Genomic DNA, 144,179 nt, shown 5'->3' on the forward strand with positions numbered 1-144,179 from the left:
CTTTACAGATATAGTGAAGCGAAAAGAAAAGGAAGGAACAACAAATAAATATATTGTTAAAGTTAAATAATACAAAAACAATCACACATTAAAAGCCAGTGAGTGTTTTGAAGGTGGTGAGGTCAGTGCAGTCTCTGGTGGGTTGTGGGAGTGAGTTCCAGAGGGAGGGGGCAGCGACGGAGAAGGCTCTGTCCCCCCAGGTCCGGTGATTGGCGCGGGTGGGGATGGATAGGAGGTTGGCTTCTGATGAGCGGAGGCAACGGGAAAGGGCGTGGTGGTGCAGCAGGTCTGTGAGGTAGGTAGGGGGGGGCCTGATTGTAATAGTATAATAGTATGTCAAAACTAGTCACAGTAGTATGTTGAAAGAAATTAATAGTAAAGTATGTCTGAATATTTGGAAAAACCTAATTTATCAATGTTAAAATATGACGTATTGTATGTCGAAAATTATATTATTGTATAGTGTGTCAAGATATTGTGAATAAAGTAATAGTATAGTATGATGGAAAATGTGTTATTGTATAGTATGTCGGAAAAGTCAAGCTGCTTTATTTGGGGGTGGACCTTACCTCCTATAGGGGGGTCCGGGGGCATGCACCGTCGGGAAGAGTTTTTTTTTTTAAATGTTGAAGTGAAATGCATCAATCTGGTGCACTTTGAGCACTACATGAATTGATGGATACAGCTCTCAACACTCATATGAAAGGGAGCTGTATACTTTTCAATAATCCAAACATCTTTAGAATATGATCACAACCAATAACAAATCACTTCAACTTGTTTATTCTTATGTTTCCTAGATAGCATTCTTTCTTTTTATTTATGCATATTTTACTAATTACTCCCCTTTTAAACTGTTTTTTTTTTTTTACTGTCCTATAGTTTTTCAATAAAATGGCGGTCTTGACTTGAAGATGAAGTCCATTTGCCTATCCTTCTGGACAAAAATCTCTTACTTTTTTGTAAAAGTCCTCCTTATCTTCTTGTAGTTTCAAAAGTCTATCATAAATCTAATCGATAGATTTATGATTAGAAAATTATGAAGTAAGGTAGACATGTGGATATTATCCGGCTGAACAAAACGTGCATTTCTCTAACAGGTACGTTTCCCACAGATCTTATTTGGAGCTATTTTCTAAAATCCTATGGAGAAATCTCATTGCTTTTTTGTCGAGGGAAACGACATTGACTTAGACAGTGAGAGGGAGGGGCATGATCGGGTTTTGTCCCACATGGCCCAAAACGTCTCAATAGGCAGAATTAGGCACACACTGGAGACACTAATTAGAAGAACACAGACTAAAACAGCAATATACAGACGAATCAGATGATTAAACATGATCTTAAAATATATTTTATATATTTTTGTTTTTGTAATCATTATTTGTAATACTTTCTGCTGACACTAGGTGGGGGTCCCCTAATGACCAGTCACCACTGGAGTTGTAGTAAGTAGATAGAGTTCGCTATGATTGAGGTTTCGTTTATGCATAGGGTAGATTCTTTTAATTACATTTCCTTTTTTGTTTTGTGTATCTTTTACATTTTGGATTTGCTTGGCGAGCTATTTATTAGAACATACCCCGCGGGCGACTCATGACTAAGTGCCCGCGGGCACCGTGTTGGCTACCCCTGTACTATATACCATGTCATTTTCTTTTACATTTTCAACATACTATATTGTTTTTTTTCAGAATTTCGAAAAACTATGTGTAGTTTTATTTTTATATGTTCGCAATACTAGGTCGTTTTTTTCTCATTCCCATATTTCTAAATACAGTATTTTGCTATTTTTTACATACTTTTGTATGCCATTTCTTTGCAGATTTTCATGCACCATGCTGTCTTTTCTTTTTGTACAAAATTCGACATACCATACAATGTATGTATGTGTCAATGTATGTTGACATTTTTAGAAAAAACCAACATAGTATGTTGATATTTTGAGAGGGGAAAAAATGAGTATAGTATGTCAAGATTTTTGATAGAAAACGACATGGTATATAGTATGTTGAAAATAGTAGAACAATTACATAGTATAATATTTCAAAATCCTGAGAAAAAACACATACTAAAATAAAAGTCATAGTATGTCATAAAAAGGTAATATTAAAGTAGGTCAATAAAGTGAAAGAAATGATAAAAAAGCCATGCAAATTAAAGCAGATGGCAGACCCTTGTTAGCTGTTTCCAGACCTCATGCTACGCTAAGTGGCTGCAGCTCCACATTTAACAGACCGGAGGGCAGTTTATTTGCTTCAACTATAAAATAACTTCAAGGAAACTGATTTTTTTCAGTGGTTTTATTATTAATGAACTGGTTTCTTCTGTAAAAGGACAGAGGAGGTGGGGGGGGGGGGGGCTGTTTCCACTGTCGTCAGTCTAAATTATTCCACCAGTTACCGTCTTCAGTCCAGCTCCGAGTGAAAACAGTCTGTATTTACACTTAAAAATCCAGAAACGTCTTCATGTCTAAAAGATGAGGTGGGTAAAAATGATAGTGTTAATTTGGTGTCAGGAGGTGGGAATGTTACAAGTTGCTTGGGGATATTTTTTTTTGGGGTGGGGGGGGTTTCTGCTTCCTCTCCTGAATCCAGCGGTGAGGGAGGGCTTCAGTTTGCAGAGGGGTGGAAGGACAGCTGCTGGGAGGGGTGAGCCTGCACCTGGACAGCTGGAGACAACAGAACATTTATAGATCCATTCTTTTGTTGGTTTTTAATCATCTTCCAAAACATGACAACATTTTCTATTTGCATTACACTTATCTGTTCAAATAAAAAACAATTAATAGTGTAAAACAAACTATAAGTGTTACATAATAATTAATTAAATCATAATGTATATAAATAAAGATTTTAAAAAGATGTTAAAGATGTTAAAGTAGTAAAGTATTTAAAAAGTCATTTAATTTATTTAAAAAAGTCAGAAATATCACCGTGAAATATGTTAAAAATGTCATACAAACTAATCATATTCTACGTATTAAATATGTCATATAAATGTCAATAAAGTAAGAAAAATGAAGGTATAGAAATAAATGAATAAGAAAATACGCACAATTTCCCCCCAACATATCATCATAATCACCAGGCGTTGCAGAACATTTCAGAACAAAAGCACAAACTGCTCTGGTTCAGGTGGGGACTTTTTACCTTGGGGGTGTCCGATGTAGAAGTGCTGTGGGGCCCCCTGCTGGGGGCCGTGCTGGGGGTTGGAGCCCCCGCCCTGCTGAGGGGAGACGTAGTGCAGCATGACGGGCGGCAGGCCGTGACCAGCAGAGTGGTGGGGGCCCGCCATGCCTCCTGCTACATGAGCCTGGGGGGACAAAAAGGACGCCATGTGAGGAACTGAGATTAAAGGTTAACGTCAGGGAAGAAGTATTGAGACTGTTTACTGCAGTAAAAATACTACTACCATACTGTAAGATACTACACTACAAGTTCAAAACCTTACTGAAGATTTTTTTTATTGTACAGTAAAATATAGTACTGTGTGAGTACTTAAAGTAATAATAATAAGATACTTTTTTTTTATGTATCTTTGGAATAATTCTCCTGTTCATTTCATTATCAATATTTTTACTTAATTTCCCCCTTCATTCATTTATTTGTATCAATACTGATAAAGGAAGGGGATGTAAAACTGTGAGAACATCTAAAGCAGTCAGATTCAAGTAGTGGAGTACAAAAAGTTTTAAATGTAGTGAACTAAAAAGGTATAAAGAGAGAGTTGTGACCCTCACACAGACTCGAGTCCCTCCCTCTCACTGACCTGTGTGAGCTGGCTGATGGAGGGGAAGCCGTGGGGCAGAGCTTGGTGGGTGGGCAGGCTGTAGCCTTGCATGGCGTAGGAGGCCTGGGGGGAGCTGTGGCCCGGCTGCATGTTAGGAGGGGTGGGGGCCGACAGGCCTCCAGTGTGGAACATGTTCTGAGGCTGAGGGCCAGCCTGACTCGACTGAGGGGAAACACAGTTTAAGAAACTATTTAAAAAGCAAGAGTAATCAAACCAGGAGGAGACGATTGCTCATAAGGGCATCACACAAAAAGACATGTTTATGCTGCACTTTTGAAGAATAATCTCCCATTATTTCCCTATTTTGCAAGTTATCCAAATCCTATGGAAGCCCATTTCAGCCATTAAAAGACAAAAAAATTAAACTACAGCTTTATTTATTTGTTCCCTTATTTTAATATTTTAAATTCCAAGTCATTATTTTAGTAATGCATTATTTGAAATACTAAATACAAATAATGCCTGTAAATAATGTATATATATTTCCTTATTTAATTATAAATTGTTATAATAGAATTTATATTTTATTTACACGTCTTTTTTCCATAGAATTCTCAGACACATGTGCATCTTGCAGCTCAAACGCCAAAAAAGCATTGTGACGAAATAAATTAGTTTCAAAAAGTGCAAAACAGTATTGTTCTTTGTTTTATGATTGTAAAATGTTGCCTGAAAAGTTTAATTAAAATGTCCTCGTCCTGCTGTTGGTCCCTATGAATGTGGGTGCAGCGTTACCTGATTGTGTCCTGGACTGGGGGCTGAGTGCTGGGGCGGGGGCTGGTTCCCAGTGGGGGTGCTGGAGGGCTGAGGGTGATGCATGGCGCCCGAGTGGTGAGAGAACGACTGAGCTGAGAGACAAAAACAACAACATTAGAGGAATTTACTTTGGTCCTTGAAAAGTACAACACTCCTTCAGAAGCAGCTACTGATCCCTGATCTGCTGAGCCTCTCATGACAGACACTACATCTCAAACATCATTCTAGTGTTTGTATAATTAATAAAGTATAATTCTGCTTACCATACATGGCCTGCTGTTGCCCCTGCAGGCTCTCAGCCTGGCCGGGGTACTGGCCCCCAGGAGGCCCCATCTGCTGAGGGGGGGCCCCTGATGTCAGCATCCTCGCTCCCCCCGGCAGCATTGAGTAAACTGGCTGGTAAGGACAAAAAACACAGAAGAAAAATTAAAACATGTAAATAAAGTTTTTTAAAACAAGGGACTCAAAATGCTCTTTAAAAAGTAGCTATGAGCCATAAAGATGTTGATACACTAGTTAGATGTTTTTCATAATCCAATTTTTCTTTTTAATCAAACTTTATTTATAAAAAGGCACCTTTCATACACAAAGGTAACTCAAAGTGCTTCACCAACCAAACACATAGACAATTTACAAATACAAACAATACTAGCACCCCCTTCCCAGGTAACACATAGCTTTGTGATGAACAAATATGACTTAATACCATATATTTAAAAATAAATAACAATAAAATAAATCATAATAAAATACAATTCAGTTAAAAGCAATATTAAAAAGGAGGGTTTTGAGTTTGCTTTAAAAAGTACGAACGCTCTCTGCCGTCTCCTGTTTTCACTTTATGATTAAAAGGCTGATTATTGAGCGCACCTGTCCGTGGAAATGGGGGGGCAGGGTCTGGATCATCTGACCGTACTGCAGGTAGGACTGGGGGTACGGTGAGGCCACCAGTGGGGGTCCTGCTGCTGAGGCTGCAGCGGAGATCATGGGGGAGGTGGAGGAGGGATGGTGCTCCGGACGCTGGCCCACCACCGGGCCTGAGAACAGAACAACACACGCTCAGCGCTTCAGCTCGTAGCTACGAGTCACAGTACTGTCAACAATATATTATAAATAAGTTCTTCCTATTATTAGACTTGATCTTACTTCCTTTGAGGACGTTTCTTATATAAACCACTTTTCTTCTTCTCATTCCAACACCACTTTTAAGATTGTTCTATTAAATAGCTATTAGGCTGTAAACAAACTACACATGGTTTCACTTCACCACCGCTAAGGCTAATTGCAGTGAGGCCTTAAGGAGGCTTCACTTCGACACTTGTTAACAACCGCCAATTTTAAAGACACATAAAAGCTTCAAAATTCCCCAATCGGCTAATTACTGACATTAATGATGTCGTAGAACAAAATGGTAAAATCTCTTAAGCTTAGGTTAACCACAGTCTATTTCAGACCTCTCACCCAACATACAAACTGCAAAGGCTCAGTAAAGCCTTAAATATAAATATACAAGGTGGCAGACTTAACTGAACAATAACTGAATGAGTTTGTTTCACTCTTAGACCAGCAGGGGAACCAAATCTATGCAGACTGCTGCACTAAGTACATTAATTAACTGTCTCGTCGATGTTTGTCTAAATCAGGGGTCGGCAACCTTTTTGATTTGAAGTGCCATTTTTTTTTTTTTTTTTTTTAAATATCAGCGTGCCAACGATCGAGAATTATCAACAGGGGGGGGTTGAGGAGCTTGACGCTCGTCAACTCAGCAGGAGGGCGGGGAGCCTCGCTGCCGGGAAGCAGTGAGTGGACCTGTCAGCGCAACTTACAGGATGCCGAATTTAACAAATACATTTAAATAATTGGTTTAAACGGCATAATAATAAGGACGATCGTCCGTTCTGTGATTCTCCAGAACACACATGTTATGATATTAGGGTCATGCAGAGTGAGATGAGATCGCTGTCCCTTTAAGAGAGAGAGAGGGGTGTGGCTTGTGCATGTGTTGATGGTAGAGCGAGAGTGAGCCAGCATGTGTTGAAGTGAAACGAGGCAGCAGAAAAACTGAGGTCTGTGATGTATTTTGTGAAACAGAAGAACAGCTAAATAAATGCAACGGCCTCCCAAGAAGAGCTCGCCTCTCTCCAGTCATTAAGCTAAAGTGGGTTATTGAACCTGAAGCTTGTTGCTTCTGCCCTGGGAGACGAAGAGAGTCACCCCCCTGTTTCCTCGACTACGGTCTGGGAGCCGACAGGAAAGTGCAACACACAGATGGCCAGTCCGCCCCTTTGTAGCATGTTATTTCAATGAGAGATGAGCAGATCGCCACTGGTTTTTCAACTAAAGACACAGCCACGCAAAAACTGCGGCATTTGCACAGCTCCTTATGGGTACTGCAGTTAGTGAAGTGCTTTCCTCTCTGGTGAAACGATCAGCACCACGGAGGAAAGCGGCAGAAAGTCGCCTGGAGATAAAGAGAGCGGGGCTGCGCTGCGTGCATCGCTTCCTTCTGCAGGTAACGGGGAGACGCGCTCTGGCGGCGGTCTCGTTCAGGATCCCAAAATACAATTTAAATATTTTGCACACTTATTCCTAGTGTGCCACTGGTCACGGTGCCGCGTGCTAGCATTGGCACGCGGCACCGTGACCAGTGGCAGGGGTTGCCGACCCCTGGTCTAAATTAATATGATACTATTAACAATCTATTATTCCTATCAGCTGTCAATCACTGTTATGATTCACATATTCAGTGTTATTATTAAATAAACTATATTTTTTGGAGGAGTTAATGATGAATGTTCCTCAAGATGCTTGCTCACCCTCCTTCAAATTTGAAAGACAAGTAATTACTATCATAAATCAAAAGAATCAAAGGAACAGTTCAGCGCCCCACGACTTCATTGCAAACAGTTACAACCTGGACTTTACATCAGAAAGAACAAACATTAAAGAAGTGACTAACTGCATCAGTTAGGGTTAAAAAACGTGTATTCAGCTAAAACATAAACATCGCTGCAGCTATTATCCAGTGGAATGCCCTTACCTACTGGCCTAGTTAAATCAAAGTGGTTACTTTTTGTTGGCGGGGCAGTGTAGTTTTACACACCGTCTTATTTGACTTTCTCAGGACTTAAAACTGTTTTTTGGGGGCAGACCCCCACAAAGAAGAAACATTTTATACACACGTAAGATCATCATCTTAACAGTTTATTATTCTCATCGACTCATCCGTGAGCAGAGCATCAAGTTGGCATGCCTAAAACAGCAGAATGTGGCGATTACCATCTTGTTCAGCAAAACGCCTCACAAACTGATTAAGATCTAAAGTTATGGTGCGTTTTGATTCAATGCTGAGTACAGCCAAACTTGACAGGCTCTTCTCTGTCATTGTAGACCGCCAACAGTGGCGGCTCCAGAGTATTTGTGTTGGGTAATCTATGGTAGGGCTAACCCATACAGTGGTGGGGCTCAAGTCAGTATTTGCAATGTAATTACATACACGCTCCCCTTGACAGTGAAACGCCACGCGTGAGGTTTAGATTATTTCCCTGTCTCAATCCAAATTGAACTGTATGAAGTAAAAAGGCACATTTGTCTTGTAATAAAAAGGGCGATCTGGAGCCAATCCTGCAACTTCCCCAGAGGTGAAATATTTGACATGCTGAAAACCCAACCCCTGCAGGGGGTCTGGGGGGGATTCTCCCCCAGGAGATTTTTTTAACATAAAATACACATTCTGGTACTCTCTTGAGAAGAAAAATAAATAAATCTATTACTACACGACATATTTAAAAAAATGAATGCCATTTTAGTTTTGTTCTGAAAGCTGAACCTGCTGCTCCTCACAGAGAGAAGAGGAGAGGCTGTGAATTACTTTACATTGTGGATAAGGGTGGATTGCCCCCATTGTTCTGTGTGTCAAAATGAAAGACAGCCCCCACACCTATCAATCATCAAACCGTGGGGTCTTATTTCATTATGTGATGATTTCTATCAACACGTAATGTTGTATCGATGTATGTAGTGGCTATTTGTCAACAACAACAAAGTTTCAAAAGGCCACTGAGGCACCAGGCACAGTGGACCTTACGCAGATCAGGAGCCGGTAATTAATCCATTTTCCAGACAAGGCATCGACGTTTTTGTTGTATTTATTAGTTTCACCTTGCGGGAACAATACAGCAAAAGGTGTTTAAATGTTTGCTGAACTCAGCCCTGACACTGGTAAAAAACCATAGACCTTCCCGGTGCCCACTGACTGCTGCTGTGCTCTGATTGCCTTAAATAAACCCAGCTGTGTGCCCAAATTGACCCATCACCTTCAAAATAAAAGCATTTTAGCTAGAACACAACTTAACTTAAATAATATGGCTGTAAATCAATTAATTCTACAAAACAAAGAACAACAAATAAATACATTAAATAAATGTGAAAAATACTGAATAGCTTCCACAATGTATATAGAGATACCACAGCAAAAGTATTCTCCGTCGGGACTTTCTGCAACAACACCATGCCGTTATCGTGATTCTGATTGGCCAGAAGACATTATCTAAGATGTTCTATTGAGAAGACGATCACTACGTGACAAAAGTTTTCAAAACCGTTTCTAGTCTTCGGTATTTCCAGGCAAGTGGCTACTGAAATCAATCTTACTAACTGCTGTCTGTGCAATTTACTCCGCGCGAGTTGGCGGACTTTATTTTGCTTACTTTGACATCATTTTTCATGGTGGGGCTAAGGTATTTCTTGGTATGGCTATAGCCTACCCCAGCCATACCCTGGCGCTGCCACTGACCGCAACCACTGACCGCAAATACCTCATTCCTTCCGTCTACTTGGATCCGAAATGCTTCTCGTTTTGCGCTGTCCCCACGTTCAAATGAAATCGCCGCCAATCATATTTCCACGCTCGCGCCAGGGCCGGGGGAGGGGTTACAAGGCTCGCATCTTGTGCTGCATTCACTTGCACTCGGACATTAGAGATTTTCTTTCATAAATGTCCGATGAGCCACGACTTTTCTTTCAAAACAAAGCTGCCAACTGGGATGGCAACTAGGGTCGTGCCACCCCGTAGAACCGCCACTGCATGTCAGCATAATTTTACTCATTGGTCAGCATTTTGTACACTATGTATACAATCATTAGTAATACAATGGATTAATATGTGTGCAGTTTTTACCTTTGGCTCTGGGGTATTTGCCCTGGTTGATGGTGTACTGATACATCTGAGGAGCCTGAGGAGGAGAGGAGGACACATTTGAAATCACATCAGTTAAAAGTATCCTCTGAAATGAATCACTGCTGCAACCTGACTAATGAGAAATCACAAGGCTCAGGGAGTACTTAGTTCTGATGGGTCTGTTATTTGTGTATAACAGACCGCTGCTAAGGATGCTTTGATCACACAATCATATCAATCCACAGAAAGAAGTACGGTCAAATTAACAATGTCAGTTGTGGCAAAAAAAACTTTTGTATTTGTTACACCATCAGAAAACAACATGGAATACTTTTGAAATATTCATTTTTATGAATCTAGAGATCACACACATTTGGATTAATATTGGTTAAGCTGTACCTAGAAAAGAAAGAAAAAGAAAACAAGAGAAGTAAAAAGGTTTAAAGACAGAACTGGACCTCAGATACATCAGCAGAACAAGGCAGACAGGAAGTAAACATCAAAGGGAACACGCTATGTGCTCTGGCAGTGTTTACAGACTGGTTAATGGAAAATGAAATGTTGGACAGTTGCCGGGCAGAATGTAAGGGAAGAGCTCAGACAGTTACACAGCATGAGTGCTGGGAGACGATGACATTGTTCAAAGTTTAATAAAGTAGAAATTGCTAAACTTGCTAAATCACAGAGCTACGCAGTACATTCTGACAGACCATTTCTCTTAGCGAAAGGAATACAATCTACAATCTTCATTAAATCCTTTTTAAATCAATATGTTGTATCCATGTAATAAGTGGGATTACCTGCACTATTACAAAATTAACACTGATATTTTTTATATGACACTAAAGGAGGGTTCTGACCTGGATCTGGTGTCCTTGGATGTGCAGGGGGGACATGTAGGACAGGTAGTGTCCCGGGGGGTTGTTGTAGATGGCGCCTCCCCCTGGCTGTCCTTGGGGGGCCAGAATCAGAGAGGGGCTAGGAGGGGTTGGCCGAGGAGGGGTGGGGGTCGGTGCAGGCTTCTGTCACAACACCAAGAAAGAAATATTGTTAGAAAAATATTAAACATTTGATTAAAATCTAAATGTGAGTGGTTCTGTGTGTGTTACAAACTAACCTGGACTATATTCACTTTTATGGGTTGAAATTCTTTTGCATTTGGATTCAATGTTGAGATTTTCATTTGCCTGCAAAAAGGAAACAGGTCATTACAAATATATGGAAAAAATACAGAACGTATAAAATATGATTCAGGAAGTCCAGCTTTATATCTTCATGTATGAACGTCTGTCAGAAGCAAAAACGCTGTGCAGATTTTTATAATACTTATGCTGCATTCACATGACATGGTTCTGCGCTGGCATTTCGTTCTATGGAGATAGCCTAGCCAGGGGTAACCAACCTTTTTTATGGGATTAGTTTTGTATCATAAAGATAAAACAATACTTTCTCAGAATAAAGCAAAACTATGAGTTTAAAAGAAGAAAAAAACTGAGTCAAGCAAAATGAAATAAATTTCAAAAATAAAACTATAAGTTGCAAACAAATCATTTGTGTAATCATGTAAACTATAAGTCTTTTTTCTTTGTTTTAACAGCCCAGTAATCCAGCGATTGTACAGTGCAGGCAGCTGCGGTGCGGTAGCTGAGCATGGATAGAGCACCTGCAGAAGAACCAGCATTTCAATTATTATAATACTACAAGTGAAAATATATGTAAGCAGAGACGTGCACACATAGACTCTAGGTAGTGCTTGAGCACCTGCCCGTTTTGCCCTCTGGACAGCAATGTGCCCTTTTGAAAGTTCGTTTTTTACAGTTTTTGTTTTTGTTTTTTTTACAGTGTACTGTATGTGGCTCATGGTAACATCGATCAATTCTGGATTAAAAGCTTCTAATATATACAACAATGCCCCAAATGCGCGTTGTAATTTTGTCAGACATCCCCACATGTGCCTCGCGGCACTCCCGTACGTGCCCTGGCTGCAGCCCCTCCCTTCCCTGCTCTCAACGTGAACGTGCAGCGCGCAGAGCTGACAGTCAGTCACTCAGTCAGACAGGCCACGGCGGGTGAGTGGTGCAGCAGCACGATTAAAAGTGCCCTAGTGACAACCAAGTAAGTAACCACCAGGTAACAAATACAACGAGTGTATTGTTGAATCCCCTAAATCAGATGCCAAACTAAACTATACAGGCTTCGTACGGTCATTGAAATCTGGAAAAGTCATGGAAATTCAAAATGAAAATTCCAGGCCCTGGAAAAATTATGGAAAACAATATTTTTCCCAAAGTTTTTGGAAAAGTCATGGAAATGTAACTAAAGTTGCGTCAAATATAATTTACATTTTATCTAATCGCTGAAATAATCTGCGGTCGCGAGCTGTTATGTGCCATGACGCGCATGGTGTTATTTTTTAATATATGAAGCGCGAGCTGTGTGCTTGAGTCTTCTTGCCTGTCGGGCCGGCTGAGCTCTGCTGCTCCGGGATGAGGGGGGACTTCTTGGAGGAATTAGATAATCTCCTCTCACACATCCCTGAAACTGGCCCTCCCGCTGTACTTCAACCTCCAAACAGGGAAGATAGACGAACTAACATCTCTGTTAACCGCCTTTGCTTTCTCACTGTCTCCGTCCCCACCAACTCATAAAGCTGGCAATGTCCTTGATCTCATATTCTCAAGGAACTGCACTACTTCTAACCTCTCTGTAAACCCGCTCCACACATCCGATCACTTCTTCATTTCATTCTCTCTACCCTTTTCCAAACATAACGAACTAATCTCTTCGCATCCTGCACCTGTCCGCCGCAACCTTTGTTCCCTCTACCCCTCTACCTCATCGGTGCTCTCAGCCCTCCCTTCCTCTGACTCGTTCCAACTCCTGCCTCCAAACTCTGCTGCAGAAACTCTCCTCTCTACTCTCTCATCCTCTCTGGACTCTCTCTGTCCTCTCACATCTCGGCAGGCTCGTTAGTCCCCTCCTGCTCCCTGGCTAAATGACGCACTGCGTGCTAATAGAACCGTCCTTAGGGCAGCAGAGCGGAAACAGTGGAAATCCAAACACCATGACGACCTCCTAACCTATCAGGCTCTCCTCTCCTCTTTCTCTGCTTCGATCTCTCAGGCAAAAAGCACTTTCTTTCAAGATAAGATCCAATCTTCCTATTCCAATCCTAAAAAACTATTTTCCATCTTCTCCACCCTCTTGGACCCTCCCAAAGCCCCTTCCCCCTCCTCACTTCTGTCAAGCGACTTTGTTAACCATTTTGAAAAAAAGGTTGATGATATTCACCCAATTCATTCTGTCCTTTCCCCGCTCAGAGACCCAGGTCGTCGCACGCATCTCTGCTTGTCTAACGAACATCTCTCAGTGGATGTCCGCTCATCACCTCAAGCTCAACCTTGACAAGACTGAACTGCTTTTCCTTCCGGGAAAAGATTGTCCCACTCTTGACCTGACAATCAACATCGGCACCTCTGTAGTTTCCCCGACCCAGACTGCAAGGAATCTGGGTGTGACCCTAGATAACAACCTGTCCTGCAAACATCGCTGCAGATACACGCTTTACAACATCAGGAGGATACGTCCCCAGCTGACCCAGAAAGCGACGCAGGTCCTGGTCCAGGCTCTCGTCATCTCACGCCGAGACTACTGCAACTCCCTCCTGGCTGGTCTACCTGCATGTGCCATCCGACCTCTGCAGCTCATCCAGAATGCAGCGGCTCGTCTGGTCTTCAACCTTCCAAAATTCTCCCACACCACTCAGCTCCTCCGCTCCCTCCACTGGCTTCCAGTAACTGCTAGAATCCACTTCAAGACAATGGTACTTGCATACCATGCTGCGAATGGATCTGGCCCTTCCTACATCCAGGACATGGTTAAACCGTACACCCCAGCACGTGCACTCCGCTCTGCATCAGCCAAACGACTCGCTGCACCCTCGCTGCGAAGGGGACCCAAGTTCCCATCAGCAAAAACACGTGGGTTTGCTATCCTGGCTCCAAAATGGTGGAATGAGCTCCCCATTGACATCAGGACAGCAGATAGCTTACACACCTTCCGGCGCAGACTGAAAACTCATCTCTTTCGACTCCACTTCGAGCGATAGAACTATTAACAAAGCACTTATATACTAATAAAGGGCTGGCTTATCTAAAGCCAGTTGAGTAGCACTTTAAATGTTTTTGCTCTACGAAACCTGATGTACTTATATGATTCTGTTTTCTTCAAGTTTGTATTTTGTTGGTCGAACGCACTTATTGTAAGTCGCTTTAGATAAAAGCGTCAGCTAAATGCAATGTAATGAGGGTCAGCTACATTATCTACGGTGTGTTCGTTAACTCTGCGGAGTCACTGTGGCACAGACTGAGCCGCTGGTGAACAGCTGTTAGAACAGGCCGTTCAGGTGTTCAGAGCAGAGCGGCAGAGCTGATGTGAACTGAAAAGTTTTTCTGTTGCAATATCATTGTCACTATCTGCTAACGTTAGCTTTAGCCTTTGTTTTCTAATAGTTTTTTCATAGGCTATAAACAGAGGTGGTATAAGTATAGAGATTGTACTAGAGTAAAAGTAGAAGTACTCAGATCTTGTACTTTAGTAGAAGTACTCAGATCTTGTACTTGAGTAAAAGTAGAAGTACCAGAGTGTAGGAATACTCTGTTATAGTAAAAGTCCTGCATTCAAAATGTTCCTCAAGTGAAAGTAGAAAAGTATTATAAAAATACTAAGAGGCATGAAAATACATTTTCAAAATGCTCAACAGTGCTGCCAAAATTATAAACTGACTGCTACACAATTAAAATAAATGCTTTTATATATTTCTATTAGATGTAACTCTTTGGCGTTTGTGTTATTATTCCCTGCTGCTTTAGTTGTTCTGACTGCTAAAATCCTCTGTTATTCCTAATTTTAAAGCCGATATTCCGTGGGGTCGGGGGGCTCGGATCCTTGTCACCTTTTTCATACCTGATGAGTTTGCATCCCTGACTACAGTTGCTTTAGCGTGTAGAAGCTAGTAAGCCAACTATCTGATTTGTTTTAGATATACGCATCTGCATATGGTTATAAAACCGAAAAGAAACTAACAAAATCCGCCATTATCCAGCAAATTTTTGCACAGAATTTCGGCGCGACCGCCACTACGACTCAGAAGGTGCCCTTTTTTTTTCTCTTGAGCACCTGCCCCTATAAATGTCTGTGCACGCCACTGTATGTAAGTATTGAGCATTTGTGCTGTTCTATACGGTCTGTTTGCTTATTGTGTAAAGTGAGAAGTAAAGCTGTGCTATGAAAGTTAGCTTGTGCTACCTTTAGATCTATAACAATGCAAGCCAAGTAGCCTAACAGTTAGCTACATAGCTAGCAGTGAGTGAGCGTTCAGACACCGGCGCACACACTCAAACGGACTCGTGTGCCTGACTCTACCAACATGCTTTCATGATTCTGTTTAGATATGCAAGTATAAGCCATGATAGCTAATTTTATTAACACGCTCATTTGATTTGGAAATCAATGGAGGCTGAGTTAACTTTGTAGGAAAACCTACCGTCCATGAGCTGTGTTTTATTTGTTAACTTCATATTTTTCATTTCCTAATTTTTTTAATTTTCCTCTCATATTAACAGTGTGGATCATTGAGACAGCGTGGTGTCCATAGGTCTTATCCCGTTTTCCCACTTCCTCTGAGGGGACAGCACAGAGGGGGGGGGGGGGGGGGGGGGCATGGAGAGAGACCTGCACCATCTTCATCCACGCTGGGCATGTAATTTCATTTGACCAAATGTCTTTACATATACATTTAATTATTATCCACCTTTTTGTTGCATGTCCTTTTATTTAAAACATTCTTTGGGACTTCATCTTCTGGTTCAAATTTCAATAAATGTAATTTGTATAATCACTCTTTTGTCTTTATTCTCCATGAACATGTTAGAGATTCCATTCAAATCTGTTGATTATTCAGGCTAGGAATAGTATGTTGAGTTTTTAATGCTAAATGTATATCATTTTCTCTTCACTTTCTTCTTACACATAACATTTCAGCATAAAGCATTCCCACTAGCAATTTCTTCAGGAATTGCATTCTCTAGTTTATTCTACGGACGAAAAGTTTATTATTATTATTCTGCCGACTTATTTTGGCCCTCTTCTCCTCCCGCATTGAACATCACAGAAACTCCGTTCAAATATCAAAACGTTCAGCTCGGTCGGGAATCGATGGCTATTACTTTTCTCATTCATAACTTTCATAATTCCAGCGATACATCTCATAATACATCACATTTTTAACCATTGAAGTCAATGGAGAAATTCTTGAACTTCAACAAATCTTCATGCGACTTCAACCGCTAACTGTTCATTCATACTTTCACTCAGAAACCTCATTCTAACTTTAAAATGTTAAATATCTTTCTGACATTATTCGTGTAACACAACTTTTAAATCTGATTCTTACTTTTAGAGATATTAAACATTGTTCAGACCTTGTTTTAGAGGTTTTCTTCAGATTTTAACATTAACTAGAGTGCGTGATGTCACAGCTAGAGGGTAGAACATCTTGAAATGTACCTTCATATATTTTTTTTAAACTGCCATAATTCCCAAACCCTACATTGCTGAGACATAATTTTTCATGACAAACGTAGGAAAACATCTCGTAGCTTGAAAAATGACAAATAATGAAGCAAAAAATAATTAAACAAAATGCCTCTTGAGGGCATGAAGTGACAAAAACGTTCAACATTCCTCCATTAAAGCCCATTGCAATTTCAGGCAGATATTTCCTCACGGCAGCAGCCGCACACCTTTAGTTAAACTGCCAAAAAGGCCACATTATTAACCCGAAACTACACAAAAATTACACTTCAGATACTCAACTTCCTTGACATGCTTCACGTTTTGAAATTTCACAGATATTTGTTACGGTTCTTCCACAAAACGTTCACATGTAAGAGGTGTATCTCTCATTCAGAACAATGGACACCTGTGAACTCTACACACCTCGTTAGCTCAAATATGTGACCTGCTCCATCGAAATCAGTCGCATTGACCCGAAGACACATTTTGAGTTGTATACACGGTTGGAAAGAGGATATTCCTAGCTTTCTAATGATATCAGGATTGTTTTTGTACTCCAAATATTAAGCGAAATATGTCACATTATATAATGACTGTCACAGAGTCCTCATTTTGAGAAAAGGCCTTTAAAGTTTCCTCTTCTCTGGAATCCATCGATCTGATTGATTATTAGTGGAGCAAATGATCAAAATACTACGGAGGGAAGATATTTTCGTTTGGAGGGGAAGCTCGCGAGTGTGTGTGTATACGTGTGTGCGCGTGTGTGTTTGTGTATTTTTGCGTTTGTGTGTATTGTGTTTGTTTCCCGGGGAAAACCCTCACGAGAAACACCGGCTGTTGTTGTGCCTGCTGTGACGTTAAGTTACTCCGTTCTCCGCTTGTAATTATGCCGTTACAAGCTTCAAAGTTATATTTATCATCTGAATTTGCCGAAACAAGTTTAATATTCTGAAAGCCAAGACTTGGTTTAATTTAAATCAGATGAAAACAAACTGTAACGGATCCTGCCGTGTTATCTATGATTACTTGACTCTTACGTTCATAATGTCAGCCGGAGGGAGGGGGGCGGCGCTGCTGGAAGAGCAGAGTGCGAGTGAGAGATGCCTGTCTTCGTCCCTTCACAAGCTTCAAAAATGTACTTATCGTGTGATTTTGGAAATAAAAGTTTCATATTCTGAAAGCCAAGACTTGGTTTGTTTAAAATCAAACAAAACACCCGAACCCTGAAAAAATAGTTTTTTACGTAAATCCACGTTTATTCTGAAATGAGCCGTTGCGACTTCCGACTGATTTCGATAGAGCGGGTCACATATAAACACCTGTGTAATGGAACAAGATGATCTCATCGGTCCAACTGGCATGCTCAGAGCAGCAGACTTCAGATAGCAGTGTGCGTTACAGTCCAGCCGTGAAGACATCTACGGGACAGTTTTGAGATTTCTTCAAACGCCGTTGCCATGGCAACACTATGCTCGCCATGAAACACGGCTCTCTCATGACTTCAGTGAAACTGCTCCAAACACCCCAAAATTAAGCTCCGTGTTTTGTTATGAAGCCAGCATTCGGGAAGCCGCGCTCTGATGGTGTGGATATGGAGGAGACTTTTTGCCGCCGTAGTTTGCCTTTACTCGCTCAGAAAGTAGATCCACACTTTGGATTTCCTGCCCGACCAAATTAAGTTAATGACCAGGCTCCGCTCTGAATGAAGTCTGAGGGTTTCCGGCTGGCGCGTCATAGTACATGTAGCGCACGGATGGAGCTTTTTTTCTTAATATAATTGTTTTCAACTAATCGACTAATGAAAAATTGCTCGATTAAGAATGTATTAGTCCACTAGTGATTATTCGACTATGTTTAGTGCAGGGGTGACCAATAGGATGATTGCAATCGACTGGTAGTTCGCAATGCAGTGTGGGTAGATCGTGGCAAATTCAAATCTCTCCAACCATATTGTCTGGTAGTTTTTTTGTTAAGCACAATTTAAAGTCTTTTCAAATGTAGTCAGCACCACCCCCTCTCATCGATGCCACAAGGGCACAATGAGGCACCTTCAGCGCATACAGTGCCTTCAGAGCGCACAGGGACAATGCTTCTGAGCCTTTTGGAAAGGAAAAATAATATTTCTAATTCAGGTGCCGTACTCATGCCGCCTTTTGGCGTGCTCAAATCCAGAGACGGAACAGACATCTCCTCAAAGACAAATGGAGCATTATTTAACACCAGGAAATTACTGTTATATCGATTCAATAATTAAAGTTTCCAACCATATTTTATGAATATTAACTCTTTGTCGTCTCTCGTACACGTTCACATTGTTTAACACAACAGCGATTGCACTAAAAAAAGTTGGAAAGCGGACCCGATGCGCCCTGGTGACCGAACATTAACTTACTTTGGTGCTGTGCCGATTCTGGCTGGAGAGAGTAAATTGCGAGCGGTTATATATCTTTGAAAAAGTGTGGGCATCCCTGGTTAAGTGCCTTATGATAATTTTTTTATGGCCATTTTTGGGGGGAAATTGTGAAACGGGAATAAATAACTACCTTTCTGTCCCACAATATCTTTATATACCTGACAACCTGAACCTAATGTCCACTCTCTTTTATCATGTATGGTGTTAGTAGCTGCTGCAGTGACTCACGTAGCAGCCTCTGGCCGCTCTCCGCTCTCTGAACAGCTCTCCTCGCTGCCGGGGGCCGGCTGGCTGGTCCCAGGCTGCGGCCCCTCCGGCCCTGAGGCCTGGGGGCCAGCAGGAGCCTCAGGGGTCTGCTGCAGGTCCTGGGCAGAGGAGGGAACAGGTTTGGGCGGGGAGGAGTCGTGCTGAGCAGGATCTGCAGAGGCTGGGCTCGCTGTTGGGGAGGAGGTGGGCTGCAGCTGAGACACACAGGAAGGAACACTTCACAAACTGACCACTCACACAGCCTGAATGTACCTATGCTCTGTGGAATCATTTAAATGCACACAATGTTACCTCATTTGTACATCACTTCTGACAAAAATAATAAATGGAAATAAAAAGCATCACATTGTTCTCACCCGGAACTCTTTGCCGAACTTGCGCAGCTCCTCCAGCTGGTTCCTTTGCTGCACAGAGGGAGCTGCAAAGAGGGGATGGGGTTAGAAAGCACTGATCACCACATACTAAACACTGGAGACAGTGTATATATTATTATATTATTATTCCCTGAAAGCCGGTAGAAGACGCTGCATGTGTACGGTAGGGCTGTACCTGAATATCCGAATATTTGTTCGTTGGATAACTATTCGGGTTTCAATTTCATTATTCGGATATTCGTTTTGTTTTTTTCCCAAATTGAATTTATTGAAATCTCCAATATCAGGCTTGTGCCTCTTTGGAGGGGGTAATAACACTTACAAACGTTATTGTTTACTTTCTCCGTCTTTATATGTAGATATTACTTTTCTCCGTTAATCTCCGTCACGTTGTTTCCAAAGCAACAACAACTTCCTGTCAACAGCGCTACCTCTCCTTCAAAATAAAAGCATGTCTATAAATACACTGAACAAAAATATAATATTTCTATTTTTGGTCAGTGTAGGAAGCCAAGCCAAATTACACTTAAGACGTATACAACTGCAACGAAAGTAACACACACACAATGCGATATCCTTTTCAATTTCAAAGAAAACAAATTGGGTTACATTAACAAATAACTATAAAACAACAATACTGTAGAATAACAAAATGAATGCCGTGAATACACCGAAATACACGTGTTGAAGCGGTTCGCTGCTGATTACTACGCCCCGGTTTCTCGTGCGCACCAGAAAGTTACCGGTTTGCTAAGTAGGAAGCAGCCTTCGCTGTGTTTACCTTCATTAGAACAGCTAAAGAGCAACTGCAGGCTGCTTTGTTTCTCTCACACACACACACACACACACACACACACACACACACACACACACACACACACACACACACACACACACACACACACACACACACACACACACACACACACACACACAAACACACACACACACACACACACACACACACACACACACACACACACACACACACACACACACACACACACACACACACACACACACACACACACACACACACACACACACACACACACACACACACACACACACACACACAACTCGTTTTATGAAGGAGATGTCCGGTCACCAGGGTGCATGTGTGTGTTTGTGCTCTGCTCAGCTCCCCTCTGTGTGTGTTTGTTCTGTGTGTGTCCGACAAATTACCATGAACAGTAATTTACACACATCTGGCCAACTCCATAGGTATATATGTGTGTGTGTTCCCAAATGAAATATATGTGTTTAATCTTAATCTCGATGTAGTGCTCAGTGCTGTCGGAGTGCAGTGGAACACTGCGGTCAACTCAGACGTCTCTCGCGTTTGCTTGGTCAAATCAGCAGTTTTCATTTTTGAGTGCACGATTAATCGCGCCTTTACGGTAACCGCCGAGAAGCGGCACTGACGCTAGTACAAGAGTAAAATAATGCATGTGTTTGTGCTATAAAAATATGTTTTACCATAAGTTCTTAATAAAACTGACACTGTTGGACTCAGTACTAGTTTGACTGCTACCAACAATAAAATGAAGTACTTTAATGTGTACTTTTTCAGTTATTCTCTGTCAAACTCCCCTCCTGAGAACAAATTCAAGCCACTTCTGCTATATTTGATGAGGGATAAAATGATTTTAGCCATAAGTTCTTAATAAAATTGGTACTGTTGGACTCAGTACTTGTAAAGGCCCTGACACACCAAGCTGACACCAAAGAACACGTCCCGACGGACCCGACTTGTGTCGCCTCACTTCTTGGCCAAAAAGTTGCACTGGAACACACCGCAAAGACTTCAGCCGACGGCCAAGTGAGTCGCAATAACTCTCCTTACCAGCAGGCGGCGGTAGTGTGTATTCGTCATTCAAAAGAGGCAACCGGAAGACAGACTGCATGATATAGAGTGGCCAAGTCCCCTCCCCTTCCGGGGGAGCTCCATGGGACCTTATTTCGAAAAAATGATGTATTGAAGTCAATGGAGAGAGAAAGATTATCTTTCGATCCCGTTTGAATTGTGCCACGAATTACACATTATATGATGTTTGTCAATTTAAAAGATAATTTTGCAAGTGTCGTAAAACTGTGAAGTAACGCATTTGTTTGTGTGAAACGCTCAATGAACTATCTCTGGTCTCGCACAACAGCACACGTCACTACTGTCTTGTCAACAAAACGATTGACTACCCTCACTATCACCACAATGAAACACGTCCTGAAAAATGTCATGCAAAGCTGCCTGCCTGCCTTTGATTCTCTCTGAACTGCCTGGTCTTTTTAATGTTTAATGTCAACCATTTGTGCAGATAGCATGAAGTAGAAAAGATCGGCGATTGCCGATTCTAGCGTTAGCATTTCTCCCCCGGGCTTAAATTGTGTATTATAGAATGATCACACCGGTGACAGTACTCTTCAAAGGGTTCACGAAATATGACTACTACTCTTACCGTTTAACATGTTGGGTTACTTAATGTTACTTCATATTAAGGCTAATAAAAATGACACGGCTGTAATGCTAACTAACGTGCTAGGTACTAGCTAGGTAGCTAACTTGATCCAGCCACTCCTGGTCCTTTCATCAGACGGGAAGCGAAAGAACGAGCAAGACCCAATGCTGGTATGATAACAACCTGGTACTAAGCACACATGCATCTTGTTAAAGTTATCTTATCCAGCACCATTTATATGGCGCTGATCTTAGCTATCTCTTAGTGGAGGTAAACAATTGTGACATCACTTACGCGATTCTGGGATTTGTAGTCTTTCTAGTTGCGTATTTTTCATGGTCTTATATTTCAACAGTTTTACGACAAACTGTGACTTTTTTGACATGGAAATTATTTTTTAAGATTGACAAACATCATATGTGTAATTCATGGCACAATTCAAACAGGATCGAAAGATGAGTTTTTTCTCTCCATTGACTTCAATACATATTTTTCCGAAATAAGGTCCCATGGACAGGAAGTAGATGGGCGTGACTTCGCCACTCTATATACAAACAACAAATAGCTACATGCTACAGCTCGAGCCAAGTAGCACAGGGATGAACTATGCCAATATTTTAACAGTATCGGTGCAGTGCCTTTTCAGTGGGGCAAGATATAGCAAATATGTGTGCCTATCCTGCTATTTGTGTTTATTCTTTTAATCACACAGCGTTAAAAATAATCTTCAGAAACACTTTTTATATTCCATGGAATGCTCTTAACATCCCGATAGCAATGAATACATTAAATGCTTTGACAATAAATACATACAAAAATGTCATCTGTGGAAGCCGTGCGCTGTAAAAAGCACGACCAATTTCAAATTCTAGCGCACTCGAGCTGGTTTCTCCATTCTTACCTACCCTACCTTTAAGTACTGTACTGCTCCACTCCCATTCAGGCAAATAGGGTTTCGCTAAGCTGAACAGCCAATCAGAGTGATTTATTTTGCCAGCAGCGGAAGGTGTCGGCTTGGTGAGTAGGACGACAGGACGCTCATCGACGGCCAGACATCTATCGACGGCCGAAATCGGCTTGGTGTGTCAAGGCCTTTAGACTACTACCACAAATACAATGAAGCACTTTTACTGTGTACTTTTTGAGTAATAGCCTACTCTGTCAAACTCTCCTCCTGAGTACAATCATTCATGTATTCTGTTATATTTGTTGAGGGATAAAATGATTTTTTGCAATAAGTTCTACATGTGATTGATACTGTTGGACTCAGTACTACTCTACCACAAGTACAATCAAGTACTTTTACTGTGTACTTTTTGAGTAATACTCGGTCAAACTCCTGTCCTGAGTACAATAATTCATAGTTCAGAGAGTAAAATACATGAATTATTGTACTCAGGACCGGAGTTTGGCCAAGTATTAATCAAAAAGTACACAGTAAAAGTACTTGATTGTACTTGTAGTAGTCCAAGTAGTACTGAGTCCAACAATATCAATTTCACTAAAAACTTATGGCAATAAATCCTTTTATCCCTCATCAAATATAGCAGAATACATGCATTATTGTAGTCAGGAGGGGAGTTTGACCGAGTATTACTCAAAAAGTACACAGTAAAAGTACTAGGGATGGGAATTTGAAAGAAAATGTATACTGGAATATTCGACCCCCCAAAAAACGGTTAACCGGTTAACCGAAATGTACATATCCTATAAATACATGTACAAATAAGTATAGAAACCAAGTCGAATTTGTCAAATGTATTGAACTGGTGATCACAGTTTGACATCTATAGGCTTTCATGTGCGAAGGCGATTCACAATCAGGCCAGCTGTAGAGAAGACCCTCTCAGCTGGAACGGAGGTTGCGGGTATAGCAAGGTATAGCATGTATATAAGTTTAATTTGGCATAGTTTGACCTCGACACCACACTCACTAACCTGGTCGAAATATTTCCACACATTACTCCTTTTTGACGCCATGTCTGTTGTGTAGGATTCTTCTTAGAGTGTAAATAATTACCTGACTATGACTGGTAAAATATGTTGAATACCGGCAAAACTAAATCTCTCCTGTCAAAATGTTTATGTACTTTGCCGCCACACACGGTTGCCAAGCAGCGCTTATTGTTGTTTAGGCTGGCCACTCATGTGTCGCGAGTGTTGACAGGGTGCGGGGGAGCACGCTCATGAACTGTTAGCGCCGGAACCTCGCAACGGCTGCGGAGCGCATTTGCGCCGCATTTCGGCATAAGATGAGGTTTGAGTCTGCGTGATCTGCGTGTAGGGAGGGGCAGCAGCCATATCATTGGCTAGAACTAGCTAGATCTGATGGATTTGGACATAAACGCAGGTGAAGTATAACCGGACGCGCGAGAGAGAGATCAGCACCTGCAGCTCTGCCCGCTGTGAGGGACAAAACACACCTTTAGACGTCACCTAACACATTTAGCTATGGCACTGTCGTAATACATTGGATTATTCAATTTGATAATATGTAATCAACTTAGGCATCCCTCCCAAAAAAAAAAAAAAAAAAAATTAATAACTCATATTCGAATATCTGAATAATTATTCGAATATTCGATTAATCGTTCCCATCCCTAAAAAGTACCTCATTTTATTTTTGGTAGCAAGTCAAGTCTAGGACTGAGTACAACAGTGTCAGTTTTATTAAGAACTTATGGTACAAATTATTTGTATCGCAAATAAAGCAAAAAAAACATGCATTATTTTACTCTTGTACCAGCGTCAGTGCCGCTTCTCAGCGATTACCGTAAAGGCGCGATTAATCACGCACTCAAAAATGAAGAGCTGCTGATTTGACCAAGCAAACGCGAGAGACGGCTGAGTTGACCGCAGTACCGGAATGGAATGGCCAGTGTTACACACACACGCCGGACATCTCCTTCATAAAACTAATAATAAGGCGTAATAATCGGGCCGTTCGATGTGTGTGTGTGTGGTTAAAACGAAGCAGCCTGCAGTTGCTCTTTAGCTGTTCTAATGAAGGTAAACACAGTGAAGGCACAGCTCCACTTCCTACTTGGCGAACCGGTAACTTTCTCGTGCTCACAAGAACGTATCTCTTGCGCACGAGAAAGTATATCGTGATTAGCAAAACCGTGTCACTTGGCCCAGGTGGTTTCCACAGAACGGACAAAACATGTTTAACGACCATAAACACACTTGTACCGTCCATAGGTACCGGCGGTCAATCCGCCAAAACAAACTTAAGTTTGTGTCAATCACTTGCACATCACTTCTGGTATGATGGACATTCCCTCTCCGGTTTGATTCTCTAGTTTGTTAAAGTGTTTCGGCAAATGTTAAAGTGTTTAGAGACTTGTACATTTGTCTCAGTTCTTGTAAAAGTGTTTCGCTAATGTAATTTTGTTTTTATAAAATGTAATTTTGGTTTTATAAAATGTAAATTAGTTTTGTAAAATGTATATTTGTCTCAAGCTTTGTTAAAGTGTTTCACACTTTGTAATTCTCGTTTGCACTTCTCAGCCACCATACTTTACAGTGACTATGCCTGCGTCAATTGTACAAAGGAAACCTCTCAAGTTTATAGTTCAATGTAGCCAAATTTGACTTTTCTAACTTAAAAATGACAGCTACTTTGACCTAAATGCTTCAATATATCTCAAATCTAACAGTAGGAAAACAAATTATTATAAATATTGTGCAGAGATAGCTTTTTCTAAACAACATGTATTAACAGGGAAATATGTGGAAATAAGATTACAGAGGGCTAAACCTCGCTCCCAGCCTAACCAAACACAGGGGGATTTTAAAGATTGACATAATCACAACATAAACCCAGTGTTTTGTAATGTCAAGTGTAAATGTGTTTTACCTTTGGTGCTCTTCCCTTCAGCCAGACTTTCAGATCTCTCTTTAGCTGCTGTGTTCAGGATCTCATTCACTGTGGAGGACAGAGAGAAACCTGATCACCGAGAGAACACTGTATTTAATGCATTTAGTGTTGTGGTTGATCAAGTTTGGACTTCACATTTACTACATTCTTCAAATAGTAATTTTAACTCCACTTTTTTATGCTCATGCACATTAACACAAAAATCTTATAATCCAACTCTTCCTCATTAGATACAAATATAAAAAGACAAACTTTGCACACGTAATGTATAATGTATCATTATCCTATGTTTATATTTGGGTTGGAGCAGTTTTGCATTATATTATTTTACTATAATATATCAAACTTGTATATTGTGTTTCCTAGAGGTGCAGGTGCTCTTTAGATATGTCTTTGTAGTGTTCATATGTATATACACTATTAACTGTTTTAATCCTGTGCAATGCCTGAAAAGTTACACATGACAATTTTTTTAAATTTATGATAAAAAAAAGACCATTGATCTATCTATGTATGCAAAATGCACTTTTTTTAAAGGAGACGTATTCTGCTCATTTTCAGGTTCATATTTGTATTTAGTGTCTCCACTAGGACATGTCTCCATGCTCTAATGTTCAAAAAGCTCTTCATTTTTCTCATACTGCCTGTGCTGCAGTATGCCTGTGTTTCACCCTCTGTCTGAAACCAGAGCCCAGTCTGATCTGATTGGTTAGTAATAATAATAATAATAATAATAATACGCAAACAAAAACCTATATAAACACATGACAGGAAAGGGGAAACCCCAACAAATATAATGTAGCGTCTTCTGCCCAATGTATTAAATAACTTAATAAAAGTCTCACCATCGACAGTGAACAGTGGGGTCGGGCCGGAGGCTTTGGCGCCGGTTGTTGCCATGGTGACAGCGGAGGTGGAGTTGGAGTCCAAGAAAACAGGGCCGCCCATTGGGAGATCGAGGGGCGTGGCTCGAGAGACTGCACGGAAGATTCACAAATCAGCAGTGTGCTTTGTGTCTGTGCCTGTGTGCATGTATTTTTTGTGCGTGTGTGTTGTATGTACCTGCAGCTGAGGACTGGGAGTTGGGGTTGCGCAGGGTCCTGCTCTGGAGTCTCTGGGATTTAGGGGAAGTTCTGGAAGTAACTGAGACACAGAGAGGAAAACAGCATGAGAAAACAGACAGACACTCACACATAAACCCCATAAACCACACACACACACACACACACACACACACACACACACACACACACACACACACACACACACACACACACACACACACACACACACACACACACACACACACACACACACACACACACACACACACACACACACACACACACACACACACACACACACACACACACACACACACACACACACACACACACACACACACACACACACACACACACACACACACACACATCTCCCTGGTTTCCTCCACATAATAATCCACAGACCTTATTTCAGGCATAAAACCAAAAACCCTTTGACTTCCAGGCTAGAGAACAGGAAGTGCTAAAATGCTGATTTATTTAAGGGTTTAAGGACTCATTCCTGCACCACTCTATAAAGGAACTTTAATGGATCAAATGTGCTTCCTTATCAAGGTTCAAGGTCAAGGTTCTTTATTTTGTCATACGAACATAGCTAGTGTAGTTATGTAGCTAAGGCATGATGCGTTTTCTCAAAACTGGTATCTTTAAACCTCCATACCTCCGTTGACAGAAGAGCGTGCGTTGTCACCGAGGGCCTGTGGGTGAGAGAGGGAGTTCGGGAGGACGTGATTGGTGCAGGGAGGGCTGCCGGCCGCGGGTGGGCTGCCCTGTGATTGGTGGGGAGAGTAGGAATTTCTGACGGACAGCGGGCTGCTGCGGTCAGACGGGGGTTTGGGGGAGGAGGCGCCGGCCGGGGGGTGTCTGGAGGAGGAAGGGGGGGCGGTGCGCCCAGAGGCCCCGGACCGGCCCATTCCGATCTCTCGAGCCCGCTGAGGGAGGGGAATGTATTTACCTTCCCTGGGAAACAAGGCGGAGGGGAGAAGTGGTCAGATGAATTCTGGGAAGTTTTCTATCAGACATTTCTGTGGAGCAGAAAGTAAACGTTTAATTATTCTGTAACTCATTCTCTTGAATTCATTTTTGATTATCATAATTTTTGTTTTAGTCGCAATAAGACAACCCTAAAAATGTATATTCTCATCTTATCATGGTATATTTTTGTGTTTTGACATTCGATTAAACTCGAGTCTCATGAATTTACAACTTAAACCGAGCTTCTTGCATAATATTTACCGTACTTTTTGGACTATAAAGCGCACCTGCATATAAGCCGCAGCAGCTAAATTGTCCGTCTGTCTTGCTCTCGTTCTGTCTCTCGATTCCACTTTTACTTTGGCGCGCTACCTGTCTCACTCTTTTCCAGCATCCAGCTTTTCCTGCTGGAGCCCGCTGCTTAAAGGTGGCGGGTGCAGACCGGTCATAGAGCCCATAGTGTTAAAGGTGGTTAATTTTACCTGTAAAATCCATAGATTTAGGAGGTTCCCTAGTGGCCGTTAGCTGTACCAAAAAAATGGGGAAAAAAGTCGCGGCTTATAGTCCGAAAAGTACGGTAGTTTATATTACAGGTTTTTTTTTTTATTCTACGCTAAAGTGATAATGACTCACTGCAAATAAACAGAACAAAATCAATTCCCCATCCAAGTCCAAGTCTATTCTAAGTGTGAAAAACTTTTTTTAAACACATTTGTGTTAGCCCTTAAAATCTGATAAAAAGCACAATTTACTTATTTTTCCGACGTTTTATAACTCTGTGCTCTTCTGGCTATTTTTAAGATATGGACCACACAAGTCAACTATTACATCAAATGTATAAATTCAAAACTTATAAATCACGGTGACCGAAACAAATATGGAGAAGAGGTCGAGACAATACAATTTCAAAACTAGCTCCATCCCTCTTTTCATCTAAAGCAAATTCATGTTATGATGCTTCAATTGTAATATTGTATGACGAATCTGTCCTTCAATAATAACATATTAAAGATAATAAATAAACCAGTGTTACCTGCCGGTGGGGATGAAGCCGGGGCTCGCCCTCTCCTCCCTCTCCCTCACCACCGAGCTGTATTTGTCCTCCTCGCTGCGGCCCTCGTCGTTCTCCAGAGAAACGCGCCGGCGGTACTGCAGGCTGCCCTCGATCTCATTGGCCAGCCGAGCGGCTCGCGCTTCCCTCTGACGGAATCCCTCAGAGGTGCCCTTCTCCAAAGGCATGCTGGGAAATAAAACAGATTTTCAGTTAAAAACTATTACTATTACTTTTATGAACAGGTTTAGACTGAAGGACAAGGTCGTTTGACATGCCATCAGGAGATTCATTCAATTAGAATTACAGTTAAAATGACTCCTAACCTGTTTTGCTACAATTTGCCTTGGACTTTGATAAACTACGATAGACCACTTTCAATCATTTCTGAGATTTTATAGACCAAACGATTAATTGACTCATTAAAAATGGTCACATTAACCAACATTTAAAAATATTGTTAGTTGCAGCCAGTGTTGGGGAAGTTACTTTTAAAAAGTAGTGTTTGCTCGTTACTCCTTTAAAAAAGTAATCCCTTACTTTACTTAGTTACCCTCCAAGGAAAGTAACTTTTTACGTTACTCGTTACTTTTACGTTACTTTTATGTTGCTCGACTTTGGGCAGAACCCCATCTCTGTTCCTAAATGTGTAGGCTTACATAAAGTTCTACATATATGGAGGACATAACAGATATTTCTTTTGTGCTCTTTATTATAAAAAATGCCACAGAGCACTTAACAAAAAATTGGGCTATAGGCGTCAACACTAAACAATAATATCAAAACAATATCAATATAAAATCATAATCATTAAACAGGCTAGCCCCAAAATAGGTGCAAAGCTAGTGCAAATCATATCAATAGGCTCCTTAGGAACAACATGATAACCTCAAAATGGCTCATGTGTCTCAAAATAAAACATGCCTCATGTAAATCCAACAGAAAAAGAATAACTTCAAAATGTCTTGATATCGATGGCTTGTGTAAATAAAATAAAATGGCATAATACAGCTTGGAAGCAAAGACATTTTAGCCAAAATAAAATCAAGAACAACTTAAAGCAGGACTGGCCTCAGAATTAAAAGGCTATGTTCACTGAATATGCTGGCCCTTCTTCACAGTATGATGGCAGATAAAAAAGAGGATATTAGGCATAGGCTTGAGCTATGTCTACAGCATGGGTGGCAGGCAACCTATTCCACATCAGTACAAAATGTGCGATTATACCTCATCAGGAGCAGTCTTTCAAAAGGTTTATCTGAGAGTCTGTTTCTTCTGGGGGAAAGCACAATACCTCCCAGGCTGAACAGCCTCTCCACCGGTGCACTGGATGGTGTGGCAGTGTTGTATTTCATGGACACAGCTTTCACTCGGGGGAAACGGTTGGGCTGCTTTGGGCTTGGACTCGAAATATCTTCATTTCTCCGGGGATCTTGAGCTACTAGCTTCATGCTAGCATGTTTTCCTCTGAAATGCTTGATGAGGTTGGCAGTTGAATTAACGGCAGTGGACAAAAGTTTCTGGCCAGGGCACAACGTACACCTTACACTCACATTTTCCCCCTTATTTTCAATAAGTTCGAAGTAATGGGAATACCTCCATCCCTCGAATGTTAGCGTTGGCTGCGCCTGCTTCTCGCTTGCCGTTGCCATCACTGCTCTTCAGTCTTCATTCCACCACCAGCACGTCACGTAGCACGTACAGTGTGGAATGAGAGCTTGTGCCTAATGCGTAAGCACGCAGCTGAGTAGGCAGTGTCACTGTCACTCGTAAAAGTAACGTTGCGGCGATTGAAGAAGAAACTACTTTACGTTACCAAATTTTTCGTAGTAACGTGTTTTACGTTTACCCGAAAAAAGTAGTTACGTTACTGTAACGCGTCAGGGTTTGCTTATAGTCCGCTGAATAGTCACTTTGCCTGGAGGAGTAAAACTGACTCACGTATACATGGAGAGGCTGGAGTCGTAGGTGGACTTGACGCCGTACGTCTCCTCGTTAAACTTGAACATCTCGTTGGCGTCCCAGCCGTTAGACTGAGGAAGAAAAACACATGAAAGTGAGACATTGGAAGCAGTTCCATTGATGCGACCATATCTCTACTGGACACAATGGAGGCTAGTTCAACACATATGTCACGCATTTTTCTGTTATCAGCCGGCCAAACATTCAAAGACTGAAAAAAGGCCGCTGCTTGCCATATCACATTTACACTCAACTTGGCGACCTTCTCTTTATGTTGGTCCTTAATTTCTAAACTAGCGGCACGTTGAGTGACTTATTTAAACAAATATTACGTATTCAAATAAATTATAATGTAATTAATTCCTAAGCATGCTGATCAGAGTAATCTCAGTGATTTTGTATAAATAAAGAGATATATAGATACATTGTTTCAGATAGGTAATAAAGTGATGCATCTCTAGCAGCCACTTAAATGTGTATTACACTTCCTTTCATTTGAGTATGTTAGTGATTGAGATCTCACCGCGTCTGCTTCCAGCTCAAAGTTTTCTCCGTTTCCGTTTCCATCCCACCTCTGCAGGACCTTCTCCCGGTGGTCCCCGTTCACCCGGGTTGCGCTGATAGACGTGTCAGTGAACGTGTCTAGACACACAAATGAGTCAACAATTACAACTCTCATAGACACTGTTATGCTGCCACCTCGAATGAACCTCACAAAAATATTTGTATAGCTTTAGACCACTTAGTTTGTCTTCACCACAATTTGGTTTACGTAACCTGATTTATTCTCAAAGTTTACAGCCATGCGGATGTTTTGAGTTAAGAGTATTATGGAGCAACCTGGATCTGAACTATAAATGTTGTTTTTTTTAACATGTTTGTTATTTTTTTTACTTTAAGTTGTTTTCACCTCTGTAAGAGAGATGCCACATCAGTTGTGATTAGATGTAGAGTAACCAGACAAACTGGTTATAACATAAAAAATGTGACATCTTTAAAGAATTTAAAGGCTTACATAAACGTTTAAATGTTAACCTACAAGAAGAAAAGTTTTACAGTATTACACACCACAAATTCCTCTTTTTTACCTCTGACAGCAAAGTTTAGGTCGACATCGCGGCAGGTCATGGTCACCAGGTCGGCGGGGCTAAAGATCATGGTGTCTGTGATATCTTCGATCTTGGGTTGAGAGGACTGGCTTCCTCCTCCTTCCTCGCCTCCTCCTCCTCCATCACCATCTCCATTGCTCTGTTTATGGACAGCATCCACAGCCAGTTCACACTGAAGATGGACAGAAGAGTACACACTGATAAATCACGTAACTTGGATACAGAGAAAGTGAGGTGTTAGGAGGCTTCTTCTTTCTTTTTTTTACCTGTGAGCTTAAAGTCTTAAAGACTCCCTCGTAGGCTGCGCCGTTTTTCACTCTCACATCACAGGTGGAGCCCTGAAAACCAGACCTGTTAGTGCCTTTGTATGTGGTGCTTTTAATAAAAAAGTGTTCCGATTACAACTTCAGACAGACAAAACAGCTTACCACCACTGCTGTGAGGAAATGGAGCATTCTGGCATTGTTGTAGACGCCATCAAATACCTGCAGATATACAGCTGACATGAGTGTGTTGGTTAAACTGCCTCAACAGAAATCTGAGGCATTAATAGGTATGTTTATAGGCACAATACTAACTTTTATAAATATATTCATGCCAATATTTGCACTATAGTATATTATTTTTTCTAATGTCTCTCTCAACAAAAAGAAAATGTTTCATACATTTTTGTGTAGAGAAAAAACAAACAAAATGTTACCAATTGACGGGAAATATATTTAAAGTCTTTGTTAGTGATGAATTAAGTTATTTTAAATACCTTCTTGAAAATGTGAAACTATTTAATATGTTGCCAGGTTTTATTATCCCTCCCTGGCCATATTACATGTATTTTTTTACTTTATTTTATCCATTATCATTTGTATGATTCTTCTGTTATTTGTATTTCATTTTATTGTTGATTTATTCAATTTCTTCAACATTTATTTTAAGACTCTGGTAAAAAATACTTTTAAAATTCCCATAAAAGTAGGGAACATGCACCTCGGGCCCCCTAGTTTTGGGCTGGGCCATGAATGCTAGCTCCGCCCCTGGTTCTAACAAGTACATTTTCTGAATAGAAACGCTTGGCTGTCACTACTTACTAAACTGCTTACAGGAGGTGACTGTGATGGAGGTTTCATTGTGTTCCTGGTCCTGCAGAATGGAACAAAATAAAAACAAACATCAGCTAGCAGCTCAAATCTGCTCCTTCAGTGAGAACAATAACACAAGCCTCTAACAGGCAACACAGCAACATTTCTAGCTAGCAGGCGAGCAATTTAAACAATGACATGGCATAATTAGGTACAAATTAAATCGGCTAATATAATCTAAACTGTTTGTCTTAAAGGAAACATAGTTAAATATGATGGTTGTTGTTGTATAAAATAGCAAAATTCGGCTAGCTAAGTCAGCTAATGGAGCTAGCTTGGCGTAGACGTCGAATGTTAACAACAGAGACACAAACGAACCGCTAGAAACGACGTCGGCATCACATTAGAAACTGACAGCTGAGCAATTCTTTAGTATTTAAATTATACTTTTTAGTCATGTGCATCCCTGATAATCCAGTCTCGTCGTTTCAGCAAAAAGTCACACGGTTAGTTTGACAGGCCAAACACGATACACCGCTGGAAAACAACAAAACACGGCAGCGGGTGCATTAGGTTTGTCCGGACCCGGTGACTGCTGTCCATGTGATGAGGGTCGAATCAAGCTCCCGGGCAGGTTCCAGGAAATAGTCAAATCAACACAGGTAGTTTGATTCAATAAAAACACTCCATTGTGTTTAAAAGTGACCGTTTTTCAACCATGAAAGAACTCCCGGAGTCAATTTCACCATCTATGAATGTACGCCCAAGAACCGGGCTCAGCCGAGGTGCTGTAACGAACGCACCAATCGTAAACCCCACCTACTAGTTTAATCCAAAACCTGATTGGACAAAACCTTCGGTCAATACTTTCTGACCTTTTTTAATTATTGGTTGGTTTTCATGTCAATCATTTTTCACGACAGGCCGTAATGATTGAGGTCATGTAAGGAAACTGATGCTGCAGGATGTTTTTAATTGGTTTCAGTAAAGAAAAGTTAAATGAACACATATTTTTAATATAATAGGGATTAAAGTAAGTTGTATCCCCATAATAAGTAATACAATAATAGTACAAGAATATTTTCCAAATGAATAGTCCAAAGGAAACATTTAAGAAAATAACCATATCTATAATATACAAAAAAGCGTTTTTAGTACATCATATTTAACCATATATAACATCTTAATAAACTGACATTATTGACCTTGGAAACAGGTCACGTTCCTGTTCCCTTGAAACAAGAAATTGTGTGCGCTATGCTGTTATATAAAATGTGTCATTTCAATTGATGAAGACTGTATAAATTGGTTGAAAGCCTTTTTTTTGTTTGTCACCGTTTGTAATATTTAATACACTATTGGAGGCACTTTATGTTGATTTCCAACACAATGCAGCAGGAACCATATTTTTTTAATACTGCAGGATAAAGAAATTCATTAAAAACATAATTGCTGCATAACACTGCTTGTGCGTATGAAGAATAATATATGACATAAAATCCACATATCCCTATACAGCTTATATGTGTTCCAGTAACCTGATGCCTTTTATACAGTAACAAAAACATAAAATACTCACTTGGGGGTCCAGGGACAAAATCCTGCATCTTGGATCCAGTTTACACAAACTCAGAAAAACGTATAACACTGATATCCACCTAATATCAATTTATTCTGGGGCCAAAACTATTTGAAATGAAACACATTTAGTCCAAAATTACAAAGTTTGCATCTCCTTTTAAACATGTAGAGAAAGAAAAATGGCGGATAAATAACTATTTAAGTTTCAAATGTCTGTCGGTATATTTTATAACTCCATTGTCATAAAAACCCTTAACAAAATCCTTTTTTTAAATAAATTAGTTCTATTTGATTTATTCAACTGAAAAGCTTTAAAACGGGTGTTTTTTCCACATTTGTCATACTAGTATAAAGTTATGACGCCTTAATGGGGCGCTGAGAAAATGCAGATACATGTAAATAAGCAAACTATGATGGTGTTAGAGGTTAAATAGATTTGTAGTTTTTGTGGTTATACAAATGTTATAATATTTGTGCGGTTAGTTATTTGAGGTGCAAGCCTCCTTTGTTGTGCCGCAGTCGGAAGAGCCAACAAATATGCACTGAAGCAGAACATTCTGTCAGATCAAAATATGTTGTGCATTTTGGAAATTAAATATTTATTTTTCTACAAATGTTGACTTTTGGACTTTAAAACGCTTTGGGGTTATTGGAGAGGTCTGAAACTATTATTTGCAGCAACCACTGTAATTTAACTAATAGCATAATACTAATAATAAAAGTGTAGCTCGTCTTTGTCTGAGTTTTTACAGTTTACTAAAACTAAAAATGATAATAAATGATTGTAATGAATGTAAATGATTTACTAGAAATAGCATTTAAAAAGGTGACAGGAAGAAAAGAAAGACCACACCAACTTCTATGTTTCACTATATTTATATTATATCATTAAATTCAATGTAGTACCTGAAACTAACCACACAGGGAGGACAGACGACGCTGCCCGCCCTCAACACACGGTCCCAGCAAAGAGAGAAAAGAGACAGAGAAAGGCACAAAGAGTTTTGAAACTGAGAAAAGGACACTAAACATGATGATTAAGGTGGGGAAGGGGAGGGCACGGGGGGAGGGGGAAAGGTGCATAGACAAATACATGAGCAAAAAAAAAAAGACCGGTAGAAATGACTGGGTGCTTTATGTGGTGGATAAAGAAACGGGCAAAGCTCTAAACTGAACGATGAAGACAGAGCGACACGAACGCAGGCCGATGACGACAGACACAGAAAGGCACAAGTAGAAAAAGTAGGTATTCTCATTGAAATGTTTCTTCTAATTGTATTTTTTTTTCTTTACCCTTGATGAATAGAGAATGAGGTTGAGGAGGAGAGGACAGCATGAAAAGAGAGTAGCCTTGAGAATGAGGAATTCATAGCAAATCTTATATATACTTTTTTCCTTCTTTTTATCCCAAAAATAAAAAAAAGGCACAAACACAGTTTCAATTACAAGATGGAGTCGGAACAAGTGTTACACGGAGTAAGCATACAAAATAAAAATAAAAAGGTGTCTTAAAAACAAATACAATTAATACTATTATTCGGACCGTTATTATTATTATTATCATCATTATTATTATTTCCATCAATAATTATTGTTATTGGTATTATCAATAGTTTCTCTTTTGCGTCAGAGAGAAAAGCGAGAGAGAGAAAGAGAGAGAGAGACATTAACTGAGCAGCTGAGTGTGACTGAGGTAAAGGTTTCCTGCCTGCTCCCGTTTATGTGCCACTTAGACCCAAAACATTACATTACTCTGCTGTGTAACGCCAAACTCCATTGAAAAAATTTCCATTTCAGGACGCCTTGTGTGAGGTCGCGTATCAGGGCCACCGCTAAAATAATGAATACAGTGCAGGGCGAGGGGCGTAATATTCAGAGGAAAAAAACAACTGGGAAATATTCAATAAAATATCAATACAAATTAAAGTGGTTAAACTACAATACGTGAATATTCTTTGTAATACATTTGCGAGAAAAAAAATATTTTGGGGAGATTAAAATGGTACATTGTCTTTTCTCAGGAACAAATTTGTTTTGTTTTCTCTCATAAATTGACAACATTTATCTCTGGTAATATCAAAGTTATTTCTCTCGTACATTATGGAATTTAATCTATGAGTTTTTTCTCTGAATATTGAACCCCTCTCCCCATTTTTTTATTTATGGTACAATGGCCCTAATAAGCCACCATACAGATATGTTGTTTGATGAACTTCTATATTTATATATTTTTTTTCTACTCATTCTTTTTTTTCACTAATATAGACAAAAATGGGCAAAATGGATGCTACCAACAATTCCCCCTGGTTTTGATAAGTGACTAGCTTGTTTTTATTATACAATTGTTAAAGTGTGTAGTCTATAAACTACTAGTCATATACTAACTTATTCTCTTTTTTTATTGAACAAATATATGTAATTAAATGTACCATAATGAAAAAATAAAACAAGCAAGCTGTCAAATGTTAGCTTGAACCAAGGAAATGTTCTTTGCTTGATATATGGAAACATATTGAAACCACCATTAGTGTTATTATTAATATTACAATACATTCAATTATATATTATATTATTTATTACATTGGTTTGGTCTTGTAGCTATTCGAATCAGCCATGAGCGTACCAAGTGTTCATGCTAATATATTTCTTTCAAAGTTAAAGGTGGGGTAGGTAATTTTGGAGAAACCGGCTCAAGTGCGCTAGAATTTGAAAATACACAACCGGAGAAAATCTGCCACTTCCTCACAGAGCCCCTCCTCCAACACACACGAACGCGCACATGACCAATGAGGGCACGAGATAAGTTTGTGCACAGAATGAAGGCTGACAGGCAGGTAGGCCATCCAGTCATTTTAGCCGGGCCGGCTGAGATGATTGGTCGTGCTTTTTACAGCGCCACGGCTTCCACTGATGATATTTGTTATGGATTTTTTGTCAAAGCACTTCAGATATTCATTGCCATCAGGATGTTAAGAGCATTCCATGGAATATAACAAAAAGTGTATCTCGAGCCGGTTTCTCAAACTTACCTACCCCACCTTTAACTTCTTTATTTTTCCAATTTTACAGAATACAATTGTGATAACCATTTTTTAAATTAGTCCAGTATTCAGCACTTCAGTATTTGGGCTGCAGAGATTAATGCATTATTTGTTAACTATTCAAAATATTTCCATAATCGATTAATCGGTCTGAATAATTGTTTGCAATAAAAAAACTTTTAAATTCTCTGATTCCAGTTTTGTAAATAGAAATATATTCTAGTTTCTCTATGAAAGTAAATTGAACATTTTTGAGTTGTGGACAAAACGAGACATTTGATCGACATTTTCCTGACAGTCGAAACAATTGATTAAACATTATAATCTACAGTTTAATCCACAATGAAAATAATTTAGTTTTGAAAAAGTTGGCTCAGATTGTTCTGACGACATTATGGAAAGTATCCTACGGAGGAAAGTGTCTTTCTTTACCTTTACAGTCATCACGTTATTGTGTCCTGTGACTCGTAGAAATACAGTGTAATCCTAAGAAATACTTAGCTAGATGCAACATGAGATTTCAGAAAGTGACTCCTCCTTGAGTGAGACAAGACACAACAGAGTGCATCAAGGGGGAAATGTAAAGAAAGACATATTACATATCTACAGACTGCTTCTATATTGTTGTCGGATGTTTACAATAACAACCTGAGCCAGTGTCAACTCAAACTTTAAGCGGTAGACATTGAGGGTGCAGAATCGCCTGATAGGATAATGCAGTCGGCTGCGACTAACACTAATCATCTTTGTCGATAAAGTTGACGATTAGGTGAAAATAGTGAAAGATGATAAATGTCTTGTTTTGTCCACAACTCGAGGATATTCAGTTACAGTCTTTATTGGAGCAAAGAAACAGAAAGGTATTTAAATTTAGGAAGATGGAATCATAACATTTGGACTTTTTTCTCCTTCTCAAACTGACAAATCGATTATCACAACAGTTGACGATTCATTTAATATTTGACAACTGATAGATTAACCCTTGCAGCTCCACCCAAAACGCTCAAAAGTCAACTGATGTCATGACTGTTGCAAAAACATGTGACCACAGAGTCCGGGTTGAAAAATACCAAAGACGCAACATTCAGAAGCTTTAGATCTGTATAATCTTTAAAAGGAGCCTGCTGTGTACCAGCAAGTAGAGTTTTGGGTCTACCTGTCACAGTGCAGATGTGTGTGAGTGTGTGTTTGGCCTCTGGTTTGACTTGGCAGGACCGACGTGAGGTATCAGGTCTGCTGGCTCCACAGCGAGAGAGCCCGCTGCGATTCGTTCCAGCAAAAATCAAAGCTTATTAGACTACAAAAAAATAAAAACAAGTGTACCGCGAGTTAGTGTCGTAAAGCTGCTTCCGCCTGTCTCTCCCGTCTGCTTTGTCTCCTCTCTCTCTCGTTTAGTGTTAGTACTTTTACCTCCTTCTCCTTCTCCTCCGTTTCGCCTCCAACCTTGCTAACAAAATAAAAATACTGGTTATGAATGGCTATGATTTACGCCGCCTCATCCAATCTCACGCTCGCTCACACACAAACACAAACGCACATACACACTCCTCCTCCTCCCGCTCTTGCTCTTCCCTTCATCAGAAGAAGGAGTACTGGTTGTCGACGGCTCGGGGCGCCCTCGCTCCGTCGCGCTCCTCCCCCTCCACGGCTTCCAGCTGGCGGAGAGGAGTGTCCCGCTCCTCCCAGTCCTCCACTCCTCCCCCACTTCCGCCGCCACTTCCTCCTGCTGTCGTCGCCACGGCCGGCGCCCCCCCTCCTCCTCCTCCTCCTCCTGTTGCTGCATTTCCTGCCGCCGCCATTGGCTCCGCCTCGTCAGCTCTCTCCTGAGGGGGAGTCGGGGGTGGCGGGCGGCCTGGGGGCAGAGGAGGAGGCAGCGGGGGGCTACGGGGTCTGCTGGTCAAGTCTGCATGGAGAGGAATTAGACGAGAGAAAAAGAAAGAAAAAAACAAAGAGGGGTGAAATGAGAGAAAAGTGTAAATAAAGGAGGAGACAGGAGGCAGGAGGAAGAGGAGGAAATAAGGCCAAAAGTGACAGGAAGTGACAGCGTAGTCGGAGGAGAGGAGGGCGGGAGAGAAGAGAGAAAGTGACAGTGAGTGAATGTTAGGTGGAGAGGTCTGCGGTCATGGAGTCATGGAGCCAGTCAATTTCAAGGAGCACACACACACTCACAATCACACACACGGTTTATTAAGTGGTGGGCAATGTACGTTAGCCCCGAGAGAAAACTAAAACATCTTCCGATGCGTTTTTTAAGTCCGATCGAAATGATTAAATAAGTTAGTTGTATGTCTGTGAAGCATGATCCTTTAGCTGTGAAAAACAATAACACTTGGAGCTGAATATTTCTTCTCAGAGTCTCTTGTTGTTGTAATGCTCATCGAGGCCAGAGGAGGCCTACCTGCACCTACCTCATGTTCAAAGTATTATATTAAAAGCTATCATGTTTTTTCCACGTACGTATTATTTTTTTCATGTGCCTTAAACAAATGGAACATGTCCATCTCATGTTTGATATCATGGTTGTCATACTAGACTTACAAGCATTATAACAAACACTTGGTTATTGTCATATTCAATTTATCTGCTGATTATTTGATCGACTCATTGTTCGATAAATAAATATATAGTGAATAATATTCGTAATAATAATAATAATTTGCGATTAAATTACCTGTAAACTACAAAACTAAATTAACTACATTTAGCAAGGGGTTGCTGTAGTGTGTGTGAACAAGAGTCTAAAATACACTACAAAGTGACGTTTTACAGAATACTTGTAGACCAGGCAAAACATATTTTATCTTCCAGTCTCCGTCAAAAGTGTAAATCTGAATGCGAGTCGCCAGATTCAGATTTATTTGTGTTGAAATCAAAGGTTACAAACCTGTTGTGAGAGAAATAGGTCCGTTCTAACCACGCACATCAAATATGTCCCCACTCACTCCCAAACACCCCCCACTCTCGCACTCTCTAAGTTTCTCTCAGCTGAGTCTGGACTCACTTACACACAGTCAGAGATGGGGGTTGATGGAGAGTCAGGATGGCGCGTGGTGATGACATCACAGACTGTAGGCCGACTGCCTGCCCTGTCGCGGCCTGCAAAGGGACGAGCCAATGGATACACACAACATCAGAGAGGTGAGGCAACACATGGGCAGAGGGAGACGCTGCAGGGGAATAATCCTGCATTCTACGTGCACCGCCTTTATTGCACTCTTTGTTCTTTTAGCTTTTTACCTGCAATGAAGGATGAAAAAATAATATAATAATATATAATGTAATCCAGTTTCAATGTTGAAAGAAAATCATAGAAATGTAAGTATGAGTAGTGACATCACTATGTAACACTTGCGCTTCTATTGGCTCGCGCTCCAACACATTGTAAGTGTTAGGTTAAGGGGCGGGATCTCTTTAAGCAGTCGACCAATCACAACCGAGCCGGCCAGCTAACCAACCAGAGCAGACTGGGCTCTGGTTTCAGACAGAGGGTGAAAAGAGGTGCTGCAGCACAGGACGTACAGTATGAGAAATCTATTAAAGCATGGAGACATGTAGCAGGAGAGACACTAAATACTGATATGACCGTGAAAGAGAATCAGACACTAATGGTGCAGCTTCTGTCCCCGTCAGGTACTCTGGTTAAACAAATATTTTGAAGAGGGAACACAACTCAGTTTGTACACTGGTTTAGACCGGAGTAAAGCCCGACTTGACTACGCACACAACATATCAGAATTTAAAATGACTAGAAATATAGTTTAATGAGTTCAATTATTATTTCAGCTATATTTGTTCCATAAGCTTGTTTTTCTATAATCCTGTGTGCGAGCTCCCGGAGTTCACTTCCTTGTTTGTGTTTATTATTCTTGTAGAACACGTTTTATTCCATGAAACGATAAATAAGAGGCAGGGTCGGGGGGACGGTACCTGGCTGGCGAACAGCGGTGGCCCCTACGAAGCTGATGAGTGTGACGTCCGAGGCTCCGCCGGACTCCAGGGGGATGGGGTGCACACGGAAGTGCTCCAACATGTCGAAGATGGACTGGAACCAGAGGTGCTGCACACGGCACTGACCGTCCTCGTTCAGGGACAGACGCAGGTGCTGCAGAGGGGACAGCAAGTCAAACTCAAGGTTTACCAATACATTTTTGTTGACTATATTAAATTGGAAGAAATTAAATTGTGCAGATCATTCTGCCAACAGCTTCTGCAAAGTGAATTTCTGTTGCTTTTTTACATTACTGTAAATTGAATATGGTAGTGTTGGTCAAACAAAACAAGATTTCTTAAGACAGGGTCTGAACAAATTGGTGGACATTTTCAATTTTCTTTACATTTATTAATTAATATATTTAAACTTGATTTCATATTTGAGAACTATTTGCAATGATAGAAAAGACAAAAGAAAAACAAAGAGATATATTGATAGAGAAGACGCAGTAGCATCAGAGATTTAAATGTAGTAACATGATTCATTTTGTATGAATAATAGTCTTATTATGAAGTCAGTGCTCAAAACGAAACTCACCTTGGCCTTGCCCTGGAAGTTAAAGGTGAGGACGTACTCTCCGCGCCGCGTCTCGCTCTGCCGCACCAGGAACACACCGTGGCTCGCCGGTCCTCCCGCCAACACCAGCTGAGCCGCTTTGAGGCGGGACAGCGTGCCGTGGAACCACTGACACTCGCTGAGCGGGTGCTCCACCGCCTCCGCAGCGATCACATCCGAGAACAGGAAGGAGCCTGCAGGGTGGTGCATGTTGGGTATTCAAGTTTAAAAGATGGTCAAGTGGTGTTTGAAACAGATCAGACTAAACTGAACCATAACCAGGGCTGGGCAATAGGGAGATCATCAGAACCCGACATATTGTTACCTTGATATGTCGGGTCGACAGTGACATCAGAAGGAAAATACACTTATATCGAAATATACAACATCTAAGACGATATCTGGTCTCACATCACTATATCAATATAATACCGATATGTTTCCAAGCACACACCCTAACTAATATTCTAATTCTTTATTTGAAAGCTAACCTATTAGCATGTAGCATGATTACTGATCATGTCGTCTTGAACCTGACCATTTCCACACCTCTGGTTCAATATCTGCAATTATCACTCGTCTTAGGACCGTATTCACCTGTGGCGTCTGGCGTCTCAGCGAAGGGTGTGCCCAGGCTGTTCCCGCTAAGAATCCGGCTGTCTGGTTCGTCGAGAGGTGCTCGGGGGGGCAGCTCCGGGGGGAGAGGGTCCATCAGAGGTGAGGAGCCTCCTATTCCTCCATAACAAACTGAGGACACAAACAAGCAGCAGAGAGTATAAGCACACACGTAAAGATGTAGAGGGATAGATAGATTCATCGAGGAACCATAAAATAAGTATTATACTACTTCGCCTGAAGTCTAGCAAAACCAACAGGAGCAAATACACATTATATAACTCATATATCATTCAAAATATAATAATTTTATACTTTGTGCATTGTCTTTCATTTAAAAAGGACTATCATTTTCCTTGCAAAACTGCCGGCAATATATATATAAATATATTTTAAATATATTTTAAATATATTGTCTTTGCAGCCAGTGGAGAATCCTGGAGTCCATGCTTCCAGCCAATAAATAATGTAATACGTCAAAACCAAGAGTTATTGCTTTTGAACCTAGTATTTATAAGATTAGACCGGGGGTGCCCAACCAGTCCATCGCGAGATGTGTCTATCCATCCATCTTCTCCCGCTTATCCGTGGTCGGGTCGCGGGGGTAGCAGTTCCAGCAGAGAGCCCCAAACTTTCTTTTCCCTGGCGACATCAACCAGCTCTGACTGGGCGATCCCAAGGGGCTCCCAGGCCAGCGAAGAGATATAATCCCTCCACCTGGTCCTAGGTCTACCCCTTGGTCTCTTCCCAGCTGGACGTGCCTGGAACACCTCCCTAGGGAGGCGCCCAGGTGGCATCCTAACTAGGTGCCCGAACCACCTCAACTGGCTCCTTTCGACGCGAAGGAGGAGCGGCTCAACTCCGAGTCCCTCCCTGATGACCGAACTTCTCACCTTATCTCTAAGGGAGACGCCAGCCACCCGGCGGAGAAAACCCATCTCGACCGCTTGTATCCGCGATCTCGTTCTTTCGGTCATGACCCATCCTTCATGACCATAGGTGAGGGAACGAAAATTAATCTGAACCAACTAACTTGTTGCTTACTTTGGCGTAGTGTTGCACGGTGTACCGATACTTGAAAGGTACCGCGATACCCTGCCGTTAAAAACGGTACGATTCCTCCGTTTCATTAGTATCGGTACTTTAAGAATGACGGGGAAAAGTACTCCGTGTGTGTGTTCAGCGCTCTGCTTCCACTCCCTGCACTGCAGCCCCGCTCCTCTCAAGCACGTTCTAAGTCCCTCCCCTCTCTCGTGCACGCGGCCACGCGCTAGCTGCCAGAGCATGTGAGAAAACGAGAAGCATGGCTGCAAGTGGGAGTGCAACTGCCGCTGCGCCTCGGCTTGTTGACAAAAAAGACGCCAGAAGTCTGTGAACGGGCCGTTCAGGTGTTCAGAGCAGAGCCCCCTGTCGGAGCAGCAGAGCGTGATGTGCACTAAAAAGTGTTTCTGTCGCAATATTATCGTTGAGCAAACTTAACTAGCAAACTAGCATCACTATCTGCTAACGTTAGCTTTAGCCTTCGTTTTCTATTAGTTTTTTTCATAGGCTATAAACGGAGGTGGTATAAGTATATATCTTGTACTTGAGTAAAAGTAGAAGTACCCAGGTCTTGTACTTGAGTTAAAGTAGAAGTACCAGAATGTAGGAACAATCCTGCAATCAAAATGTTCCTCAAATAAAAGTACAAAATTATTATCATCAACATATAGTTAAAGTAGCGACAGTAAAAGTAGAAGTGCTCAGGTCTTGTACTAGAAGCACCAGAGTGTAGGAATACTCTGTTACAGTAAAAGTACTGCATTCAAAATGTTCCTCAAGTAAAAGTATTAAAGTAGCGACAGTAAAAGTAGTCATTGTGCAGATTGGTCCATTTCAGAATAATATATATGATGTGTTTTATAATGATTGATCATGAAAGTGTTCTCAAAGCTGGTGAAGGTGCAGCTAGTCTGAAGTACTTTGTAGACTGCAGGGCAGCTTGTGGATTTACTCCAGGTGGAACTAAAGTCTGATTTAACACTTGGTTATATTTCACATCATTCCTCCACATCTGTGAAGTAACTAAAGGTATTAAATATATGTAGTGGAGGAAAAGTACACCATGTACCTCTGAACCGTAGTGGACTAGAAGTACAAAGTAGCAAAAGAAACATTGAAATACTTAAATAAAGTACAAGTATCTCAAAATTGTACCCAAGTAGTACTTGAGTTTATGAACTTAGTTACTTTACACCACGGGCTATACAGATAGAAAGACTAAGCCTTGCACAGAGGCATGAAAATACATTTTCAAAATGCTCAACAGTGCTGCCAAAATTATAAACTCACTGCTACACAATTAAAATAAATGCTTTTATATATATTTATATTAGATGTGACTCTTTGGCGTTTCTGTTCTTAGTAACACTGCTGCTTTAGTTGTTCTGACTGCTAAAATCATCTGTTATTCCTAACTTTAAAGCCGATATTCCGTGTTTCCCTTTTTTTAAGAAAAGTATCGAAAAAGAATCGGAATCGCAATTCTTGACTTGGTATCGGTATCGAAACCAAAATGTTGGTATCGTGACAACACTACTTTGGCGCATTAACAGCTAATTATATATATATATATATGCAGGGGTTTTTCTAGCAAAATATAGTATGAGGGAAATACTGTGGTGCTGATCTTGTATATAAGATATAGCAATTCTGGCGAGAACATGACGCCCATATACAAGATGGCGCCGCAGACGTAAACAGCAACGCAGCGTCGGAGCTCTGTGAAAACAAAGCTGTCTCTGCCGCCTGATGGCAGATTTTCCAGGTAAACAATTCATTTTGGTAAGAGGGCGCAGCGTCCCTGTTATCCAGTGGAGACAGAACCCTGAATATGCATCTACAAACTAATAATATGAATACAAAAAGTTTAGAATGTATTGGCAGAAAATACACCCAAGAATGATCAATAAGTAACACATAAGCTAGAGCTCCAAAATCAACTCCTGGGTGAAATATCATCATTGTGATTTAAAAAGTGAGAGCAGCGCATGATCTTGCAAAGTTATTGGCCAAGCCTATCTGTGTATACTGAGCGCATCCTCTGAGACGATGCTACACACACACACACACACACACACACACACACACACACACACACACACACACACACACACACACACACACACACACACACACACACACACACACACACACACACACACACCCACACACACACACACACACACACCCACACACACACACACACACACACACACACACACACACACACACACACACACACACACACACACACACACACACACACACACACACACACACACACACACACACACACACACACCCCCCTTTAGACGTACCTTGTGAGAGACGGTCGGCAATATCAGGCATCCCACTGATGTCCAGCGGCCCAACACTCACACCTTCGGCATCCTCCTGTTCACTGTGGGAGGCAGACAGTTCAATCGTGTTGTCCGTACCTTACTTTGAAGTGACCTTGTTCTTTCATAATGTCCTTACCTGAGACAGATGCCGTTCCTGATGTCACTGAGCCAGGCTCTCATCTGCACAGCGTCGCGAGTCTCAATCACGTACTGCGCCGTGCCCTCCAGCTGAGAGGTGCAACATGAAGAGATGTATTCATATGTGGGCCAGCATCACTTACAAGGTGAATATTACAAAACTGTTGATTAGTATACCGTACAGTGTGCAGCTATTGTTCATATGACAATAAAGCCTCTGAATTGAATCCTGAGAAGATATCTTTTTGACTTCAGCTCCTTACCAATATTTACTCTTTTCTCAGTGGTGTATTTGTTTAATTGTGCTTTACACAGCAAACCTTTCAGACATTCAGGAACATATAATAATATCAGCAAAGAATAGTAAAGAAAAACTGCTTGCAAAAACCACAAACAAATTACAATACAAAGCATTTCCAAGCACAAAGTGAAGCTGGATAAAGACGGAGGTCACCTGCAGCAGGAAGGTGTTCTCCTTGTCGGGGACCTCCAGCGCCGTGGTGCTCCTCACATCCACCATGGAGCAGCAGGGGACGGTCAGCCGGGGCTTCGTCGACTGGGGGGACAAACCAGCAACATTGAAGTCAATACATTTGAGTTGAGTACAAAAGTGTAACAGATATTATCTTTGTGACGAGTGGAGACTCCTGAGGTCACTGCTCCCGGGCAAGAGATAATCAACCCTGCCTACACTTGTTGTTTTTGAACTTAGATTAGACAAACTTTAAAAGTGTTCTTTGATGGATTACCTTTGGATAGAGCCAGGCTTGTTTCTTCCTGTCTGTATGCTAAGCTACGCTAACCGGCTGCTGAGGAATCAATCTGCACATCTAACTCGGATGGAGGATTACCAACGTTTTCCCTACCCCATTTTAAAGAACTTGTAAACTAGTGTAGAACAATTAATTGAATTATTTATTTTTCTCTGGCTTGCAATATGGACTCGTGCAATAAATCACATGCAAGAGTATATAACATGCGAGAGTATACAGTGCCGTGCAAAAGTATTCATCCCCCTTACCATTTTTCCTATTTTCTTGCATTAAAACCAAAATTATAATATTTTTGGGGGGATTTTATGGCAAGACCCCCACACAAAGAAAGAGCATGTTTTAAAACATTAAAAAAAATGAAAAACTGAAAAGTGGCGTGTGCATATGTATTCACCCCCGTTGCTATTTAGCCCAACATTATTTAAATAGGTGTCACCTGTGTGCAATCAAGTGCCTCCTTATCTCTGTATATACATACACCTGTTGTAGAAGGCCTCCGTCTTCCATACCACAGCAAGTGGCATTTCTAAGCAGGAAAACTGCACCATGAAGACTAAGGAGCTCTCCAAACAGGTCAGGGACAACGTTGTGGAAAAGTATGAGACAGAGTTGAGTTATAAAAAAAATCTCACAAATGTTGAACATCCCACGAAGCACCATTAAATCCATTATTTTAAAATGGAAAAAATATGCCACGACAAAAAACCTGCCAAGAGAGGGCCGCCCACCAAAACCCTCACACCGTGCAAGGAGAGCATTGATCAGAGAATAAGAAAACACGTTTGGAGTTCTCCAAAAGGCATGAGCAAGATTCCCCAAACAGGTGGAAGAAGGTCCTGTGGTCGGATGAGACTACAATTTAACTTTTTGGCCATCAAGGTAAACGCTATGTAAACCCAACACCTCTGATCCCCCTCAGAACACCATCCCACAGGGAAGCAAGGTGGTGGCAGCATCATGTTGTGGGGATGCTTTTCATCGGCGGGGACTGGGAAGCTGGTCAAAGTAGGAGTGGTTTAAGGGGAAACATTTCAACGTTTTGGAGTGGCCTAGTCAAAGCCCAGACCTTAATACAATCGAAAATCTGTGGTATGACCTAAATATGGCTGTCCACGAGCGGAACCCATCTAACCCAAAGGAGCTGGAGCAGTTCTGTCCAGAAGAATGGAAACAAATCCCAGTGGAAAGACGTGCCAAGCTTATAGACACATGCCCCAAGAGACTTGCAGCTGTTATCGCTGCAAAAGGTGGCTCTACAAAGTATTGACTTTGGGGGGGGGTAATTGTTATGAACCCTCATGTTTTTTCATTATTATTTCTTGTTTGTTTCACAATAACAAATATTTGTTGCATCTTCAAAGTTGTCGACATCAAATAATACAAATTCTCGAAAAATCTAATTAAATTGCCAAGGGGGGTGAATACTTTTGCAAGGCATTATATATATATATATATATATATATATATGAAGGATTTCGCTATATATATATATATATAGCGAATATATATATAGCGAATATATATATAGCGAAATCCTTTGCTCCTCCTATTGTCTGTGACTATTTAATATATTGTTTGTGTATATAGCATTTACACATTTTTAGTATGTATATGTAGATGTTCACAATGCTTCTATATTTATAGGTAAGCAGGTAGGGTACTAGGGTAATTAATCCCCGCGGGACATGTCACTGTTACAGCAGAAACCAAATAAAAATAAAAATAAAAAAGTAACCTAAACAATATAAAACACTAATGATCAATAACTCAAATATAAAAGGAGATCATTTTTACTCTAAATACAAACCTAAACAACTGCTCTTGCACCTGTGCTGCAGCGATACTTCAGTTTGCTTGGCAGGAATCAATAAAGTTGATCTGACCGTGTAATGCTAAAAGTATTTCAATGAAACATGTTTCAATTTCCCACACTTACTTTAGGTGGAATGAAGAATTCCAGGTAGTACTCCTCTCCTCGCTCCCCCCCTTCCCGGTCCCTCTCTTTGAGGACCAGACGACACTTATGCCAGCGTCCTCCTCTCCAGGGGACGTTCCCCCCGCTGGCCAGCGGCTGCACCCCCCCCTGAGCGGCAGCGGAGGATCCCGAGGCAGCGTTGTTGTTGTCCGTACCGTGGTGCAGCAGCCCGAACGAGAAGCCGGAGAAGCCGTGGCTTCCGCTTAGCTCGTCATTGGATGAACTGACACTCACCCCACCCTCCCGCACCAGCCGGCCCACCTTCCTGGGGGGTCCCATGCCGGCTGCGGCGGCGCTGCTGGGTGGCAGCGTAGAGGAGCCGGAGTGAGGGCCGGCGTTGGTCGGAGTGAGGAGAGGGGGAGGGGATCGTGACAGTCTGAGCTTCTCAAGACGATGGCTCCACTTTTCCTTCTCGCATCCCTCGCCGTTGCTCCGCCGCCGATCCCTCGCCGCCTCAGAGAGAGACAGAGAGGTGGCGCTACTTGAAGATGAGGGCGGCAGCGAGGAGGAGGAGGAGTGGGGAAGGGAGAGGGGCATGGAGAGGGAAACGGGCATGGAGGAGGTGGGTGTAGGAGGCTGTGTACCAGAGTTCCTCTTTGAGCTTGACACCAGCGTGGCGTCCTGCACGCCCATGGTGTAGCTGTAGCTGGAGGGCAGCTGGCTCTGGGCGGAGTCGCTGGAGGAGCTTCGCCAGTGCAGGATGCCCCGCACGCTCCCCCGCACACTACGCCCCACACTCCGCAGAGAAAAGCGCTTCTTCAGTTTGTTTTTGGAGTTGGGCGTACTGCTACCGGGCGAGGGAGAGGACGAGGAAGGTGAAATAGTGTAGGAGGGGTCTGCACCATCCACCTCCGCCAACTCTGCCTCCTGCTCCTCTGGCTCCACGTCTTCCCCCACAGATGCCACCCCTAACCAGCTGTCCTCCTCTTCCTCCACTGGAGCTTCCCCGTTCCCTGGAGCCATCATGGCGCCCCGCTCCTCACGCCTCCCGTTGTTGCCTCCCACTGAGGAGCAGCATGACGATGATGAGGATGGAGGCAGGACTTGGGTGTGGGCGTAGGAATCTTGGAACCTGTCACCACCGCGGTTCTCTAACACCAGTCGTGCCGGTGCTGGCTTGGATAAAGCCCGCATTGTGTTGGTGGGGGGGCACGGGAGGACAGCGGCCCCAGTCGCCGACAGAGGGGAGACTGCTTCCTCTTCCAGGGAAGTAGCGTCTGACTGGGGAGCCCAGCTCGCCATGTCGTCCCCCCCAGAAGCACAGCTCGGCGGGAGCGCCCCCTCCAGCTCACTCTGGAAGTGACGGACGAAGCGGTCGGTAAAGCGCCGGCAGAAGGCGGACGCCGAGTCCGGAGAGTAGTGGGGGTTCTCCAGGAGGAAAGCCCGAAAGTGCCGTGCAAAGTCACCGGCTGCAACGCGGGCGTGGAGCTCACAGAATTCGGTCCAACTCAGGCAGGGAGAGGGGGAGGGGGTGGGGGTGTCTGACAGGGAGGATGGGTGAGCTTGTGGTGGAGGGCTCACCAGAGGGGGGAGAGGGGGCGGCCGGGGGGACATAGGCAGCATGGAGGGAGATGGAGGGGATGGAGACGGGGAGGGGGAAGGAGGTAGAGGAGAGGAGTTTGCCGCCCGCGGGCTGGGCGGGGTTAGAAGAGAGCCGTTCATCCTGATGGTCAATCAAATCACTTCAAACATACGACAGAAAGCTGAAGTGATTGCACAGCTGGGGTCACTGACTGGGGGCAAACACGGCACATTGGTCTAATCATTTACAAATGAGTGTGAACTTAAGTGTCGTGCTCAGGAGCCCCATCTAAAATGAAGACTTGAAATGCACCGGACCCACGCAAGATGGGGTTAAAAGAGGTCAAATATCTTCAAGGCAAAGCTTTCTGCTACATTATTTTTATAATTGTAATACTTTCAGCAAGAAAATATCAGATCCAGACAGCCAGTAGCAGGATGGGAAGCGACGGATGGGTTAGTTAGACCTGCCCTTTCTTCACTATCTGTCGCACATCCAGAGAAGCGTGGCCACATCCTGTAAAAACACAGAAACAAACTGTGAGGTCAGTTTCATAATACTACGAAAGCTGGTAATTAACAGGTGAAGAATATTACATCAGAGGTTGCAGCAGAATTAAGGTCGAGAAATTAAGAGAGCTATCACCACAACAATAACAGAATGAAGGCTATTAGTCTATCCGGACCAAAGGACATAATCTGTTTAAACCTGGATTTGAAAAAATAATCTGCAGAGCTTTCCACATTTGCCGTGAGAATTACCTGCAAAGGAGGGGAGCCCAAAAACGTTGAATTAAACCAGGTAACATTTAAATAACCAGCGTACAGGATGTGATTAGAGTTACCTTGTTAGTCAGATGGAGGATTTAGAAATCCACTCGGATTTGTGTTGGGAGTTCTTTAATCTTGAATTTACATTACTTACTCAAACTACATTTATCTGACAGCTTTAAATTCTCCTCAGATCAAGGTTTTCGTAAACACAATCAAAGTCGATTATTATAATGTAAATATTCATTAATTTTTTTATGTATACTATAAACATGATTTCAAAAACGAGAAAATGTTCTGCTTTTTCCACCTCATAATGTTAATATGTTAGTAATACAAGTAAATGGAGGTTTGGTCAAAGCACACATGGTTAATATGTCGATTTGGGTTTTGGGTCAATGGGACGCCATTTCTTATTATTTCCAGTATTATTACAAAGCAAACGACTGATTGATAATACGCAGATAAACCATAATACACATCATCTTCAGTATGTATTTGAAAACGCGCTATACCTTTACCAACTTCAACAGTTAAACCTTGCTTTTACATTATTGCAAGAGTAAAAAATATATAATGATATCGAGTATATTAGTAAAGTAGTCATATCTGGGACATGTTTATACATTAAATGCTTTAACAACATGTTCTTGATTATAGCCTATACTTTAACTGCAGTAACATTTTCAGGGCAGGACTTTTTACTGTAACATAGTATTTTTACAGGATTACATTTGTGCATTTACTATATTAACTGAACACATCCTCCACCACTGTCAAACATATAAATGATTGATAATTATTAATGAATGTCTTCAAATATCACATTCGCAATTGTTAGCTAGCTAACATGAACTAGCAATGTGAGTGTTGCTCATTCAGCTTTCTTTAAAGACGTGTAACGTTCGCTAGCTAACAATAGCTAACCAACGTCAGCTAACTAACGGACCTGCTGATAATTAGCATCTTTATTTAATAATAATTGGTATGATATGTCTTATTTTGTATAATATGTCGCCACATAATGAATCATCCCAACAACAAGCAGCTATCACGAAAGAGTATTTGCGAGCTAAGCTAACCATTAGCCTGTTAGCTTAGCTATTAATAAACCAGCTAGCTTAGCTATCAATATTGCTTCAGCACAATGTTGTGTGTGTTTGCTCACCTGTACATCAGAGTCCAGTGTTTTCATCCGTGTCTGTGTGGTGGCACACATTTCATCCATCTTTTACTCACATAACGAAATAATAATAATTCTTCGTTAAAGGTTGTTGTTGTTGTTGCTAAATATGAATATTGCTATGCCTTGCCTGGACCCGTTCTTCTCGCACACTGCCCCTGACTCTCGCGATGGTTCGGTAGTACGTTAGGTCGGTGTTCGGTCGTTGACAGCTGCAGTTTTAAAAAAGTATTTAAAAAAACACATGTGAAGGTAAACGGGAAAATGAGCCCCGTGGGAGAACAGCGACGTAGACTGACACCTTCCTCCCGGATTTCCACCCCTATCTTAGTAAACAAACAAACAAGCAAACAAACTGTAGTGGACAAATATCCTTCAGCCTATTTTAGAAAAAGTACAAACTCAGCTTTATTTATATATTTATTTATATAGAATATGTAATACAAAAATGCAGCCAAAATGTGCTTGGAGAAGAAAAAAAACATAAGCTCTTATGTTATTAATTATATAATTAATAAAACAAGCACCAGTTGTAAAAATAATAATGAAAAAAAGTGATTTAGTTTTAAAAACAAAGGGTACGACACTACTCCTATTATAAATACTTTAAAAGTCATATGTGTCTAAATAGGTAAAACTAGTATACTACAAAACAATAATATTGTACTATACCACACAAAATATGCTGTTAAAGTATGTAAAATATTCAATAAAATGTAGTTCAATTATAACAATGTAGTAGTGCATTCTCACAATATTATAGCCCAAATGATATCATTAGAATATTACTATTAGATATTTAGTAATTGTATAAGAGTCGGGGTACTGGTTTAACCTGCACCAGCTTGGAGAAAAGTAAAAATAAAGAGATTAAAATATATACATGTTAACAACATAAAGATGAATAAATAAAAACAATACACAGGGGGAAAAAATATGTAAGAGAATAAACTAATATTTTGTAATTTGTAAATAAATATATAATATCTATTCATTATTGTAGCTATTTATGTATATATTTCCATATATTATTTACTTATTTATTCTTTATTTATTTTGTTTTACATTTCAATATTTTCTGTTTGTATTTCAACACTTCCTATTTATTTATTTATTTATGTTGTTTTGTTTCTGTTTATTTCAACATTTTGTACTAACTTACTAGCATGTTTTCTTTCATTTATGTTCACATGTTAACATTTTAATTTACCTTTTAATTTTGTATGTACTTCTGTTTTTATTTCCAATTACATATGACTCGATATTGCTGTTTCCGATACATATATACAATCATTGACTGTACATATAATGTACAATTAAACAGAAATTACCATGGCCTTTAAAATAATAATAAATACATATTTTGAGTATTTTACTGTTAATAGTTATTTTGATGTTCATTACATTTTATTGGTTTATTCTGTATATATAAAATAGAGAACATCTTAAACTCAGAAGTGTTCAAGAAAATAATGAGGAAGCAGGTTATGTGGAAAAAGATGGTGTTGCATAACAGAAATGACCCTTGTTGAGGATTTGAGATTTCCTTTGAAGTGAACGGAACATGTGCAGAGACCGTTATGTTGTCTCATGTTCTCTTCCTCCAGCCGTTACTGGAGCTCAGACAGCAGTCATTGTCAGCTTTACACGTTGATTTGGAGCATCCACCGGCGGCGGACAGGCGGAGAGCCCCTCTGCAGATCAGAGTGAACCAGTAGAGCTGCAGGGGCCACAGCAGGGCGGCCCCCAGGTTGCACTGCCACGGGGCCACCAGGGGCACCACGTACACGGGGATGGACGCATACCTGAGACACAAAGAGTGAATCATGCTCATTACTATTCAGTGGTAAAAACATGACCCACGGTGGCAGTTAAGCTTCACAAGGGGTCATGGGGCCCCGAGGGAAGTTTTTTGAAAGGAAGTCTGTTTTCACATTCATGGAATTTGCATTGATTCAAACTCAATGATTCAAATGCTTAGTTTTTGGCTAAAAAACATCTTCCTTCCAACAGTGGAACATACAACACTGAAGACGTAAAAACTAAATAAAACAGTGCAATAAATCAGTGCAAGATACATTATTGTGCAACTAAAATGGTGTATATTGGTGCACATAAACACGATAAGAGAAATTAAAAGAAAATGGAAAAATAACAGCAAGTAGAAAATTAAAAAACATAAAAATATAAATTATAAAACTAAAAGAAGCATTAATGTACCAACAAAAAATGTGAGGAAACTATGGCAAAAATATTAGATAGGATTGTAAAACACTGATTTAGCTAAAAAAAACAACCACCCGCAAACTGCCACTGGATGGCGCTGTGTCTTTAAACAGTTTGTCTCCTGACAGGAAGTTAGCAAAGAAGTATTTGTTTTTATAAGGAAAGCATATTTATGGACATCTTTCCATGTAACTAGATTGAAAACTAATAATGTTCTAAAAACACCCTCAACACATAGGTGATTTGTCTTTCTATACTAAAGGTAATTAAGTGTAAATTAAGCTAAAATAATATTTTAAATCATCCCCTACATCCCCTGCTACAAAAAATAAAATGTATCAATTTTTGTTATATTATATATAAATGTTTTTCCCGTTATTAAATAGGAGAAAATACAGGGGTTTTTTTAGTATTAAAAACATATTAAAGCAATCTGTTGAATTGCCATTAAGTGATTGATGCTAAAATAAAATAAAATTAGAACACAACTTTCACTGCAAAGAACATACATCCAGTGTGATCAATTATATATTTAATTAAAACATTATATCTGTATGATTTTTCACAATTTCTGAAAAATACAGAAAATATATTTAATGTATATGGCCTTTTAAAAAAAAAAATGTTATTATATAATTTGTAATTCTATGCTTAATATATTTAATATATATGTGCTCTTTTATATATATTTCTTATTCTATACAATATATTTTGTTAAAATAATTTAAAAATACATTTTTTTTACAGAATATAAATTAAACAAAGAACATGGCACATGGTTTCCCTCAAAACGCAGTTCTTTTTTTATAATTTGAAAATGTAGGCTATTTTGCAAATAATAACCAATAATAAAAAGTAACTCAAGCTGAAGTTAAATAAATTAAGTGTAGTGAAATAAAACAATAGTTACCTCTGAAATGTATTACAGTAGTGAACAATGAAGTACTAGAAGTAATGAGTTACTTTACCTGCTATAGGCGTAGTACAGGTAAGGGAAGAGTAGGACCCGGCAGCAGAAGAAGGCGAGCAGCATCAGGACTCCGTTCACTTTGTGCAGCACAGTGTGCTGCTGCTGGTACTGACCACAGGGGAGGAAGTACGGAGGCTCAGACAGGACAATATTGCAAAAGTATTTTTTAAGGTCTTGATTTTCTAATATTAAATGTGATATATAATAAGCCAATGTATCTTGAAATCATTCATGTATTACCAAGTAATCTTGACATTTAAAACATATAATTATATTTTAACAGATATATATCTTTATTTATGTATAGGGTTGGTATACCTGGATGAGTACTTTCCCAAGACAGACGAATGGGGTGCTGAGCTCAGCCAGAAACAAAACACCCTGGAAGAAATCTCCTTTCCCCTGACGCCACATCTGACCCACACACACACACACACACACACACACACACACACACACACACACACACACACACACACACACACACACACACACACACACACACACACACACACACACACACACACACACACACACACACACACACACACACACACACACACACACACACACACACACACACTTTGAGTGATATTACTCTACTAAGTCTGTATTATGTTCTTATGTTTGTGTAAGTCTTTAACCTCTTTTCCTGTACACTGTTTTCTTGGTTTTGTTCTCCTTTTTTGCTTTTCTTTATGTTATATCTCTCACAGGCTCCGCCCTCTACTGGACTCTATAGAGTTGCGAAGTCCCTCCCCTTCCGGTGGACCATGGGACCTTATTTCGGAAAAATTATGTATTGAAGTCAATGGGGACAGAAAGATTATCTTTCGATCTCGTTTGAATTGTGCCACGAATTACACATATGATGTTTGTCAATTTAAAAGATAATTTTGCAAGTCAAACAAAAATAATGTGTCGTAAAACTGTGAAGTAACACATTTGTTTGTGTGAAACACTCAATGAACTACATCTCTGGTCTCGCAGAACAACACACGTCACACACGTCACCAAGATGGCCGTCACTACTTTTTGGTAACCTGATTTTGAAGAGCAGAAACTCTCTGAGTCAGATCGTAAAGTGGTCCAGCAGACTGATTGGTGAGCCACAGCTAAACCTGGAGACCCTGTACCTCAGGCAGTTACAGCGGTTATCCAGCTCCATATTAGACGATGACTCCCACGCTCTGCACTCAGAATTCAAGCTTCTTCCTTCGGGCCGGAGGTTACTTGTCCCAAGGAGTAGAACGAAGCGGTATAAAAACAGTTTTATCCCAGCAGCTATTGCACACATAATAGGAGCGTCACACAGATGCCTATTTTTATTTATTTATTTAATTTTGAATTGTGAATTTTGAATGTCCATGTTTGTACTAGTGTTTTCCTTCTTAAAATGTTTTTTAAATATTTTTGAGATTTGGTTGAGCAGGGTATACTTATACTTTTACTAGTCCTTTATTAGAGATGTGTCTGTTGTTTGTGTTTGTTTTTAGTGTCAGGATGGAACCCTTGTATTTTTCTCTGCAAACAGAATCTACCTACGGGTACAAATAAATAACCTGAACCTGAACCTGAACTACTGTCTTGTCAACAAAACGATTGACTACCCTCACTATCACCACAATGAAACAAGTCCAGAAGAATGTCATGCAAAGCTGCCTGCCTGCCTTCCGTTGATTCTCTCTGAACTTCCTGGTCTTTTTAATGTTTAATGTCAACCATTTGTGCAGATAGCATGAAGCGAAAGAACGAGCAAGACCCATTGCTGGCATGATAACAACCTGGTACTAAGCACACAGGCATCTTGTTAAAGTTATCTTATCTTAGCTATCTCTTAGTGGAGGAAAACAATTGTGACATCACGTACGCGACTCTGGGATTTGTAGTCTTTCTAGTTGTATATTTGTCATAGTCTTATATTTCAACAGTTTTACGACAAACTGTGACTTTTTTGACATGGAAATCATTTTTTAAGATTGACAAACATTATGTGTAATTCATGGCACAATTCAAACGGGATCGAAAGATACGTTTTCTCTCTCCATTGACTTCAATACACTATTTTTACGAAATAAGGTCCCATGGACCGGAAGTGGATGGGAGTGACTTCACCACTCTATAGGTGTGGCGGAGGACCCGGACCTCGAGGTGGTGGAGATGGAGGAGCACGATGACGGAGTGCCCTTCGCGTTCGCCATGCCAGCGGACCGGGCGGCCCCGTTCGTCGGGGAGAGGGACGACACCTCGTTGTCCGATGCTTCCGGCGGCCTCCAGGACGATCCGCAGCACAGGTCTGCGCGGCAGGACTTCCCGGCGGTGATGACTATGGCGGCGGAGCGCGTAGTAGGCTTACCGCTCCCCCCACCGCTGCCACCGAGGCCGGTGGTGTGCCCCCCCCAGGATGAGAGCCTGGCGGCCCATCTGCTTCTGCAGGCAGCCGGGTGGGCAGAGGGGAGAAAGCCTCTGCTCCCCCTGCCGCGTGACCGTGAAATCCTGGAATATCTGGATAAGATGTTCAGGCTCTGAGCGCAGATGGCAGCAGTGGCCAGTAATCTCGGCATGTAGGGGGTCTCGCTGATCACCCCTCAGCAGGACATCCCCGCCTCCGGACGGCAGCGATTACTTGGACCGCTGCGTGGGCCAGATGAATAATCTGGCCTACGGTATGGCTACCGCAGCCGGATGTGTGATGTCCCTGGCCACCGTGGCGTCGCGTCACATGTGGCTAGGTTTGCCCGCACTGTCAAAATAGGACCGGGATGATCTCACCGCTGCGTCTCATTCTCCCCCTCCTGGGGAGAGTGAGGCCAGAACACCTGTCAGTCATTCTAGTAGCGCCGGATCGCGTCGGGGCGCCGTGGTACTCAGAGATGACACAGATGAAGGTGGGCCAGCCCTGGGCGATTCTCCAGTTCTGGAGGGCGATGTCTCAAGAGGCAGGTGCAATCAGGGAGTTACCCACTCCAGGCTTGGCTCCTGAGAGGGACAGGCTGAGACAGGGGGGAGAGTTATTCAGTCTATCCAGGCAGCTAGAGCGGGATCCACCACAGCCTGTTACAGGCCGAAGTGGCTGGGCTTCCAGCGATGGTGTGAGGAGCGGAGAATAGAGCCCCTATCTTGTGAGTTGGGCTCTATTTTATCCTACTTACAGTTACTGGTGGACAGAGGGCTGGCTCATTCCACAGTGAAGGTGTATGCAGCAGCCATCTCGTCCTGCCATGAGGGATTAGGTGGCAGGTCAGCCTTTAGTCAACCACTGATGGAGCGGTTTTTACAGGGGGTCAGGAGGCTGCGCCCAGTAGTGCACGCCTCCGCCCCACAGTGGGACCTGCCGCTGGTGCTCGAGGCTTTGGTCACAGAACCATTTGAGCCTCTGGAGCTCTCCTCCCTGAAAGCACTGTCGTGGAAGACAGCTAGTGGGGTGCTAGTGGAGCACGCTCAGGTACTGCGGACCGCATAAAGCTTAGCAGACTCTTCACGCTAACGAAGGATCACTTCTAGGCAGGGTTACTTTGTAAATGTAATCAGTTACTGATTACTGAATACATGCTCTGAAAGTACTGAAACGAATTCAGATTACTTTTAGAATACTTTTGGAACACTTTCTTTTTCCATAACAGATGAGTATGTTTTGGTGAACAGGAGACACTTGTTTTACTGTTTTAATGGCTTATCAAGAACTCAAACACAACATCTTGGTGTCATTCTGGACAGCTCCCTCTCATCTGCACCACACATAAAAAACATCACCCGGACTGCATTCTTTGTACTGTCTTAAAACCTTTCCTTGGAATATGTTATGAATTGTAAGGTGTGCTTTGAAAGGCGCCCCTAAATAGAATGAATTATATTATTATTTATTTGAAACGATGTAATAACTTTTAAAACTTTTTCCAGTCACTTGCCCCATGCCTTCAGCAGCAGCAGGCCATTCACTTTGATTTGATCCCGTTATAAATGTCATCATTTCGACAATAAAGAAATGCTACATAAACGTTATCTTGCACATTTTATCTAACCATCTCCGTTTCTAACTTTCAATATATTTTAAAAGAGATCTATCTCTCTCATCTGCGTGCGGGGGCGGGGCCTCACAGACACGCTGCAACTCTCTCTTGCTCACAGACATGCTGCAATGCACACAGTTCTGCCGGTAATGAATATTACATTTTGTGAGGAAACTTTTCCACCAATAATTCCGATAAGTATTCCAAAATGTATTCACTTCAGGTTTACGAAAGTAACTGTAATCAGATTACTCGTTTTTCAAATGTAACGCCAGCTGAATACAGTTAGCCTACTTGATTTTTGTATTCTGATTACGTAACGCCGTTACATGTATTCTGTTACAACCAACCCTGCTTCTAGGCTGCTGTCCGCAGCTCCTGCCTCTCTGTTGGACTCTGTCGCAGCAGGGCTACTGCTGTGGTGCAGAGCGCACAAAGCAGACTCTTCACAACGAAGGATCACTTCTTCTTCAAGGCAGGGAAGGTTTCGCAGTACGCAGTCTACTGTCCCGCAGCTGCTGCCTCTGTGGTAAAGTAACGTGTTATAGCAGAAAGTTTAATACAGCGTATTTCTGTTATATTCATTTTAATTATGTCACCTGATATATAGGATGTGTGTTAAACTTGAATATTCCTAAAATGATGTCCCATTGTAAGTAGCGCAAATGGTCTTTTCTTCCACTTTGGTGTTATAATTAAAAGATGTTTTTGTGGCTATTTGTGAGTAGGTAAGGTACAGTGCAGCCTGTGATTTCTGCCTTGAGTAAAATGATTACCCGTTGATAAGTATTTTTCCGAAAGTCATTTTGGGCTTTCAAGGGCGGAACTCAGTAGGTTATCTGTAACGGCCCGTCTACACTACAGCGTCGACAGCGTCGAAAGCTCCAATCTGCTCCAATCTGCCCATTCACTTTCAATGGGGTGACGTCACGTAGCCGCGCTTTTTCGCCGAACTGAATTGTGGGTAGCAGAGCGAGGCGTCTCAGGCGACAGAAGTTGAACAATGTTCAACTTCTGTCGCCTGAGATGCCGGAGTAGCCAGCACCAGCCAATCAAATCCCGTTTCCCAAAATCTGACAGCTGAAGCCGTAGCCAACCAAACCGCGTCTAAGCTGGGAGAGATATCCCGCCGTTCATTTCTATATTTCAAAAAAAGTTGGAGGAGAAACTAACTATCGCCGTAGCAAATCACCCGGTTTTGTATGACCAGACCCTCTTCACCTACCGGATACAAACCGGAGGAACCAGGCATGGAGGGAGGTGGCAGAGACAGTGGGGGAAACTGGTAGGTTTTCGCCTGTTTGGGGAGTTTATATATATATATTGCTCGCATAAAATCCCCGGGGGTTTTTGCTTTGTATGTCGGGGGCGGGAGATTCATGTGATTGGTTGTTGGTCGTGTTGCTTGAATAAAATCCCCAAGCTCCAGACACGCCCAGCTCCAAGCTATTGTTTGGAGCTGTAGTGTGGACGCTCCGTAAGAGTTTTTTGTATGATCTGGAAACTTAAATTAATAAAAGGAGGAAATATTATGTCAATTATTGGACCTTCTCAATATAAACTATACTTTGATTGCAGTTTCCAGATGTTAGAAGAGGCCATGAGATGATGTGTGTTATTAAGTCACACAGTTAGAGAGACAATGGTCCTTCTGAGTTATCAATAGATGTATTCATTCTAAGTGGGCTGACTTCGGGGTGGAAGGAAGTTCAGAGAAGGCCTTAGGATATAAGAACAGTTAACCTTTATTAGTTGACTAATCCTATGGATGTCATGAGACGAGGACGTTTAAACATACAAGTGTAGCTTTCAGAGAGAAAAACATGTGACATTTGTGTGATAGGCTGCATGATAAGATGTGTGTGCGTGTGTGTGTGTGTGTGTGTGTGTGTGTGTGTGTGTGTGTGTGTGTGTGTGTGTGTGATCCCAGCTATACATTGGTCATCTGTTAATCACATCTCCTTGTAAGAAAATGGGGCGGAGTCAACAACTGCTGACTCATTGCCTCGGGTCCCGCCCAGAAGTGAAACTGGCCAATGGAGAACTACCAGCTCACGGTCTAGGGCTTGCCCAGAAGTGAAATCACCAATAACAAATAGCTAGGGAGGAGCAGCCACCACAACTCCTCCCACATAATTTGTATTTAAGCTGTTCCAATGTTCATACTCGGCGCTGTCTTCTGACTGACTGTCGTGGTACGTATATCACACGGTAGTAGAATTCAGCCCGGAGTACTCTGTATTTTTTACTATTGCAGAGTGCTCTGTATTGTGTATTGTTGCTTTTACCATTAAAACAGATTATTGTTTAACCTTTATCCTGGTGCTTTGAGTTCCTTCTTTTATAATTTGACCAGCTCATCAGTCATCAAGGGACACGCGGAGCAGAGGTGAACCTTCCACCACAGCCACTACAGTACTGCACCTTACGTTGTAAAAAAAAAAATGGGTGGGGGGCGAACGCAGTAACCACTCCGTCAACGCCACAGTCACCCCAGTCGTGCGGGCCGGATGAGAATGTCTGGCGGGCCGGATGTGGCCCGCGGGCCGCCAGTTGGTGGTTACTGCTTTAGACGCACTGAACATCTGTTTGTGTGCTTTGGGGGCGGTGGCCGGCAAAGCTCTGTCTAAGAAGCGCCTGGCAGGATGGCTCTGCGAGTGCATTGCACATATCTACGGACAGGCGGGGAGAGCCTTCCCCACGGCGTGAGTGTGGAGGACATATACACAGCGCCGTCTTGGTCAACGCCAGGCCCCTTCATAAACTTTTATCTCTTGGACATGTCTGGCTCCTTTTCATCGTCTGTGCTTGCTGGGGCAACACAGGACTGGTGAGGAGGGAGGGGGTCAGTGGGCATCTGACCCCCTCCCCGGATGTAATGCGCTTACGTTTTTTCCCGGGGGACGTGGCGCACACTGGGCCCATACGGGGCTGGAGGACTGTTTCCCCCTGCTTTAGGGCAGGAGGGGAGAGCCCTCCACACTATAGTCCATACGCACTCCTCACGCGTGTCTGATGCCCCTTTCACAACAGCGCCTTTTCAGCTCCGGCTCGGAGCTAGAGCCTGAAAAGCGCCGGGTTTTCCAGTTCACACCGGAGCTGCCCCGGCTCTTAGCTCCGGAATCCGCTTCATTTCCAGCTCCAAAAAATTGTCGGTCCAGAGGCAAGAGCTTTGGAGCTAAGAGGTGACGTCGCTTACGTCTCTCTTACGTCGAGGCGCGCAGGAAACTAAACCCACCTCCCATGGGTCGACTGTCATGCCTGCCTACAAGCAGTAGTGCCTATAAACACACTTTATAAAGTCAGGCAACACTAACCAGGCTTCGTGTGATTCTGTTTATTTGTGCCTTACTTTGACCATCCGTTCGCTGTTATCGATCATTGTGGAGAGAGGCAGACGTGTTGTTTTGTATTATTGCAGCTATCGGATGCAAGTAGTCAGTTTAGCTTCGGTTGCTATGCTAACATCACCCGTTTTATACCAGAGAAACTTTCATAACAGCGTTGTGATACCAAACAGTGTCAATTCAGACTGACACACATTCACTTAGGCTAAGGGAACTGGGGATATGCATCAGCTGCTTGTGTGAGTCGGACAGTGAATACCTCAGCACTGTTTTCCGAGCACACTTTTCGCGAGGTAAGCGCGTCAGAGTGTGCTCTGTCAGCCGCTGCCCAGACTTCTCCACGGTTACAACCGAGGTAGAGGAGAATGAGGTGCAGCGGCTGCTAACCAGAAAGCCGGTCAGGGGCAGTGGAGTGGAACGATGTTATTGGACGACAGCGCGTGTATAGATCGGAGCCTGTGAGAGATATAACGAGGGGTTACATATGGTAACCCTTGTATATAAGCACAGACGGAGCCCTCTGCTCGGGGCCCTGTCGGTCCTATGCTGCTCGATAAAGAGAGGTGTACGATGACAGTCAGGAGGCGAAGCCTCCTTTTATTCGATGGGATGCGCGCGCGCATTCAGGTAGGCCCACCCCGGGGCCGGCTACGTCTATAGAAGTCTCAGTGGATGAATGCTTGCATGATATGATCAAGGGGTAGTACCCATAGAGTCCAGTAGAGGGCTACACCTGTGCTTATATAACAAGGGTTACCATACGTAACCCCTCATTACTATTTAGCCATGATGAATCCAATTTGTTGTGCTATCCACAAATATAAAATACATATTTAAGAAAATTGCTATAGTGTTTTCTGATGGAGCTACAGGAAATAAACGTGTTTTTTGGACATAGCAGACGTTATTGAATGAACTGGACTTTGGGACTGTTATACAGAATAACAGAACATACAATGTCCAAATTAACCAATCAGCATCAAGTGTTCAACCTGGCCGTGCAATAATAACAAATAATAGTAACCTGTGAAGCGGGGAAGCAGCAGGTGACCATGAAGATGTGATGCAGCACCATCAACTTCTCTCTGCGCAGGTACCCCCCCACAGACGCCCACCGAATCCCCTTCTCCCCCTCCTCCTCCTCGTGACCTTTGACCTGCAGCCTGTGACGGTAGCACAGGAACATGGCGTAGATGTCGTAGACAAAGTACGGCGTAGCAAACAGGATGTAGTTGTCCGTCAGCCAATGGCTGAGAAGCAAACAGGAAATGATGAGGAAAGGTCAGAAACAGAAGGTAGATTATCAATCAACATTTGATGCACTTTGATTGTAGGAATATTCCCCTTTACTATGATCTTCTGCGGATATAAATTCATATTGTTTGATTTACAACTTTTGGGGGGGGGGGGGGGGTTAAGCACAGTTAGTATATGTTTATAAAACGGACAAGTCAAATCAAGCAAGCTGATGTTTCTTAGCCGTGATATAATGAGCGTATATCCAGGGAATAGTTGTTGTTACTTTTCACAAATCAGTATCCCTCCGCGTCTGAGAACCGTTACAACTGTTACATTACGTCCGTCACGAAACTAACTAACTAACTAACTAACTAACTAACAAAGCTTAAAATGGAAACATTTAAGGTTAATTCGACCTCCGGGGATGGCCTTACTATGGAGGAGTGGATTGAGAAGTGCTTATCTCCAGAAAAAAAAAGCACCTAAACGACGACTTTCGCTATCTGTTATTGTTGTTGCATAGCAACCACCTCGCAAGGCAACGGAGGGACGATTTTATTTTATTCCCGGGCTGATTTTTAGTCCCAGTCCGCCACTGAACGTAGCTATTATGTAAGGTAGTTGTAAATCAAACAAGTGCAGTACATGCTATGTTATAAAGCCATGGAGGGCGGGAGTTTATAAACCAAAGAGTAACCGCCCTTACGGGACGCTGTAATAAGTAAAGCGAACGCACCCGCAAGGACACCTGGCCTCCTATTGGTTGAGGGATTTTGACAGGATTGTTGCACAAAAGTTTCGAGCGCGCACAGAATAAATCTGAGAGCAGAACAAATCTGTAAGCAGCAATATATCTGAGTGCAAGCGTACAGTTTGAGCAGAAGCAGAGCAAATCTAAGTGCAAGCAGGCACTATTTGAGTGCGAGGACAGGGTCTGAAGGAAAGAAATCAATAAAGTATGCTCTCAAATTTAAATACCACGCTCTTGAATAAAGATAGGGAATAACCTCCATAATTTCCTTGTTTAGCGATACACAGCGAAACACAGCCAAACTCATCCTGAGCACACACAAAGTCACAGCCGAAGTAAAAACAATAAGTGTGGCTTGATATTGAGTAAGAAAAAGGTTGATAAACGCTGTGAGAATCAGTCTGCAGAGAATTTCGCCGTGATCCCAACTGTCTGTTATCAGCCTGCAGCCAGGGAGGAGAAATCAGCAGAGCTGCCTGCACTGAGTGTGTGAGGAAGTCCGTGGATTGGTCAATTTGGACCAATCAGCGGGGGCTTAACGTAACGGCTCCGCGGACGTAACGTAACGGCTCCACGGATTGGTCCATTTTGTTCCGGGTACGGATGACATGATGCGTACCAGTGGCGGTTCTAGACCAATTTGACTGGGGGGGCCACTGGGGGGGCAGTTATTTTCTGAGGGGGGCACAATAAATGCAGGACGAAAAAGAGAACTAGACAGTAGGAAGTAATTGAGCATAAGAAAACAATGCAATACAGTTATTGGTATTTGTTTCAGTACACTTATTTATTTCAGATAGATGTTATAGTTATTACTGTTAGCTTCAGCTTAAGTTATAGTGCAATGTTTGCACTAACACCATATTTAGATAAAAAATAAAGGCAATGAACAGTTACATCTCTACTTTACATAAGGGTGTCTGCACAATCTCACATTACAGCAACAAAATCTTGCGGTTTTTGGCAAACCGAGTACCAGAAAATATACATTTAAAATATATATACATTGTTAGGGGGGCCACAGGGGGGTCAGAGGTCAGTGTTAGGGGGCACTGGCCCCCCCTAGAACTGCCCCTGATGCGTACCCGGAAGAATCAAATGGACAATGACGTATCTCCAACGAGGCGTTTTGGGGAGGTATTTTCTGTGTTATAGTTTTACTCGCGACATGGTGTACTTTGAGGGTTTTGACTGCACACCGTTTACATGCATACAAATCTTCATAACACACAAGGGGACGGGTAATAACCGGAAAAGCACGACATGGGACCTTTAAACAATATTTAGCTTCCATAGAATGTGTTTGTTTTCAAATGAACACATTAACCCTCTTGTATCACTCTGGACATCTTTGTTGTAAATGTAAATTTGAATGATATCGGTGGGTTAACTGAAGGTTTACTTTTTTACTTTGTTTAATTATTGTGCTCATTCTCAGGTTCATGTTTGTATTTAGTCCACAGAAAAAATCCACAGTTTTAAAAATGTCTGATCGGATTGGCAACAACTTCAGAATTTGTATTGACCGCCATTCAAATGACAGCTTTGTTTTCCCCCAAAAGTGGGCGGAGCCGTACTTTTTGCCCGGAAGTGACGCATGTGTTACTCTCATCTATAGGTTCATATCAGTATGTAGTGTCTCTCCTGTGACATGTCTCCATGCTCTAATGTTCAAAAAGCTCTTTATTGTTCTCATACTGCCTGGTCTGCAGCACCTCTTTTCACCCTCTGTCTGAAACCAGAGCCCAGTCTGCTCTGATTGGTTAGCTGGCCGGCTCTATTGTGATTGGTCAACTGCTTAGAGATGTCCCGCCCCTTAGCCTATCATATGTGTTTGAGCGCTAGCCAATAGAAGCGCAAGTGTTACATGGTGATGTCATTATGTAAACAAAGGAGTCCAATGAAGGCGTTTCAGGAAGGGGGGGGGAGTGTGGGACAGAAACTTCCATGGGGTTTTAGCCTCTGCAGACCATTTACATGCACACAAACCTATATCACACACTACAGGAGAGGGAAACCCTAAAAAGCATATCGGGCCCTTTGAAAACAAGATAACTAACAAATAGCTGCAGGTCAGTTTCTTTGAAGGAAATGTTCTCGAAGATAAAAGTGTAAACAAAGCCGAGAGCATTGTTTGTTAAGGTTGTGTTTGTATGTCACAATGTTATTTGTTCTCTGTGCGTCTGCGCTGTGATTTGTTAACCAAATGTTCACTTTGACAGAGAAATGAAGGAGCAGCAGAGGAAACCTCGGATGAACTCTCCGTCCTCACAGCGTTTCCCATCATGCTCAGCGTGCAGGATTACTGAGCTCTGACAGCTTCTTACTGACTGAAATAGCTCACGTTGTTAATTAGATTACACACACACTGAGGTTTGGTTTGTACACACCAGTAGTGTGAAATGTGTTTATTTTAATACTGGCAACCATGTTCCTATTTTTACATTACCGACAATTGCTAATATAATGCTGGCAATATTCAATTTAATTTCTGATGTTCATCAATCCTCAAAACCCCTTGTGTTATCTTGAAAATTATCCAATGTTATATATCAAGTTGAAAGAGTTAATTAATTAGTTAGTTAGTTAGATAAATGTGTCATTTAAATAAAGTTAATAATGCATTTAATATGTGTTTATGGCCATCGTAAATTAAATATTTAAAAATGTATAGAGCATTGGGAGGGGGGTAATTCCTGGATAAGAAATCATCGGAATAAACAAAGTTTAAAGATAGGATTTTACAAATCAAAATCAAAACAATAATATAAAAATTCTCAGATTCTTTTCGATTAAACTCACACATTTATGAATGGAAAACTTGGTTAATAAAAAAAGTGATATTTTTTATAAAGGAACCGCATATATGTTTCTCATTAATTAATGGCATTAGATCCCCTTTTAACATGTGTAATCGATGTCAGCCAGGAGCTCTAATATATAGACTTTTAACCCAGTTTAAGACACATTTTTACAATACTATACTATTTACTCTTTAGATCTTGGTGGCTTTTTACTCTATATTTTTAACAATATGAAGGATTTTAATCATCAAAGACACAAGTTGAGCTAACTTAGTTAGTGTTAGCAGAACAGAGAGAAACTCTGATCTGTAAACTATATCCGCTGTTTTTAACTCTTTAAATGAGAGGGGAGGGGAGACCCGGTAAAAAGGTCCGTAACCATGAACAGTGAAGGAATCCTTGTCCTTAACAATGATGGTGAATCATGTCCCACAAGATGGAGTCCGTACCTGTCCTCCATGACGTCCCTGCAGGAGGAGGTGATGATAAATCCAGCTGCTGAAGCCATGATGGCCTGGATCGACGACACCAGACTGAAAACACGGAAAAGTTATATATTATATTTTCTCCATGACAAGAAAATAAATAATTCGCATTGAAATATATAAAAACATTTTTAAAGGGGTCCTATTCTGCTTTTTGGGGGGGTTTCCCTCTCCTGGAGTGTTAGGTTTGTGTGCATGTAAATGGTCTACAAAGGCTAAAATCCCTGTGTTCCCTCCAGAGGAAGTTTCTCCAATACTGCCTGAAATGCCTCCATTTGACTCCTTTGTTTACTTCCGTAACATAGTGACATCACTATGGACACATGTGTTTATATTGGCTATAGCTCTATCACATATACGTGAAGGGGCGGGACATCTCTAAGCAGTTGACCAATCACAACAGAGCCGGCCAGCTAACCAATCAGAGCAGACTGGGCTCTGGTTTCAGACAGAGGGTGAAAAGAGGTGTTGCAGCACATGGAGACATGTCCCAGTGGAGACACTACATACAAATATGAAACTGAAAATAAGCATACTTTATATTGGTTAATTTATACATATATATATATATATAGAGAGAGAGAGAGGAGAGTTTGGGAAGAACAAGATGTATCATGCATGTGAAGTTTAAAAATGGATGATTCAAGAATAACATAATGAAGGAAAAGTCTGCAAATGAAATGGACTCTAGGATTTGATGTAAGCCAGTATGTGTGTGTGTGTGTGTGTGTGTGTGTGTGTGTGTGTGTGTGTGTGTGTGTGTGTGTGTGTGTGTGTGTGTTCTTACCGTGCAGACACGATGTCAGCCTCCCCCCGGCTCCATCCCATAATTGTGTGTGTGTGTGTGTGTGTGTGTGTGTGTGTGTGTGTGTGTGTGTGTGTGTGTGTGTGTGTGTGTGTGTGGGTGTGTGTGGGTGTGTGGGTGTGGGTGTGGGTGTGTGTGTGTGTGTATGTGCTGCCAGTGTGAAATGAGGACAGGTTTCCAGGAGCTCTGAGAGGAGGATCAGCTGGGAGGAGCTGTCTGTCAGAGGAGGAGGAGGGGTGGGGGTGATACGAACAGATATCACCATAAAACTTCCCCAGGTGATGACTAACATTAAAGGCCCCCTATTATACTCTTTTTCATCAATATATTATAGTTCTAAGTTATATAGAACATGTCTCTGAAGTGTCCAAATACCAAACAGATCATTGCAGCATCCCATAATCCCCTCTGTTTCAGCCCTGTTTCAAAAGTGCTGATTCTCTGGCTGCTTCTCACTTCTCTTAAATGCAATCCTTCGGCCCTCACTTGCGTCTTTTCCTTGCGTCTTACGGCCCGTCCACACGGCGGCGAAGCTTCAACACTTCTGCCCATTCACTTTGAATGGGGTGACGTCACACTTTGCCGAACTGCATTGTGGTCGCGTCGCTTCTCTTTGCTCATTTCAAAAGTTGAGCAATGTTCAACTTTTGAAGCTTCAACGGAAGCGTCAGCCAATCAAATCATATGGCAGTACAAGCTCTAGCCAATCAAACCGCGTGCTTGTGTGTCCGGGGCGGGAGATTCATGCGATTGGTTGTTGGTCGAGTTTCAGACACGCCCACCGGCAAGCTTCAACGCACGCCAAGGGCCCTTCTCACTTCTCTTATTTTTCATTTCCTCGCTCCTCGGTCTCACCGGAAGTTGATTTGTCTGCGCCATCTTGAGTAGCGTCCCAACGGCCTTATTTTTGCCGGAGGATCGAGGAGCGATAATGGAGGAGCTATAATCGAGGAACCACCAGACCATCCTTCGATGAAATCCTCAGACACTCGCCCCGCCCCCTTACTGTGTATCGCTCACTGATTGGACGAGGCAGTGCATGCACTGATCTCATGCTTCTTGACATGAGAGCAGTTTCCCAGCGGAGTGAAGAAAACACATGAACCTCACGGGAGTCACTCCTCAGTTTATACCGTGTTTTGTTTCAATTAATGTATCATTTAGTTACAAATATGTGATATATCTGAACAACAAAGTGGTCAAAAATCATTTTATTCATTTTTTGGAAACATTTTCATGATCGCTTTTTTCGTTTTACATTTTCATTTATTGTCATTTCCATTCAGTCAGTCATTAAGTGCTATTAAAATGTTAATGTGCTACATATCCACACAAACAAAGTGTGCAATCCAATGAATGTTAATCTAACTGGGTTTTGATAGATAACATATCTCTTTTTCTTCTCTCAATTATTTTATTTCTATTGTGCACTCTAATCAATATTAATCAAACTATTGTTCGTTTATACATTTTAAGAATGGCGTTTATCTTTTTTGAGAATGAGTTCTTATTTTATTTTATTTATTGGGGTCTACAACAGATGATACAAATGTTTGTGTCAGTAAATGTGTACTAACAGAGGCGGGGGGGGGGGGTGTGGAAACAACGGGGACAGAGCTGCTGTCAGACGATCAGCTGTACGGCGTCATCACAAACGGACGTCGCTTCACGTGACGCTCCGGAGGAAAGGACGTCCCATTGCTCTTAAAACTAATTTCCCTGCTTCTCGTGGTTTCCTTGCTTCTCTCCATGCTTCCCTGGTGGGAGGGACTAGTCACAGGGAAACGACGCAAATGAGGGACGCAAGGAATCCATTTAACCGAAGTGAGAAGGGCTCCGACACACGATTATCGCTCCTCGATCCTCCGGCACAAATAAGGGCATAGACATGGGACGGTACTCAAGATGGCGCAGAAAAATCAACTTCCGGTGATACCGAGGACCGAGGAAATGAAATTAAGAGAAGTGAGAAGCAGCCCCAGTCTGTTACTTAGATGAAAAATCATAAAGTGGCCAAAATCTGATCAGCTCATTTTTAGACAGGTTATATAAATGGATCAGGACAAAAAGAGAGAGAATCTCTTTACACAGAGGGGACATATATGTATGTATTAAAAACAGGAAAAAGTTGATTTTGCATAATAGGTAAAGCCAGGTTTAAAATGATTGTTTAATTTTTTTTAACAGATTAGTAAAGTCAAGGGGATATTGGATATCTCTTTCTATCTCTACATTAATCAGAAACTCTGTAACTCTACAATTTCCTCAATTTTTTTGTAATAAGAGTTGCATTGTAAAATAGTGTTATGATTTTTAACATTCATATTTTAAATATTCTTTATTCGTCACTTTTTTCTATTTATTAGTTTATAACTAACATATTTATTATCCCTATCCATTTATTTATGATAATTTAATTCTTAGGGACATTTACCTGTCTTAACTGCAGATATGTACATATTCCAAATATCAATGAATAAAACTGTGAATAAAAAAAGAGGTCTAGTCATGAAAGGGAATATTATCCAGTGTCCATTTATTTGTTTATCATTCACTACTTTAACTCTAAACATTTTTTTTTAAGAAATTCAAGTATTTGTTGGGAACACAAGTCAAAAATCAAACAAAGAATCTTTTTGTTGTTGTTGCTAAAACAAAGACAAAAAACATCAGTTTCAAACATCAGTCTCATATTTATAATAATAAAAACATCAAGTTTCTTTTCATAGAAGAAAAACAAGTCTAATGTCTAAAGGTGACGAGTCGTCTGTCCGTCTGATCTGTGAACAGTGTGCAGGAGGGCGTCCATTTCAAACACTTCCTCGACACAACAGAAACAAAGAAAAGTCAAATAAGAAAAGTCCAAAAGGGAAAAACGTTGATCTATTGTTCCCTAAAGTAGAACATTTGAGCTTCAGATTAACAAAGTGTTCCCTCAATGTATTAATAATGTGCATTTTCAATATAGTATTTATGAATGTCGATGTTGAAATAATTATCGGATCAACAAAATAGTAGGTAATCAAGAAAAATGTCAAACGTTCTCAATTTCCAGCTTCGGCAAATTGTCTGAATCACTAGAAACTGAATGATCTTTGGGTTTATCTGATCAAATACAGTGATTACAATTATTTTCTGTTTTAGAGAAAATGTCTCGAAAAAATTATAAAAAATATAACATCATTTTTAAAAACAATAAAACACCAAATTAAAACGACACTTTTGGGAACCTCAAAGGGAAAATACTTTCTGATGTTCACTCGAGAAACATGACTAAATGTTTTAGAATTTCTTCACAAAAAAATTCAGTTTGTTTTGAGTCTTTATGAATTGAGTTTTCTTTGGGTTTATCTGACAAAATAAAGCACTTAAACTTATATTGAGGGAGGAATGTTACATTGAAGTGGGAAAGTTTAGAGAAGATAAATGCTTAGTTTAAGGGATTAAGGGGTTAAGGGGTTCGGTGCGCATTTGAAGACTCAAAGGATACGGTTGTCTCTTGACTAATGTGTTTATTTTGAGTTTGTGTTCATCACACTGAAACGTTGCTTCTTACATTTAAAAAGAATCGGTTTAGTGTTGAGGTTAACTCGCTCTTCAAATGTATTTAGGGAACAATTATCAAAACATTTTCTCAACGTTTGGCTTTTGTAAAAAACCTAATCAGATCACAACAAACAAAAACTTCTAATAAAAATCACTTCCTAAAGATGAATTAAATACAAAAAGAAAATACCACCAAATGTACGTTTTCGTCATCAAATCAATTGCACAGCATTCAAACCCAAAAGCTCTCCATGGGATAATAAATATACACATGCAGATATACAAGTCAGGGGGGGCGCTGTGATCCTGGAGAAGAAGAGACTCTGGGGGGCCGGCGGGAACCCAGAAGCGAAGGAACAACAGGAACTACACCCGGAGAGTCCTTCAGTCTTTTCAGGAGCTTTACATTGAAAAAAAGTGACGGGACAAAGTATGAGGTGGCAGGCTGTTCCTGAGTGCCTGACACAAAGAAGGAGAGTTCCTGGACAAGTTCCTAAAGTCAGAAAGGGGCCAGACACCGGTGGGAACCAGAACCCAGAAGATCAGACTGATGGTTTTACATGTTTTTCTGCTTTATCTACGCATCAGGGCACTTGAATTACTGATGTTCAGAGGAGAAATCAAACCATTGAGAATAACAATCCTGCCGTCTTGTGCAAGATCATTATTGCTTATATTGTGGGAACAATTATATCATAAAGTTTATGGATGTAATCTTTTTTGCGGGTTCTTTTTTCACAAGTAAGGATAAATAGACTTCAGTAATTATGAGGAAAAAGTCCTTTAATGTGAGATATAGATTTTAATGGAAGTAAACATGATTTAGTTTTGAGAGAAACTTGTGACCTTATATAATATGGCAAATGTTTGTAACATTTGTTTTAACCATGTAGTTGAGGTGACTTGTGATTTCTGAGAAAATAATCTTGTTCATCTTTTTTTCTGTTATAACTTTTTTTTTTCAAATGATGATTTATTTGAGTTGTTCCATGGCATATTAAATGTAATATAAACTAAAAATGTAATGATATTTCACCTTTCTTGCTATCACATATGCGCGCTCATTTCACTTTCAGTGCGATTTGTTGAGTTTGTAATTAAAGGGTTAAACATGTAAAAACCACCAGTTAGAAAATGAACTCAATTAGATATGAAGATATAATTAACATCTTCTGCTGAACTTCTTACAGTGTAGAATCAGACAAATGGTTATTTACTGATAATAATACCAGGATCAATACTGGTGCATCCTTATGTGGCTTTGTACAGTTCATAGTCTATAAACGGGACACCTGAGCCTGACACTAAAATAAACTAAAACAAAAAAACAGCAGCATTTCACAGAAAACATCCTTCTCTCAAAAGAAATCAGAGTGGTGGGGCGAAGTGGAGAAGAAGAGAAGAAGAATCTGGAGGAATGACGTTTGAGTTCTGACGGGAGGCTTTCACTTTACAGGGATGCACACATCAGGTTCTGTTCACTGTTCTCCGGAGGCTTGAGGTAAACCGCTTCAAACTACAAAGGAAGGAGACCACAGTCTATGGTGGAGACACACACTCTTCAACACACACTCAATAAATTAAGTCTCTCTCTCTGCCGGTGGGCAAGAAGTGGGGACAGAGGAGGTCAGCAGGACAATTCAAACAAGACGGGAAGAACACAAAAAAGTCAGCCAAATATCTGTCGATTTGGCATTTTTCTTTATAAAGAACATCTTCTTAGACAAACTTGAATCATTTCTTTACGACGATGTATCAGGGCCGTTTGTAGGCAAACAAAATGACGATGATGAAGCCAGAGGAAGGGTATTAACAGAAGAGGATTAGGGCCGTGTGAAAAGTCCTTTTTCTGGATTTACACTTTATAATCTCAAAATTCAGAGAATTCTGCATTTGTTCGTCAGGAATCAGATTTCTTTCCTTCGAATTCCGACTTTAATTGATTTTCTTTCCTTGAAAATGTATGAGTTTAACCCTCAAAGGTCATAAATGTTCCTGTCGTAATTTCCAACAAAAATACTTCAAACTGAGGAAAAAAGTCCTGCTCCTTTGATAAGGTGGAACAAACGGAGCACTTAGCGAAGTAAGAGCAAAGCACTACCGAAGCTGTGATGTGGAGGAACACGAGGCGACTGACTGTGGTGGGAACCTGCTACATCTGTTAGTTTGCATTATTGACGCGGCTTGGACTCGCAGCAGTTCCAAAAGAAAACCAAAAAAGAGAGGACGTTTGGCGGGAACACCGATCGGTACGTGCTCGTATCGGGAGTGTCTGAAACTCCGCTGGGCAAGCGATCCGCTCCATGTCCTCAGTCCGTCGCTTGTTCAAATGAATCCGTATTGCACAGGGCTGGAATGAAATCTACTAGCTCTACCAAACACTAAAACCATTATTCCTTAAGGTCTCTACTAACACAGATGGAAAGTCCACTCTAGTACCGGCTCCTCTTTCTTTTTCCTCCTCAAGCAGCTTTTCTTTTTTTTACATATCAGCACCGAGAAAAAGAAAAGTCCCGAAGCCTCGCCTGTTTGGGACGTTTAAAAAAAGTGAAGTAGTTTTCATATTTTGAAACTTTGTAGATGTTGAAGGAGGTAAAATAAGGAATGAGGATCTTCAGGAGGTTTTTTATGGGAGTGTTTCCCCGTCTGCATCTCGCCAGGGGGACAGCTGAAAGGACCCAAACTCTTCAGGACTCTCACGGGCGATTCAATCCTTTTTCATACTCTGCTGCCGCTCCCCGGGAGGAAGAGGAGGACGTTCATCTCTCCTCCTTCCTGGACACCTTGGAGGAGTGCCATGCAGTGGACCTGGGGACACAAAACCTTCTCTCAGGCGTGGAATACAAAACATTCGTCCATCTAAATATCAGTGTGTTCGGTAAGTGATAATGACAGGAGAAAAGAGCCCCTCCTCACCTGATGAAGGTCTTGAAGGCAGCACTCTGAGGGTTGATGCACAGCGGCACACGCTTGCCCTGCTGGTGCTCCGTGATGAAGCGATGGATTAACTCTGGAGACAAGAAGAGCCAGCAGGACTTATAGGAGGCTAAACTTCATTTATAAAGCAAAATAATCTTTATCAAATAATTAAAACTATAAGTTCACCATTACATTTCTTTAAAATAATAATAATACACGCTAGTTGAACTCAAGAAGAAAATCAGATAACGAAGATCAACAGTTAAATACAATTATTCTTTCTAATAATATCAGAATAATAATACTTGCAAGTAAAATATAATTAAGAGGTAAGAATAAAATAAGACAAACAAGTGAACAATCATGATAACATACAATAATAGAGATATGCGTAAAAAAAGAAGGAATAATTAAGACCAACAGGCATATCATAATAATGAATACATATTTATAAATATTATTAATCATTGGTCAAGTGGTTCGAAATAAATTGAATATTAATTAAGATGAACAAACCAGACTACTCAAAGACTCAACAGAAAACACAAATAGAATAGAATTGGGAGGGATGAAACCCTCTTTAATGGTCTCACATGCAGAGCAGAGCGTTTAACCCATCCTAGTACCAGGAGCCCAGTACCAGGAGCCTAGTACCAGGAGCCCAGTACCAGGAGCCCAGTACCAGGAGTCCAGTACCAGGAGTCTAGTACCAGGAGCCCAGTACCAGGAGTCCAGTACCAGGAGTCTAGTACCAGGAGACTAGTACCAGGAGCCTAGTACCAGGAGCCCAGTACCAGGAGTCTAGTACCAGGAGTCTAGTACCAGGAGCCCAGTACCAGGAGTCCAGTACCAGGAGCCCAGTACCAGGAGCCTAGTACCAGGAGTCTAGTACCAGGAGCCCAGTACCAGGAGACTAGTACCAGGAGACTAGTACCAGAAGTCTAGTACCAGGAGTCTAGTACCAGGAGTCTAGTACCAGGAGTCCAGTACCAGGAGTCCAGTACCAGGAGCCCAGTACCAGGAGCCCAGTACCAGGAGCCCAGTACCAGGAGCCTAGTACCAGGAGCAGTGGGCAGCTATTGTCCAGCGCCCGGGGAGCAATGGGGCTGATGTTCCTGCAGAGATACACAGAGATGCGTATCTCTGCAGAAACATGCATATATTTTCTTGATGTTATTGTTTATTGGTAATGTGAATTTATTTATTGTTATTATTCAATTCAGTTCTTTATGCTTTTATTTTGAAGGCAGCTTTGGGCACTGGGTAATTATGTATATATTGGAGACAGGCGGTGGTGGCATTAGGCCACCAGTATAGGCATACGGTTTTTTACCAGGGTGAAACAAGCGAGTGCAATTATATACAGGCAACCTCAACATTGTATTTTGTTGATATTGGATCAGGGAAAGTAATGGATGAAAGGAAATTCTTGTCTGGAATTGGAGGAAAGTTTCCGGCGTTGAACACAGTAACAAACTAAATCTGAGGCGAACACCTGGGCGTGCGTAAGTGTGTTCAGTTAGAGCAGGAAGTGTGTGTGTGGCGTACCTTTGCCCTGCCACACGGACAGCATGCTGTTCTCGTAGCTGTGGCTGAACGGCCGCTCGGCAACCGGTTCAAAGTCCCGGGTGTAAACTCGCCCGCTCGGCACCGAGTAGCAGCACTGGCACATGCAGGTGTGGTAACGCAAGCGCCCCTCGTCCAGGTACGGGTGGGAGAGGGCGTCGCTGCCGGAGATACGTTTAGTCTGGAGGTGAAAACACAGAGACTGGGTAAAGAACACGAAACACACATAAATCCGTAATGACAGAGTGTGGGGACTAACCGGGTCGAACACCAGCATCCGACAGAGCAGGTGCACCGCCTCGTGTGTGGCTCCGTCAGACAGCATGTACAGCACCGACAGCGACGGCTGCAAATATAACAACAATTAATAATCAGTTTCTTTTATTGTCGTCTTTTAGAAAATGTGCTGCTGAACTTTACACCTCATATTGGGAGACATGCTTTCTATTAGGAATAATTCTAAAGTAAGAATATACATTTGGGTATGTTTGTTTTTATTTGCCAGATTAATTTTCTTGATTTAAAAAAAAAGAAAAGACATGGAATCAATAAAGGTTCATATTATTTTATATTATTTGACAGATCGACTTCAAATAGAGTTCAGGCATCGGTCACATTAAGTATCACAGTAAACTCTCATTGGGCATGAAGATTTCAGATTTGGTAACATTTCAGCGAGATTATCAGCAAATAACCTGAGATGAGGTATAAGGCATTTCGTCCCCGATAAAAACAAATACATTAATTAATCATGGAATGCCATCGGCTTAGCTCATAACAGGATATTATTACAAATTGTATAAATGTACAGATTTTATATCTTTTGTTGTTGTTAATTAATGTGTAAATAAACTATTCTTGTAACACCAATAGAAAATGCATTTTCTCACAGTTCTCTGCCACCAGGTGAACAAAAGTCAATAAGTGATTATTCATCAGTTGAAATAATCACAAGGCCAAATATTTATTTATTTATTATAGTATTTCACTGACCTTACATCAGGGAAGTCCAGTACACTGACATTATTTGTTATGTATGCTGGAGTTTACAAATTGTCTCAGAAAATAAAAAGCAGAAAAGAGCTTTGAGTGTTTTTGTCCCGTACCGGTTTGTGTGGCCCCCTCAGGATGTGGGCTTTGGCCCCCTCGCAGGCTGCCGACAGGGCCGACAGAGGAGGGGTCCCCAGCAGGTCTGTGATCAGATCCAGCTGCAGGACAGAGAGCCAGTTAAAGACAATAACACACATCTGCATAATATCAAAACATTACACTGGTTCATATAAGCTGTACGTTCCTGTCTGTATTATCAAACTCTGTAGATGGCCTCTTCAATTAAGTGCAAGAAATGCTGAATAAGTGAAAAAATACCCCAAAAAATACCAAACCAGTTTATAGATTCAACACAATCCTACTTGATCAGAAAGTGTTGGCATGATTTCGTCTTAGCAGAGGCACTGTTTAGCTGTAGAAGAGTGACTTTACAGTAAAAACACTGCAGGAAACGCATAGTGTGAGGAATTAAATAGCAAACTTCACCTAAAAAGACGTGGTCTAATAAAGCAAGAGATCCACCAGGACATAATGGATGCAGGTAGAGGACCTCACCTGCTGGATGGGGCTCTGAGCCTGGAAGAGGATGCGTCGGCCCAGCAGCTCGGCGAAGATGCAGCCCACGGACCAGACGTCGATGGCCGAGCCGTAGTGTCTGCAGCCCATCAGCACCTCGGGGGCCCTGTAGTACTGCGTCACCACCTCCTGGGTCATGTGACGCGACGGGTCGGGCTCCTCCACACGCGCCAAGCCGAAGTCACAAATCTAAACACAGGTTTAAAGAACATATATTTAAAAAGGTTGGCACTGCAATGCTCAGGATCTACCCGGCAGTGCACAGCTCAATAGAACATTTGAAACTGAATATTCATTTATACAGAGGAAATTTGCAGCGCAGCATTTAGAGTGAAAAGAAGCAAACCTACAATACATCTACAATAACTTAACATGTTATAACAATCTAACAATCATTTAAAAATAAGGACATTTTCATTCTAAAATAATCTGAAATCATTTAGAAAATATATAACAATATAAAATAATCCAAAAATAATTTAAACTAACCTGAAATAAAATAATCTAGAATACCTCAAATAAAACCATTGATATGAAAACATCCGAAATACATTTAAAACAATCGGAAATATAACTAAAATATTTTAACTAACCTAAAATAAGGTAACAATTCTAAATGAAATAAAAAAAGATAAATATCACGCATCCATGTAGAAACATGATCAGATGGTGTCTTTGGCCCGTGAAATACTCCATTAACACTCCTCTTTCTAACTTTCCAACTTGCAAACGTTTTTAAAAAGCAGAGATTCTGTTTCACCTTGAGCAGACAGTTGCTGTTCACCAGCAGGTTTCCAGGTTTGATGTCTCGGTGCAGGATCCCAGCAGAGTGCAGGTACTTCAAACCTGAACCGCACAACATATATTGGCAAGAAAAAAGAGATTGTACAGTGCAATCAGAGAGATACAGTATGTCCATGTTTTTGAGCAAGTCCACAAATCCAGTCTTTGTCAAGTCTGTCACCACCTTCGCGCAACTGCTGGCGCCACTTCGTCCGGGCCAACCTTTTTGATATGAAGTGCCATTAAAAAAAAAAAAGTGATCAGTGTGCCAACGCTCGTGAAATGTCAACAGGAGGGCGAGGGGAGCATCGCTGCGGGGAAGCTGTGGACCTCTTTCGCCTGACCGCGCAACTTACATGATGCCATTTAAACTAATTTAAATAAAGGGCGGTGCCGGCCTTCAGCGAACCGAGCCGGCCGTCAACGGCCCGCTGACGACCGGCCGTGCTGTGATTCTCCAGAACACACAGATGGCCAGTCCGCCCCTATATAGCATATTCTTTTCAATGACAGATGAGCAGATCTTACTTTTGAATTGCACTGTTAAAATGCGGAAATATATACAATCTCAGCCTGTGCTCCTGACATCGCGTTCACTCACAGTCACGAACGCAAACGGCACGCTTCACCTCGTTTCACACACCTGAACACAAAATGCCGAAGACTTCAGCTGTGTGGGACCATTTTAAATTGGACGACGGTAAGAAGAAGGCAGTGTGCCAAATATGCGACAAGAAACTGGCCGGTGGCACAACAACTCTGAAAAGTCACCGGATGCTGTAAGTACTAGCCTAGCTTAGCTGTTGTCAAGTTGCCAAGCTGCTTTATCCGCCGTTTAAACAGTAACGTTACACATGATAAAAACGTGCACTTACTTTGCTTGGAAAAGAGTTCCAAGCAAGCAACCAAATTGTTTTTTTATATTAGTTTTTCAATTTTATCCGAATAGTGAAAATAATAGGAGCAATGTGGGAACATCTGGGGCTAAGGCAATTATTGGCATACAGTTCGTTCATTTATTTTTCGTTCTTCATTTATTTAAATACTGTTTACTGTATCGGTAACAAGTGTTACACTGTTAGGCCTACTGTTACGGCTATGTTATTAAAAGTATTGTTAAATGCAGAGGACACATTTAGTTTTAATGTATGCGAGTACTGAGACAATAAATAAATATAAATCGTAATAGTATGCTCTTTCTGCTTAACAGCGTGTTGTCAGGTGTCTCGGAGCGTGCTATGACATTTTTTTTCCATTAAAAATAAATAAAATTCTCTCAGCACCGAATATTCGCTGCTGATTACTACCGAATATCCGGAGCCCGAAAAATGGTATTCGGGACAGCCCTATCAGCTACAGAGTCTGTCCTCTCCCTGCATGTCGTTCAGATCAGATACGTAGACACATTTATATAAGTATTCTATTTTAAATTAAAATGATAGAGAACAATAAATCAAGTTTTGACACTATCATTTTAAATGTGTGGCTTGTAACCAATTTATTCAATTTGATTTGTGTACGCTTCGTTCAGAGTTAAAATTGATAAATTCATTACATTCTTTAGTATTGTGTCAATCTAAGTTGACTTTAACACAATGTGTCTTGTTTTTCTTTTTCAGAAACACGAATAATTTTGATCCCAAGGGAACATTTTATTTTGTCCAAGTTGGTCTATTTAGAATTAAAAAAATATATAATAATAAAATATATATTATTTTTTTGATAAAAAAAGAGAACAATGTATAAAAAATTAAATAAAAATATACAATAATGAATACGAAAAATTATGTACATTACAATATATATATATATATATAATAATAATGTTATACATTTAAAATGGTCTAGGTCTTTTCATAAAAGTATAAATAAGATATAGGAGAATATTGCTTATATTGCTATTAAATAATGAATGCAGAGTATTGCTCAGTTGAATAATTGAACAGGTTGTTGTTAGTTTAGTCTGAACTGCAGCGATTAGGTTGATGGGGCTATGGGTACAATAAGTCTAGAAAGTCTTAAGTCAAAGTAAATTACATATCTCCAAGTTTTGGACTTATGACCAATTGAGATTTGAAGACATACATTCAGGGAAATGTGATGGATGTTGTCTTATATTTGTAGAGGATTGCAAGCACAAAAACTCCATTTCAATAACTAAAATACTGTTGAGTGCGTCAGTAAGAGTGCTCACCCCGGAGGATCTGATAGAGGAAGACCTTGATGTGGTCGGTGGTGAGTGGCTGCGGAGACACGATCACTTTGTGCAGGTCGCTCTGCATCAGCTCCGTGATCACGTAGCTGCGGGGGGGTTCTCTGTCAAGGAAAATAGAACCCACACACAGAATGACCTCCGCCCACATGCACCTCTTAGGAGCACAGGCATGAGAAAAGAACAGAGTTTCACATCTTATTTTACATTCACAAGTGAGAGAGAGGAGCTGGATTTAGACTAGCAAGTGTTAAGAGTTAGAGGCTAAATTAAGAGAATTAAAAGGAGGACATGGGGGACTGTTAAAGGAAGAGAAACTGGGACAGAAGACGTGGGGGGGTGAATGTAAGATTAATGAGAAGGTGTGCTGGAAATTAAAGCCACAACCGTGGTAATATTATAAAAAGGAGGTGTGATTCTACAATGGCGTTTAGGGTCCATGCTGTTAAAAATAAATGACAGATGGAGAACGGGGGAAGTATTCAGAGAAAACGCTCTAAACTTGCAATAATAAAGTGGTACAAATATATTGTAAATAGTTACTGATATTCTCATGTCACAAATGTAGAGGATTAAATGTTTTGTTTTTTCTTATACAATTTATAAAAATAATTGTACTAGTATTCCTTTATGTTAATAAATAAATTGAAGAAAATACATTTATGAATCTTTTAGAACCTTTCACCCAGAGGCCATGCTTACTAAATTCAGGCAGCAGCTTAAGCGATTTAATTTTACAAAATATTCAAGTGTTTTATTAGTAAAGTATAGAATTTCTAGTTCATGTCCCACTTTAATCTTAAGAGAATATAGAAGATTCTATCAAGTCAATTTGTGAGTATTTTCTCAAATATTAACCAATTTCTGTTTTGTTTTTTTAAATGTCTGAATCTTTTTACAGTAATTTTACCTTTACTTGTCAATTTATCATGTTAATCTCAGAGAATATCCAAGCTTTTTTCTAGTAAATTTGCTTTTTCTTTGCATTCCTTTACTATTTAAATAGGAAATTAAGAGCTTTTTACCTGGATATTACCCCCTCCATTATCAATTTGTATACTATATACAGGGCCATAATACACCATGGTATCATTCCCACTTCTGATCAATTGTTTCGTATATATCTTTTTAAAGGATACATTTCCTCAAAGCAGTCGATTTGTGGAGGCTGCAAAATGTCCAGAGCGGACAAAACCTGCAGAGAGAGAAAACCAAACAATCAGTTATATATTTGAATCCATCTACTACAGACCAGAGTCCTGCATCGGGTCGGGTACCCGCAAAAAAAGCGTTTTCGGTTCGGGGTAAAACAAAGATGATGCGAGTCGGGTACCCGCAAAAAAAGCGTTTTCGGTTCGGGGTAAAACAAAGATGATGCGAGTCGGGTTGCGGGTGTTGCAGAATAAATATATTAAAATAATAATAATTTAGTTTAATGTTTAAATCCTCAGACCTCTCCCCCGCGGGACCGCGCATAATCATAACCTCTGCAGCGCATCAATCTGCTGCTGAGCGCGCCACATTCGAAATGGCTGAGGTGAAGCTCTCTAGCGGAGAATACAGCATTTTCAATAACACTTCCTCAAGAGCGATATCCAACGTCTAGAAGGCTTTTGGTGTCATCCTAGATGGAGAAAATAACCAACATCCCACGCTTTTTGAGACAAATATGCAAATGCTTGTGTTAATAATTGCACGTTTTCACTGCTCATAGGATATGCGGGTTCGGGTCGGGTTGCGGATCTTGTGCTGACGGGTCGGGTCGCGGAACTAATTAGCAATATGTACGGGTAGCGGGGCGGGTTCGGTATTGCACGTCGCGGGTCTTGAAAATCAGACCCGTGCAGGACTCTGCTACAGACATCCCGTCTCTTCTTTTGTCTGCTGGTCATTACGTTGTCGTGTTTGAAGAAGCAGAGCATCCGGAGCTCTCTGAAGACCCTCTTACAGGACACCAGGTTCTGGAAGACATTGGGCATCTTCTTCAACGCCACCTTCCGACCGTCACGTGGATCCGTAACAGCCCTGAAAAACATCCACAACAACAGAACATTTTTATACACATGCAATGCTTTGGACTACATATGTTATTATACGCTTGATGATAAACGGTTTGTGGTATTTTTATGTACTAATACAAAACTTGTGCTGGTTCTTAGTAAATAAATCGATGATTTGCTGCTTGTCTTCTTCCTTCTTTTTTTAATTATTAAATAAATGGTACATAACAGTTAATAAAAGTAAAGTAAATGTTTTGGACAAAAACATAATGAAGACATTTTCTTATTTATAGCTGGTTTCATATTAGTTTTTTTTGTACTTATTGATTAATTGATTTTCTGTTTGGTTAAATTCATTAGTTTGTTTTTACACAGTAGTACGTTGTTTACAAGCTAGACAAGCTACACATTCACCAGGTAAGACAATATTGGTTATGGTGACAGTTATTTAATGTTCATCTTAACAATGTGAGGATAGAGCTATCTACTTCGGGTCCATGGGACCTTATTTCGGAAAAATAATGTATTGAAGTCAATGGAGAGAGAAAACGTATCTTTCGATCCCGTTTGAATTGTGCCATGAATTACACATATCATGTTTGTCAATCGTAAAAAATTATTTCCATGTTAAAAAAGTCACAGTTTGTCGTAAAACTGTTGAAATATAAGACTATGAAAAATACGCAACTAGAAAGACTACAAATCCCAGAGTCGCGTAAGTGATGTCACAATTGTTTTCCTCCACTAAGAGATAGCTAAGATCAGCGCCATATAGATAGAATCTATATATATGGCGCTGGCTAAGATAAGATAACTTTAACAAGATGCCTGTGTGCTTAGTACCAGGTTGTTATCATACCAGCAATGGGTCTTGCTCGTTCTTTCGCTTCCCGTCTGATGAAAGGACCAAGAGTGGCTGGATCAAGTTAGCTACCTAGCTAGTAGCTAGCACGTTAGTTAGCATTACAGCCGTGTCATTTTTATTAGCCTTAATATGAAGTAACATTAAGTAACCCAAAATGTTAAACAGTAAGAGTAGTACTTGTTTTGCTCGATCTCAGTGCTGCATTTGATACTATCGACCATGATATCCTATTGCAAAGATTAGAGCACTTAGTTGGCATAAAGGGAACTGTTTTAGGCTGGTTTAGGTCCCATCTATCTGAACGCTCTCAGTTTGTACGTGTCAACGATGAATCTTCCACGCAAACCAAAGTTAGCCATGGAGTGCCACAGGGCTCAGTGCTCGGTCCTATTTTGTTCATATTATATATGCTTCCGTTAGGCGATATTATAAGGAATCATTCTGTAAACTTTCATTGTTATGCGGATGATATTCAACTATATTTATCAATCAAGCCTGAGGAAATTAATCATCTAAATAAAATTCAAGACTGCCTCAAGGACTTAAAAACATGGATGACCTTACATTTTTTTATGTTAAACACGACCAAAACTGAAGTTATTGTACTTGGCCCGAAGAATTTACGAAACAAATTATCTAAAGATATACTAACTATGGATGGCATTTATTTGGCCTCCAGTGAGACTGTAAGGAATCTTGGTGTTATATTTGATCAGGATTTATCCTTAACGCCCACATAAAATCAATTTCAAGGACCGCCTACTTCCATCTACGTAACATTGCAAAAATCAGGCATATCTTGCCTCAAAACGATGCAGAGAAACTAGTCCATGCATTTGTTACTTCAAGGCTGGATTATTGTAACTCCTTATCAGGGTGTACCAAGAAGTCAGTCAAGTCGCTTCAGCTGATTCAAAATACTGCAGCTCGTGTACTAACCAGAGTTAGGAAAAGGGACCACATTACTCCTGTTCTGGCTGCCTTTCACTGGCTCCCTATAGAACACAGGATAGAATTTAAAATTATTCTTCTCGCCTACAAAGCCCTTAATGGGCAGGCGCCATCTTACTTATAAAGAACTCATTATACCCTACTGTCCTACTAGGGCATTGCGTTCCAAGAATGCAGGGTTGTTGGTTGTTCCTAGAGTCTCTAAAAGTACAATGGGAGCCAGAGCCTTTTCTTATCAAGCTCCACATTTGTGGAATCAGCTTCCAGTTTGTGTTCGGGCGGCAGACACCCTATCCATTTTTAAGAGTGCGCTTAAGACCTTCCATTTTGATAAAGCTTATAGTTAGGGCTGATTAGATTCAGCCCATAGTTTTGCTGATATAGGCTTAGTTTGTCGGCGGACATCTTACTTCTTCCTTCTCTCTGTCTATACCTGTGTACTCTCGTGTTCCGATTAACCCAGCTTCCCCAAATGTCTTTCTTTTTGGTGTCTATATACGCCGGGATCCGGAGTCATGGATGATCCTGTGTCCTGGATCGCGAGCCCTGGATCTTGAGTCGTGGCTGTGGTCCTGGATGGATATCCTCGTGGATTCATCTTCCTATTATACACACTTGCATTTCCAAACATTTGGACTACCCATGTTGCAAATGTATTATCTTTTAATTACAATTTACACACAATTACATCTATTGCATGTCTGTCCGTCCTGGGAGAGGGATCCCTCCCCTGTTGCTATCCCTGAGGTTTCTCCCATTTTCCCCTTTAAACTGAATTTTCTCCGGAAGATTTTCCTTGTACGATGTGAGGGTCTAAGGACAGAGGGTGTCGTATTGTCATACTGATATTCTGTACAAACTGTGAAGTCCACAGACAAATGTAACATTTGTGATATTAGGCTATATAAATAAACATTGATTGATTGATTGATTGTCATATTTTGTGATCCCTTCGTGAAGAGTACTGTCACCGGTGTGATCATTCTATAATACACAATTTAAGCCCGGGGGAGAAATGCTAACGCTAGCGTCGGCGATCGCCGATCTTTTCTACTTCAAGCTATCTGCACAAATGGTTGAAATTAAACATTAAAAAGACCAGGCAGTTCAGAGAGAATCAAATGAAGGCAGGCAGGCAGCTTTGTATGACATTCTTCAGGACGTGTTTCATTGTGGTGATAGTGAGGGTAGTCAATCGTTTTGTTGACAAGACAGTAGTGACGGCCATCTTGGTGACGTGTGTTGTTCTGCGAGACCAGAGATGTAGGCCGTTTCTCAATCTCGAGGATTCTGGCTTCCAAGCCAATATTTCAAGGATGCTACGTCATCGAGTGCCGCTGAAGGACTGTTCCAATCTCCTGGGCCCAGGAGTTCAAAACTTGTAATCCCTATCTGATCAGATCTGGATTTTGGGGAGTTCAAAACCAAAAAACAGGATTAGGATCACTTTGATATCCGATCAGATCAGGAAATCCAATCCAAGCTTTAATCTGGATCAAATCTTCAAACCGGGTAGTTCAAACCGACAACACAGGATTGGGATCAGTTTGATCCTATTTTGTTTTCAACCAAATGTTGATGACATAAATGTTTATGCTCATGAAAGTATCACAACAAAGATTGTCAATCACAAATGTAATTTAGATTACAGAAAAAATATCTTCAACAAAAAAAAAAGTCCATCATCTGTCATCACCTTTCAAAAGTAATTACGAACAATAGATGTCTGCAATGTGGTCTCTTGTCTTCCTTGTATTATTTTTCATGTCCACTAGATGGCGATCGGTAGGATTAAAGCACTGATATTCAGGATCTAGTCATCGTGAAAAATCGTAATCTGGATCAGGCTGATTCCTATCCTGAATTGCTTTGAACTCCAGGGACAAAATCTGGCCGACTTGTCTGATCCTGGATCACAAAAAATGGGATTTCAAAATCTGATCGGATCCGATTGAGATTAAAAATGTTGAACTCCTGGGCTCAGCATACTAGGAATTCCAACGAGGCCACATCCTTGGTTTGGGGGAAATTTCGAGGCTGCACATGGGTAGACTTCGCGTCCTTAAAATCCCCACAATGCTTTGCGCACGGACCAATTTCAAAAACCCTTGCGGAGAATGGCTGAACCGACGCAGCACACATTTAAATGTAAGTATGTAGTGGCGTAGAACACGTGTTGGTAAATATGTTACTTTGTTACATTTGTTTGTTATCACCAAAAATGTGTTCCGTGAAAGTAAAGCAAGTTCATAATTAGATAGACATCGTGAGGTATTTATTTTCGGTACAGTTTATGTTGAAACCGTTAGAGAGAGTGGCACACTTGTTAGCATGTTCCATTCTTCTTCGTTTTCCGAAGCCGTGGCTTGGAAGCATACTTGCAATTGAGAAACACCCGTAGTTCATTGAGCGTTTCACACAAACAAATGTGTTACTTCACAGTTTTACGACACTTTTTTTTTTTGACTTGCAAAATTATCTTTTAAAAATTGACAAACATCATATGTGTAATTGGTGGCACAATTGAAACGGGATCGAAAGATAATCTTTCTCTCTCCATTGACTTCAATACATATCTTTTTCGAAATAAGGTCCCATGGAGGTCCACCGGAAGGGGAGGGACTTCGCCACTCTATAGCCGCGAGTACTTTTCCCACAATAATTCACCAGAACTACGATATATTTGCATTCACACCAAAAGGACTCTCAGCAGCTTCTACTGAAGCCAGTCCCCAACTCCAATGAATTTTGCGTTCACACCAAAAAAATCCGGAACTAGAACTTAGTTCATGAGAACCTTTTCACCCCCTTTTTAGTTTAATTCTGCAAACACTTCTGTACGTTTTCACCAGGAGTGAATAAATGTGCATTTTTATATTTATTATCATGCACAACACATATATAGTGCTAAATAATGTATTGTTACCAGACAACGCCGAAGGCTCCATAACCGATGGGGCGGTCCGGCTCCATCTCAGCGGGGCTGGGCACCTCGCTGGCTGGGTTGCTGTAGGGCTGAGGCACCGCCGCCCCTCCCCCTGCGCTCCCCCCAAGAGCTGTGGGGTGGCGGGGCGTCCCGGCTGGGGCGGTGGGTCCGGTCAGGCACGGCGTGGCGCTGAGGCCGGTGGACGGGGCCCCGCACGATGAATTGACACAGAAATACTTGTGGCCTAGCTCAGAGCCCGGGAACAAGTCTCCAACGGTCTGCCGGCCGGCACCGTGAAATGCCATCCCTTCTGTCACCAAACCCCCAGAAACACTTTGTCTGCACGTAACCGGCTAGGCGTGGAGGAAACACAACTCCTAACTCAGCATGATCCACGCGTTTCCTGTGTGTGCAGACAGGGAATATAGTTAGTTTAGAAACAAATCTCACTTAAACAGTTTTCCCCTAAGGTCATAGTTTAACAGAGGGGGTCAAATATGCTAAGAATGTATCCTGTAGTGAGAGTACAACTGTTGGCATTTAAAAAAAAAACGAATTCTCAGAGGACATATTATGCAAATTTTCAGGTTTGTTTTCTGTGCCTCTACTGCAGTGCTTCTCAAAGTGTGGTCCGTGAGTATATTGGTAACATTTCACATTTTAAATACATTTATTTAAGTTTTCCGCACTCTCGCGGGAATATTTCCGTAATGGAGCTTAAGTTTCACTTTCGATTGCATGATATATATATAGATATATATATATATATATATATAGATAGATAGATAGATATAGCCCAGCGCAACACCTCCGTCACACATGTTTGTACAATTTTCAGGCGATTTGTAATCTGTTCTAGAAAAACGATGTGTTTTGGGATATTTGTGGAGTTAGGTGGTCCACGAGTGTTTTTTTATTGGTTAAGTGGTCCTTGGTATGAAAAAGTTTGAGAAACACTGCTCTACTGTGACATGTTTCCATGCTTTAAATGTTTTTCACCCTCCGTCTGAAACCAGAGCACAGTCTGCTCTGATTGGTTACCTGGCCTGCTCAGAGATGCCCCTTAGCCTATCATGTACAATGTGTTAGAACGCTATCCAATAGAGGCGTGAGTAGGGATGGGTATCGAGAACCGGTACTAAGTCAGTACCGGTACCTGATTGAACGGTATTGGTATACCGTTAAGCCGCTGGACAAACGGTGCTGCTATCGGTATATGAATTAGACTACTTCCTTAGTTTAAACAATTCTGGTTTGTTGGGAACCCTCATCCCGTGTGACGTATCCGGGTTGAGTACCACTCTGATTGGCCAGACGATATTAACCATTTTACCTACACGGAACAGAAGTCCAACACCAAGAGTCTAAATCAACACTTAGCAAAACGGGCTAACGGCTACTTTAGCACATAACTGGCAAAAGCGTTCTCTTCTACATCATTTTATCATAAAAACGGTTAATCCAATGTCTCTGTGTAACTTTAAAATGATTACTGTTGATAATCCATCATTACAATTATAAATAATAAACGCAATAAATGGATTATAATGGTTAGCCAACCGGAGCTTCCAGTTTAGGAGGTGCGCACGCAGCGTCTCATTTGAATAATGGTCATGTTTACATGGATTCATGAACTCCCCCTAATTACCGCCCCCCCTTCCAGAGACGCACTGTCAAACACACTCATACCTGCTTGGTATGACATTGAAAAAGTTACATTAAATAATAAATTAAAAATAAATTACAATAAAATGACTGTTGTTTAATCATGTCTATAATTTTGAGCACCAAATTATTGAAAAGTATCGATAAGAGTATAGAAAAATACCGGTATCGATGAGCAGTATCGGTATCGATAAAATCCTAACGATACCCATCCCTAGGCGTGAGTGATACATAGTGATGCCATTTTGTTATGGAAGGAAGCTCCCTTTGGAGGGAACTTTGGGATTTTAACCTTTGCAGCTCATTTACATGCACAAAAAGCCATATAACACACAACAGGGAAAAAAGCATAACAGGGCCACTTAAAGAAAATCATTTATAGTTAGTATATCATCTCGTTTGGTGACAGTGTTCAATTCTACCCGAGGTAAATCGTTGAGCAGACTTAACCCTCATGTAGTTGACACTTTCTTTTAACAAATACCAAACACTTGCTGGTAACAAATGGGAAGACTTGCTGATTTTCTTATATGATACAAACTAAATATTTTCGGGAAGTTTATTATAGGAAACAAGCATTTCAAAATGAAGTCATTTTCTACTCGAGGAACCTGTGCTAGACATGTATATTGATTGATAAGTCGATAATGGAAATACCTAGTACTTGCAACACCAAGATGTAGAACATCTTAATACTTGTAACTGATCCTGGATGTTTTTTTAAAACTATAAATCACAGATTTTAAAACAAAAAGCGATTAGGAATGTGATAACATTGCAGAGACAGATACGTTTAAAATAAAAACATGTTTTGCACAACAACCACTTTTGCACAACCCTAATCAATATTTTTGCACATAAAAAAAGTTACATATTTTACTTTTATATTTTTGTTATGGTATATTTTTTAACCATTTATTTAATTGCAATTTTCCTTTTCTTTATTTAAATGTTTAACTTTTACGTTGCTTTAACTTTATTTATTTTATATTTAAATACCAAGGCAATAACCCTTATTCTGATTCTGAACAAATGACTATTGTGCATACACTTGCAGAGAGAAAGAGGACTAACACGTAGAAATGTTGTAAGAATAGAAGAACTAGTGTGGAACACACAAAACCCAAATACAAAATAAATATATAAATAAACGTGTAAAAGCAAGCGTTAAAAGCCTGAAACATATCGGTGACAGCTTATATAAATACATGCAAATGTTGTAAACAGAACCATAAATTGAGACACTTTATTGTAATTAAAGTTTCTTTTTGTTTACGCTTACCTTGTTAATTAGTGAAGCTGCTCGGATGCTAACAGGATCCGGCTAGCTCAGTTGGCTAACGATGGTGAAGCGACGACTCCAAACTATTAAAATAAATGTTTCACTCGATGATAACCTCATAAACACAGACTGCAGAGTTATATCTACTCATACAAACATGTGCATCCAAGTTATTGTATTTTTCGTTAAAAATGACTGATAAATAAAAACAGCTAGCCACTGGGCTAACCAGCTGTTCCTGCTAATACCCGAGGATGACCCAAATAACTATCATTGGTCGGGTTCATTGACCTACATATTCAAAAAGAAAACATTTCATTGGTCATTTAAACTAACAAACATACATATAAAACGTCGTTTAAAATAAACTTGGAATGGCACGGAAACTAATTTTAAAAAAGGCCGAAAAAAGCCGAGATTAGATGAGGGTCTCAGAAGCTCCTACCCCGGCTAGCCGACAAGCTAGCTTTGGGACCGCCTGCTAGCTGGCCATCGCGTCGTAAAACACGCCGAACAAGCGTCCCATTAAGGCAGTTTCCTGTGTTTCCTGGATGAAATATATCATCCAGGATGCCCTGTAATGTTCAGTGGTATTTTTTTAAAGAGCTATGGTCGCCTTCACAGCGGCTAGCTGGCTAGCTTGTTAAGTAGGAGGAGTTGTTAAAGCCGCCGGGTGGGGGAGGGTGATGCTGTTCTGCCTGCTGTAAACAATGCTAATGTTAGCCTAGCTTCACAGCAGTGGAGGGGGAGCACGTACTCAAATACTTTACTAAAAACTAATAACAAAATACTCTCTGACGTAGACGTCCAGCATTCAAAATCGTCACAGAGGAAAAGTATTGGCATCAAAATATACTTAAAGCATCAAAAGTGCTCTTTATGCAATAATAATAATATTATGTTATTGTTTTGTAATTATTGATGAATTAACGTGTTTACCCCAGTCTATGGTTTACCCCTTTGACCCTGCACCTGGTACATTTAATACATCATACCTTATTACATTTATTATCTGAATATGCAAAATAATTGAATTTGTTAGTGAATATATGTTCTGGTCATTATGTGCATTTGATTGAATTGATTTTCTCAATAATGTTTAGTATGTATTAATGTATTTTGTATTTTATATTTTTTATACTTCATCCAAGTTTTTTCAAACTTGCAGCATTTTATTCTATTAATGTATACTTATTTTGTTGTATTTGCTCTTTTTAATTGTTTTTACTTGCATGATGTTTTCCTTTTTTTAATCACAAAATGTTTGTATACATTAAATTAGAATATTTGTAAGAATCTTCATTGCATTCATTGTTGAGCACATAGTAAGCAATTGACAACAACAATTTACATTTGAATATTAAAATAATTAAAAGGACAGCAGCCAACCTTCACATTTGTGACGTTGGAAATATGAAATGTTTTACGTAAAAAAGTTACTTCAATAATGAATTATTTTACATACCATTTAAAAAACGAATTGCTTAATGGCCCGTTCGTTCTTAGCTTTTATTTCATTTGTCTAGTGGTAAAATCTTAATTTTCAAAATTACTTAAGATTTCAAATAGATGTAGTGCTGTTGAACATTTAAGTCGCATTAATAAAGCAAATACTCAAATAAAGTACCTTGAATTTGTACTTGAGTAAATATATTAAGTTACTTTCCACTGCTGACATTCACCCGGACAGATGATTTCCACTTAAACCCACACATGCATTTTACTGCTTTTTTAATACAGTAATAACGAGGCGCTATGCACTATGCATCAATTACAATCAATATGCACAGCCACAAAAAATGTGTCACCAAGGTAGCTACAAATCACATGGCAAATGTACCTTTTTCAATAATTACAAATCAGCATCCAGAGACAGAGCAATGACCATATGAAGCACATTCATGTTCATGGAGGGGAATATACACAAATAACGTATTATTAGTTTGCCTTTATCCGCATTATAAAAGTGTATTTACATGATGGCCCGTGTGAAATAGCTGACCCCACCTGTGAGGTGTCCGTGCTCTGCAGAATCGGACAAAGGAAAACTGGAGACTGTTCAAATAAATTATATTATACTGATAGTATCAATAAATAAGTGGGAAACTGATCAAAATTCATGTTAGGTCAATCTCATTATAAATAAACACTGATATCATGGAATATAAATAATCCAGAAACAACACCGACTTTACAAAATCTTGACAGGCTGTTGAAAATTAAAACAGTGACATGATGAAAAATAGAAACAGCTAATCGCTAAGCCACATGAATAAAAATACACGTAAATGTTTCTCCCTAATGATTGAGCAGAGCTTTTCCTTATCGTCTTTTCCACAGTTTCTCGCTTTGACTCGGCTGATTTGCACAGGCGCTGAACAGTTTGCAGAAAGTGTCTCTCAGCTGTTTAACACTGATGGAGCTGGAAGTAAAAGGTCACCAAAGGCCGCCGTCCTCATGAAATGACTACCAGCGCCGAGCAGGAAACACCACCGGTCTGTGTTCACTTCCGGATATGAAAACATCTGGAAAGTGAAAACAAAAGCATGTTAATATTACAAAATATGATCATGAATCATCAGGTTTAAACAGCTTTACTGTTTCTGTAAAGGGCTGTTTTTTGAAATTATTAATATGCCATTACTTCTTTTAAGTTTCAGTTCTCTATTACAGAAAAACCACTGGCTCGATTTTCATGAAACTTGTGGAAGTGTGCCACCTGGACCAAGGTAGAAATCATTTCATTCTGAAGCAGGATGACAGATGTTTTCATAAGTTGAAAATAATATGTGTATCTTCCCCTAACAAATCGTTTTTTTGTCTGTCATAGTGTGTGTATTCCTATATGTATATTGTATATTTATTTTATACAAATGTTATCATCCTTCTCATGAAATGGTTATTTTATTATTTTCTCATTGATTCAGCAAGCAAGCACTCACGCACTCTTTCATTTTTCTGCTTCTTTTAGATTTTATGAATTGTATCTTGTTATTTTTGTTTGTAATGTCATTATTAGTTGTTACAATTATATATTGTACATGTTACATTCACACCAATAAAGAATATTGCTTTATCTTGAGAGAGAACACTGTTTTCACGCCCCTCCCTCTGCTGATTTTGGATACATTGTTCACCATTTTTAAATGTAAAAAATGTACTTTAGCACCAAATCTGTGTGAGAAATGGTTTCAACACAAACACTTATGAAACATAAAAGAGCATGGGGGTGTTCATCATTTACCTTAATCATAATGCTTTAAGTTCTTATTATACACCTACTTTGCAATAAACCGGATTTTAAATTAAATCTAATTTCTGTATAAAGCACTTACAATGGTTTAGTTAAATGCTTAACCATTGTTCCTCCTTTGTTTATTTCCGTAACATTATGACATCACTACGTTACAATTGCGCTTCTATTGGCTAGAACTCCAACACATTGAACGTGGTAGGCTAAGTGGCGGGGCATCTCTAAGTGGTTGACCAATCACAACAGAGCCGGCCAGCTAACCAATCAGAGCAGACTGGGCTCTGGTTTCAGACAGAGGGTGAAAGAGGTGCTGCAGCACAGGCAGTATGAGAACAATAAAGAGCTTTCTGAACATTAAAGCATGGAGACGTGTCCCAGTAGAGACACTAAAAACAAACGAATCGGAAAATCAGCATACCATGTCCTCTTTAAGGATAAACCAAAGGGTCAGCTAAATGCAAAGTAATGTTCAGGTTACAGGTTTCCCACTAAACAGCCTCATTCTCCCCAATAAAAAAAAGATGGCAGAAGATGATTCACACACCTGGATAGGATCCTGTCTCTCTGCTTGTCTGCTCCTCGTTTGTCTTTGCCTCCATCCCCAGCTCCACCCCCCCACCCATCTCACCCCCTGCCCTCCCAGCCTGCTAGCTGTGGGGCGAGGGTGCGATCCCGGAGCAGTCGGTCACCAGCAGTCCCACGCTGCTGGCGCTGGACACGGTGACGGCCACGCTGGTGGAGCCCACGGGCCCGGCGCTGGTGGGGTCGTGGCTGGGGTCGTGGCCGGGGTCTCCCTGGGCGGCGTGGGTGCCCATGTGACCCTGGAGCTGCGTGGCCGTCTTGCACTGCACCCCGCACAGCTGGCACAGCAGCACACCGCCGGCCCCAGTCCCCCCAAAGCCCCCCCGCGCCCCGCCGCTCTCCTTCCACTCCTGACCGTGGTGCTTCTGAGCGTGCACCCGCAGGTAGGTGAGCGTGGTGAAGCCTGGAAAACACACACACAAACACACACACTTGCTCAATATATGTATGATTTTGAAATAGCTAAACGCTCTAATTTAATACCAAAATATTGTCATCCATTATTTATTTATTTTTTCTCATAATGTAGAACCATATCTTTCATCATAATTCTGTAATGGTGGTTTTTAGAGAACTATTGCTCTTAGACTTCTATTTTTATTTATTGAAAATGTGGTGTTTTCCTTTAGTTTTTAGACAAGTTTTTAGAATGGTGATACGTTTATTCTTTTAAAGTTAAACTTTTAAATTAGGGCTGTGCAATTAATCGTATTTTAATCTCGATTACGATTTTGGCTTGCAGTGATTACGAAAACAACGTAATCGTAATAAAACGATTATTTTGCTGCATTCCCTTTTGCAATGATGCTCTCAATTTGTCTTGTGTTATACATCCGGCCCGTGCATGCGCTTTCGCCCTCCCTAAAAGCCCTCTCTGCCAGGTTGTGAGTAGGGTTGGGTACCGAAATACGGTTCCGTTTCCAACATTTCGATTCCATTGGTATCGTTTAGAAATGTTAGTTTCGGTCCTGCTTATCGATTCCTAAGGAAATGCATCTTGCTGCTTGCAGCAAGCACGGTGGCAGGGCTGGGAAGCAAAACTCGGTTCCAAGTAAGAGCAAACAACAAGAGCTGTGAGGACAGGAGGCGGAGGCCGAGCCCCCCGGAACGCAGCTCTCTCTCTCTCTGCTCCGGATCAGCTGATCACTCTCTCTCTCTCTCTCTCTCTCTCTCTCTCTCTCTCTCTCTCTCTCTCTCTCTCTCTCTCTCTCTCTCTCTCTCTCTCTCTCTCTCTCTCTCTCTCTCTCTCTCTCTCTCTCTCTCTCTCTCTCTCTCTCTCCATATAGTGCAACATCGTCTTTTTTAAAGTTCAATAAATGGATGTTTTCAAAGTCAATGAATAATCGTATTTAATAATCGTGATATCAATATTGACCAATAATCGTGATTATGATTTTTGCCATAATCGAGCAGCCCTTATTATACTTTTTGGGGTTTTCCCTTTCCTGTAGTGTTTTATATAGGTTTTTGTGGATGTGATGGCGCATTTCCACTACAGCGCGGAGCGTGGTTTAATGGCACATTTCCACTGCAGCGGGGTAGCCCCGTTTAAGCGTCCTTAAACGGGGAAATGTGCCATTAAACCACGCTCCGCGCTGTAGTGGAAATGCGCCATCACATCCACAAAAACCTATATAAAACACTACAGGAAAGGGAAAACCCCAAAAAGTATAATAAGGGCTGCTCGATTATGGCAAAAATCATAATCACGATTATTGGTCGCTCAGGCCTCGGGCTGCCTCGCTGGACGTCCGAGGCCTGGGGTAGCAACGCAGTGTAGGCGACAGTTCGAGTTGTTCCGTCGAGCTCCCGCTGGATTTTATCATCCCCAATGAGATGTAGGAACGTCGTCACCTCCTCGGTCGACCACGGTGTGCTTTTATTTGACGTTGCCATTTTTGTAGCTCCTCCGTTTACAAAAATGCTGTGTACAAAAATGCTGCAAGCTTGCTTCTAGATCAGGGATGGGCAACTTTGATGATGGTGGGGGCCAAATAATGTATGTACTGGCCACCAGGGGGCCGCAGATTCAATTGGAACACACAAAAACACAAATTCCACGTATTGTATGTAATTATTAACACATATACTAAGTTTGACATTTTCATTGATATGTTTCTATCTTTAAGGGAACATCCTCTAATAAGCTCACAAAACAAACATCAGTTCACAGAAATGTTATTTAATTTTTACAAGTGGCATGTTTGTATTGAACAGGTTATTTAACAGTGGAATACAACTTTTAAACTATTGGAAAGTGTGCATTAAGATTAAACAGTAACATGACATAAACATGAAGTCAGACCCCCCCCCTCCTCTCAGATCTCCCCCCCCCTCTCATCCACAGCAGAAAGCTGCGCTCACAGCTGCTCAGCCCAGCCGCACACCTGGGGCCTCTGGAAGCGGCGGGCGAGAATAAACCCTGCTCTAACATGACATAAACATGAACACTAACCCAGACATTAGTTGTCTAACTGGAATTTAAGAGACTTGTAGCCTGTCTCTGCTGACGCACAATAAGGGGAATGTCAACATCGATGCCAGTGCATCCAAGCTGCATCAGATGAAACAGCGTTTCGTCTGACAGTCTGTTTCTCTCTTTTGATTTGATGTGCTTCATCATGGAGAAGTTGCTCTCACATATGTATGTGCTCCCGAACATGCTGGCCTGTTTAAGCGCAAAATCTCTCAAGAGAGGGAAGGGGTCTCGGGCAACAGTCTCCAAAACGACACTCCCCTCTCATTCCGTTTCATTTGGAAAAATAAGTCACCTTGTAGTTCGCACAGTTCCATTTGTAGTTCAGGTGGCTGGTCATTCACAACCGCTGAGATGGGGTCAGTGAAAAGCTGGATTGTGCCTCGCATGTCGTGGAAATCCTGAAAGCGATTGTTGAATTGATCCTGCAACATTTTAAGGGCTTCTCTGTAGCGGTGGATCGTCATCTCACATTCGGCCAATTCGGGGATGTCATTGCGCAGCTCTCCACATGCGGGGAAGTGTGTCAAATTCGGGGGATCTGACGCAAGGTTATCTCTGAACAGGCCGAGTTTCATCTGAAAACTATTCACATGACCAAAAAGGTCGGACACGGTCTGATCTTTGCCTTGCAACCGGACATTCAAGCAATTGAGATGTCCACTTATATCAGTGAGAAAGGCCATGTCACAGAGAAAGTGTGGATCCCTCAATGTGTCACAGTACGCACTTGTATCCGCAGTAAGGCTGTTCTCCAAAAACACGGGAATTTCGAGCCGCAGTGCGTAAAACCTCTCCAGGCATTTACCACGGCTCATCCACCTGATGTCTGTGTGCAGCTGTAAATCACCGTAGGCAGCATCCACCTCCTCTAGAAAGGCTGTGAATTTCCGATGATTTAGAGACCTGTTCCCCCCCCGAATCAGATTGGTAACTTTTGTTACCACATCCATGACATGTGTGAAGTTCAGATTCTTTGCACCGAGGGCCTCCTGGTGTATGATGCAATCCACACCACTTTGACGGAGAAGTCCAGCGAAGCCAGTGCGCCTTCCTTGCATTGATGGAGCCCCATCAGTAACAACGGCAGATAGCTTGTCAAATCCACCATATTCGCTGACAACACCCTTCACTGCCTCGAAAATGTCCGATCCCTTTGTTGTGCCGTGCAGTGGTACAAGTTTTAATAGTTCCTCGTGTACATCAAATGACGCATTTATTGATCTTGCGTACACCAGTAGCTGGCTAACATCGGTAACGTCTGTACTCTCATCTAACGCTAACGAAAAGTATGAACAGTCAGACATGATTTGTTTCAGCTTTCCCTCCACATGACTTTGAATGTCAAAAATCCTGCGAGTCACTGTGCGTCGGGAGAGGGACACAGTTTCAAAATGTTTAGCCATTTTCTCATTTCCAAAGGCGTTAGCCATCTCAATCGCGCATGTTTTCACCAACTCTCCTTCTGATAGTGGCTTCTTTGCTTTGGCAAGCTGGAGTGAGACAGCATATGATGCTTTCAGACTTGATTCTTGGACACTTGTGACCTGGGTGAAAAAGCACTGTTGTTTTTGTACTTTCCCTTTCAGGTCCGCTAGGATCGCTGCTCTGGCAGCCCCGGTGTACCTGTCATATTTGTCCTTGTGCACAGTGTTGTAGTGGCGGCTCAAGTTGCTTACTTTCATGACAGCAACGGTCTGCAAACATATTAAACATTGTGGTTTACCCCTGAATTCAGTGAAAAGATACTCGTTCTCCCACTTTTCTTGGAAAACACGATTTTCCTCAAATATCTTTCTCTTGCTCATGCTGACATCCACATAGGGCCGTGTTCATATGTTACCCGCTCTATCGAAATCAGTCGGAAGTCGCAACCAACGGCTGATTTCAAAATAAAAGTGGATTTGTGTAAAAAAACTAGTTTTTCGGGGTTCGTTACAGTTTGTTTTCATCTGATTTCAAATAAATACAGTCTTGACTTTTAGAATATTAAACTCGTTTTGCCAAATTCAAATTCATGATAAATACAACTTTGAAGCTTGTAACGGCATAATTACAAGCGGAGAACGGAGTAATTTAACGTCACAGCAGGCATAACAACAGCCGGTGTTTCTTGTGAGTTTCCCCCGGGAAACAAACACAATACACACAAACACGTCACAGATTATTTCGCGGTATTTGGCTGCCGAACGAAATCACATATCAGTAATATAAGTTAAAAAAAATATATTATTATTTTTTTTAATTAAAAAAATATATAATTTTTTTTTTTTTAAATTACCTTGTTTTCTAAATTGATCCGAGGGCCGAAAATGGCGACCCGCGGGCCATTTGCCCATCCCTGTTCTAGATATATATGCGACGCTAGGGAGGATCTCGCGCGCGATCTTGTGACGATTCTCTCTGACCAATCAGCAGTCGAGAGTGTTGACGTCACTAGTTCAGCCCTGGCCCTGGCCTGATAGAACCACGATTTTATGGGGCCGGAAAAAGAGGGAAAAAGTACCCGCTAGCCGGTGCTATGCCATATGGAAAGGCCACCAAAAACTGGCCTGGCCGCTTGAGGAGATGGGTCTGTCTGCAGACCGCAGCGAGGAGGCGTTTCCTATAGGGGCGTTTCCTATAGGGGCGTTTCCTATAGGGGCGTTTCCTAACTTTTTTTATCCAGCTGCTTTTATAAATCCTTGCAGAAGAAGTCATTGTTCTAGTGATGGGAATTCCGGCTCTTCTTGGTGAGCCGGATCATTTGGCTCACCAAGAAGAGCCGGCTCTTTCGGCTCCCAAAGGGCTCTTCAGTTTACCACATATTATACCTTTTACATTAAATCAAATGTAGCGCTGTTTTGACTAATGATTTATATGTGTACACATATATCACTTAAATTATTCAAGACATCCTTTGTACTAAAGTATTCAAAAGTAAAAATGACATGTTTAATATAAATTATTTGCTGTGGCCAATTGTTTTCATTGCATTACAGACCCGTGTAACTCTCTGATACCACCCAATTAATGCATTGACTTGCTTGTAGAACCACGCTACACAAAACAGATGGCAACACCTATAAAAACTATTTTAAAAAAGGGGCTACTGTATCAACCTATATAAAGTATATACATATAGTTTTTCTCCCTGCAGGAGAGGGAGCGTGCTTTGAGATCAACTGCTAGGCTGCAGCGGGGAGAAGAGGGGGACAAAAAGTAGGAAGAGAAGTAATGGGTCAGAAACCCTCCTTTTACGCAGCGGTCCAGACATAGACATCATAGCTACGGCGACATAGTTGCCAGTTACTTTTGGCATTAGGGCAGGGATATCTTTCAAGGTTTGACATAATGAATTGTGCTACTTTTAAAGCAAGCAACGATGTTTTCAAATCTGTAATCAAAAAGCTCCTCAAAAACACTATAGAAGCAGTTCCTGCCGTTGTTACGTTAGTTCAAACAGTAACAACGGACTACTTTTCTTAGCGGATGCATGTCAATTTAAATCAATACAAAAAACAATTTTTTAAATCAATAAAATCTTTTTCTAAATCCATAAAAGCATTTCAATTATTATTGGGAGTCATGTCGTTACTTTGTTGAGAATGTGGCCATGTGTAATAAGCGGGATAATGTCCACATTGCATAATGTGCCTTCATGCCGATCTAGATCCCTCCGCAAAAACAAAACAAAAAACGTCTCGTTCGCGAGCCGGCTCCCGTCGTTCACTATAGGAAACGCCCCTATAGGAAACGCCCCTATAGGAAACGCCCCTATAGGAAACGCCTCCTTGCTGCGGTCTGCAGACAGACTCTATTGCACTTGAGGGCGATTAAGGACGCTTAAACGGGGCTACCCGCTGCAGTGGAAATGCGCCATAAGTGTGCCGTGCCTGGTCCGTTTCTTGTTGCGTTTCCACTAGGCATAGTTCCGGCTAACGGGTACTTTTTCACTGTTTTTCTGGCTCTCCAAAATCCAGGTTCTTTCCGGGCCAACAACCGGGCTGAGTATGCTAAACTAGTGAGAGAATCGCTGGCAACTACAACAAAATGAACATATTTTACCGTGATTTAATTATAATACACGTTTCAAAATGATGCCGAAGTAACAACATACTGATACCGGTTAGTAAAAACCATGAATTAATGCTTTGACAAGTCTGCAGACAGACGGCAGGCGGAAAAACTTTTAAAATGTGTGTTTTCTGAACGGAGATCGGCTAGGCTAACGCAGTGTATGCTCCGACCGTCCACACTCACAACAACGGCCTACAGACATAAATAAAGCAGCGACTGTATTCGCCATGACACAGGCAGTCTGTGGTTTGTACTTGTTTAACTTTTGTCTAGTTTCTGAACAGATATGAGGAGCTGTGAGCTCTGAGTGCTAACAGCTAACGGCTGTGTTGTTTTTGTGTTTCGCATTGAAGATGACGTCACGGCTCCACCTACACTGCGTTACTATAGTTACTACCCCAGTTCCTAAACTGTAATGGAAACGCAGCATAAAGTGAGCCTGGCCTACCAAGGCCTAACTATACCGTACTAAGCCGTGCGAGGCCCTGCAGTGAAATGCGAAAAATAAAAGAGCTTTTTGAACATTAAAGCATGGAGACATGTCACAGTAGAGACACAAAATACTATTATGAACCTGAATGAGCAGAATAGGGCCCCTTTAAATCCTTTTGAAGAACACACTTTTATAAATAGGTTTTTATGTGAATCACTCAATTAGCAGTAAAAGTGAGGCCGTTATCTAAAAGCATAAACACTATAAGCAGGAGTCAAACTAAACGCAGAATCGTAGAGGCTGCTTTGATTGATTGGTTTAAAGGAGATGTGTGATGTTCCCGGGACTCACTGCGGTTGCAGAGGTGGCAGGAGTGGTGCTGCGCCTGGTTGTGGACCCTCATGTGGTCCGTGATGTAGGCAGCAGACAGCAGCTTCCCGCAGATGTGGCACGGCACCTTCTCCTCGTGACGCACCAGGTGAGCTCGGAGACGATCCCGCGTGGCGAACGCCGACGTGCACGTCTGTGAGGGAACAAGACGACATGCACCAAAACATGAGATCGGATAAAGCTTTAGTACACACAGTGAGACAAACAAAGAAACCAAGGATATGTGAGAACATCAAAACAATGTCAGGCAGTTTGGATAAAATCACCATTTTATATGTAACTTTTTCCGGTTAATTATCATAATGTAATAGATGTAGTGCAAATTCAATTGGACACTGCAAAAAATGATATGCCGTTAAGCTGGTCTGATTTTTGCTTCTCAGATCAATTCATACCTGAAAAATATATCAGATCTTGAAAAAGTATTTTTGAGATAATATCCCGACACAATCTCAATTTCTCCAATGAACACAATAAATAAATATTTCTTATTTTAACCGCCTCACAGTTCACATCGCCATATGGCCAATTATAACCTAAAGACAATTATTGTAAACACTAAAAAGTTTTAACAAAAAGTTGCTTTTGCAAATATCAAAAAATGGCACTGAAAAATAACATTAAATGTATCACTAATAAGTAAAATAAATAAATTCTAAGATGTCTTATTGGGGCCATTGTAGGAACAAATACATAAATGAAAGAGCTGGGGGAGAGGATAATAATACCTGATATTAAAGTTGGAAATGTATGAGAAAAACAAATCAATATTCTTCTCAATTAAAGTAATACATTTAATAAATGGAATATGAAATTGTCTTCGATATATGTCATACATTTAGCAGGGAAAACTTGGAACATAGTGTTGCCATTGGATCACCTCATTATAACAAAGGTAGGGAATGCTTGACTTTTATCTTAGGTCATTTACCATTCTTTTCTTGCAAATGTCAAGTTGTTTACACCTATAGAATTGTAAAGGTTTTTTCTTTTATATTTACCAATTTAAACTTGTTTTGACATTCTTTTCCTCCTAATATTACCCACTTCCCCCGGCTCTGTATTTTTATATCATTGATCTTTCTTAAAATGTAAATGTATATTAATATGAATTTCCTTACCAAATTGAGTTTACAGCTGTGTCTTTATGTAATGTGTATTTTTCTTTTTCTTTGGCTTCTTTGGCATTTTCTCAAAGTTAGATTTGCATTTAAAACCCCCTCGCTATATTAATCATCATCATCATTATCCAGTGTTTCATGGTCTTTATGATTCACAAACCCATATTGGTAGAGCTCCAGAAAACAGACAGATCAAGACGTTACCGTGCACTTGAACGGTCTCTCTGTAGAGTGCACCTGTCGGACGTGGCTGTTGAGGTGGTCCGGTCTGAAAACAAAAGAAAACACTTATCACGAATGTTCTAGGTTGTAGAAAGCCTTCTTTACAAATAAATGTCATTTTGTTTTGTGCAAGCAGTGGTTTGTGCCACATGTTTGTTAAGTGTTCTTTTTTGTTTTTGTATTGTTCTAACCCCTTGTGCGGCATGCTTTGGCAAGGCCATGTTTTATGTTGACAGCTCATTTGTATTGTATTTAACAGTCTGTATGGTTCCACCAGACAATCTATGTCAAAGTCAGAAAGAGACAAACTTTTTTTTTTATAAACGTACCATATAAACATCTGGAAATATCCTTGTTTCTTTTCTTCTGAATGTGTGAGATCTAGCTCGTACCACTTTCATTTCCTCAATTCTATTTTGTTCATTACCTTACTGTGAATGTATATGGAACTGGAAAACAGGGTAATATTCTTAAAAAAACATCAGATGTTCTGACATAGTTAAAGTTGAATTTTTCTTCATTTAGAATACATTTTGAAATTTAAAAAGAGAAAATGGGAAAAAACATGTTTTTGTCCAGGAACCACGTGGCTTCACATTGCACCTCCTCTGACCAAATTCAGAATGATTCAGAACTTGAACCTGATTTGGATTAGGTGACAGATAAAGATCTCTATGTTGAATACTATTTTATACAACTTTTTCAAATGTAAATACATTTGGTGTCTGTTTTTATCTCTGATCAGATAGTTATTATACAAATAAAGAAGAACACCATTGAAATAAGAGCTGATTATGCACCTAGAGAAGGCCTTGGCGCAGTGCGGACAGACGTAGGGTTTCTCCACGCCGCCCTGGTGCGAGCGCACGTGGTAGCTCATCCGGTCTTTCCTCTTGAAGCGCTGCTGGCAGACGGGGCAGAAGTAGGGCTTCTCGTCCGAGTGCGACAGGCGGTGGCGGTTCAGGTGGTAGACGTCTCTGAAGGCTTTCCCACAGGCCTCGCAGGCGTGGTTCTTCCTCACCGTGTTGGTGTGGCTGGGGTTGGGGTTTGGATTCTGTGGAGCAGCAGCAGAGAACGTCATATCAATATGCTGGTGATTTTACAATGATCTGACAGTTAACATAACTATTTCTTAACTTTTAAACCACATTGTTACTACCAGGTAATGTTTTGTAATTCCTGCCAACATAGTTTATCTGTTTCCTATTTTCTAGAAAATGAAGAAGAAATAAAACGGCTTTGTCCTGAGGTATATTTTGTAATATGAACTGCTGTCCCAAAGTAAAGAATTAGCCCTTCTGCCCTACTCTGGAAATCCAGAGTAAAATGTGTGGAGAGGCAATGAAAAAAACAAGCAAAGAAGAAGACTTGACGGATGTGTGCGTGTGTGTTCATGAGGAGTCCTCAATGTTTCAGATGTTACATTTTCATATTAGCATTTATTTGAGATGGATTTAAAATAATTTTCTATTTCACAAAGTCCTACGTCATTTTGAAGTCTGTATATGAAGTTGGCATCTCCCTGGTTCCCTTAACAAAGGTCCAATGGGATTTCTTCATTTTGAAACCTCTTAAGCCTTTCTAATCCACAATTCTTATCTTAGGCTTGTAACCAAAAACACAATAAAAAACAAACTGACTTCCAGGTGAGGTAACAGGAAGGGACAAAATGCTGACTCATTCTAAGGGGTTTAGGACTCATTCCTGCAGCTCTCTATAAACCCACCTGTTCCAGGGAGCCCACGACAACAACAGCTGCCTGGATGGGAGGAGGCGGAGCAGCCATGGTTACAGTTGCCGGCGCAATGGACACGGCAACCTGCAGGCCGCCTTGCTGCTGACCGAGGAGGGGGAGGGTCTCTGCGCCGGTGGCTGCGTTGTGGGGAAGTGAAGGAGTCTGAGGCAGGGTGAGGTGGAGGAGGGAGAGCGGACCCGTCTGCCTCTCCACCCGTCCTCCCCCCCCCACCTTCCCTCCGTCCTCCTTCTCCCGGGCGGCGCGGTCCTTAATCTTGATGCCCGTGTGCACCGACTGGTGTCTCCGCAGGTTGTAGCTGTTCTTGAACTCCTTGTTGCAGGTGGAGCAGATGTGGGCAGGCCGCCCCAGCTTGATGAGGGGTTTCACTGAGAGACACAGAGAATCACATGTTGAGTTTTAATCCTCTTGTAATCACAAATTCAATAGTTTGAACTTGTATCCTCATGGTTTTTTGAACTTATTGTAAGTAGCTGCCACGGCTTCCTGTCTTTGTTTCCATCATGCCACTGAGACATTATGTTTCCTTTATTTGTTTGTACTAACAGTTGCATATATTGTGCAACTTGCGTTTAAATGAAATAATAAACTTTTCACACACATTCAACAAAGTAAAAAAAGGCCTTTGCAAATCAAAACAAAACAGGCAAAACTTAAATCAAATAACACCTTGCTTAGATCGTCCTACTTTCTGCGGGGCACGCTGTTGCGATACAGTTTTTAATCTCTGTGTCTCTTAACAGGGCTGGTGCCGTGGGAATTGTAGTCTTTTATACTTCCTTGACTACAGAGGTCATGATTAGCTGACAATATCTGGCCTTTGTTACAAAACAACAGATTGGCTCTAACAGTAACTTTGAAAATAATGTCCTCATGTGTCCTGTCTGAAACTACCAATAAAAAGGCACAATGGAAGAGTCCCCCTCACCAGGCAGCGGATCCTCGCTCAGGGCGGTGGTGTCCACGGTGGACGGCGGCGAGGCGATGTGCTCGGCCGGAGGACTCTGAGCGGAACCGCTGAGCTCCGGCAGCAGCTCCGACTGGAGAGGCGTCTCCGGCTGGCTCTGAGTCGACGGCGTCTGCCAAAAACAAAGGAGCACAAATTACTAGGTTATCTGTAAATATGACCTAGTGTTACACTTTCTTGGAATAATAGCCAACGTAAATAACCTTTACTTGCCGCCCCTATTATTTTTTTTACTAGAAAAAGGTCCAATGCTTGAACAACAACATACTGAATAAAAAAATTATATTTTTTACTTAAAATTGTGATTTTTGTCACTTCTTTGGACACAACTGTCTGTGGGAGTATTTGCGAATGATCTGAGTGACCACTGTGTTGTAGCCACAATTAGGGACACAAAAGTCCAAAAGGTTAAACCTCGTATTATCATCAAGAGAGACATAAAACATTTTGTGGAGCAGGGTTTTGTACATGATCTGTTTGGGTTTGAATGGGGAAACATCGATTTGTGTGCTGATGTTGAGACTGCATGGTCTTATTTTTATCTTGGTTTTATGGAGATCATTGATAGACATGCACCCCTGCGTACATTTAGAGTGAAGGGACGAGACAATCCTTGGTTTTCTGCTGAATTATCTAGTCTCCTACATGAGAGAAACAAGGCCTGGGCAAAGGCTAGGAAATCAGGCTCAGAGGTAGAATGGCTGCGTTTTAGGCAGCTAAGAAATAGATTCACTTCACAAATCAAAAGTGCTAAGTCTAAGTATTATCTGTCAGTAACCACAAAGAACCTGAACAACGCTAGAAAATTCTGGAAAGCCATTAAATCGATATCCACCGGCGATATCCGTAATGAGCTACCTCCGTGCCTTACCACAGCATCTGGCACTATATCGGACAGGGCTACTATGCTAAATTGCTTTAATGAGCATTTTGTGTCCTGTGGTTCTCTGTTTGATTCTGTCACTAACTCTGCTTCTGTGAACACTACAGTATGTGACTCTGAACAACGTGGTCTGGAAAACCCTTTCAGTTTTACTCCTTTTACTGTTGATGTTGTTCGTGAAGCCTTATCTAAGCTAGATCCTAAAAAGCCGGCTGGTCCGGACAACGTAGAACCTTTCGTTTTAAAGATAGCTGCAGATTTTATTGCTCCACCTCTCACTACTCTTTTTAACCTCTCCCTCAGCTCAAACACAATTCCAAAATTGTGGAAGTCAGCGTATGTCCTGCCTTTGCTAAAAGGAGGGGAGGCCACCTTATTAAACAATTATAGACCCATCTCTAAATTGTCAGTTCTGGCTAAGGTTCTTGAACGCTTAGTGAGTGAACAGGTAAAGGAGTTTTTATGTTCAAATGACATCCTGTCTAAACATCAGTCAGGATTCAGAAAGCAACACAGCACCATCACTGCGACAATGAAAGTGGTGAATGACATTACTAGTATTTTAGATAATAAGCAGAGTTGTGCAGCTCTGTTTATTGACCTATCCAAAGCTTTTTATACCGTCGATCATCGCATTTTGAAGCAGAGGCTGGTCAGTATTGGCCTATCCAGCCTTGCAGTGGGGTGGTTTGTGAACTGCCTCTCTGAAAGGTCCCAATGTGTTCACTTTGATGGACTGTCTTCTGAGTGGTTAAACATCACTAATGGTGTTCCTCAAGGTTCAGTTTTAGGTCCGCTATTATTCTCTATCTATATTAATAGTTTAGGTGAAAATGTCGAAGGAGCAACCTTACATTTTTATGCGGACGATACCGTGATGTACTCTGCAGGTCCCTCGATTAACGAGGCTGTTGTTAAATTACAGGCTGTTTTTAACATTATTCAGGCTCAGCTCTCTGAACTAAAGCTTCTTTTAAATGTGGATAAAACCAAGGTAATGCTCTTTTCTAAAGCTAAAGCTAAAAATACACCAGAGACTGCTTTGGATATTGTAACTACGCAAGGAATACAACTTGAAGTGGTTACCTGTTACAAATACCTGGCTTGATGATTGTCTCACTTTTAAATTTCATGTAAATAACCTGCTTAAAAAACTGAGGGTTAGGCTAGGTTTCTTTTTCAGAAACAAGTCCTGTTTCTCGCTTGAGGCCAGGAAAAGGCTAGTCACTGTGACCTTTTTACCTGTGCTGGACTATGGTGATTTGTTATATATGAATGCACCTGCCAATTACCTGAGCAAGTTAGATGCTGTGTATCACAGTGCACTGAGATTTTTGACAAATTGTAAAGCACTTACGCATCACTGTACCCTGTATACCAAGGCGGTTTTGCCATCACTTACTGTACGGAGGCTCAGTCACTGGTACTTTTTCATTTACAAAGCCATGTTGGATAAACTACCATCTTATATCTGCTCCCTGATCTCTCAGCAAATTGAAAGTACTTATTGCCTGAGATCGCATGCTGTGGTTTTATTAAATGTGCCAAGTGCTAAGACTGTCTTAGGGAAGAAAGCTTTTAGATGTGCAGCTCCACTAACATGGAACAGTCTGCAAAAAGAATGAAAAATTACCAAGCTAGTACCACTACATGTTTTTAAAGCTCGGTTGGATGCTACAAAATCTGATGCTGTTGGTACCTGTACATGTGGTTAAATATGTAAATTGTAATCCCTGTACATTTTGCTGTATGATGTCCTTTTGTTGTTCTGTTGTTCATGTTTTTATGTCTTCTTGTGGAACCTACTGCTGCAGGTCTCCCTTGAAAAAGAGATCATTGATCTCAATGGGATTTTACCTGGATAAATAAAGGTTTTGAATTGAATTGAATTGACAACAGTTGCAAAGTTTAATCAGTTAATAAAATGTTTGATGATTGATAAATTATTTTCTATGTTTAAAATCATAATAAAGTGAATATCTTTGGGTTTTAGACTGACAAAAGAAGGCACTTGAAGACATCACCGTGGACTTTAAGAAATTGGTATCGACATTTTTTTGCAGATGAATCGATTATGAAAATAATTGTTATTTGCAGGCCCATATAAAGTTGTAAAAATGAGCTTCGCCTCTCCCACATTAATGTTATGAACACATAGTGCATCAATTATTGGATTACAATAACATTGTTCTAAAATAGGTACTTTTTACTACCTATACATTATATTATTACTTTAGGTGATCTATGTTCATACAAATATTTGTAAAATCGAGCAACGGTTATGAAATCCAATTTACCCCGGGGATACATAATGTTCTACCCTTAAGCGCTTCGAGATTTGTCTTGGCAGATGAGAAGCGCTATATAAATTAAATGTATTATTATTATTATTATCCTTTAATCAAATATATAAATACTTTCAAAGTTTTTATATGAAGCTTCTATTATTTACCCAAACTTTGATTCTTACTTAAATTCTGTTTGGATGTTTATTAATATCTATAGAAGAAAAAAATTCAAAACACACCTAAATTGTCAGCAGTCCAGAGAAAATATCTTGTTTTGTAAAGCACTTTGAATTGTCGCGTACAGAAAAGTGCTATATAAATAAACTTGCCTTGCCTTGCTTAGTGACGTAAAAGGCCATAATGTAGCTCATAGTGAAGAGTATACATTAGCATACAATGTAAACAATAACTTAAGTGCATACGTGGACGTAGAAGAGATAGTTGAGTAAAAGTACTTAGTTACTCTTCCTGGATAGGAAACATGTCTGGGTGTTTACCTGTGATAGGAGCTTCCTGGCTGGGGAAACAGCTTCAGCCTGACCCCTCTGGGACCTCCCCCTCCATCCTCTCTCTTTAACCACATGCATAAATGTCAAACACCCCCTTCCTCAACCACTTATTTGCCCCAAAGAAACAACAACATAAAACCCACCTAAAGCAGTTTTAACAATTCAGACTTACCTGAAAGAGGAAGTTGCTCCAGGAGGTATCCATCCTGAACACCGGGGACCAACAGCTAAGCGACCCGGGAGCAGAGAGGCAAAGAGGGGAGGAGGGGAGCGGAGCCCAGGAGGAAACACTCCACCTGCTGCTATGAAAACACAATCTGAGGCCTGTATTTCTCCTCTACCTGCCCGGGCTAATTAACAAAAATATAAAATGACATCGGACGATATGAGTCAGCTACTACGTATTCGTGGTTCAGCTGCTACGAATGATTAATTATTAATCTGTTGGCGATAAACAGGAGGCTGTTTGTAAATGCGACAAAATGAGTCATGCTTCCTTTAATGGTGCGTTATTACAATATAATTGGCTTATGTCTACTGTAATAAAAAAAACTGATGGCTTGCATGCAAAATAGAAATTATTTGTATACAAAAGATGATAATCATAGCAGCTGTTTTTATTTTTGCGATAGCTCCTGAGGAAAAAAGGCCGCAGCGTCAGGTCCAAAGCCTCGGCGTTGCGTACAGCTCCACCCCTAACTAGAGAGCTCCTGGTCGGCCGCGGTCCATGGCTCCGCCTCGGTGTTTCAATCGACAGGATGACATCTTTCTCTTTTTTTCAAAACTCTCGCTCCCTTTCTCTCGCCCACCCTCCCTCTCGGTCTTTCTTCCTTTTCTTTTTTTATCTCTTCTTCACCCCCTCTGTCCCTCTCCGCTTTAAAGGGAAAGTATTTTGTGTATGCACCCACCCTCCTCACGGACGCCGGCTCAGGCTGCAATCGTCCCGTCCCTCTCGCCCCCGCCGCCGCCCCCGCCGCCACTCCACAGTAGGCCGACAAATAATGAAATCCAACATTTATAAGAACCCGCTTCGCCGTTCATTCCTCCATTCCTCCCGTTTATGATTAAAGAAAAAAAACAGTGCTTCTAAAAGTAACACACGCCCGGTCACCGGAACCTCTGTTAGCCAAGATGGTGTCTGGTTTAGCTAAAACAGGGCTTTATCCTTCTTAAAGGTAACGATGCAACCATAACACAAGTGCAACAGCTGGATTCTAACCTGATGTTGACACGGCTACACCGATGTCATGAAGGCCTGCTTTAAATCACATTGTATTAACCATAATGTGCAGGAACATTGATTGTATTCAATTAATTGGGAAGAACTTGTACATTTGTCATGCATCCAATACAGCAAGAAGTAGATTTCGCCAAACTTAATTCAAAAAAATATAAAATGTTGCTTGTTTTTCAAAACCATAAGACTAATGGCTACTAATCTATTTCCACTTTATGGCAAGCAAGCACTCACCAATTCAGCATGCCTCCACCCCAAAATATGTTATTATTAAAAACGGAAATCTTTCACTCTTTTTAACAACCTGAGTGGATTAGCCTACACCAAATGTATCCAAAAATCTATACACACTTTTTACATTCAGTATGAAGCACTGACAAAAATGAGGGCTCCTCTGATTCAGCAGGAAGTATCTTAGTGCCAAAAATGTCTGAGCAGACTTCCATTCTGAAGAGGATAACACCAAACCCCATTAAAAAAAAAAAAAACACAATAGAAAAATAAATAAAAGCGATGATTTTGAAACTTCACCTACATGAAGCTGGAAGGTAAGAAAAAAAAACTAAAGTCCGGTTTTCATTGTCTTTATTTTTACAGTAAACTCAAAACGCCTTCACTTCAAACCAAATATCCATCAAATATTGTTCCTACTTTTAAATCTTTATATATAATATTAAACTTGGCATATGATCAATAAACATTGTTATTTTAGAATAATACATTCTGCGTAATGAGTTCCATCAAAAACAAACATTTATATTCCAACACACAAACACACACATTCAGCATCAAAACAAAGGCTTTACAGCAGTAAATGTACGCATGGTCAGTGACTTCTTAAAAAAGTTAAAATCAGAATACTTGGTGCTCTTAACGTCAGAAATAACTTATGACCTGCATAACTATCTATTTGATTCTATGTCAAAAAGGAAACACGGCTCTTCTACCACCAACAAAAACATTATAAATGTAAAATAAGCACAAACTGATTAACTTTCTCCAGTGCGACTATCATCATTTAATCAACACCAAAATATCTGCAGGAATCTCTAATACAAGCAACACAATATGGCTCGGAGGTCACACAAGGAATATCTAAGCACTCCCTGGCTCAGTGCTTTGTAATAAAACAAGCTGCTTTCTGTTTTAAAAAGAAATATTTTCTAGGTAACAAGAACAAGATCAAGTGAACAAACGCTTCAGTTTTTTGGTCTGTCGTAGATTTTAGGGATTCAGTTCCATCTTGATAAATCATGAAAATTAACAATAAAAACTAAATAATTCAGAACAAAAGGTACATTTGTTTTCCACAAAGTTGCAGACGGTTTGTTTTAATGGATGTGTGGTTGGGACGGAGCGAGGACGCTATCCAAATGTAGTGCACATTTTAACCAAATGTATCAAATGAAAATGTGAATAAATGCTTGTTGAAATTACAATTAAAAAAACATTGGTAAAAATGTGATCCTTTCTGATCAAAAGTAGGACACAAATAAATAAAAAGATTTACTATTTTTCAGATTTATTTTATTTAGTAATCACAGAAAAAAAATAGTTTTCCTTCATGTGTAAGTTTTTCCTCAAAAATAAGGGAATTTGATTTTGTAAATTAAAGCATTGACCACAGCTTCATTTATAACTTTTTTACTACAAAGGCCCTAATAATCCGACAACAGTGATGTTGATAAAAATCTTCTTTTACAATACATACATATACATATATTTTATATCGTCATATCTGTTATTCTCTCTGTATTTAAAACCTATTAACACTGTATGATTGTAAAATAAATTGGCAGTATAAACTGGTTTTTTTCACAGTCAACTATTATATTATATTTCCTTTTTAGTATATTTATAAAATGTTAACACACTATTTTCTAATAGTTTTTACAATCATTTGTAATAGCAGTATATTTTATTTTATTTTACAACTACATTTCTTTCACTGCGTTGTATGTATGCACTATTATTCACCATAACAAATTCCTTGTATGAGTCGACCTATTTTGCAATGAACTGAATTCAGATTCTCTTGATTCTGATTGGTTGTCTGTAAAAGTGAATCCCATTTTAAGTTGAGATATTTGGTCATAAAACGTTCCTCTTTCCTGAAGTCAACAAAACAAGTGCGGTTTCACGTCCTATTTATGTGCACAAACCCTTAAAATAACAAAAGATAAATAGAAACGGTGGTGGACATGCAGCTGAAGCTCTCACTCTCTCTTTGTCTCACTGTGACTTCCTGTTGGCCTCTCGCTCAGCGGTGTCGAGGGCGGCCATGTTCTGCGAGGCGGTGACGAGGTGCACCACGCTGATGCCGGTCTTCAGCAGACAGATGACCCCGCAGAGAGCCTGCAGCCCGTACAGCCAGCCTGAGTGCACACAGCACGTTTATACTTTATTAACAATCATTTCATTTCTAAAGCACTTTTCAAGGTAATGCAGAGAAACTCCCTCTAGAGGGAACACAGGGATTTTAGCCTTTGCAGACCATTTACATGCACACACACCTATATAACACACTACAGGAAAGAATAATAATAGGGCCTCATTAAAATAAAACACCAAAAATATTAATATAAAAGAGGAAATATTAGATATTTCCTTATTGGAGAAAATTGATAAAAAAAGATGCTGTGTGGAGACAAAACCACAAAAGGTGAATAATCTTTTATGCCTAAAATCTGTAAAGTGACTAAAGCGGTGAGAAATGCAGTGCAGTAAACGTAGAGAGTTGCATGAAAAGAAAATAGTCAAGTACCTCCCATTTGTCATGTATTACTTTAGTAGATGTACGTAGAGGAGGAGGTTCTTTACCTGCAGGCTCCTCGATGTGATGCAGGATGTAGAGCAGACAGAAGAAGAGCTCGTTCCCGGCGCACATCACAAACAGCACGGGCTGCAACACACACACACACACACACACACACACACACACACACACACACACACACACACACACACACACACACACACACACACACACACACACACACACACACACACACACACACACACACACACACACACACACACACACACACACACACACACACACACACACACACACACACACACACACACACACACACACACACACACACACACACACACACACACACACACACACACACACACACACACACACACACACACACACTTTACAAATAGAATAATAATAATAAACATGATCTGTATAGCATCTATTAAATAACAGTTCAGAGGTGCTATACTATAAAAAAACGATCACATTTTAAACACAAAGAGTATAAAAACGAACTAAACTTCAAAAACTAAATGCACGAAAAAAGAGAAAGTAAAAAATGAAATGACAAATAAATACACTTTTCCAGGTTAAATGTAAGTGTTTTAGTTTCATCTGCCTGGATGAGCAAGTGGGTCAGAAATGAATTTGAATGGAGTATATTTGATCAATCATTTCATGTATTGTCCCTAATCAAATCATGTCAAAGGCTAAAGTTAATTTTCATATTTAATCTTTTTTTAGCAGCCATATAATCTGACTGTGCCGACCTCCAGGCCCACTGTGGAAAATTCACACCTTAGCTACCTCCATTATCAAGTTCGGATAAAATGATGTAAAAATAATTAGAGCGAGGCCTCTCAGGGCTTTGTGAGCCATTAATAGAATCTTAATATAAATCTAAAAGAGTGTAAGGGAGCCGGGGGGGTGAAACAGGAGACATGATGAATTAGTCTGTTAGGATCTGGAGACGGGAGAAGGGTTTCTGCACTGATGCCAGAGAGAAGACAGTGACAGTAATCTGATTAATGAGGGCATGATGTACAGTACGGGTGTGTGTGTGTGTGTGTGTGTGTGCGTGCGTGCGTGCGTGCGTGTGTGTGTGTCACCTTGGACGTGTAGTAGATCCGGAGGATGGGGTTTCCAGAGAGGTCGATTGTCTTGTGACTGGATGATCCTTTTATCGTTGAGCTGAGAAAATAAAAACGATGAAAGGATAAAAGATGATGAGCAGCATATTCCCTCTGAACCACACACCCCGAAAAGCGGGTTCAACTTTGTAAAAACAGCACAATTAAATATGTTATCAGCCAAAAACATTTCCATGTTTTTTTTGTGTTGCCATAAGTTATTCTCTCTCCGTTGGTGCGCGGGGCTAATGCTAATAATGCTAATGCCACCTATACAATGGCGGCTTCACAAAACTTTTCAGAGTTTTACGGGGGGTGGTTTGCAATTCGCCCAGCCAATCAGAACTGGGGCACTTTACCCCCCCAGGATAGTACCACCTCTCTAGCAGGCACTAAAAATGGGGGTAAAAGTTCCCGGCCATAAGTACTCTTTTTTTGTGTGAACGCAACATAGGGGTACTGTAACGGAGGTGATCTCTGGGGCCATAGATCTCGGCCTCCGTTACGGATTGTGTAGCTTTGTTGGTGGCGAAATGTAGGTAGTGTGTGCATCTGTATGTGTTTTAGTTCGTCTGTCTCTGTTTGCTGGTTTTATGTCAAAAGTGTTCCCTTTCCCCATGTCTGTGGCTGTTGATTGTGTGCACCTGGTGCCCTGTGTTGTCTCCTCACCCCCCCACCTGTGTCTAATTGCTGGTAGTGTGTGGGAGATCCCTGTGGTTGGTGACGGTGTGCACATGTTCAGCAGGATTGAGGCTGTGTGTCATGTGTTCATGAGTTAATAAATGCCCACACCGGGTTGTATTTGGACGTTCTGCCTCTGCCTCCTTGCTTGGTCGGGCCACTCAATTGTCAGCTTCACAGGTACTAACAGAACTAAAGGGGAAAAGTACTCCGGTGTGAACGCAGCTCTAGAGAGGTGGTACTATCCTGGGGGGAAAAAAGTGATTGGCTGGGCGAATTGCAAACCACGCCCCGTAAAACTCTGAAAAGTTTTGTGAAGCCGCCATTGTATTTGTGGCATTAGCATTATTAGCATTAGCCCCGCGCACCAACGGAGAGAGACTAACTTATGGCAACACAGAAAAAAACATGGGAGCGGTGGAGTGATGAGGAGGGCGTTCTGGCGATTTACTCGGAAGTGACATCAGTGGCTAATTTGCGTAATCTTCCCTCAAGGAAAAGTACTCCGGTGTGAACGCAATTGGTACTTAGTGCCCTGGGGTAATAAGTGTCATTCAAACCAACGGTGTTTCAGGGCCGGTTCGGAGCTGGAGCTTGAAAAGCACCGGGTTTTCCTGTTCACAACGCAGCGGAGCAGCCTCTTAGCTCCGGAATCCGGTTTGTTTCAAGCACCAAAAAATTGTCCGGCTAGAGCAAAGGCACCACGATAACGTCGAGGCGGGGGCAGGGGCAGATAAACTCCTGAACAACAACAAAAAGCCCGCGTTTTATCCAGTTTGTACACAGATGGAGAAACTTAACAAGCAGCAGTGTTGCACTGAAGAGACCAGCTGCCTGCTGGGAATCTGGTCTTCTGAAGAGGTACAGAGGAAGCTGGAGCACAATCGGCCATTGTTGTTGTTGTCGGTGTCAGCTGTGAGGGGTTTCCGCGCGGTTTGGCTTTATGAAGCAGGCACGCAAACGGTTACGTCATGACGCAAACGATGACGCAGCACCAGTCGGACTCTGGGCGGTGTGAAAAGAGCCGGAGCTAAACCGAAGAACCGGTTCTGAACCTGAAAAGCTCTAGCACGGAGCTTGAACCGGAGTTGCATTGGTGTGAATGAGGTATAAGTGCCGGCACTAAGTACTTACTGCAAAGTACGCGGTGTGAACGCGGCTAATATCTGTTTAACTTGTGGGTACAAGCATAGCTGCAGCAGGTAAAAGGATAAACACCCACAGGGGGGGGGCTAGTGTACCTGTGCAGGTGCAGCCAGTGGCTGGCGATGTCCACACACATGCTGATCTGGAACAGGAAGGTGTAGGAGGGGTAGAGCAGCGACAGGTTGACCAGCAGACACATGGTGGCACAGCGGTCCGTCAGCATGTCCATCATCGCCCCGAACTTAGTGGCTGAGAGAGCGCAGTGACAAATACATGATAATAGGATCAGAAACTATTCAAACATTAGCAACTCAATTCATTTCAAACCTTTATTTAACCAGATTGGTCCCATTGAGATCATAGATCTCTTTTTCAAGGGAGACCTGCAGCATATAGGTTCCACATGAAACATAAAACAATAAAGGACATCATACATTATATTTACAGGATACATTTACATAGTTATCGACATTTACAAGTGCCCATTGTATCAACAAGCATTTCACTTAGCCTAGCTTTAAAAACATGCAGAGGAATGAGATTGCTCAGTTTCAATTCTTGCTGAAGATTGTTCCAAGCAAGTGGAGCTGCGCATAAAAGCTGTCTTACCTAAGACAGTCCTTGCTATTGGCACATCTAACAAGACTACATCATGCGAACTCAGACAATAGCTGCTTGCAACTCTCTGTGTTATCAGAGAGCAGATATAATACCCAAGTTCCCATCAGCAAAAACACGTGGGTTTGCTATCCGGGCTCCAAAATGGTGGAATGAGCTCCCCATTGACATCAGGACAGCAGATAGCTTACACACCTTCCGGCGCAGACTGAAAACTCATCTCTTTCGACTCCACTTCGAGCGATAGAACTATTAACAAAGCACTTATATACTAACAAAGGACTGGCTTACCTAAAGCCAGTTGAGTAGCACTTGAAATGTTTTTGCTCTATGAAGCCTGATGTACTTTATGATTCTGTTTTCTTCAAGGTTGTGTCTTCCTGGTCGAACGCACTTATTGTAAGTCGCTTTGGATAAAAGCGTCCGCTAAATGCAATGCAATGTAATGTAATAATACGGGAGTTTACCCAACAAAGCTTTATAAATAAACGTGTACCAATGAATGAGTCTCTTTTCAGTAAGTGATGGCAGACCTGCCTTGGCATACAGGGTACAGTGATGAGTAACGGCCCATCCACACTACAGCTTCAAAAACGGTTTCCAACACTTCTGCCCATTCACTTTGAATGGGGTGACGTCACTTTTCGCCGAACTGCATTGTGGGAAGCATAGCGGAGCTTTCCTGGCGTTTCAGGCTGCAAAAGTTGAGCAATGTTCAACTTTTGAATCTTCTGAAGCTTTCGGTGGAAGCGTCAGCCAATCAAATCATATGCCAGTACAAGCTCTAGCCAATCAAACCGCTGCTTGTGTGTCAAGGGCGGGAGATTCATGTGATTGGTTGTTGGTCGAGCTTCAGACACGCCAAGCTCCAAGTTTTTTTTGAAGCTGTAGTGTGGACGGGCCGTAAGCGCTTTACAATTTGTCACAAATCTCAGTGCGCTGTGATAGGCGGCATCCAACTTGTTCAGGCAATTGGCAGGTGCATTCATATACAACAAATCACCATAGTCCAGCACAGGTAAAAAGGTCACAGTGACTAGCCTTTTCCTGGCTTCAAGCGAGAAACAGGACTTGTTCCTGTAGAAGAAACCTAGTCTATCCCTCAGCTTTTTAAGCAGGTTATTGACATGAAGTTAAGTTAATTAAGTTAAATTCATTACATATTTATAAATAAGAACAAAGTGTGCATGTGTGGCAGAAAAATAACAAACATTTAAAATCCTAAAAGGTTTTTGTCATAAAATCATGTGTTTAATCTCAAAGAATTAGGGAGTTTTCTAACACTTATATCAAACGTTGCAAATAATCTGCCAGGAAAATGTACCTGCATCTTTTCATATGAGTGGAAATGGTATTAAAACACAGTATATCAATAAGGCCATCATCAGCTGGAAAGTGATTGATCTCATTGATCTCAATTTGTATTTGCATGTCTTGTGTTTTGCACCCGGCCCTGCAGTCTCATGCTTGTGGTGGTCACAGTTTAGCTGCTAACTGTCATGCTTTCAATTGACTGTACTCACACTGCTGTGAAATGTCACTTTTTTTTACAATTGAATATAGTTACTAATGGCAGCTACTTCAATACTTTTATAATGATGTTATTTTAGCTAGGATGTGGTCTTACAAAGACTTGTATTTGATTCATGTGTGCTTGACACTTTATTTAATATGTTGTGTATGAGATTCCTCATTATAAGCAGAGATGGCAAAAGTACACTCTTCCTTCACTCCGTTTGTTTAAAAATACTCTGGGAAAAGTTGAAGCACTCATTAAACTTCTTTACTCAAGTAAAAGTAAAGAAGTTTGAGGTTTTAAATGTATTTTTAAAAAGTAGCTATAACTTCAAACTGTTTTATAGTCGCTCTGAGAACTGGACCTAACGTTATATTGATAGAACATTAAAGAACTTGTATTTCAAATTGTAATACTGTTAATGTCATATATACACCGATTGTGTTTTCTGTATGATTAGGTTGAAATAGGCCATGGGTCGGCAACAGGCGGCCCATTGTTGGCCCGCCAGCAATAATATTTGGCCCGTAATTTTGAGAATCAAAAATAAAATCTTATTTTGAGATTTTTTTTTTTTTTACAACATAGGACCGAGAGTTGCACGTCAGGGTTTCTGTTAGCCGGTTTTTATCTGGTAAAATTAATTAAAAACCGGTAAATTCAAAACCTGTTGGTCAAAATGTCTAATTAGGGAAGCTCCGATCGATCGGCCGCCGGTCATTATCGGCCGATATTCACTCTTAATAGTTTGATCGGTGCTCTCTATAAAGGCCGATCAGGAGAGCTGGATCTGATCGATATGGACATAAACGCGAGTGAAGTATAACCGGACCCGAGAGAGATCAGATCAGCTGCTGCATAATCACCTGAAGCCCCGCCGACTGTTAAGCGCGCTGCATGAGAAACTGACGGGCTGTCAGGAGAGAGAGAGGGGAAAAGAGAGGATCTGTTTCTCCCGTGTTATTATCCAAAGTTAATGTAAACTTTTGAATAATGTACTTCATCTACTACAAGTAGTTTGTTTGAATGTAATAATTATGTTGTTTGTTGTTTGTGGAATCATTTATTGAAAAATGAATCTGAACTTTTCGATCTGTAACGATTATAAACTGAAGCAATATAAAATGAGCCCCGTGAACTGAGTTTTAAACATCAGCATATCCTGTCATAGTCCGGTGATTACCTGCTAACGGAAACTTTGCTACACCATTCTTATTATTGAAACATGACCGGTAAGTTTCGAATTTGTCCGTTAAAATAAATTCTGTCCCGACATATACATTCATAATGTCAGCGTATGGAGGTGAAGCGGCGCTGTGGAAGAGCAGAGCGCGAGGGAGAGCTGTCATCTTCCCTTTACAAGCTTCAAACATGTATTTATCGTGTGATTTTGGAAATAAAAGTTCCATATTCTGAAAGCCAAGACTTTGTTTATTTAAAATCAAAAAAACACCCGAACCCCGAAAAACTAGTTTTTTACGCAAATCCACGTTTATTTTGAAATGAGCCGTTGCGATTTCCGACTGATTTCGATAGAGCGGGTCACATATGGCAAATGTGTGGTTGTGGGGAACCAGGTCAATTAAAGTACTTATTTAACTATTAAATACATTGAGTTTGAGTAAAATACTTGGTTACTGATTAATTTAGGTTATAATATATTAAATTGCAAAGCAAAACATGCTGTAATTGATTTATTTTGTCCTTTTATTTTTTAAAGGTTTTCAATCTGAAAGAATCCTAATGTGTCCTTGAAAAGTTGAAATAAAGAAAAGGAAAAAGGATTCCAGTTGTCCATGCGTCCTCTGTTGCCCCTCAAGCCTCTCAAATGGGCAAACACTCAAATAAATGCCAAAAACCCAGAGAACTTGACAATACTTATCAGAATAAAAGTGTTAAATAACACTGCTACCTAGTTAATAACTCTACTTAACAGTGGAGGCTCGTCCATTGAGGAAAGGGAGGACCATCCTCCCTACAATTTCAGAGAAAAATAAACTTTGAGGAGAACAATAAATACACCTCAATTTAAAAGATAAGTCTGTTAAAATACAGATAATAGCCCTGGCTTTGGGACTGAAATGGGGCTAGAGAGGACGAGCCTCCCTTTGGGCGGGTCTAGCCAGAGGCTCTGGATTGGGCGCCTATATCATCAGTGAACCAATCAGCGGATCTGACTGCGCATCAGAGTGTTGATGGGGAGGGTTATCAGCGATAGAGTTTTTTCTGAACCTGGGAACAGTGGCGCTGCGCCCTCTTACCAAAATCAATTTCTTGAATTAGGCTTTGATTATGTTCTGGCCCGCCATCTTGTGGCTCAGCAAAAAATTGGCCCACGGCCAAACTTACTTGCCTATCCCTGAAATAGGCGCTCAATGACTCAAAATAATAATGATCACGCCACCCAACACAGATTCAAACTAAAGTATCCAGCCTGTTTTGAAAATGTAAGAAGTAGAAAGGGCATGTATTAGAGTTAATAATGTAAGGAGTACAAATTCAAGTAAAGTACTGATACCAGAAACATCTACTTAAAGGTGGGGTAGGTAAGTTTCAGAAACCGGCGCGAGATACACTTGTTATATTCCATGGAATGCTCTTAACATCCCGATAGCAATGAATATCTGAAGTGCTTTGACAAAAAATCCATAAAAAATGTCATCTGTAGAAGCCGTAATACTGTAAAAAGCACAACCATTGCCGCCCTGTCTGTCAGCCTTCCATCTCGTGCACGCACAAATGTATCTCGTGCCGTCATTGGGCGTGCCGTCATTGGGCGTGCCCTCATTGGGCGTGCATTGCAGCAGTACTTCAATGACTCGCCAGCAACAGGCGGCCACTTTCACCAGTCTGCTGACGTCATGTGCGCGTTCATGTGTGTTGGAGGAGGTGCTCTGTAAGGAAGTCTGAAGGAAAGGGCGGATTCTTTTCGGCTGTGTACTTTCAAATTGTAGTGCAATCGAGCCGGTTTCTGAAACTTACCTACCCCACCTTTAAGTACAGTAAAAAAGTATTTGTACTCCACTACTTCCCACCTCTGATCTCTTATGCTTTAAACAAGTCATACATTTCGTGATGTAGACTTTTCTTAGAGACATTATCACAACATATCTACTTTTTCTTAGTTAGGTACAAATCCCCCCTGTACTTACACTGGTTGAGGGCCCGCGCGGCGTGGCCGTCGAAGGCGTCCAGCAGGGCGCTGAGCAGGTAGCAGAAGACGGCGGGCCAGGGGCAGCAGGGCATCAGGAGGAAGGAGATGAACGCCAGCGCGATGCGGGCGTAACCTGAAGCACAAACACAGCTGTGAGCTCTTCTGTTTCACAATGACAGTGCGTACAGAAGCACAGAATACAACCTACATCAGATATGAAACATTAGAAGGGTTACACAGACTCAGCAGCACCGCATTCATATATATTTCAGTAGAAAACAACAAAGCATCATTCCATTACATAAACGTATGAGCGACATAATTGCATTGAAAACTTGTTTTGAATCAAACTTTATTTCTAGCTCAAGGAATTGGACATGCCTTTGTTACCAATAATGTCAAGACTAAACTTAAAAGCGAACAAATACAAACTAAATCATAACAAAGCCCTGATGTATGTGTTTTATTATTTACAGAGGACAGAAACTTTTCTTTGCCATCTAGAATTAACATCAGTGATGGAAGGGTTAAACCAACAAAAGGGTGTTAATGCCACAAATGTACTTAAAATGCCAAATATAATAGTTCTTATTATGTAGAATGGTCCATTTCTATTGTTTTGTATTATTGGATCAAAAATGATGCATTAATGAGATGCTGTTTAGCTGATAAGATCATTCAAGTATCATCTTATTTCATTAGTTTTTGGACTTGAGTAATAATGATTGTTATGCTATATTAAATACTCCACGACAATAGAGGAAACTGTTTTTACTGGTTTTTACTACTCTATATTAATAGAGTAGTGTTTGATGGGGGCTAGTGTTATAGCTGCCGGATTTCGCTTCGATGCTGTTAGTCCAAAACCTAATAAAAGAGAATTCCTTTGATAGAAACAGAATCATAAAAAACTCCATATTTCCGAGGCTGAAAATAAGAATGCATTTGATTGATTTAGTCGCTTTTCAGGGCTCTCAAGGTCGCCGGAAACAGTATTTAAAAACATAAGTGCAGGAACAAATACGATTTAACATTTATCAAAATGATTCTGTCGATGTACTTATCAGTAGCTTTATGTATTACGAACTAAACTATCCAGCAGCATATGAAGTAAATAGACTTACTTATTTTTTTAAAACATTTAAATGCACTTTTTTACATTATCTGTTTTCGTACAATATTACAGAATAAACCAAGAGGGATTTATCTTTATTGGGATACTTTGCTTTTAGGATTTTAGAGGCCTGGAGAAAAAGACGTCACAATAAAAAAAGCAAGAACTAGAAAACAAATACATGAATTCAATGTAATAGATAGATACAAAGATACATATATGAATGAATAATGTTTGATCTTTCTATCTGTGGCCCTTTGAATGGACTTTGAATGGACTTTGGTGTGACTTCCAGCATCATCTCCTGTATGTAGGCTAACGCTAAACTAGCTACAGTAAACGGTGAAAACAGTAAAATACTCACCAATTAAATTGGGAACGAAGTAGAAAATATTTTCTTGCTCCATTGTTGATGTTTGTGTCGTGTTATGTCTCTGTTAGCTTCGTATTAACTCCTATTTGAAAGAGAAGCTCCCTCAAAGCGACAGGATGCTAGTTGAGAGATGACTTCCTCACAGCAGCTAAACGTCAAGCACCAACAGAAACACCACTTCCGGATACATTTCAGAATAAAAGCTTCATAATGATTCATTTAGGTTTAGGCCCATTCCCAAACCGCCCCCTACACCCTACCCCTACACCCTACCCCTCCGTTATGGTCCGCCATATTGAGGGCTGTTCCAAAGCAACGAGTGTGGAGCGGTGTGGAGGGGGAGTGGGCTATCAAGCCCTCAAACAGCGAGGTTGCGTTCGGATAGTTTAAAAATCAGCTCCTAAGTTCTAACCCTATCTCCTATATTCCTTGACCTCTGAGTGAAACGTCACGGGGTTAAGGGATAGTGGATAGCAGAATTCAAAAGGATTTAGGAGAAGAGACTGCGGTGCTTTAGAGAATCCGACTGCACTTTCACTATCCGACGTGTTTATGATGCGCCAGCGGACGTCATTTTGTGCGTCTGCTGCTGTGGGGAAACTATGGAAACTACAGTTTTCTATACAGCGGACTACAACATGGATCTTTAATAAGAACGAGGGACTACTGTAAACTCATCTAGAGACTCTGCACCGTGCTCTGATGCTGTTGTGTTATGCTTTATGAACGTGGACAACAGAGAAACATATTCTTCATGACCAAAGTTGGAATTGAAATAAAAAAGGAAAGTGAAACTTATGCTCGTCACCCTCTCCCTCCGGTCTACATTAATATAAAAAATGATCCCAGTATGATTGTATGAACTATGAAAATATCTTAAAATCAATACAAATGTATTTATTATAACTGTTAGTCTTTAACATCTATCACTGTGTACATCACCATTCAAACATCTTTTAAAAGTTGAACAAACCCCACACAGCTCAGTGAAATGTTGACTTTATTTGATCATTACAGTAAAAACTAACGTTCATATTTCTCTTTTTGATTATAATACTGATGAACGTTCAGAACAAAGCACTTTGGCAAGTTGCCACCTACGTTTTAAAATGCTTAATAAGCACCGTAACTTTCATGATATAATTTATCCGTCATAATCGATTGTTTCCGTGAACGGCCGACTGTTGTGTGACGTCAAATGCTGCGGCTGCAAGGCATTGTGGGGCAGCATTTTCTCCTCTCCTTTCGGTTAGGGAGGTCCAGTGGTTCCTAAGCTAAAGGAGGTTATAAAGGAAGTTTGAAACCTCCTTTCCTTTCATTCTCATCATTCTAGAGAATTCGAACGGCACTTATCATGGCTGCCACTGAGGGACTTCCGGGTCATTTAACTCCTTTAGGAAGGTTCCTAAGCTAAATGGACTATTCGACTTCACATCTGACAGGAGGGAGCCTCGTTTAGCTGCGAGTGTGGCTACAGACGGAGTTCACTCCATCACGGAGGGGTAGGGTCGAGGGAGTGGTTTGGGATTGGGCCTTAGTGAAGACAAGTCAGTCATCCATTTTAAAAGCAAAAATAACAAGCCTCTGAAATAATGATTGGTTGTCGAGTTGTTTTTTTGTAAAGTTTGATAAGGAAAATAACACTTAACAATTTATCAATGAATGAATACTAAGTACTATGAAAAATGTTTGGATCATGGTTTTTAGTTATAAAAGTCACAGTATTGTACATTTTAATATTTTTTAAACTGTGACTACATTTGTTAAAGTATGCTTCCTTTCACACATTAAATTAAGGATCATTTTCAATGAAGGCCTTTACTGTGACAATTTTATGCTGTGATTCTCTATCCGGTCTGAGTGACTTCACGGCTTCTCTGGTTGGTTGGTTGGTTGGTTGGTTTATATTGTGACGTCATGGGAAGCAGCCAACAACGTGCAGCGCGCGCCTCCCCTTTAATAACGTTTTAGGTCACCGGAAGTTCATTCCCTTCAGGATAAGACATTTTAGACAAAGATATCCGCGAATAAAGAAATTGTAGTACAGTTAAACAATATATCACAATAATATTGAAAAAACACGTCATTTAATTGATTTAGTCTGGAAAATAATCAGTTTCCACTTTGTTCCTTATTTGAATGATTTATTTGTACGTTTCTACTTAGGTGCTTATCATTATCTAAGGACAGAAGGTGTCGTTTTTCTCATACTGAGGCTGCAGTCGGATAGTTTAAAAATCAGCTCCTAAGTTCTAACCCTATCGTCTATTCCTTGACCTCTGAGTGAAACGTCACGGGGTTAAGGGATAGTGGATAGGAGAATTCAAAAGGACTTAGGAGAAGAGACTGCGGTACTTTAGAGAATCCGAATGCACTTTCACTATCCGACATGTTTCTCATGCGCCAGCGGAGGTCCTGAATGTGCGTCTGCTGCTGTGGGGAAACTATGGAAACTATAGTTTTCTATACAGCGGACTACAACATGGATGTTTAATAAGAACGAGGGACTACTGTAAACTCATCTGGAGACTCTGCACCGTGCTCTGATGCGGCTGCTTTATGCTTTATGAACGTGGACAACAGAGAAACATATTCTTCAGGACCAAAGTTGGAATTGAAATAAAAAAGGAAAGTGAAACTTCTGCTCGTCACCCTCCCTCTGGTCCACATTAATACTAATGATCCCAAAGATTGTATGAACTATGAAAAGATCTTAAAATCAATACAAATGTATTTATTATGAACGTTAGTCCTTAACATCTATCACTGTGTATATCACCATTCAAACATCTTTTAAAAGTCGAACAAACCCCACACAGCTCAGTAAAGACTGTGAAATGTTGACTTTATTTGATAATTTCAGTAAAAACCAACGTTCATATTTCTCTTTTTGACTATAATACTGATGAACGTTTAAAACAAAGCACTTTGGCAACTTACCACCTACGTTTTAAAATACTTAATAAGCACCGTAACTTTCATGATATAATTTCTCGGTCATAATCGGTTGTTTCCGTGAACGGCCGACTGTTGAGTGACGGCAAATGCTGCGGCTGCAAGGCATTGTGGGGCAGCATTTTCGCTTCTCCTGTCGGTTAGGGAGGTCCAGTGGTTCCTAAGCTAAAGGAGGTTATAAAGGAAGTTTGAAACCTCCTTTCCTATCATTCTCATCATTCTAGAGAATTCGAACGGCACTTATCATCATAGATATATATAAACACTAGATGGCTCATGGGAGATTTTCCAGCGTAGCTGACTGGCCGCCATCTTGCTACAGTCAACAGTTACTCTGATTCGCGTTATGGTAGCTGTTGTAAGGTGAGTGATCTGCACAAAAATACTCTTAACTCGCTGAAATCTTGACTGATTTACAAACGGTTTGGTTTATTATAAACATTATTAGCATGGCTATGATACAGGATGCTTGGACATGTTGAAATTGCAGCTTTTCTTTGTGTATGTGGTTGTATTTATTAGCTGGCTAATAACAAGAGGCTGTCAGTGAGACCTAGTATTACAAAGTTCACCCAGCAACTTTACACCAGTGGGAGAGGCAGAACTGCTCTTTCTTTTCAACATAACTTAAGTTACACATGATTTCTTCCAAGTGGTTTGGCTTGTTAAAAACATCTTGCATTATGATACAGGAATTTGCTGGCTTTGTGTTTACAGAAGTACCTGACTATGCCGGACTTTTGTGCAGCCTACGGATGCTCCAATCGCCGCTGTCTGCAAGAACCCGTGGGATCACCACATATGTTTATGTTTGCTCAGTCTAATAAACCCATAACATGGTTGTGAAAGAATACCAAAGCTGAGGCTGGACGATGATTGATTGTTAGTGTGCCATGTGTCACTGTGTGTCTTATTGGTTTTGTGGTATACTGTATTTTATTTTATTGTGTGCAAGACACATTTAAAACAAATAACCTTGAACCTTGAAGCCCCATCTCTCCCCACCTGCTCCTGCTTCCTACATCCCCTACACACCACACCAAGTTGTTCTTCTTAATAATAATAATACATTTATGTTGGGGGGCCGCCTTTCATAACACCCAAGGACACCTTACAGGGGCATAGGGGCAATATAGGGAACAATTTAAACAGTGGATTTTGTGATATATCAGCCGGGGTGAGTCAAGACAAACCACAAATGGACTACAGAAGGACATATGGTACAGTTTATATTATTCTTGGTCTTTTTTCAATAACATATTTCAAAGGTTCTGGATTTGTTTACAAATCTAGAAACTAAATACAAAACTAGGATGATATGAAGATCTCATGTCAAAAATAATTGTGATAAATTAGACAGAACTGGCCTGTCTGTGAGCACATTTTATGTTGGTTTGGTTCTTCTGATAAAGGTGTGAATATCTAAATAATATACCAACATATGCTATTGTCATTAGTTGTGTCCCTGTTCTTCAAGCTAAGGCATTGCTCAATTAACAACTCTTGGTTTACAGAGTGGTAACATGAGACCGATTTTTATATATAAAATATAAATGTATTTTAATTTTATAATTTATTTATAATTTATGTTAAATATTGACAATATAATAAAATAAATGGAAATATATACACCGGCAAATATTTAATATAAATACCTTGTGTGTGTATAGCTATTGCTTTATCTGATTAATGTTATTTTCATATGAAAGTCCATGATTATAAGTATGCAGTATCATAACTACATATTTGATGTTTATAAAAAACCAAACCGTTTGAAAATCGGTTGAAAATTGAGCAAGCTATGGTTATTTAAATAGTAAACCATAATGTTATGAATGAGAGCACTGCCTGTAGCAAGATGGCGGCCAAGTGGCAACGTCGGTCTCCATTGGCCAGCAGCGCGTGTGAGCCATCTAGTGTTTATATATATATATCTATGCTTATCATGGCTGCCACTGAGGGACTTCCGGGTCATTTCACTCCTTTAGGAAGGTTCCTAAGCTAAATGGACTATTCGACTTCAGCCTGACATTCTGAACAATCTGTGCTGTGGTATTTGCTGTAAAGTGTATCTACTGTAGGCGATTTTTATTATATGTACAGCACTTTGGCTCGACCAAAAATCGTTTATAAATGTGCTATATAAATAAAACTTGATTTGATTATTACATATTGTATTACTAAATTAGTTTGAGGATAAAGTACATAGCAAAAATAGGACAAATCAAAAGTAATGAAAAGTTTAAGTGAAAGACAAATCATTACCAAGACAAAGCATGATCAGCAGACCAAAGAAAGGTCAAACAAGAACATTGGAATAAAGTATCAAAAATCTCTTGCATTATGACACAAACATGTTTCTTCTTAAACCAGTTAAAGACCCCATAAATAAAAATAAAGAGACACTTCTGTTTTTGTTCATTTATTTCTCCAAAAGTATTTTCCGTTACGTTTCTGTACAACTAATGTCTCAACATGTTGAACCTGAACATGTTAAACTCGACCTCCAGCTGTAAAAACCAGATTGAAATCCATCCATCACACATCCATCAGACTCATGTTCATCATCTTCATCCTTCCTGCAGGCCACAAACAGGGGGAGGAAGGGGTTTCCTGTGGAGGAGGCGACTTTGTCCCACAGAAACATATTCAACTGCATCAGGAAAAATATAGAACCACATGAAAAATGAAGTAAAACTATTGATGAATTAAAGGAATAACACCACGGCATTATGGGAAATGTGTTTGTTTGCCATCAGTCTGGAACCAGCAGTGTCTTCCCATTTTAAAAACAGTTGAATTTACATCTTTTAAACCTAATATTTAGAGCTTTTGGACTTCTGTTCGGACAAAACAAGACATTTTAACATTTCATTGTTTTCTTTTGTCAAATACATTGACATTATGAAAATAATGACTGATCTGACAGCAAACCTGCACATTTCCCAAAATGTTCCTTTCATTTGGAGGAGATGAAAACACAGAAATCCTGATGTCAGTGAACTCAACAATAGAAACGGGAAGAATTGACCTCTCTGCAGGAGATGCATTCTGAGTGCAGCATTAAACATAAAAGCATCTCCGGAATGATAAGCATCTTTACAAAACAATGCATTTAAAAAACAAAAACAAAAGTTGGCAAAATGAAATCTCACAAACATTTTCTTGAGTTTTTTTTTGTTGAGGGAGTCATCTCCATCAACACAGATCAGCACAACATGTGGGGTGAGTTTGTTTTCCCCACCTGAACATCTTTTAGTGTTAAAAGTCCAGCTTGTAAAGATGACATTTAGAAACATTTCCCAGCTTCCACTCTGTTTTCCAACCCCTCCTTCTGCATTTCCTGTCTAACAGTTGCACACATACAGGAACTGAAATATTTAAGCAATAATACAAAGTCTGCATAAAAAAAAAAAAAGTATAATTTGAAGTCCGCCCAAACATTCTTTTACTATCAGTGCAAATGAGGTAGACGTGACAGCGACAGACAGCATCAGATCACACTGAGGCCGGCCTCCTGCAGACGCCATGTTGGCAGGAAGTCCGCTGATTTAGTTCCCGCCGCTGCAGGAAGTGACCCGATGATTTTTCTACCCATTCACGCCGTGCAAAATCAAATGATGAGCTGTTTATCCAGAAAAGTCCTGCAAATAAAGCTCCACAAAGTGTTCAATATCTGATCAATAAGCAACTATAGCACAACAAGTCATTATCATTCTTATATATTTTACACGCAAAAACATTTTGTATAGGACATTAAAGTAATATCTGATAAAACTGTTATCTTTGATGTAAAATATAAAGAAATTAACAAATATTTGTGAATGTTCTTATTTAAACTAAACTCATTACTTGTCATATTAATAAAATAACACTTAAGATAATGAGATAAGTGTAAACATTTTCTCCACAAACTGGAGAACTTAATATATATATATTTGACAGTGTATTTTCATATTACCATTCATGTCATCATGTGTATTATATTACTAAATATTGAACACTTGTGGCGAAATATTTTTCAGGTTACAGTGTTTTATGAGCTGGAAAATAATAATAGAACATGGCACCAAACGTCATGAAATAGTCTGAAAATGATGAAAATGACTCGGCTCCACTGTGGACGTTCCACACTTTAATACTGGCTCAAAAAAATAAAAGGTCAAAATTGGAACTCAGGCCTGCCCAAAGGAATGCTGGGAAAGGTAGTCCTTAGAAACATTAATATTTTTTTTTTTTTTTTTTTATAGCTCTATCACAGTAAAATTGCGCTTATTTCCCCACCTAGTGGTTAAAAATGAGCATACAACATAAATATTACAGCTGCAGTAGAGGTAATAATAATGATAGCGTCTATTTGTCTAAAACAACACGTACATCATTATTATTACTCTAACACAGTCTCAGTTAGTGCTTTATGTACACTGCTAAGTACAATGCAAGTCAAAGTGTTTGGACAGTGAACAATCTTCAGCATATACCTGCTACATTTACAGGTATCTTATATTTATTCATACGCATTTATATAAATAGGTAGTGTGCATGTTATCCATACAAATGGCGTCTGTACACAAGATCCATGCACTGTAACTGTAACTAATTTATTTGTAATGCAACATGTACATCTATCTACAGATGCAGAGCAGGCTGTGAAGAAGGGGGAAACAGGTGGAGGACACACACACACACACACACACACACACACACACACACACACACACACACACACACACACACACACACACACACACACACACACACACACACACACACACACACACACAGCAAAGATTGCAGATGTAGTGCTTGGCTCACTCAAAAATACTCTCTGGCAACGTCCCTTTAAAAGGAGCAGTCAGACATTTCGGGACATTTTATGATTTGCTTTTTAAAATGTAAATGATTGTGTCAGTGGTATAATTATAATTTAAAAAATTGGTTTAAAAATCAAGTAATTGTCTTGGTTTATAGACATTAATTTGCACTGAAAAAGCCTAATTGAAGTAAAATAAATCTGAGTATCCAAATGTTTATTGTCAATTTTATATGAATCTGTTTTTTTTCCTTACATTTTGAACTATTTATATGGTAAATGTAAGACCATAATCCCACAGAATTTATTCCGTAAATTAACAATTTAAAAGATAGTAGTTTCTCATAAATTTGAGTTTTATCCAGTAAAATGATGACTTTTTTTATTGTACATTGATGAGTTTTTTTTCACACTTAACACTTAAATCTTGTAAATTCTAAATGATTTCAGAATGTTATTCCCCTTCCCTCCCGGGTAAGGGTAATTTCTGTCATTTCTATTTACCTACAATGTCCCTTATACGCGATAAAAAACCCGCCAAAGTTCCCAAACAGGCAGACCGCCCCTTTAAGGGGACTTAAGGGCAGTGGTAGAGTTGTCCTGGGTCAGCCCAACAAACAGGTGGCAGTGTTTCTTTAAATTGTCATTTACAGAACCTTATTTATCACTACAAATAAAAAGAAATGTGTCTTCCCTTGGTCGACCCCTCCCCTCCGCCCACCTCGCTGAACGTATGTAACTTTTTAAAAAAAAGAAAAAAAACTTGGTTTACAATTGACCGTTATTTACATAGTTACAGTGGTTTTGAAAGCACAGCTAGCCGAGTGGAGGCTCCACAGTCGCCTGAAAACCAGAATTTAGACCTGCTAGACTTTAAACCCGCTCTCTGCAGCTCAACCGTTACCGTGCAACAGATTCAATGTGGCGCACAAATTCTGGTCTGTTTTTTTAGATAAACTTTGTCTTGTTCATTTTGCCACACATGGCTCAATTTTCACATGTGGACGTTGTGTTTCATTTGTTGGGATTGTTTAGTTCCGACACCTCCTGTGCAACTCTTTAATAATGTTTGGAAGAGGTTAGCAGTGATTTTAATACTTGTGTAGTGACCAAATAAAAAAGGCGTCCTCTCTTTGTGCATCAGGAACACTTTTAAGTCCCTGCACACATCAGGAAAGGAAATAATTTACATTTAAAACCGGGGTATTTGTTTGTTTTTTAAGTATTAACTTTGCTCCAGCTCTAAGAAGCATCTTAAAATATGTCAACAACCTAAAGCTCTCTTTTAAAAAGAAGCAGAGCTCGGATCAGAGAATCAGGAGTAAGAGAGGTGGGAGCCGTTAGAAATGTGAGAAGTGACTGACGTGCTCCGGCTGAGCCCGCCGTCGCTCCCCCCGCCTCCCCCCGGCCCTCCGGACGCCGTCCTCCTCAGGGGCTGGGGGCTGTTCCTGAGCGCCATGAGGCCCGGGCCCCTGATGCTCAGGCCGCCGCCACCGCCGTATCCTCCCTGTGACGACGAAGAGGACGAGGCGGAGGACGGAGGAGAGGAGGAAGACAGGGAAATTGGAGGAGGCAGTGGTGGGGGAGGCAGAAGAGCCAGAGACTGGGAGGAGGCGTGGGAGGCGAGGTGGTGGTGGTGGTGTCCCTGGGAGTGGTGCGGGTAGTGGCTGCTGGCTCCTCCCCCCCACTCCCGGGGCCGCTCGCGCTCCCTGCTCTCATGGGGGTCACGGTACAGCTGCGGCGTGCTCTGGTGGTGCTGGTAGTGCTGGGGGAGGTAGTGCTGCTGCTGCTGCTGCTGCTGCTGCAGTTGTTGTTGTTGTTGCTGCTGCTGCTGCTGCTGCAGTTGCTGCTGCTGCAGCAGCAACTGCTGCTGCTGCTGGTGCTGGTGGTGGTGGTGGTGGTGGTGGGAGGGGTGATGGGAGGTAGAGGAGGAAGAGGAGGAGTGACCCCGGCTGCCGCTCTTGTACATCTCGCTGTCCCTGCCGAGGCCGTGTGACGAGGCGACGGACTCTGCGCGGCTGAAGGCCCCCCCGCCGTGGTTCTGACTGCGCCAGGAGGGCGTGGACACCGAGTTCTGCACGCTGTGGCTCCAGTGGCTGCCGGAGCGCGGGACGGGCCGCGAGGGCCAGCCGCTGGAGCCCGAGGAGGGGCTGGGGGTGGGGTAGCCCTGGTTGTAGGCCTCGGCAGGGATCCCGCTGAGCGCCATGTTGCTGAAGCCCAGCCGCATGCTCTCCGAGTCAAACGCCTCGATCTCGTGCGCCTGCCGCTCCAGCAGAGTCCGGATCCGCTCCGAGCGCTCGTTCTGCAGGGACAGCATCTCCTCCTCGATCTGAACAAGGGTAATTACACAGTTTTCCTTTTTGTTATCTATTGTATGTTTTTCCCTTATGGATTTGAGATTTTGTTCTCGTGAATTTGTGTGTTTTTCTTATCATTACGGATATCTACGGAAGTCAAATGGCTTTGTTTGGTTCATTTGTGAGTTTTTTTCTTAACGAAGTAACAACTCTGAACACTAATGGACCCTTATGAAACTCATATGGCGTTGTGGTTGAAAAAGACTGGCCGACATAAAACAATAAAAGCTGCTTGGTGTATTGTTTGAAGAGGCGTTGTAACGTACCCGTTGCTCGAGCAGCGCTCTGCGGATGGACACCCTCTGCTCCAGGTCCTTGACCTCCCTCTCGTGCTGCGTGTCCGTGTGGATCTTGATCTTGCTCTGGTAGGCATTCAGCAGCTCCAGCTCCTGCTGCAGCTGCATCCTCAGCACCTGGTACTCCGCCTCCTGCGTCTCATCCAGGCGCAGCTGAGGGGACAAAACGGGACGAGCATCAGCACCGGAGGGGCTTTATGATGATGAGGACAGCTGGACGGTTTGTTTATATGAGTGTGTTATTTAGTGTTTTAAATAAAGAATTATACTAAACTAAATCACAACCAATAATCATTGATCTGCTAAACTTTTTTATTTGTTCAAGGTTTAGGTACATTTCACAAAATAAAGAATTGCCTAAATAAAAAATAAAGTATTTTTGCCCAACCAACAATTATATATAATTACGAAAAAAGCTTATTTTTGTTTATTAATGATTTACATCATTAAAACAATTAACAATATCGCTGCCAATAAATTAAATAGTTATTGAAATAATAGCTTTGTCTCTAGGATTAAATATATTAAGTGTCTTTTGTTCAAAACATTTTAGTCAAAAGATTTATACTGTATTAATAACCCACATCATTTAGTTATGATTTTTTGTTTTTCAAAGATTCTATTTTTTCTCCATTTTGTTAATTTGGAATTTGTTTACGTGTTAAATTCAACCATTTTCTGAATTATTATTTACAACTAAATAATTACTAATTTTGTTACACTGCACTCTACGCTTTTTTTGTAGCTTTTATAAACGTTTTTTAATGCTTTGAATCACTTCTGTAAAATGCTATAGTGTATATCCAGCAAAATAAAAAAGGTGGTGATTTTCTTTGTAGATGTCCTAAAATACTACTTTGTTTTCATTGTGTTAATATGATAAATAAGTGTTGTTGCAGTGTGTGTCTGTGTTGGTGTGGCAGTGGGCGGTGCTCGGAGGTTCCTTGCCTTACTCACAGCCTGTGTGGACAGCATGTCGTTGATGGAGTGGTCGTACTGCTCGGCCAGGATGGCCAGCTTACGTGTTTGCTCCTCTTTGAGGCGTTTGAGGACGGCCTTGTGGTCGGATTTGGGAGTGCTCTCCAGCAGGTGGTTCCTCAGCGCCTTGTACTGCCGGGTCTGGATCTTACAGGTTTCCTGGAACTGACGCTTGATCTGGAGCTCTTTGGTCTGAAACGATAGTAAAATCAGTGAGATAACACCAAAGTAATTCTATATTGTAATTTTGGGGTGCCCCATCTGAATAGTTTAGTGGACTTGATTGTCGTTTTGGAAAATTTCCTTAGCATTTTCTTTTGTTTACTTTTCACACTGCATGACCTACAACTAGTGTTTATTTCGTTGACTAAAACTATGACGAAATATGTTCGCCAACGACCTTTTTCCCATGACTAAGACGAGACCGCACCGACGTCAGTAAACAATAACGATATAAACATGCAATATCGTTGACGAAAATGTAGTTTACTAAATAAAAACGTTGCCAAAATCTCTTTACTTCTGTTGACGAAAAATGAGGAGACGAAATATAATCAAAGATAACGTTTCATCTGATAGTCCATTTTTCTCCCCAGCAGTTCCATTTCCGGTGCTGCGGCAGAGCAGCAGCATTGTGTGTGTGTGTGTGTGTGTGTGTGTGTGTGTGTGTGTGTGTGTGTGTGTGTGCTGCGCACGGCGGTACATTTGAATTACACCGGGCAGCGGCACACTGTGAACTGTGAGGAAGACTCGGATCTAACTAACCTTATTTAACAGAAAGGAAAATGGCAACAACAGGGCTTGGGAGCAGTGGTCGCGCATACATGTCAAACACAAGACCCGCGGGCCTAATCCCTTGGTGGATTTAATTTCGGCCCGCAGGATCATTTTAAATTACTATTAGATCTAGCCCGCCGGTATATCGCACGCACACCTTCACTCAATCCTGAGGAGTTCCTCCGCTCAGAGCCTGAGCCCAAACATTGATGAACTTGCACCCGAGATGAGATGCCAAGTATCTGCTTGAACTAGCATCACAGAGCAGCACACTGAATTTACATGTTTCCTTCTGCACTTTGTTTCTTGCGACAACAGGGCATGTTTGTTTTTTCTTTGACGGAAATAGTTTTTTTGAAGCTGTTGTTGGCCTGTGGAAAAATGTAATCATAAGAAATGATTATAGGCAATAATTAAGCTTTGTTAGTTCCAGGTTTAATATGTGCAATAAGTTTGTTTCAATAAGTTTCGCAATCAACATTGAACCAGTCCGGCCCTCGACTCGGACCCATTTTTTTATTTTGGCCCACTTGCCTCGGGGAGGGAGAAAAAGAGCCACAGCGGAGAATAAACAGAAGGGCAACCATGGAAACCATGCGCGGGAAGTCTTCTTCGCTGCTGGCAGACTACAGCGCCACTTACAGGCCTGGCATATGTACTACAGCGTCTCCAGCGCTTTCCAGTGGCAATGGCCGGCCGTGGCCCAACCTCTCATTCCCCTGATAGGTGGAGAGTTGGCCACTAAGCGGAGCACCCCTTTTGTGACGTAGAAAATAATTCAAATCTGGATCAGTCTGTATCAGATCCGTTGCAGCCCCGTTTTCAGAAATTTGGTATGGAGGAAAAGAGAGCGGGTTGTGTTTTCTGTCTCCGACACACCGGGGACACATATTCATGTATAAAAGATGTACAAAAGTGCATTTTGCATGATAGGTCCGCTTTAATTAAACATTTCCTCAAAATATTTGTTTAAAAGTAGATGCCGGTAATAAATTATCCAGGACATACAACACATTTCCAGAATGTATCTACGAAATGAGATAATGAAGATAATAGATAGATACGGCACGCACGCCAGCACACCCGCACACCCACCCACCCAGCCCCCCTCACCTTGAGGCTCTTGGGCTGCTGCCGGACCTCCACGGTGTGTTTCTGCCGCAGCTCCTGCTCGCGCCGCTTGTTGTACTCCATCTGGTTGGTGAGCTCCGTCTGGTGCTGCGTGCGGATCAGGTCGGCCCGGGTCCGCTGCACCGAGCCCAGCTGCCTGAACTCCAGCTCCTGGGTGGACTCGTGGTGCCGCAGCAGCATGGCACACTCCAGATCCTTCTGGGTCTGCTTCTTGTTCAGGTCCTGGGGGAGGAAACACATTGGTATTGGGTGTTGAATGGATGTATTCATGTTTTGTTATTTTTAAATACTAATAGAAATATTCCACTACACGGCCACCACTCCGGTTTATTTGCCATAAAGAAATGGTTGTGTTCTTTTCAACAAATATCTTCTTTTGAGCACATAAACAGGAAATAGCCTAATTTCCTAAAAGTTTGACAACAATTATTCCACTGAAATATAAAGACGAATAATGATTTCATTTTTTGGAATTCTTTTTTGCATACGAGCACCATTTTAAAAAACATTTATGTAATTGTATTTATTTTCAGATTTTGTTTTTCCTTTTTCAAGCTGCATATCACTAGAATATTGTTATTGTTAACTGTGTGTGAAAACTCAACTTTAGTTTGAAGCAGGAGAGGGAATGCTTCATTTTGCTGATACACATTTCAGAAAGATCAGTCTTATGTCTACTGTATTCAACTGTTGTGTTTTTAAATATTGTTATTATTATTATTATTATTTGGATTTGAGGTGCGGTACCTCTCTCAGCAGGTCCTGCTCCAGGTTGTGGCGAGCGAGCAGCATCTTCCTCTTGTACTGGCGGCACTGCAGCTCGTAGTACTGCCGCTGCCTCCGCAGCAGGCTGGCCTCCTCCTCCGCCTGCATCTGCTGCAGACACTCCTTCTGACGGATCAGCCACTCCTGCTTCTCCCGCTTCGGAGTCGACTGGTTCTCATTCAGCTCCTGGGAGACCCGGCAGAGGAGAAAGAGATCAGCGTGAGAAAAACTGTGTGCAAGAACAGTTTGGATAGAGATATATATATATATATATATATATATATATATATATATATAACATCAGTCCTGCCAGAATAAAGAATACATCATCTTTAACATGATGAGAACATCATTGTGCAAATATAAACATAAATAAATAAAATAATAGAAAGTCATATGGTTTTTATTTTGCATACTGTAGTTTTTAATAAAACAATACTGCATTTCTATTCAAACCTTTTCTTTCCCGAAAGCATTTTTTTTTTACTTTTCATAGACTAAGGACAGAGGGTGTTGTTTTTCTCATACTGATATTCTGAACAATCTGTGCTGTTGTATTTGCTGTAAAGTGTCTCTACTGTAGGCTATTTTTATTTTATGTACAGCACTTTGGCTCCACCAAACATCGTTTAGAAATGTGCTATATAAATAAAACTTGATTTGATTTGAATCACACAAGCAATCTTTCATTGTAATCAATAATGAAAACAACATTTAACTGCAGCCCTAGATTTGATAAGTGAGTGAGTGTGTGTTCGGACCTCTTTCAGCTGGTCCTTGCGCTGGCGGTACTGCCGTTTCTGTGACTCCAGTAAACTGGTCAGCTCTTTCTTCTGCTGGCCCAGGATGTGCTGCTGGAACTTCTTCTCTTCAGCCAGAGCTGCTTTAGTCTGCAGGAGGTCAAAGGTCAGATTTCAAAATACACCTTTAGTGCTTATTCTCCAGAGATGGGTGATGATCATAATAATAGATGAAATTTGTATAGCGCCTTTCAAGGGACCCAAGGCCGCTTTACATGGTAGACAACCATGGATTAAATAGCAGTATGAGTGGAAGCAGGGGGACTGAGGGTTAGGGGCTCAAAGGCCATATGATATATTGAATATTCTCAATGTATAGTGGCTTGTATAATAAGTTATCCATTTATAAATGCCTGCAAACAGTATTTTTGAGAGCATTTATTTAATTAGTATTTAATTATATATATTTTGACGTGTTCATATATTTTTGACAAACTGACCTATTTTTTGATTGAATGTAAAATTGCGTTGACTTTCACATGAAGTTTGTTTTTTATTGATATTAATAAATTAAAGTAAAAATGAATAAACATTAAATAATAAATCAAAACAAGAATGTTAGAATGTGAATAATTAGTCAAACTAAATAATAAAGAATGTTTCCCCAAAAAACTGACTTCAGAATTAAAGCAGACCACCAGTGTCACTGATGTGGATTTTCAAAAGTAAAGCCCACTTTGTTGTTCAGTTGTTTTTTTGTGGCATAACCTGAGAATGTCTAAACATGATTCCTAACTCATCATAGCGATACAGCAGCACTTCCATGTAGTGCTACATAACCGTACAAACACACACTGATCTCCAGGTCAATTCCACTGAAAGGTGAAGCTCTGTGGTCACCTCTTTCTCCAGGATGGCCTGGTGCTTCTTGGACAGCTTGTCGGCCTCGGTGGAGAAGTTGTTCCTCTGGTTCTCCAGCTCTTTGTCCAGCTTCAGCTGGTGCTCGTCCATCTCCGCCTTCAGCTTGTTCTCCATCCCCATCAGCTGCTTCTGGTGCTGCCGCCTCATGCGCTTGTAGCCGGACATCTGCTCTCTGAGCGCAGAGCCCTGCTCGTGTTCCTGGATCTGACGGGTCACCTGGAGGGGGGGGGGGGGGTTCAGTTCATGAATTAAAGTGTGGATTTCCTGTATAAAGGGTCATTTCGCACAAATCACAACACTTTAGGAAATCTTAATTTTTCAATTAATTGTTCCTTATCGTAGTCTTGTGTATAAAAATATCCCCCCCCCCCGGAACCTCCACTCAGAGCCCCCCCACATATCAAATCCCAATGTAAGCCCTGCTAATAGCCATCAATATCTTCCTGCTCCATTTTCATTTTAATGTTCTTAGAATTAAAAAAAATGCTCTCTCTTATTGCTTGTATATTCATGTGCATTACATGTGGCTATAATGTCAATGCATTTTATAAATAAATGAAAAACCTAACAAGAACCTAGCCGAATCCTTGTTCTCTGGTTTGACTCATTGTGTAAGGAGCAAGAAGAGAGTGAACTATTGCAACAGGCTCCTCTATGGTTCACCTGCAAAAATCCTCAACCAACTTCAATACATCCAGAACTCCGCCGCCCGTCTCCTCACCCACAGCCACACCCTCACCCACAGCCACACCCGAATCCGTGACCACATCGCCCCCGTCCTCTACTGGCTCCCCATCCCCCAGAGAATTCAGTACAAAGCCCTCCATAACCTGCCCCCATCCTACCTGACTCACCTCCTCCACAGACACACTCCCACCTGCTCCCTCCGCTCTGCTGCTGCCAACCTCCTGTACCCCCCCCACCCGGACCAACCTCAAGTCCTGGCGCGGCAGGGCCTTCTCCGTGGCTGCTCCCACCCTCTGGAACTCACTACCCCAATCCATCAGAGATTCTTCCTCCCTCACCGCATTCAAAACATCACTCACCACCTTTTTGTATTTCTTTGTTTGTTTTTGTTTTTTTCTCTGTCAAAGCGTCTTTGAGTTCCTAGAAAAGCACTATACAAGTATCATGTATTATTATTAACTCACCAAGGAGGCCGTCCTGATGGTGGCGAAGTGGTCCCGGTTGCGGTAGTAGGCTCGGCGGCGTCCGGCTGAGGGAACCTGGGGCTGGTCCATCTCCGGCTGGTAGGGGTCATCGTAGATGTTATCCTGACCCTGGGGAGGAGGTGGGGGGAAGCATCGGACATTTTCATCAAAAATGCTTTATTGCAAATAAAACACATTTGGATTTGAAATGTCCATTAAAAACATGTTTGCAAATGAAAACTGGAGTTTAAAAAAATTACTGAAACTTTTTTTAAATTCAAAAACATTGAAACACAAAGAGAGAAGTTATTCAAATGAAAATACTATATGAAATTATGGAGGTAGATTTGTCTAAATTGTAATTGTGAAAAACTATTGGTGTGTAAATGTGTAATCTGTAAATGTTGTAAACTAATTATAGTATTCACAGACTTTCTTTGTATATGTGGAATATGTTCATGATCATTACGTTTGCAAAAAACATTTGTGAGTTTATACTTTTTTACTTTGCATTTGTGAAAGGTGCTTTTCATTTACAGATTACACATTTAAACAGATTATTCATCCGTTCACACAAATAATATTGAGATAAAACTACCAGCATATAAATCCCTGGGGGTAAATGACAGGTTACAGGACACGGAGCTCAACACTGACAGGAGCGGTCACAAGAAACTCATGGAAAACCAAATGTTGGTGCGCTTTGGGTCCTGGCAGATGTGTTGTTGTTACCGTGGGTCTGTGGATGATGGAGCTGTTGGAGGTGACGGTGTGCTCGCCCTCCTGCATCATGGCCATCTCGTTGCTGCTGTCGTCCGAGGCGTCGGCCAGACTGTTGACGGAGCTGCTCTGAGAGCTGGCTGAGATGGACATGCTGGGCACCGACTGGGAGCTCTCCATGCTGTTCACTGTGCCCGTCCGCAGCAGGTACTGCTCCACCTCCTGACACACACACACACACACACACACACACACACACACACACACACACACACACACAACACACACACACACACACACACACACACACACACACACACACACACACACACACACACACACACACACACACACACACACACACACACCACACACACACACACACACACACACACACACACACACACACACACACACACACACACACACACACACACACACACACACACAGGATTTAACCATTGTTCCACCTTTTCTTCTTAATGATGTATCCCTCCAAAGACCTGTACGCCCATACGTTACACGTCTCCTCGCTCCTCACCTCCTCGTCGTCCCCTCCCTCAGAAACGGGGCCGTTCTGCTGGGTCTCGTGGAAGAGGATCTTCTTCATCTTGCGGTACTGCAGGTTGTCCAGCTCTCTCACTGCATCCTTGGTGCGTGCGATCAGGTCCATGACCACAGTCATCGGACGCTCGCGACACAAGAAGCGATGCTGCGTTAGAAAGGATGGAGACGGCATGTAAAGACTAACGCTGAGAAGGCTTAGCTTGGGGTTCAGTGGGCAGGTCAACCTTATTTTCCTTAGTTGACCCCTTTTTTTAACATTTACTTTAATGTCATTAAAATCTTTAGGGTGATCTACTATAACTTTAAGGTGAGTTAAGCGCGTCTCCAGTGCATGCTGCAAGACTTCCTCTCTAGGAAGAACGTTTTTTAAGGATTGGTCAATAAAATCATGCATATAGGGATAGTTTTTGCAGACTTATGGTCACTTCCTGGGAAGAAATGATTGCCTAAGTAAAAAAAAAAGTGGCTGAATTGATGCTGCTTATTATCATATGTTGCTCTCAGCCCCGAGAGCAACATGAAAAACGGTCAACAATATCTTCTATCTGAGGCAAAGACACAAAAACTAAATTTGGTCAAATTGGGTTGTTCAGATTCAACATTTGCGTTCTTTATTTAACTCTGCTGTCACTGCAGGGAAGTCAATGGAAGCCATTTCTATTTAGTTATTATTTTAAAAAATGTAAATAAATGAATGATTCACAATTAAATTCATTTAAATATGCCTCATCATCAAAGACAAATATACCGGTTAATCATAGATACATCAACATTACAGAGAGCTAGAAAGTGCAGACTGTTAGTGAAATAATGATGAGTTTGTTTAGTTCTTACATTCAGCAGCACGTCAGAGGTAGGCCGGTCCTGGGGAATCTTCTGTAGGCAAGAGTCAACAAAGTTGCGGAAGGAATCAGACCTGCAGAGAAAAATAATGGATGTTATTATTTATTTAAAAAAATCATCACGGGGAAAGCTGTGAAAGGGTGTTAAAAATCAGAGCGCAGCAGTGGTTGCTCATCATTTAAGTGCTTTAGATGTTTAACACAGCAAACTGCTTTATTCATTTGAACGTTCATTCAGGAGACAGAAATGTCCTCACCAGTGATTGGACTGCAGGATGGGACTTTCATTCTGAGCGATGTGATATAAGGCACTCATAGCATTCATGTTGAACAGCGGGGGCTTCCTCTCCGCTGGGGAAAGAAACGGCACAATGTCAAAAGATATAGAAACAAAGTCATGGAGATTCATTTTTAAAAAGGTACTTGCAGTAACACAGCTTTGATATATCTAATCTCAAACTGTTTCCATATTAAATCCGGATTAGAACAAGCCAATCGTTTTTTCTCATACTGATATTCTGAACAATCTGTGCTGTTGTATTTGCTGTAAAGTGTCTCTACTGTAGGCTATTTTTATTATATGTACAGCACTTTGGCTCCACCAAAAATTGTTTATAAATGTGCTATATAAATAAAACTTGATTTGATTTGATCATAAACTGCATATTAGCCCAAAGAGACGCAATAAAATGAACCCTGATTTATCCAAGTTTTGTAAAAAGTGCAATCATCACATCTGGTTTCATCTGATTTAAGCGTGCATGTTGTACCCAGTTCAATGGAGGTGATGCCCAGCGACCACACGTCCACTTTGCCATCATATTGCCCCTCATCCATGGCCAAGATCACCTCTGGAGCCATCCTGGAAAACAAAAAGCACAGTAGATGTTATATAGAATATTAAGAATTTCATAGAGCTACTTCTACTCATATATTTTTTTAGGGCTGTCAAACGACTAAAATGTTTAATCACAGCTTAAAAATTAATCATGATTAATCACCATTCGAACTATGTCCAAAATATGCCATTTCTTTATGTATATTGTTGTGGGAATGGAA

At 41.0% G+C, this 144,179-nt stretch overlaps 7 protein-coding genes and 1 long non-coding RNA gene across 14 annotated transcripts in view; 1 reads left to right on the forward strand and 7 right to left on the reverse strand.

The window, feature by feature from the left end:
* Positions 1-2,302: 2,302 nt before the first annotated feature.
* Positions 2,303-33,732, reverse strand: atxn2l (ataxin 2-like). 4 transcript variants are annotated; one of them, XM_034089622.2, is made up of 23 exons: positions 33,378-33,732; positions 32,952-32,991; positions 32,283-32,339; positions 32,121-32,192; positions 31,834-32,026; positions 31,269-31,387; positions 30,725-30,816; positions 28,766-28,972; positions 27,419-27,717; positions 26,756-26,836; positions 26,539-26,670; positions 25,673-25,741; positions 19,340-19,401; positions 18,945-19,177; positions 10,845-10,914; positions 10,588-10,749; positions 9,728-9,782; positions 5,419-5,585; positions 4,812-4,944; positions 4,528-4,640; positions 3,772-3,954; positions 3,153-3,315; positions 2,303-2,671 (listed from the first exon to the last, which is right to left on the reverse strand). In XM_034089622.2, exons 1-23 carry the CDS (start codon positions 33,392-33,394, stop codon positions 2,613-2,615), a joined length of 2,778 nt encoding a protein of 925 aa, XP_033945513.1. In that variant the 5' UTR covers positions 33,395-33,732; the 3' UTR covers positions 2,303-2,612. The 4 variants fall into 4 exon arrangements, with proteins under 4 accessions (XP_033945513.1, XP_033945516.1, XP_033945512.1 ...); XM_034089625.2 differs by having other exon boundaries at positions 33,309-33,399; XM_034089621.2 differs by having other exon boundaries at positions 2,304-2,671; positions 32,940-32,991.
* Positions 33,733-34,583: 851 nt separating this feature from the next.
* Positions 34,584-52,705, reverse strand: sh2b1 (SH2B adaptor protein 1). Of its 2 annotated transcripts, XM_034089350.2 has the most exons (10): positions 52,443-52,703; positions 48,944-51,020; positions 46,689-46,790; positions 46,233-46,324; positions 46,073-46,155; positions 42,696-42,845; positions 42,081-42,292; positions 41,480-41,654; positions 40,558-40,648; positions 39,332-39,455 (listed from the first exon to the last, which is right to left on the reverse strand). In XM_034089350.2, exons 2-10 carry the CDS (start codon positions 50,642-50,644, stop codon positions 39,434-39,436), a joined length of 2,628 nt encoding a protein of 875 aa, XP_033945241.1. In that variant the 5' UTR covers positions 50,645-51,020; positions 52,443-52,703; the 3' UTR covers positions 39,332-39,433. The 2 variants fall into 2 exon arrangements, with proteins under 2 accessions (XP_033945240.1, XP_033945241.1); XM_034089349.2 differs by lacking the exon at positions 40,558-40,648 and having other exon boundaries at positions 34,584-39,455; positions 52,443-52,705.
* A 334-nt stretch (positions 52,706-53,039) lies between these two features.
* On the reverse strand, positions 53,040-69,117 carry LOC117451576 (ceramide synthase-like). The gene is made up of 6 exons (XM_034089955.2): positions 69,077-69,117; positions 68,254-68,337; positions 64,035-64,260; positions 55,972-56,067; positions 55,652-55,761; positions 53,040-54,262 (listed from the first exon to the last, which is right to left on the reverse strand). Exons 1-6 carry the CDS (start codon positions 69,115-69,117, stop codon positions 54,046-54,048), a joined length of 774 nt encoding a protein of 257 aa, XP_033945846.2. The 3' UTR covers positions 53,040-54,045.
* A 2,496-nt stretch (positions 69,118-71,613) lies between these two features.
* Positions 71,614-92,122, reverse strand: nlk1 (nemo-like kinase, type 1). Of its 2 annotated transcripts, XM_034088946.2 has the most exons (13): positions 91,881-92,122; positions 91,436-91,518; positions 88,489-88,891; positions 83,642-83,771; positions 82,886-82,941; positions 81,729-81,835; positions 79,512-79,597; positions 78,731-78,940; positions 78,232-78,333; positions 77,385-77,471; positions 77,108-77,306; positions 75,557-75,650; positions 71,614-75,448 (listed from the first exon to the last, which is right to left on the reverse strand). In XM_034088946.2, exons 3-13 carry the CDS (start codon positions 88,791-88,793, stop codon positions 75,400-75,402), a joined length of 1,425 nt encoding a protein of 474 aa, XP_033944837.1. In that variant the 5' UTR covers positions 88,794-88,891; positions 91,436-91,518; positions 91,881-92,122; the 3' UTR covers positions 71,614-75,399. The 2 variants fall into 2 exon arrangements, with proteins under 2 accessions (XP_033944837.1, XP_033944836.1); XM_034088945.2 differs by having other exon boundaries at positions 91,436-92,122.
* A 655-nt stretch (positions 92,123-92,777) lies between these two features.
* On the reverse strand, positions 92,778-111,293 carry LOC117450576 (myc-associated zinc finger protein). The gene is made up of 8 exons (XM_034088409.2): positions 110,544-111,293; positions 106,653-106,803; positions 105,698-106,092; positions 104,772-105,025; positions 103,954-104,017; positions 102,590-102,761; positions 95,233-95,673; positions 92,778-93,960 (listed from the first exon to the last, which is right to left on the reverse strand). Exons 1-7 carry the CDS (start codon positions 110,574-110,576, stop codon positions 95,336-95,338), a joined length of 1,407 nt encoding a protein of 468 aa, XP_033944300.1. The 5' UTR covers positions 110,577-111,293; the 3' UTR covers positions 92,778-93,960; positions 95,233-95,335.
* An 883-nt stretch (positions 111,294-112,176) lies between these two features.
* On the reverse strand, positions 112,177-124,288 carry cdipt (CDP-diacylglycerol--inositol 3-phosphatidyltransferase (phosphatidylinositol synthase)). The gene is made up of 6 exons (XM_034089701.2): positions 124,099-124,288; positions 122,619-122,753; positions 117,428-117,581; positions 115,485-115,566; positions 114,429-114,510; positions 112,177-113,983 (listed from the first exon to the last, which is right to left on the reverse strand). Exons 1-6 carry the CDS (start codon positions 124,139-124,141, stop codon positions 113,841-113,843), a joined length of 639 nt encoding a protein of 212 aa, XP_033945592.1. The 5' UTR covers positions 124,142-124,288; the 3' UTR covers positions 112,177-113,840.
* A 2,151-nt stretch (positions 124,289-126,439) lies between these two features.
* On the forward strand, positions 126,440-127,913 carry LOC139434299 (uncharacterized). Its single transcript, XR_011643657.1, has 2 exons — positions 126,440-127,425; positions 127,780-127,913. It is a non-coding gene; the product is annotated as an uncharacterized lncRNA (long non-coding RNA).
* A 1,555-nt stretch (positions 127,914-129,468) lies between these two features.
* taok2a (TAO kinase 2a) overlaps positions 129,469-144,179 on the reverse strand; it is a 32,362-nt gene continuing 17,651 nt past the window's right edge. Inside the window, exons 8-20 of one of the 2 annotated variants that reach the window (XM_071203943.1) lie at positions 143,891-143,982; positions 143,378-143,471; positions 143,113-143,194; positions 142,253-142,423; positions 141,724-141,933; positions 140,992-141,120; positions 139,820-140,056; positions 138,941-139,069; positions 138,162-138,365; positions 137,397-137,636; positions 135,486-135,698; positions 134,499-134,681; positions 129,469-134,204 (exon numbers count right to left, since the gene is read on the reverse strand). In XM_071203943.1, the coding sequence (XP_071060044.1) occupies positions 133,191-134,204; positions 134,499-134,681; positions 135,486-135,698; positions 137,397-137,636; positions 138,162-138,365; positions 138,941-139,069; positions 139,820-140,056; positions 140,992-141,120; positions 141,724-141,933; positions 142,253-142,423; positions 143,113-143,194; positions 143,378-143,471; positions 143,891-143,982 (2,998 nt within the window). In that variant the 3' untranslated portion in view covers positions 129,469-133,190. Of the gene's footprint in view, positions 134,205-134,498; positions 134,682-135,476; positions 135,699-137,396; positions 137,637-138,161; positions 138,366-138,940; positions 139,070-139,819; positions 140,057-140,991; positions 141,121-141,723; positions 141,934-142,252; positions 142,424-143,112; positions 143,195-143,377; positions 143,472-143,890; positions 143,983-144,179 lie in introns of both variants that reach the window. The other variant, XM_071203942.1, reaches the window with a different exon arrangement.

Source organism: Pseudochaenichthys georgianus, chromosome 8 (genome assembly GCF_902827115.2).
Source record: "Pseudochaenichthys georgianus chromosome 8, fPseGeo1.2, whole genome shotgun sequence".
NCBI classification, from domain to species: domain Eukaryota; kingdom Metazoa; phylum Chordata; class Actinopteri; order Perciformes; family Channichthyidae; genus Pseudochaenichthys; species Pseudochaenichthys georgianus.

Bases quoted from the DNA above. Each gene is read 5' to 3' on its own strand.
- atxn2l (XM_034089621.2), bottom strand. The intron at 30,817-31,268 runs GTGAGATCTCAA...TTTCTTCCTCAG, and splicing joins TTGAGCTGGAAGCAGACGCG to TCTAACGGCTGGGACGCCAA. The intron at 26,671-26,755 runs GTACATACAACA...TCTTCCGTGCAG, and splicing joins CTCCCAGTCCTCAGCTGCAG to TCTCTCGAGCCACGCCCCTC.
- sh2b1 (XM_034089349.2), bottom strand. From the start codon at position 50,644: ATGAACGGCTCTCTTCTAACCCCGCCCAGCCCGCGGGCGGCAAACTCC. The intron at 42,293-42,695 runs GTGAATACGGTC...ACCACCCTGCAG, and splicing joins TGAGACGCCAGACGCCACAG to GCTCCTTCCTGTTCTCGGAT. The intron at 41,655-42,080 runs GTGAGTTTCGTT...TCCCCTCTGCAG, and splicing joins ACTTCCAGGGCAAGGCCAAG to CACCTGCGTCTGTCCCTGAA.
- LOC117451576 (XM_034089955.2), bottom strand. From the start codon at position 69,117: ATGGGATGGAGCCGGGGGGAGGCTGACATCGTGTCTGCACG. The intron at 64,261-68,253 runs GTACGGACTCCA...TTTGCTTCTCAG, and splicing joins AGGGACGTCATGGAGGACAG to CCATTGGCTGACGGACAACT. The intron at 56,068-64,034 runs GTTACTATTATT...TGTGTGGGTCAG, and splicing joins GCTGCTTCCCCGCTTCACAG to ATGTGGCGTCAGGGGAAAGG.
- nlk1 (XM_034088946.2), bottom strand. From the start codon at position 88,793: ATGGCATTTCACGGTGCCGGCCGGCAGACCGTTGGAGACTTGTTCCCG. The intron at 77,472-78,231 runs GTACGGGACAAA...TTATATTTGCAG, and splicing joins TGAGGGGGCCACACAAACCG to CCGTCGCTGTCGGTGCTGTA. The intron at 75,449-75,556 runs GTGAGGAGGGGC...TTGTGTCCCCAG, and splicing joins GCCTTCAAGACCTTCATCAG to GTCCACTGCATGGCACTCCT.
- LOC117450576 (XM_034088409.2), bottom strand. From the start codon at position 110,576: ATGGATACCTCCTGGAGCAACTTCCTCTTTCAG. The intron at 106,093-106,652 runs GTGAGGGGGACT...TGTGTCTCTCAG, and splicing joins GAGCGAGGATCCGCTGCCTG to TGAAACCCCTCATCAAGCTG. The intron at 102,762-103,953 runs GTAACGTCTTGA...GTTCCCTCACAG, and splicing joins AGAGACCGTTCAAGTGCACG to ACGTGCACGTCGGCGTTCGC.
- cdipt (XM_034089701.2), bottom strand. From the start codon at position 124,141: ATGGAGCAAGAAAATATTTTCTACTTCGTTCCCAATTTAATTG. The intron at 117,582-122,618 runs GTAAGTACAGGG...GCGCTCTCTCAG, and splicing joins CGCGCGGGCCCTCAACCAGT to CCACTAAGTTCGGGGCGATG. The intron at 114,511-115,484 runs GTGACACACACA...TGTGTGTTGCAG, and splicing joins GGATCTACTACACGTCCAAG to CCCGTGCTGTTTGTGATGTG.